Source organism: Saimiri boliviensis, chromosome 7, assembly GCF_048565385.1.
Source record: "Saimiri boliviensis isolate mSaiBol1 chromosome 7, mSaiBol1.pri, whole genome shotgun sequence".
NCBI classification, from domain to species: domain Eukaryota; kingdom Metazoa; phylum Chordata; class Mammalia; order Primates; family Cebidae; genus Saimiri; species Saimiri boliviensis.
In genome coordinates this window covers 99,973,663-100,082,629 of record NC_133455.1, presented here as the reverse complement: position 1 = coordinate 100,082,629, position 108,967 = coordinate 99,973,663, and the positions used below count along the sequence as shown (strand labels likewise).

Here is a 108,967-nt window from a genome sequence, read left to right as displayed (position 1 = left end):
TGGGGTCTGTTGTTGGGAGCCAAGGCAGGGACAGCAGGGGGCGGCTAGGGAGGTTGGAGAAGGAAAACATGGGGAGAAATGCCAGATGTAGGTGCCAGGGGGATGGAAGCAGCAAACCACATTGCCATATGTGTACCTATGCAATGATCCTGCATGATCTGCACTTGTATCCCCGAACCTAAAGTACAATTAAAAAACAAAATAATTTAAAAAAAAAAAAACAGCAAAATCTGAGATTTCCTAAAAGTCATTTTCTATTATTCTGGAGCAGAATTATACCAAGTGCCCAAATTACTTGACAAGCAAACAGTCTTCTGGCATTGAACTCAGAAGACAGGAAGTGTTTATCGAAGAAAATGTTCATTACGTGTCAGTCATGAGGGCACACACTTATTTCTTAAAGATCACTGATGAAATGAGATGTGTGTGTCAGTTTCACAATCTGCGCTCTAGTGTTTCAATTAAAATGTTCCTCAACTGTCTATTTGATAACTGACAGTCATTTTATTGGTGCTAGGGTATCTGGTTCTGCTGTATACCTCATCTGAATTTTTAGACGCACAGAGTCTGCCAGTCATGAAAGGGCATCCTGCGTCATGTGCGTGGGATAATCGACATAGTTATAGGATTCTTCTCAACCTTTAGAATATAAAGCTGAAGTGCATAGAAAGATCTCAGACTATAGTATATGTAAGAATAAATTGAAAACTTGTTAATAATGCAGATTCTTGTCACATAAACCCCTTTTTCTTCCCAAAGTACAGTTAGCTTGGATGGAGAATATGCTAAAAATTATTTCAGGTGGTTCATGGACCATATTTAAAGAAACATGCATCAAGTAAATGACAAGTGTAGGCGTATTTTAGAAAGGTCAGTAGAGTAAATAGAAGTCTGATGGTGTAATATGGGATTAAGATCGTGGTTTAGTGATTTAGTGCACTCAAGTGTAACTTCAAGTTCTGAAGCATGACTGTGACTACTAGGAATCTACAATGGCATATCAAAAATAAATGATTTGAGGTGAGGTGTTCTTTTCAAACAGATACTTGCAAAAGCCTATATGGTGCAAAAGTATAAACTAGCTAGAAACTATCAACCAAAAAAGTCTTCACTTGTCCATATATAGCATGAAACCTATTGATGGATCATTTTGCTTTTTACAGAGTATGTAGAGCAAAAACCAGTCACCTGCACAATTTTCTCTGTCACAACAGATCCTTGTTATACAATTATTGTGTGTGTATTCTATATATGTATATCATATAATATATAAATATATATTTTATGTATAATATTATATATAATAATTATATAATATATTATTTTATATATGATAATTATATATAGTAATTATATATAATATATAATATATATTTATTATAAGAATTATATTTGTTATATAATATATAATAAATTATATAATATATATAATATAATATATAATAATATATTATATAATATAATTATATAAGATATAATTATATTTGTTATATATAATATATTCTATATATTATATAATATATAGTATATATATAACAAATATAATTCTTATAATAAATAATATATAAGAACATTTACATGCCTATAAACATATGTTCTATATCTCTATATGTAGATATACACACATATATAAAACCCTCATGAAAATTCACACCTATAATTTTTTCTATTTATGCTAATAAATCCATTTGATGATCTAATTACGCAAATTATACTTTACAGCAAAGCATATCAGAAATTACGAATATCTTATCACTAGAAAATATAGATTGACAAAACACACACATACACACACACACACACAATATAACATGAAAGCTAAAAAATTCAAAGAATGAATGATTATATGTAATCCTAAGATTTATAATGTACTAATAGTAGAGGTAATATTGAGCAGCTCAAGGAACATTAAGGACAAGAGTTTGACTAAATTACTTACTTTTGATACTGAACTTTTCCAGGTTGGCAGTGGGCACTGGGGTGGGCAGGAAAATACAGTGAAATGAAATCAATGGATCTGTTGAAAGCAAAGAGCCACAACAGAGGCCAGAAGGTGGCCAGAAAAAGAAGTGACTAAGTGGATAATTTTGTCCAAGAAGGTAAAGATTCAAAAGTCAGCAAGTGTTAATCACGAGATGAGGGAATCTACTTCGGGCTTAAAAAGTTAAAGAAGGAAGGGATGGCCTTAGCGAGAGAGCAGAACAGGAAACTACAGGACCTCCTTCCCCGCAGGGCCGTGGCTGTGGCAACTCTAGAGACCACTGGAGAAGCCGAAGCACCGGCCGGCTGTAAAACCCAGAAAGGATGCACCACCCTGCAAAATAGAAAAAATCTGTGACATTTAGCATGCTCATCCATGCCCCTCATCTATGCATCATACTGCGAAGCAACTGGGGGGAAACACCCCGTAGAGGGGATCCTCTCTCCGGATGGGAACAGCAAAGTGGACCGTGTGGCTCATGCTGGGCTTGTCTGAGGGCTGCCTGAAGAGCTGGTTTCTGTCCCGCCTGACTCAGGGCTGATGGAACTGGTGGCAGAATGTGGAAGGCACTGAAAGCAAAGGCAAGCAGTAGGTTCGAGATGCCGTTTTATAGGACAACACCAAGAGTAAGACACGAGCAAGTGTTTCTGTCAGGCCTCCTTGCCCAAGCCTGGCCGTCATAGCCTTGGTGACCCGCACGTACACCTCTGGATGGTCCCCAGGAGCCAGGAAGTCTGAAGCAACCACAAGCAACCAGGTGGCCACAGAAAGAAGTGACACAACCTGTTCCTGCATCAACTCATTGCTCTCCCCCTGCAACCTGCAACCGTTGTTCCTGCTCCGTCTTGCGAAAATCTCCCCCTGGACGTTGGGTTTCTCAAGACTCCCACCCGGCAACGATGTCGTTTTCCGCATCCTGCCCTCTGCTTGCAACCGCTAACCCCGACCTTTATCATCATGCCTGTTTGTAATAAATGACCCCTACTTTTGAGACCATGCATCCGGTCACGCCCTGCCCCTACCCGAGATAGATTACCACCTTTGACTGATCATTTGCCCCAACCTATATAACCAGTCCCCTTTCCTACCCACTTTGCCTAACTCCTTTCTCGGACTTGGCCCACTTACACCCACGTGCGAAATAAAACGGCCTCATTGCCCACACGACGCCTGCCTGCTGGTCTCTTTACACGAGCTACCTGCCTAACAGTTTCAGAGGTCCCCAAACCTCAAACTGGGTTGAGTGATAAAGCTAGGAGAGGTAGTTGTTTTTCAAAGGCCCAAAACTCAGAAAAAAGAATATATATCACAAGGCATACAAAGAAGCAGAGAAACATGGCCCAATCAAAGGACCAAAATAAAACCTATCCTAAAAGTAAAGTAACAGAGGTCTATGAGCTGCTTGACAAAGAACTTTTTAAATTGTCATAAAGATATTCAATGACCTATGGAAGGGCACAGATAGACAACTAAAAGCAATAAGAAAAATGATGCATCAACACGATGAGGTTATTAAAAATATATAAAACAGCTGGGTGCAGTGGCTCATGCCTGTAATCCCAGCACTTTGGGAGTTCCAGGCGGGCAGATCATGAGGTCAAGAGATCGAGACCATCCTGGCCAACATGGTGAAACCCTATCTCTACTAAAAATATAAAAACTGGCTGGGCATGGTGGTGCACGCCAGCTACTCGGGAGGCTGAGGCAGAAGAATTTCTTTAACCCAGGAGGAAGAGGTTGCAGTGAGCCAAGATCATGCCACTGCACTCCAGCCTGGTGTCTGGTGATGGAGCAAGACTTTGTCTAAAAAAAAAAAAAAATATATATATATATATATATATATATATATATATATATATATATAACATAACAAAGAACTAAGCAGAAATTCTTAAGTGGAAAAACACAGTAACTGAACTGAAAAGTTCATTAGAGGGGTAAAATAGCAGACTTGATCAAAAAGAAGAGTCCAAAGGTAAATTCATGGGCAAATTGGGCAAATAGGGTAACCTGTACTCTTAATTTTGGTGCATAGATGTTAAATGATAAAACTGTGCAACAAAAAAGTACAATTGCATGTTAGCTGGTATATAATATATAAATATGTAACTTGGTGACATCAATAAACTTTGGGGGGGCAAGCTGCAAAGTAGTACAATGTTTGTGATTGAAGTTGTTAACAGTTTAAAATAGACTACTACAACTTTAAGATGCTTTACGTAATTGCCATGGTGACCAAAAAAAAAATCTCTATAGAATACAGGAAAAATGAGAATAAAAAAAGAATCAAAGTATATCAATACCAAAAAATCAGTATAATACAAAGGAAATCAGAGAAAATGAGGGACAAAAAAGTCACAAGACATGCAAAAATATTTGACAGAGCTTTCTTCAGCAGTACATAAACTAAAGTTGGAACAAGACAGAAGAGTAATGTGGCCCTTGAACAAGGATAACATGTAAATTTGTGAAGTATTTTATTTTTGTCAGAAAAAGCAATTAAGAAAATTACGAAATGAGTCTTAATATCAAGATATATATATAGGTTAAAAGTGAAAAAATGGAAAACCATATTCCAGGCAAATAATAACCAAAATAGAGCAAAAGTGGCTTTAATATCAAACAAATAGACTTGAAATTAAAAACTTACAGGAGACAGGCCAGTTGTGGTGGTTCATGCCTATAATCCTAGCACTTTGGGAGGCCAAGGCAGGAGGATTGCCTGAGCTCAGGAGTTTGAGACCAGCCTGGGAAACATGGTGAAACCCCGTATCTACTAAAGCACAAAAAGATACAGGTGTGTGCCTATAGTCCCAGCTACTCAGGAGGCTGAGGCAGGAGAATTGCTTGAACCTGGAGTTGGAGGTTACAGTGAGCCAAGAGTGCACCACTGCACTCCAGTCTGGGAGACAAAGCAAGACTCCGTCTCAAAACCAAAAACAAAAACAAAAATCACCTTTCAGGAGATGAAGGACATCATATAATGAAAACCGTTCAACTCACCATAAATATACTACAATTATGAATATTTACACACTAAACCTAAGAGTTCCTAAATATATAAATTAAGCTTTGAAAGAATTGAAGGGAGAAAAACACAGGACCACAATGTAGTAGAAGCCTTTAACAAGTTACATTTAATAGTTGACAGAAGAACCAGACAGAAGATTAGTAAGGAAATGGAAGACACAACACTATAAACCAATTGGACCCAACAGATATATATGGAACATTGCAACCAACAGCACCAGGGTATACATTCTTTTCAAGTGCACATGGAACATTCTTCAGGATACATCACATGTTAGGTAACAAATCACATCTTAACAAATTCAAAAACATTGATATCATAAAAAGTATCTTTTCCAATCACCATATAGTGAACTAGAAGTCACTAACACAAGAGAAACTGAAAAAATCCTCAAATATTTAGAAATTAAACAACCCTTAAATAACCAATGGGGTCACAAAATCAGTCACAATGGAAATTAGGAAATACATTGTGACAAATGAGAATGAAAACAAAACATATCAAAACCTGTGGGATGCAGCAAAAGCAATACTAAGGATATTTTATAGTTGTAAATGCACAAGCTAAAAAAGAAGAAAGATTTCAATCAGTGACCTAACTTTACAACTTAAGAAACCAAAAAACGAACAAACTAAACACAGCTTTAGCAGAAGGGAAATAATAAAGATTAGAGCAGAGATAAACAAAATAAAAACTAAAAATAATGGACAAAAACCAACAAAACTGGTAAACCCTTGGCTAGATTAAAGAAAAAAAAGAAGATGAAAATAAAATCAAATGATAAAAGAGATATTACAATTGATATCACAGAAATAAAAAGGATCATGGGAATACTATGAGCCTCTGCTGTATGCCAACAAATTGGATAACCTAAAAGAAATGTACAAATTCTAGAAAGACGCAACCTAGCAAGACTGAATCATGAAGGTGTAAAATATCTGAAAAGATCAATAACTGGAATGGAAATTGAATTAGTAATCAAAAATCTCCCTAAAAAGAAATCCCAGATGGCTTCACTGGAGAATTCTGCTCAACATTTTCACAGAGTAAAAGAGGAGGAAATGTTTCTAAGATCCTTATTTCAGGGCAATGAAAACTGGACAAATATCTCTGATTAATGTGAATGCAAAAATCCTCAACAAAATACTAGAAAACCAAATCCAATAGCACATTAAAAAATCATACTTGACAACCAAATGGGATTTACTCCAGGAATGCAAGAATAGTTTAACATATGAAAATCAACATATGACTGTGATGGCTCACACCTGTAATCCCAGCACTTTGCGAGGCCAAGGTGGGTGGATTGCTTGAGCTCAAGAGTTCAATACCAGCCTAGGCAAAATGAGAGAACCCCACCTCTACAAAAAACTAGCCAGGCATAGGGGCACATGCTTGTAGTCTCAGTTACTCGGGAGCCTGGGGTGGGAGGATTGCTTGAGCTCAGGAGGCTGAGGCTGTAGTGAGTCAGGATCACACCATTCCACTCCAGCCTGGGTGACAGAGGGATACCTTGTCTCAAAAATAAATAAATAAATAAATGAAAAAAAAAATCAGTGTAATACACCACATTAACAGTATAAAGGACAAAAATCATGATTGTCTCAATCAATGGAAAAACAATTTGGCAAGATTCAACACTGTTTCAAGTTCAAACACTTAACGAAATGGTAAGAGAAGGCCACTCCATGAACACTATTAAGACCATTTATAAAGAGCCCACAGGTAACATCATACACAATGATAAAAGACTAAAAGCTTTTTCTCTAATATCAGAAACAAGGCAAAGATGCCTACTCTCACTACTTCTATTCAACATAGTGCTGAAAATTCCAGCCAGAACAATTAAGCAAGAAAAATAAATAAAAGGCATCCATATTGGAAAAGAAGAAGTAAAATAATCTCTGTTTACAGAGGACAAAATTGTATACATAGAAAACTCTAATGAGTCCATACACAGTAAAATCTGTTAGAACTAAGAAATGAATTAAGCAGACTTGCAAGGTACAAAACCAACACACAGAAATCAGTTGCATTTCTATACATGAACAATGAGCAATCCAAAAAGGAAATTAAGAAAACAGTTCTATTTACAATTTCATTCAAAACAATAAAAAGCTTAGGAATAACCTAACCAAGGAGATAAACAGCTTGTACACTGAAAACCATAAAATATTGCTGAATGAAATTAATGTGGACACTAGTAAATGAAAGATACTCTGTGTTTATGGATTAAATAACTTAATAGTGTTAAATTGTTCATAATATCCAGAGTGACCTACAGAGTCAATGCAATCCTTGTCAGAATCCTTATGGGATCTTTTGAAAAAAAAACTGGAAAATGTATCCTGAAATTCATTTGGAATATCAAAGGACTCTGAATCATCAAAACAATTTTGAAAAAGAACAAAGTTGGAGGACTCACATTTCCTGATTTCAAAACATAATTACAAATCTATGATAATCAAAGCAGTGTGGTACTGGCATAAGACAGACAAATAGATCAATTGAATAGAATACATGGCCTAAAAATTAAACTTTTATGCTTGTGGTCAAATGATTTTGACAAGGATACCAAGACTACTCAGTGGGGAAAAACAGTCTCTTCAACAAGTGGTATTGAAAAAACTGAGTATCTACAGCAACAGAATGCAGTTGGGCTTTTATTTTACATCATATACAAATATTAACTCAAAATATATTAATGAACTAAACATAAAACCTAAATTTATTAAATTCCTATAAGAAAACATACAGGGAAAGCCTCATGACATTGAACTTGACAATAATTTGTTGGATATGACACTAAAAGCACAGGCAATAAAAGCAAAAATAGGTAAGTGAGACTACATGAATCTTAAAAACTTTTGTGCAACAAAGGACACAGTCAACAGAGTGAAAAGAGTCCAGGTGTAGTGGCTCACAGCTGTAATTCCAGCACTTTAAGAGGCGTAGGCAGACAGATCATGAGCTCAGGAGTTCAAGACCAGCGTGGCCAACATGGTGAAACCCCATCTCTACTAAACTTAAAAAAATTAGCTGGGTATGGTGGCATGTGCCTGTAATCTCAGCTACTCGGGAGACTGACGCAGGAGAATCACTTGAACCCAGGAGGCGGAGATTGCAGTGCTCTGAGATCCCGCAATTTTACACCAATCCGGGAGACAGGGTGAGACTCTGTCTCAGGAAAAAACAAAAACAAAAACAAAAACAAAGCAGAGCGAAAAGGCAACCTGTGGAATAGAAGAAAAGATTTTCATATCTAAAATTTGATAAGAGATTAATATCCGGAATATACAAAGTATCCTATAACTCAACAGTAAAAGTCAAATAACCTGATTAAAAAATGGGCAAAGAACTTGAATAGACATTTCTTCAAAGATAACATACAAATGGCCAACAAGCATATAAACAGTTGCTCAACTTCACTAATCATCAGGAAAATTCAAATCAAAACCACAATGAGAAAAAACTTCCAGTTTCCAGTTCTGCATAGAAGGAGCTTGGATGTTCCCACTTCAGATTAAATACAAGAGAAAGTTGAACAGGTTGACAAATCAACCACTCTTCATATACTGGAAGAGCATGTTTGTAAGAGCAGTGAACATACAGCAAATGGTTGCATCCAGGTATGAAGAGGCAGACAGGAAAATACAGTGATTCAGGAAGAGAAACTGTCATGGGAGCCAGCGCTGAGAGAGGAAAACCTGGACTGTAATTGATGAGATGCTGGAGGCCCAGTGCAGTCAACTTAGAGAGTTACAAACTCCAGCGGGACCCAGTCAGTCATAGGAGGAGCCTACAATTTTGTGAGATTTACCTCCAGGAGCTTGACCGGGTTCTCAGAGTAAGTATCAGAGAAAAACCCTCTCATGTTTTCAGCAGGGAAAGAAAAAAGGAATTATTTGAAATGTGCCAGAGCACTATGGTATTTTTTTTTCTTCTTTTTTTTCTTGTCGTACACTGTTCTTCTTAAAAAGGTGCTGCCCTCAGAAGAAAATAGTAAGTCAAAACCTAAACTGCTGGGGTATAATTAAGAGCATAACTGACCTAGAAGAAGGATTATTCAACTCTGTCAGCTCTAGCCTTCCACATGGGAGAAGAGAAATATCCAACTTTAGCAGTTGTTAGCCATCCTCTCTCACCTAAGTGGGATGGAAAAGAAAAATAGAAACCTTTATAAAGCTCACAGTCCAGAGGCCTCGCTAAAAACCTGAGATCTAACCATACTTCCCCTCTCCCCACACACACCTCACCACCATGTTTACTAAAGATCAAATTGCAGCAGTTCCTGTTTTGGTATGTTGTCAGACTATCAAGAAAAAAAACTTTTAAGCACAAAAATAAATGAAAAAGCAAGCATCAGAACCAGACACAGAAGAGATGTTAGAATTAAAACCAAGATGAGATAGCACTTCAAACCCATTAGGATTCCTACTATTAAACAAAATGAAATAAAACACAAAATAATGGTTGGTAAGGATGTGGAGAAATTGGAAACCTTATGCATTGTTGGTGGTATTATAAAATGGTGCCCCCACTATAAAAGACGGTATGGTGATTCCTCAAAAACCTAGAAATAGAATTAAGATATGACCCAGTAATCCTCCTTCTGGGTGTATATCCAAAAAGAAAAAGAAAAAAAAAATGAAAGCAGGGTCTCTGCTATGGTTTGAATGTGCCCCCTCCAAATTCATGTTGAAACTATCTGCATTGTGATGGTATTAAGAGGTGAGGTCTTTGGGGAAGTGTCTCAGTCATAAGGGCTCCAGCTTCATAAATGGATTAGTGTCTTTTATAAGGGATGGAGGGAACTAGCTTTAGACCCTTTTTGCTCTTCTGTTTTGCCATGTGAAGACACAGTATTCATGCTTTTTGCATTTTTCACCCCTTCCGCCATGTGAGGATGCAGCAAGAAGGTCCTCGCCAGACAGCAAACGCCAGCACCTTGATTGTGGACTTTCTAGCCTGTTCTAGATCAGAACTGTAAGATATAATTTTCCATTCTTTATAAATTACTGAGTCTTGGTATTTGGTTATGTCAGCAAAATTGGACTAAATCAGTCTCAAGGAGAGATTTGTGCACTCATTTTCATAGCAGTGCTAGTCACAGGAGCCAGAAACTAGAAGCATCTCAAGTGTCCGTTAGCAGGTGAGGGGCTAAGATGTGGTATATTCATACAATAGAATATTATTCAGCCTTAAAAAGGAAGGAAATCACATGTTGCAACATGGATGAACTGTGAGAACATTATGTCAAGTGAAAACAGCCAGTTTTAAAAAACAGATAATGGGCCAGGTGCAGCGACTTATGCCTGTAATCCCAGCACTTTGGGAGGCCAAGACAGGCAGATCACCTGAGATCAGGAGTTTGAGACCAGCCTGACCAACATGTTGAAACTCTGTCTCTACTAAAAATACAAAAATTAGCTGGGTGTAGTGGTGGGCACCTGTAATCCCAGGTACTTGGGAAACTGAGGCAGGAGAATCTCTTGAACCCATAAGGTGGAGGTTGTAGTGAGCTGAGATTGCACCATTGCACTCCAGCCTAGGAGACAGAGTGAGACTTTGTCACCAAAAAAAAAAAAAAAAAAAAAAAAAAAAAAAAAGACAGATTATGTATGATTCCACTTATATAAAGTATTTAGAGAAGTCAAATTCATAGAGAAGAAAAGTAAAATAGTGGTTTCCAGGAGCTGAGAGGAGCAAGGGATGAGGGATTATTGTTTTAAGAGTATATTGATTCAGTTTTGTAAAAGGAAAAAAGTTCTGGAGATCTACTTTATAGCAATGTCATAACATTAGTGAACTCTACACTTAGAAATGGTTATATTGGTTCATTTTATGTTATGTGTTTTTTAACCACCGTAAGAAAATACAAAAGAAAAGTTGTATAACTGGGGGAGGTCTAATGTTCAGTGGTGACAAATACAAGAAGAGAAGCATATTCTCTGAGAAGACTGAGAATATAATAAGGACAGTGTTTTCAGTGAAATGTCTTCTCTCTCCACCCACAGACCTGGAAGATGGTCAGTCATACCAGAAGAGTGCAGTGCAACAGGAGTGTGCAGTGAGATGGGAGCGTGAGTGAAGCCTCTAAGGATTGAAGATGGTGTGGCACTGTCTCTCTATTTATTCTCCACCTCATCTGTTATTCACTGCCTGTGTGCACCGTAACTAGCTCATTCAGATTCAGAATTATAAACAAAATATCTCTTGCTAGATTTAAACAGTTAAAAAGTACTTATTTCCTCTTAAGAACATTTTAAGCTATTAACAAGATTAGGTGTGGTTTCTGAGTTAAGACAGGTATGTCCTAACCATAGCAGGAACTCACCATTTGGCTGTGGCTTTTCTATTTGCTGGGACTTCTCACTCACATCCACCAGTTACGCTTCATTTGTTGTAAGTTTCAGTTCTTCACCATTCTATAAAAAAAGATTCATTGTATGCCTTCTTTCTTCTGTGTTCCTATAGATTTTACATATAAATACATTTATATTTGCATTGTGCTCATATAAATGTATGTCTGTTTTTGCTAGGACAGGAAGATTTTTCCTTGAACTGTGACTATTTTTGTAATGCCAGAGAACAATGACATGAAATATACTGAAGGAAGAACGGACATGTGGTGTATTTATTGTGCTTGTCCTACACTTCCTATTTGCACTGGAGTGTAGCTCTGGAACACCTCCTGTATTTGTTTTCTAGGGCTTCCATAACGAAATGCCACAGACTGGGTGGCTAAATGAGAAATAATTTTTTCAGACCAGGAGCGATGGCTCATGCTTGTAATCCCAGCACTTTGGGAGGCCGAGCCAGGTGGATCACGAGGTAAGGAGTTCAAGACCAGACTGGCCAACATGGTGAAACCCCGTGTCTACTAAAAAATATAAAAATTAGCTGGGCAGGGCCGGGCGCGGTGGCTTAAGCCTGTAATCCCAGCACTCTGGGAGGCTGAGGCGGGTGGATCACGAGGTCAAGAGATCGAGACCATCCTGGTCAACATGGTGAAACCCCGTCTCTACTAAAAATACAAAAACATTAGCTGGGCATGGTGGCGCCTGCCTGTAATCCCAGCTACTCAGGAGGCTGAGGCAGGAGAATTGCCTGAACCCAGGAGGCAGAGGTTGCGGTGAGCCGAGATCGCGCCATTGCACTCCAGCCTTGGTAACAAGAGTGAAACTCCGTCTCAAAAAAAAAAAAAAAAAAAAAAATTAGCTGGGCATTGGTGGCTGACGCCTGAAATCCCAGCTGCTTGGGAGGCTGAGGTAGGAGAATTGCTTGAACCAGGACCAGGAGGCAGAGGTTGCAGTGAGCTGAGACCGTGCCACTGCACTCCAGCCTGGGCTACAGAGTGAGGGAGACTCCATCTCAAAAAATAAATAAATAAAAATAACTTTTTCAGAGTTCTGGAGTCTAGAAATCTGAAATCAGGGTGTTGGTAGAGTTGATTTTTTTTAAAGACCTCTCTCCTTGGCATGTAGATGGTCATCTTCTCTCTTTGTCTTCACCTGGTCTTACCTCTGTATGTATCTGTGTCTTAATCTCTTCTTATATAAATGCCAGTCATACTGGATTACTGCTCACCTTTAGCTTAATTACTTCTTTAAAGACTCCATCTCCAATACAGACATATTCTGAGGGTTAAGATGTCAACATATGAATTCTGGGGAAGAGAATAGGAGCACAATTCAGCTTATAACCTCTTAACAAATGTTCCACATTTAGTCTAGGCGAATGGTTATATTTGTCTGCAAAAAATAATTCTGTGTGTGCGTGTGTGTGTGTGTGTGTGTGTGTGTGTGAGAGAGAGAGAGAGAGAGAGAGAGAGAGATTCGGCATTATAACTGAATTTACCATTACTAATATACGAAAACCATATGGTAAAATATATGATTTTTAAACACCAACTGAACCTACTGATCAATACAAGACTTGAAATATAAACTCTTTCCAATAATAAATGTATTTCTATAACCTGTTACATAATAGATTACACCAGTATTCAGAATATTTTCAAAATTATCATGAAAAAAGATATTGCGTGCAAGCTTTTGATGTTCAAGGTTCAGAAATTTCCACTGCAAACAAAATGAGGTCAGCTGCACGGGAAATATTTACCACAAAAGTCTCCAAAGAAAGATATTTTTATAAGCTATCATCAATCAGCATGTCAACTATTAGTGGAGATATTAGCATGAGCCTGAAGCCCATTCACTAAGACGGGGATATGTATTGTTAAAGCTCACTTGTATAATCTAAGAATTGTGTTTAGTTTTGGAATAGCACAGTTCTCCCATCATTTTTGTGTTATCAAATACAAATACAAAGTTTAGGAATGGGGGATAAAGCAGCTTCTGGGAATTAAATTCTCAAACTATAAAGTAATATGATCCCCTTATTATGAGATTCACGTGAGACTCCAATTCAGTAATTCAGTTACTATTCAGAAAGCATCTATGTTATGCTCCACATTATCTGTTTGGAGGATTATATCAAAATGTTAAATATAAAATACAAATGCATAATAGAAACCTAGCAACAACAAATGTAAAATACAAGCTGTGTCTTCAGAAAAACAGGAAATGGTAAATTTCAGCTGATTTTGTGTAGATGGTTGTGGTGTTCCAGATGGTGGTGAAGATAAGAGAGTTTCTCCAAAGCAAAAAGCATCCTAAAACAAGTGGTCAAGGAGCTTGAATCTTGAACACCATGCAAAGAAAAAAAATACATGAAGTAATTCTCATCCAGCAATCAATATTTATAATAAAAGCATAGAAAACATGCCTGCAAATAATCATGTCTATGTATATGTCCCCTGTAAGCTATTCGTGTGAATTCTGCATTGTGTGTAGAACCAGCTATCCCAGCCAGCAGTTTGTTCAAAGATAGTTTGGGGAGGGATTGGTAGAATAAGATGAATGAACCACAAGTTTTCCATTTCACACCAGGTGTAATATGAAATCACCAAGGATTTTAAGAGGTAGACTCTATATAAAAACTTTAAGAACAATACAAGTAGAATTTGAGTAAAATATTTAAAATATATATATAAGGTAATATGATACCATTTTTTAACAACCAATGAGAAGCAAAATCCATCATCTGTCTCTAAACACCCATGCAAAACTCTTTAACATCAACTACTTTTCAGAAAATACTTTTATGATGGCATTCATATAGTCTTCACCTCCAGATTCCTGAGTAAATTATTTAACACTTAATGTGTCGTTTATGAGAAAAGTACTCTAAGTGTTAATAATAATTCTATTCTAATTCGGAAACTTGAGCAAACCAGGTCCATACTGGCTACATTTCATCCTCTCCTAACCATACTCCATATGTTATTTCTATTCGTTGATTCATTTTTGATTGATATATTGATTTTGTATTGCTGTTTAATAAGTTACTGCCAAACTGGGCACTTTAACCCAACATTTGTTATGTCACAGTCTCTGTAGGTCAGGAATCTGGGTGTAACTTAGCTGGGTGCTGTAACTTAAGGTTTCTCACAAATCTTCAAGTAAGGTGCTGGAGAGGGCTGAAGTCTTCTCACTTGGAAACTGGTAGGCCTATGGTAGCCGAAGAGATCGATTTCTTGTCACAAAAGGGCTATTCACCACATGGCAGCTTGCCTCTTTCAGAATTAGGGCTTCTAGAATGTTATCAGTTGAGTTGTGTACCTCCAAAATATGTATAAATTGTGTGCCTCCAAAATATATACTGGTACCCCCCAGTACCTCAAAATACGATCTTACTCTGTAATAGCACTGTTGCAGTTAGAATTAGTTAAGATGAGATGATAGTGGAGTGAGATGAACCCTTAATTCAACATGACTCTCCTATAAGAGGACAGCAACTTGGACACTAACACAGAGGGAAGAATGCCATGTGATGGTGAAGGCAGAGATTGGAATTAGGCAGGTACCAACCAAGAAGTGCTAAGGATGGTTGGTGACACCAGAAGCAAGAAAAAGACATCAATCAAATTTTCTTCTAGAGACTGCAAGAAGGCATGATTTATGCCCACACTTTTATTTCCAACTTCTAGCCTCCAAAACTGTGAGAGAACAGGTTTTTTTGTTTTAGGCCACTCAGTTTAAGGTAATTTTTAATGGAAGCCATGGAAACTGAGAGAGAGAGAGAGAGGAAGAAAGAGGTGGGGAGAGACAGAAAGAGAGAGCGAGATTCTTTTAATCTAATTGCAGAAATGATTACCAGGAGACTGGGACCATTCCAGACTATCTTAGAGGGCGCATATCTGTATCATCCATTAAATTGTTGAGGTTAGGTATCAAGTTTATTCAACTATACGTCCAGCATATCCTAAAACCACAGATGGTGCATGTGCTATATACTCAATGATGTTTTGATGTTTGCTAGCTAATCACAATTGAATTTGCAAAATTGAATATTTAACTACTTTTACAATCAATATATTCTTCCCTTTATCAGCAAGGACACACTAAATTATGCTGCAACTCTGGTTCCCTAGAGCTAAGAGTCATGCTAAATTTAGACATTTTTTTCACACTCTAGGTGTCCTGAAAATATGTTATTGATACAAAGTGTCAAAACTTTTTCACAGATCTTAATACCACTTCAGATATTCTCAGGTAATGAAAAGGAGATGTTTTCTTAGTTGAGATGTTCATCTCATGAACAAGTAAGCAAGAGAAGCATTTTAGTGGCTAAATCTGGCAATGACTAATGACCCTCAAGTTCCAAAATTTTTTCCCCACGCTTTACATCTATTGATAGTTAACTAGGCCAGGGCCTGGCATGGTTGGTCAGGCCTATAATCCCAGCCCTTTGGGAGGTTAAGGTGGGCAGATAACTTGAGGCCAGGAGTTCGAAACCAGTCTGGCCAATATAGTGAAAACTTGTCTCTATTAAAAATTCAAAAATGAGCCCGGTGTGGGGTGCATGCCTGTAATCCTGGCTACTCAGGAGGCTGAAGCAGGAGAATCACTTGAACCTGGGAGGTGGAGGTTGCAGTGAGCCAAGATAGTGTCACTGCACTCCAGCCTGGGTGACAGAGGGAGACTCCATCTCAAAAAAAAAAAAAAAAAAAAAAGAAAGAAAAAAGAAAAAGAAAAAGAACCAGTGGCTCACGCTTGTAATCCCAGCACTTTAAGAGGCCAAGGCAGGAAGATTGCTTTAGCCCAGGAGTTCAAAACCAGTCTGGGCAACATAGTGAGACCCCATTTCTATAAAGAAATTTAAAAAATTAGCCATATGCTGTGGCATGTACCTATAGCACTTAATCTGGAGTGGGAGAATTGCTTGAGCCTGGGAGGTTGAGGCTTCAGTGAGCTGAGATCACACCACTGCATTCAAGCCTGGGTGACAGAGTGAGACACTTCCTATTTTTTTTTTTTAAAGAAAGTTAACTGAAGGCTCTGCTTTGTATCGACCTCACTGCAGGACCCAGGGCACACAGAAGATACCATTGGAAATGTTGTCTGATATGGTAGGGGGAGGAGAATGTGCAAATCACAGTTTAGTTCTTAAAACTTCCAAAAATAACACATACAGACATTTAATTGACTGAACTAGTCATGGGGTCATACCTAAATTTAAGAAGGTAGAGAAATGTTATTCTATCATGCTCTTGAAAAGAGGAAAACCAAAGTGTATTTTTGAACAATACTAATTCTACTAACACTCTCACAAAGCATTCCAGGATCCAGAGGAACATGCTACATTACTATTTCAGAATGTGTGCTCAATGAATAGCATTTCTAACCATATAAATAATACAATCTATGTGGTATTTAAGAAACAAATAAGGTGAAGTGGATTTCTTTCACATTGTTTGTCTTTGGGTCTAAAGGTCTGATCATTTTTAAGATTCTTAACATCTTGTCAACTACTTTCCAGAAATTTTGTGTCAATTTTATCTCATGCCAGTTATGAATAACAGTGCCAATTGTTTTTTCCATTTTTAAATTGTGATTAAAAACACAACTATACTCTGGTTTCTCTTCAGATCGTATAAATCTTTCACCTTTTACTAAAGAAAAACACAACATGAGGTTATCTTGTTAATATATTTTTAAGTTCAATACATTATTGTTGACTGTAAGTACAAGGTATAACGGATCTCTAGAGCTTCTTCATCTTACTTGACTGCAGCTTTATGCACATTGACTAGTAACTCATGTTGGCCAGGTTGGTCTTGAACTCCTGACCTCAGGTATCTGCTGGCCTCAGCCTCCCACAGTGCTGGGATTACAGGGGTGAGGCACCTGCTAGGCCTGAGTAGAGATTCTTAAATCTGTCCCAGGCCAGTGGTCTCAGACCCTTTTCAGGCCTGATTGTTGCAGAGTCACAAGCTCCAGGGCACTGGGGAGGGTGATGGGACCCCAAAACATGAACAGCCTGCTCCTGGGCCGGATTCCCCCTTTGTGCTATGCCGTACCCTCTTCCTCACCCGCTGCAAACATCTGCTGAGCCTCTGACTCCCTCCTGTGCTGAGAGCTGACTCTCCTAGGGACTGTAGGAATTTTCCATTTTACCACTCTCGCAGTGAGTATTTCTGTCTGTATGCCAGGACTGGAAGTTTCTGGAAGGTCCTTTAACTGTCCAATGGGTTCTTCTTGCCCACTGCCCAGATGGAGCTGATTTATCAAGACAGGAAACTTGCAGTAAAGAGTTTTACACATGTAAACCTGGCTAAACGGGAGACCATAGTTTTATTACTACTCACATCAGCCTCCTCCTAAATTTGGAGGCTGGAGTTTTTCAAAGATAGTTTTGAGAGGAGGGGGTGGTTAGGGAACGGGTGTGGCTCACTGGTGGGAGATGCAATCCTGGGGTGTGGAAAATGGTCCTGGTGAGCACCTAGTTAGCTTCCGTGCGGGGCCCCGGGACCACTTGGCGGGGACGGGTGGAGCCATCAGTCATCAGAAATACAAAAACCTGAGAAGACATTTCAAAAGGCCAGTAACAGTGATGTCACCTACCAGAGTGACCGGGAAGTGGCAAATCCTGTGACCTCCAGAGTAACGGATGGTCATCCTTTATGTCTACACTTGGATGGAAGTCAGCTTCCTCTCTTCTCCCAGGCTGGTGGCCTTTTGTTAGCTTTACAAACGCAGGGTAGTTTTGGGGAAGGGCTACTGTCTTTAAACTGTAAACTAAATTTCTCCCAAAGTTAGCTTCTAGTTACCCAGAAATGACCAAGGGCAGTTGGAGGTTAGAGGAAGGATGGAGTCGGTTAGGTCAGATGTCTTTCTGTGTCATCATTTTCTTAAAACTATCATTACAAAATTATAACTGAGACCGTGGAAGAGATATGACCTAACCAACTCCGTCTTGCTTCTAACCTCCAAGCTGGCCTTATTCATTCCTGGGTGTAGGCTGAACTAACTCGAGAGAAACTTAGTTTACAGTTTATAGTTTAAAACAAAGATGATAACAGCCCTTTCCCAAAACAAACCTCCTTCATTCCTGGGGACTAGACTGTCTTTGGAGAACTAACAAACCAGCCACAAGATTAGAAATGATGGCTTAGGAGTCATGCAGCTGGAGGCTACGAAAGTCGGGTCCTCTCCAAGCGGCTCCTGGCAGACACTCACTGTTGCAAAACCTAAGACCAGTGCTTGAGATATTTGGCAGACCCTGCACTTGAAGGATCAGCTGAAACCGCCCAGCTAAATAAAATGGTTCATCTGATATTGTGTGCCCACCCAGGAATTGACTCAGTGCAAGAAGGCAGCTTTGACTCCCTGTGATTTTATCTCTGACTCAAATGATCAGCACTCCTGACTTACTGGGAAGCGGCATCACTGTCTTGTGTAAATACCTGAGATTTGCTGTCTCATGGCCACTAAACACTAGGGCACAGATACACCAGAGTGAGGTTAAAAGAAGTTTAACAGGCAAAAGAAAGAGTAGAGCTCTCTCTGCTGCAGAGAGAGGGGGTCCTGAAGAAATGGGTTGCCGCTTCAGCAGTGAAATGTGGAAGGTTTTATAGATGAGCTTGAGGAGGTAGCCTCTGATTCCTGTAGAGCAGGAAAGATTGGTCAGACCAGCTGCGTCGTTTACACAGTGGGGGAAAAACTGGTTAGGGCCAGGTGTGCCATTTGCATAGTGTGTGGAGTAGCTGGTCCCCTCCTCCCTAATCTTGTATTATGCAGATGGTTCTCTGCCTGGCCTGTGCCTTGTTACCAGTTCCTTTACTGTAACCTTTGGTGTGTTATTAAGAACACTGATCTGATGATCGTTTGGGATTTGCTGAGGCATTTGCGAATCTTCCTTATAAACCTGCCGCTCTCAAGCACCCAGCTTGCGTGTCATCAGAGAGGTTTATTCCTTCGAGAGCGTCAAATCCTCAATTAATGATTCTGGCTTTCATCCCTTTAGGATTTGCTATGGGAGCGCCTTTTATTCTTTAATTTGAAATTCAGGAATTTTTCTTCTTCATGGGCAGAGTTGCTCCCCTCACAAACTGTTCTTTTTTTGGGGGGCGGGGGGACGGAGTCTTTCTCTGTCACCAGGCTGGAGTGCAGTGGCGGCAATCTCGGCTCACTGCAACCTCTGCCTCCTGGGTTCAAGCAATTCTTCTGCCTCAGCCTCCCGAGTAGCTGGGACCACAGGTGCATGCCGCCACACCTGGCTAATTTTTTTTGTATTTTTAGTAAAGACAGGGTTTCACCATGTTGGCCAGGATGGTCTCGATCTCTTGACCTTGTGATCCACCCGCCTCAGCCTCCCAAAGTGCTGGCATTACAGGTGTGAGCCACCGTGCCTGGCCCACAAAACTGTTTTTGAAGTCATATATGTAGCCAGTCATAAATACATAAACGTTAACCTTCGGGTTGGAACTTTGTCTCTTGCGGTTTAAGGTGATGCCTACTATAGCCCATCTGAATTTTCTTCACTCTTATACTCGTAATTCTGGAGTTCTTCAGATTGTGGTGTATTTTATTGTGCTCCTATGTAAGATGAAGAATTAACTATTAAAATTACATTTTCAACATGCAAAAAAGGAAAAGAAAAGAAAAGAAGACGGAGCCTCCACTGGAGCGAGCCCTCTTCTATGGGCATAGCTGTCGGCATTCATCCGTGCAAGCTTCCAGCTTGCTTAGCTATGTCTGCAGTTCAATTTCTCAGGCTGCTCCTTGTTAGAAAAAAAAGTGATTTTGCAGGGCTGTTTTTTGTTAAAATGGAAAACTCTGGCCGGGAGCGGTGGCTCAAGCCTGTAATCCCAGCACTTTGGGAGGCCGAGGCGGGTGGATCAGGAGGTCAAGAGATCGAGACCGACGTGGTCAACATGGTGAAACCCCCGTCTCTACTAAAAATACAAAAAACTAGCTGGGCGTGGTGGTGCGTGCCTGTAATCCCAGCTACTCAGGAGGCTGAGGCAGGAGAATTGCCTGAACCCAGGAGGCGGAGGTTGCAGTGAGCCGAGATCGCGCCATTGCACTCGAGCCTGGGTAACAAGATCGAAACTCCGTCTCAAAAAAAAAAAAAAAAAGGAAAATTCTCCCCATGACTCTGTTGTCCTTACCATCTGCCTAAATAATTTCTGTTGTCCTTACCATCTGCCTAAATAATTTATTTCTATCACCTGTATCACTGGTTTCCTCCCACCCACCAAGTTGTCCTTAAAAACTGCTTCCTGAATGCTCTGAGGGACTGATTTGAGTTTTGACTAAAACTCTGGACTCCCACACAGCGAGGTCTGCATGAATTGCTTTTCCTCTATCGCAGTTTACCTGTCTTGGTAGCTTGGCTCTGTCTAGGCATTAGGCAAGGTGAATCTGCTGGGTAGTTAGGTTCTCACTGTTACAATTTTTTGCAAAGGTGATTTCAGTCATGCCACCAGCAGTACAGGCCTCACCTGGGAGATCGTTAGAAACGCAGAATCCCGGACCCAGGGAATTCGAATTCGCAGTTTAAAAAGATCTCCAGGTAATTCATAGGTGCATTAAAGTTTTAGAACTACTGCTGTAAGTGACATAAATTCTTGATAAATAATTTTCTGATTTTCATTCTGAGGTTCCCTGGGCTGCCCAAACGCATGTGTGGATAAGGGTTGAGGAAAGGGATGAACATTGGTGTTTCTCTTCATGTGAATTTGATGTTTGTTTGCACATTTCAATGTATTTATATATTTTAAAAAATGGAGCGGTTGTTCCTAGAGCAAAACTTTTGTATTCACCTAGAAAATCCATTTCAACTATCTGAGTTAATTTACCCACAGTTCCCAGAAGAGCGCGCTGCAATGCCCCACACCTTTTTTTTTTTTTTTTTTTTTGTCCGTTCACCAGTGTACTGAAGTCAGAAAGTAATTGGTAAAATGTTTAAATCCACATTATTTCATTGGATGTACCAACACTTGTATTTGCTAGGTAGGTATTCTTTACTTTGTGGATAAGTAAAGAGGAAGACTGAACTGTTTCCCAACTCCCAAATTCCGGCTTCCTTCACAGTCTGTGGTCCTACTGTGGGCTGTTATAATACCAGAAATACCAGGACATATGGAGAAGAACTGAAGCAAAATGCTGTCTACTAAACACTTTTGCCTAAGGCTGGGCTTAATTCTTAAAAAGGCAGTTCTGCTCTTAGCTGAGTGGTCTGGCTAAATCCAAGTAGACTACACCAGTATTTACTGTGTTCCTTTGCTAAGCGCCTTTTAGCTGCTTTTAACACAACGTTATCCACATTGCTAGGACTTTGAAAACTTAAATAAAATATTCTGTTATGTGTTTGCAAGAATTTTAAGGGTGAGTTAATGTCAAGGTAACTCTGAACAAGGTTTTATACATGTGTAGGATGAACAAGACTGCCTTGATAGTCCCCTCAACTTGACTAAACTTTAAGACAGATTTCTTCCTGACTACAGATCTTTTCTTAGATTATTTACTTTAGAAATCTTCCCATTATAAATTCTTTCTTCTTGTTTCATATTTAAATCTTTCTCTAGCCTTTTATCAGTTTTACAGCCCAGAAATACCTTTCTCGAAAAACTGGGAGCCATTTCTTTGAAAAATAATAATCAAGAAAAATAGTTCCCTCATCTCCCCATCTCTGTGGGAGGGTAGGACTCTCACTTCCGTATGTGCCAATTAGCAAATACAAATGGCCTCATCATGTTGACCCATGTTCCCCACTAACATTCTCCAGGACTTTTTCACTAGCATATGCCAGGCTTTACAAACTGTCCTGCCTTTTGTTCAACGGAGTTGAATACAGTCTCCCTTCCCTATTGAAACAGGCTTGACCCTATTGCAACAATTTTGTATAAAGTCGTCCTTGACTATTTAACTTTGTTCAATGCAAATCTTCTTTGAGAATAACCCACAGAGATGCAAATACAATAAGGTTGTCGTATTAGCTACGTGCATACTGCAGGCATTCTTTATGTCTCATTATTAGAAAATACTGTGTAATTGAGAAACATGGATATTTTCCTCTACACTTGAAACCACTGAAAAGTAATCCTATGAACAAAGTGACCCCTGTTCAGTGTCTTTCCCTTGTATCTTCCTAAAACACATTATTCTACTGTTCTTCCCACTTCAAAGGCCACAGTTTCTCATTTGCTGACTTTTCTTGTGTTTTCCTCTAAATGTGAAAATAAGATTTTATTCTCGGCTCTGTGAAGCCTGGCCATGAAGTAACAAACTTACTTTTGATTTTACAGGCTCATAGGTGGGACTTGCCTAGTCTCAGATGAGACTTTGGACTGTGGGCTTTTCAGTTAATGCTGAAGTGCGTTAAGACTTTGGGGGCCTGTTGGGAAGGCATGATTGGTTTTGAAATGTGAGGACATGAGATTTGGGAGGGGCCAGGGATGGAATGATATGGCTTAACTCTGTGTCCCCAATCAAATCTCATCTTGAATTGTAGCTCCCACCATTCCCATGTGTCATGGAAAGGACTCGATGGGAGGTAATTGAATCATGGGGGCAGGTCTTTCCTGTGCTGTTCTCATCATAGTGAATAAGTCTCAGGAGATCTGATGGTTTTATAAAGCAGAGTTTCCCTGTACAGGTTCTGTTTTGTTTACTGCCATGTAAGATGTGCCTTTGCTTTCTGCCAGGATTGTGAGGCCTCTCCAGCCAAGTGAAATGTGAGCCTATTAAATATCTTTTTCTTTATAAATTACCCAGCCTTGAGCACGTCTTTATCATAAGCATTTGGACTGATAGAGTATGGTACTAGGATAAGACATGTAGGCCAATGGAACAGAATAGAGAACCCCAAAATTAACCCATGTATCTACAGTCAACTGATTTTTGACAAACATCAAAAACACTCATTGTGGACAGGACAGTGCCTTCAATAAATGTTTCTGGGAACACTGGATATCCATATGCAGAAGGTACTACTTCTGAAATGTGATCAAGGTTGTTTCGTGATCATGTAAGAAAATTCTAACCTTACTATATCCAGTGGTGCAGGATATATATGTATTTTTTTTAATTGTATGTGGCAACAAATTATAAGTTATATTGAAGGATGATTATAGGTTTCTACGTCACAGCTAAAAGCAATCATAACACTGGCAAAAAGTCATCTGCTTTTTAAAAATAAATACATGTTATTTTAGAATAGTTTTAGGGTTGTGGAAAAATCGAGGGCAAGTGCAGAATTCTCATTTATCACTTCTTCCTCCCACACAATTTCCCTTAAGATTAACGTCTCCCATTAGTGTTGTACTACTTGTCTGGATGAACACATATTGATACCTTATGAGTAAGTCCATCGTTTAGGGTTCCCGCTTTCTGTTGTATATTCTGTGGGTCTGACAAATGTATGAGATGTATCTGAAGCAGCCTTGTTGTCTGGGGTAAATACCAAGATTCCTGGTCTCACGGCCAAGGAAGTTGAGGTCTTGAACACAGACACACACAGAGTGAGTTCGGAGCAGGAGTTTAATAGGCAAAAGGAAAAACAGGTCTCTATGACAAAGAGGGGTCCCGAGCCTACTGCCAAGTTGTAACAATGTCGGGGTTTTTATAAATGGGCCAGTGAGGAGGGGCCTCGTCAGCAGGGGATGTCTTATCCTCCTAGGGCCCCAGGGTTTAGTTGGGACCAGGTGTTCTACATGCACAGAGCAGAGTCTTTTATCACACATAGACTCTTAGTCCGTGTTTTCTGGTCCTGCTATCTGGGAGGGAGAGTTTCTGTGTCTGTTCCCCCGTACCTTGCAGCTGTAGGCATCTTGGTGCTTATTATGGCCTGCTGTTTTACTGGGGTCCACCGTGTAGGTGTGAAGCTTGGCGATGGACCCAGGAGACTCCCAGCACCCGCCCCAGTCCTTCAGAGTCTGAGCTCTCATTTGTGTTTTCCTGTCTGCTCTTTCAGGCTGCTTGTTGTTAGAAGTGATTTCTTTGAGTGGCATGAGGTTAGAAAGGGAGCTATTTCTGAGCTGCTTTTTGTTAAGTTTTCCAACCGAAGTGATGTCTTCCTGCTCCTGGAACATATCCACCATGACACATAGAATAGCTTCGCCACCTAAAACGCTCCTGTGCCCCAGGGTGGGAACCGGCTCCGGGTCGAGGCCTCCCCTGGGTTCCCCCAATCCCCGGGCTCTGCCTCCAAATGAGGGACACAGGACAAGGGCGTCCATCCTCTGCGTCCTTACCACCGACAAGGGATCCAGCAGACCCGGACCCGCGCTCCCAGCTGGAGGCCGGTCACGTCCCTGCCGGAGGTGGGACACGGAGCCCAGGAATCACCTTCCGGTCGGTTTGGGCTTCCTGCTCGGGTCCCAGGCGCCGGCGGCTGCCGGGGAAATGGAAGGCGGGGGATCCAGCCGCAGGGAGACCTCGGGGCGCCGGGAGGTGGGGCCCTGTGCGCGCAGCCACGCCTCCCGTCCCCGCCCCGCCCCCGGCCCCGCCCCGGCCCCGCCCCCGGGGCTGCGGAGCGGACTTGAGGCCAGGAGACCGCGGGGACCGGAAGGGGTTCCGTAGATGGGGGCCCGGCTCGGCGCGGGAACCGGAAGGCGTTCCGTAGGTAGGGGCCCGGGTGAGCGCCGGAGCGCCCAGAAGCCCCCGGGGCGCCCGCTTAGCAGTGGCCGCGAGCCCCGCCGCCGCGGCGCTCCTCGGTTCCGCTTCCCAGCCGCTTCTGCAGCGCTCTGCTTTGGGGTGAAGGAGAAGCCGGCACCAGGAGCGCCAAAAAAAGCGGGAAAAAGCGCATCGCCTCGATTTACCCAGTGTGACCGCGCCAGGGCCTTCTCAGTTGGGTGAGCATCCGCGCCGACCAGGCCATGGAAGGAAAATCTGTCCGAAGCCTCCGCACCTGTCACGGGCCTCTGACCTGCCTGCGTCATCAGAGTTTGCAGAACTTTGGGGGACCTGAGAAGGGGTGTCCACTGGACAGGACACGGGTGTCTGTGGCTTACGGGCTTTTGGAAGGACAGGGAGAGGGAAACGGGGGATCCCAGTGGCCTGCTTAAGGGCCACCCAGTCGCCTGCTGCCTAGATGGAGACGATTTATCAAGACAAGGGAATTGCAATGGAAAAGAGTAATTCATGCAGAGGCGGCTGTGCAGAAGACGGCACAAATCTGTCTCCTCATATCCGTCTCTGGGAGCATTCAGGGATCTGACTTTTTAAAGATGATTTAGCAGAAGGGACATGGGAAGTGGGGAGTGCTGACTGGTCAGGTTGGAGATAGAATCATAGGAGGTCGAAATGAGTGGGTTTTTGTTTGTTTTTTTTTGTCTGTCTTCTGTTCTTGGGTGCGATGGCAGAATTGGTTGGGCCAGATTACAGGTCTGGGTAGTGTCAGGTGATCCATGGAGCACAGGGTCTGCAAAATATCTCAAGCACTGACCTTAGGTTTTACAATAGTGATGTTATCCCCAGAAACAATCTGGGGAGGTTCAGACTCTTGGAGCCAGAGACTGCATGACCCCTAAACTGTAATTTCTAATCTTGTAGCTAATTTGTTAGTCCTGCAAAGGCAGAGTGGTCCCCAGGCACGGAGGAGGTTTCTTCAGGGAAAGAGCTATTATCAATTTTGTTTCAGAGTCAAATCATAAACTGAATTCCTTCCCAAAGTTAGTTCAGCCTATGCCCAGGAATGAATGAATAGGGCAGCTTAAAGTTTAGAAGCAGGATGGAGTCAGGTAGGTCTGATTTCTTTCACTTTCATAATTTCCTCAGTTGTAATTTTTCAAAGGTGGTTTCACTTTATCTGTTTAAATGTCCATCTCTCGACTAGACATCAGAAAGGGGCACCTGCCCTGGCTGGGTCATTCGAGAAAATCTGTCTAGAGTTCTGCAGATATCTCAGATGGTATTTTTAAAAATTGCACTTGAATCTACAATTATAACAAAATATAATGTTTGATTTACGAATAACTGCCAACTTTAACTCCCATTTGAGTTAGAAATCAGAGTATAATCAGCACAGGTTTATCGTACCTTGTTAAAGAAAAATCTTGAGGTACAATAAAACTTTAAAAAGTTTATTTGAGTAAGAAGAATTCATAAATTGGGAAATATCAAACCAAACGTTGCTTAATGTTCTGGACTTTTATGGGGTAAATTTGAAAACAAATCATTTGATTGGTTGCAGTTACGTATTTGCCTTATTTGATTTACTCCGTCGGAAAGTCCCTAGTTATGAAAGTGCATTGGCTACTTCTGATTGGTTGAGTTTCAGTTCTGTTTTCTTTCTAATAGGGAATTACAGAAATACGTTTCAGTTATGTTTTCAAATCAGTCAAGGTTAAGGTCAATTCTGAGGCTTCACTGGGTTTGTCTGCTCAGGGATTCTTCAGGCCTGCTGTCCATTTTAATTTACTTTAGTAACCTTTACACATAAAGAAACAAGAAATTCTAAAGCTTTTCCCTGGCTTACAGGGAAAAATATTATCCAGTCAGAAGATGAATGCATCGATTTGCAATGTGACAGTTACTAAGTTTACACAAACGTTTATATTGCAGTCTTTCATAGGACAAAGCTACAGGTTCTGATATTTAGGTGTCTTAGAAGAGCTTTCTTTCTATAAATGACATTACTAGAATTTTATATAGTAGAACACAAGACAGAGCTTTACATTTTTAAATAATATCTGCACTTCATCAGGAGAGTAATACTGATACTTTTGTGAATTTTACCAATTTACTGTTTTATAAGAGCCAGATTTTAGGATTTCAGCTGTTGGGGAAGAGGAGAAATTTTCTATTTCATTTTTCTGAGACACTTTCTACTAGGATTTATTAATAAAAAGGAGTTTCAAGTGTAAGTACCAAGTATGGACTTGAGAAGTTTAAAACTTACATTATAAAAAAGAAAAGGGCATGCCTTTCTTTCTTTCTTTCTTTCTTTCTTTCTTTCTTTCTTTCTTTCTTTCTTTCTTTCTTTCTTTTTTTCTTTCTTCTTCTTCTTCCTCTTTCTTCTTCTTTTTCTTCTTTCTTTCTTTTTTTCTTTCTTTTCTTTCTTCTTTTGTTTTCTTTCTTTCTTTTTTTATTTTCCATCCTGGAAGCAGTGCTCCACTAAATCTCCTAAAATTACACTGTTAATTACTAATACCCCCATTGCACAGCTGCTTTCATGGGTCCCCGGTGGCTATATCCACGGCCATTTACTGTTACTAACCTACCTTTGTAATATAATTGTTACCAATTTTTATACTTCTCTTCTTCAGGTACTCTATACCAGTGATTCTCAACACAGGCTTCCTTTAAGTGTCATTTGGGAGAGGGATTTCTCAGAAAATATGGGTGTTCAAATTCCACCCCCAGAGCTCCTGATTTAGTCTGTTGTACGTTATAATTGTTTTTAAAAGCACACTAGTAATTCACATGTGTAGGCAAAGTAGAAAATTATTGTTCTGTCTCATTCCTTGTAGCTGAAATAACTTCATTTCAATTTTATGTCTCACAATCTGACCCTTCCTTTAAGATTCCCTGAAACTGCCATCACCCCCTCATTTTTCTCCCGAGGAAAGGCACTCTCTGCCCTCCACTTAGACCACAGGTAGTGCAGTTGGCAAGTTAATTGTAGACCAAGTTGATGATGTCATACTAGAACCATTGACTTTCCTATAGCTTTTTTTAATTTTATGTATTCTATTTTTAGTCCCATTTCTGACCTGCCCTCTCTGTCAGAGTTTGCAGAACTTTGAGGGGCACAAGAAGGGAGTTCTCCCAGACAGGCCATGCTGTCTGTGGCTTAAGGGATTTAGACCACAGATAATAAATTGTGTGTAAATTATAGTGTGAGTTGATGCCACACTGTCCTCATTGACCTTTCTATAGCCTCTCTTAGTTATGTATTCTCTTTTTTGTCCTACTTCCCAAACCCCTATAGGCAGGCACCCATTCTGATGTATTTAATGTGTGCTATTTTATTTTTTTAATACAGGTATTGTTTTCTGCACAAATATATTTATTCAGTAAATATTTGTATTTAGCATAGTGAACAGTTATATATCACGAGTGTATACTTAATTCTCACAAAGTGAGCACCATCCATACAAACACTACTCTTCTTATGAAATAGAATTTTACCAGCAGTGTCAAACCCTCTTGGACCCTTGCCAGTCACCTTTTTCCTTCTTATTCCACAAAAGAATCTTCACAGATGACTTTTGTCTGTTTTAAACTTTATATAAGCGTAACAGCTCAAGATGTATGCAGTAGTGTCTGAGTTCTTGTGCTAATACTATGTTTTTGAGTTCATCCATGGCATTGCCTATAGTAGGAATTTCTTCCAGTTTATTGTTGTATATTACTTAATAGTATTAGTATGCAATATATCTCTATTCTACTTGTAATGGGAATTTGAGTTTCCAGGTTTGCTACAAGTAATGCTATTATGACCACTTTGTGCATGTTCTTTTGTGTGTGTATGTGTGTTTCATGGGGAAATATACTTAAGAGTAGAATTACTAGATCAGGATTTGGTTATGTTTAACTTTAGTAGTTATGTCAGAGAGTATTACACGGTTGTTAGATTTGTTCTCCTACCAGCAGTGTGTTAGAGTTCCAGTAGTAGCACATTCCCCTAAAAATATTTATATTAGTCTTTTTGTTTTAGCCATTATAGTGGATGTTTAGTGATATCGATAAGGTTTTTTCCTTGTGTATTTTTTCTGGTGATATTTGAATTATTTGCTTATCCAGAGCATTCTGTGAGTTCATGGTAAGAGTTAAGCAAATCATTTCAACGTCACCACATAGCAAACCGTTGATGGCTGGGTTTCAGTTTCCTTCCTAAAGGCATTTTCTAATCTGTTCTGCTAAGCTACAAGATGACAGCTGCAGAGACTTCACAGAAAATGTTAAAAATAGACCTTACATTCAGAGATGGCTTGGAAGAGAGAGAATCTGGTAATGTAATTGATGGCATTTGAAAAAATAGGGGCAACTTTTCTTCCACTGCAGCATGAAGGAAGCTGGGTTTTAGGAGCATTAGCACTTCATAGTCAGTCTCTGTAGAAGTGATATGTTTGCAGTTTAGGGATGGTTTGGAGAATAGATGTGTAATTGCTACATCAGTTATTGTACTGTGTATGTTACTTAAATATGTCTAGGGTAAGAGAAACGAACAATGAATTAGATTATAAGAAGACGAAGGAAAAAATGTTCTTTGTGTTTATATTGTTAGTGCTGTTTTTGTTAGATGTTGCCCTGCAAACATAGGGGCTTTTCATTTATTGATCCACGGCTTTTGACTTATAGATCCTTTGTAATTAAAAAGAGATGTGGAGATTTGAGGGTAAGAGTGAGAAGCAGACCCTGACCACCAGCAAACCCTTTAGCGTTTCAATATATGACAGATTTTCTGAGAAAGAACAACCACGTAATGGTGTATGTTTGTGCTTCAGTACAGCAGAAAGGAGACCTTTACTTACCTCTTTTGCTTTTGAAAAAAGTTATTTTATTCTTTTTTTCTCTCTCTCTTTCTCCCCTCCTCCCTCAATTTTATTTATTAAATTTACTTTTATTCCGGAGTTCAGGATACTGCATTTCATAGAAAACAGCATACTTTTTTTTTTTCCTCCAAACTCTGCCAGACACGACTCTGCCCAGAGTTCTTATTTAAACAGACATGTTCTAAAGAGTATATGGACTAACTCAAATGTTTCCAGAACTGAAACTAACTAAGCAAAATATTTGCAGAACTGAAACTAAATATTTGCTACTTGGTGCAGTTGTGAAACTTGTTTTTTAAGATGCATTGCTCCCCTCCCTGTGTCCATAAATGGGGGAGGGACGGGGCGGAGGGTGGGGAGGTGGGAGAGATAGCATGGGGAGAAATGCCAGATATAGGGGGAGGGGAGGAAAGCAGCAAATCACACTGCCATGTGTGTACCTATGCAACAATCTTGCATGTTCTTCACATGTACCCCAAAACTTGCTAAAAGGCAATAAAAATAATAGTTAAAAAAAAAAAAGATGCATTGTGTTGTTTTTTGGATCCTGAAACTGAGTTAAAATTTGACCAGTAATATGGTTTATTTCTTTGTTCCTCTGAGGCATAATTCCTAATATTGTTTTTCCAACTAGAAATCTGAAAGGTATTGTGTTCAGGTGTACTTTAAGAGTGATATGTGTTCTCACTCATAGGCGGGTGTTGAACAACGAGAACACGTGGACAAGGGGAGCACTACACACTGGAGTCTATTGGGGGGAAATAGGAGAGGGACAGCAGGGGGTGGGGAGTTGGGGGGAATGGCATAGGGAGAAATGTCAGATATAGGTGAGGGGGAGGAAGGCAGCAAATCACACTGCCACTTGTGTACCTATGCAACTATCTTGCATGTTCTTCACATGTACCCCAAAACCTAAAATGCAATAAAAAAAAAGAGTGATATGAATTTGTGGGAGTCAGGACACACCATAAGAAAGATAGAAGAGAAATAAGTAAGAGAGAGAAATGGAACAAGATGCATGCAGGAATATTGTTGTAAGCCTTTTCCATAGTTCAGCTAAAAACGAGATTCTCTGTCCCACGGCCATGAAAATTCAGGCTTGCAGAATGTTTAAAGGGTGAGTGAAGCAGGGTTTTATTTGGTGAAAAAGGGAAAAAGAGGGGGAAACAGGTACTCTCGCAAGGCCAGAGGCCCTCTGCTAGAGCTCTTTCCACCTGGCAGTTTGAATCCCAGGTTCCACACAGGAGAACGAGGGGCCAGGCCCAGGCTCATTCCTGCTGCAAACCTTGTGAGCTTCCCAAGGCTCCCCTCAGTGGGCAGGCTGGTTGGAGTTTCTCTAGGGACTCCTTCCCACCTGGCTGTCACAGTATTAGTTGGAGGAGCTAGAGGTGTAAAAAAGAAGAAGAGTACTAGGGACATTTACATTAGTAAGAAAGGCAAATGGGAGATTTGGGGTAACTTTTAAGGGGAGAGCTACATATTCACTTAGTAAGAATGAAAACTAATTATGGAAGTCTTAGTATTCTGAACCTTTAAGATAATTTTGCATTAGTGTGGAACCAGAAAGAATAAAGGTTGAGATTTTTATATGAGCAAAAATCCAAACAATATTCACTGCTTAAGATCATCCAATCTTACCCATCTTTTTCCCTGTCTAGACTCTAAGCTGAAGCTTCTTGTTATTCTTGGAGATGTGTGCTAAATGAAAGAAAGTTGGCAGGGACTTTTAAATACTACAATTTATATTCAGTAAAATTCACTCTTTTGTTGTGAATTTCTATGAGTGAATTTCTAAAATCACTCTTTTGGTGTACATTTCTATGAGTTTTGATAAACATGTATTCATGTAATACCATCAGAGTCAAGATACCGAGCCATACCCACCCACTCCAGATTCCCTCATGCTCCTCTGCAGGATATCTCTTCCTCCAACCCCAGCCCTTGGCAACCTCTGATCTGTTTTTTGTTCTTGCACTTTGGCTTTTCCAGAATGTCATTATCACCGGAATCCTGCAGTAGGTAAAGGTAGAATCTGACTTTATTCACTTAGCAATAATACATTTGCAAGTCATCTGTATTATAGTATGTGTCATTTGTCAAAGAAAAGCAAGTCTGAGCTTAGATAGGGAGAAACTTTATTCAGAAGGACTGTTGCAATAGAAGAAACATTGATTTTGAAAATATGTTAATGATGTGGGAGAGAGCAGGGGAAAAAGTATAGGGATTTCAACAGGAAATGGTGTTTTGTAGTCAGGGTAGGCAGAATGTTTTTTCCAAGTCTGTGCTTTGGGGCTTGTTAGGCAAACTTACAGGCAAACCCATTTGGGGTCTGTCAGGAGGAGAAATACTTGACAAAAGTTTGGCGTGCTAACACACAGTAAGAAATGGGCAATTGTGAATGTGTGATTAAGTTTTTTCTTTTATTAGGGCTGAAGAATAGTTGTTTACCTCTTCACCAGCTGAAGCATATTTGAGTCGTTGCTAGTTTTTCTGATAATGAATGAAGCTGATGTAAATACTCCTTGCAGGTTTTTGGGTAAACACAAGTTTTTACTCTCCCTGTTTAAATACCTAGGGATAGGATGGCCAGGGCATGTGGTGCATTTACATTTATCATAACGGACTACTTAACTGTTTCCAGAGTGCCTATAACATTTTGTGTTTCCAGTGATGAGGCATGAAAATTCCAGTTGCATCCTGTCCATTCTGGCACTGCTATAAAGAAATAACCTGAGACTGAGTAATCTGTAAAGAAAAGAGGTTTCATTGGCTCACCATTCCACAGGCTGGGCAGGAAACATGATTCTGGCATCTGCTCAGCTTCTAGAGAGGCCTCAGGAAACTTACAATTCATGGCAGAAGGCAAAGGGGGAGTCCACACTTCACTTGGCCAGAGTGGGAAGAAGAGAGGGAGTGCGGGAGGGTACCACAGTTTTCAACAACCAGATCGCAAGAGGACTCACTCTTACTGCACCAACAGGGAAATCCGCCCCCATGATGCCATCACCTCCCACCAGGCCCCACCTCCAACACTGGAGATTACAATTCAACATAAGGTTTGGGCGGGGACAGAGATCCAAACCATATCACATCCCTTCCCACCAACAGTTGGTTTGTTTCTTTTTTGTTTTGTTTTGTTTCCCACTCTTAATAAGCATGTAGTAGTCACTCATTACGGTTTTAATTTGTATTTCTTAAACGGCTGGTTATTTCAAGCGTGTTTTTATGCACTTAATTGCCAATCATATATCTTTAATCAAGTGCATCTGCGAATAGTTGGCCCCATTTTTAATTTAGTTTTCTTATTGTTGAGTTTTGAGTTCTTACTATATTCTAGATACAAGTCGCTTTTTAGAAAGATGTTTTTCTGCCTTTGCTTGTCTTTTTATTCCCCTTTCAGGCTTTTCTTTTTCATAGAGTTTTAATTATGTTTAAATTCAACTTATCAATTTTTAAAATATTGATAATGCTTTTGGTATTGTGTCTAAGAAAGTTTTGCCTAATTCAAGTTTACAAATATTTTATTTTCCTCTTTCCTTCGAATAGTTTTAGGGTTGGAGGTGTCATATATGAGTCTGAGATTTATTTTGAGTTAATTTTCTTATAAGGTATTAGGTGTGAGTTGAGGTTCACTGTTCTGCATTAGGATACTCAATTGTTCCAGCATTACATGTTCAGAAAATACTACCCTTTACCTGCTTGATTATTTTCCACTTCTGTCAAATGTCAAGTGACCATACATGTTTGGATTTGTTTCTGAAATCTTTTTTCTGTTCCATTGATATATGTGTCTGTTCTTTTGTCAATATCATACTGTCTTTGTTTCTATTACTTTGTAAATTATGAACACAGGTTCTTTGATTTCCAAATTTAGCCATTTTTTTTTTCAAAATTGTTTGGCTATTCTAGTTCTTTGCTTTTCCATATAATTTTAAGATTACTTTGCTCGTTTCTACAAAAAAAATTCATACTGCAATGTCTGTCAAGATTGTGCTGAATCTCTAAACCTTTTTGGGTATAATTGACATACAGAATATTGCATATTACAGTCTATGAATATCTTATATCTCTCTGTTGATTCAAGTCTGCTTTGATTTCTTTGTCCCTTTGGTTTGTAGCTTTCATCATACTGATCCTAAACATATTTTGATATAATAGTCTTTTGTGTTATTATATATAGCATTATTTTTATACTTAAATTTCCACTTCATAATTACAAATATATGGAAATATATTTTTATGTATTAACATAGCTAATCCTGTAACTTTGCCAAATTCATTTATTCTAGTAGCAGTTTGGTTTGGTAGATTCCTTAGAATTTTACATGCAGACAACTATGTTGTCTGTGAATAGCAACACTTGTTTCTTTCCAAACTGTATGACATTTCTTTCTTTTTTCTTATCTTTTTGCCCCTAATAGGACATCCAGCAAAATGTTAAATTGGATTGGTGAGAGAGAGCAGACCTCTTTGCCTTACTCCTTGTCACTGGAATTCATTCTTTTATCAAGTTTGGTGCTAGCTGTAGTTTTTCTGTAGATGCCCTTTAGCAGGTTGAAGAAGGTTTTTCAGTTTCTAATTTGTTGAGACTACTGGCGTGGGTGAATATTAAGTTTTTCACATGCTCTTGCTGCATTTATTCAGATGCTCATATGCTGTCCCTTTCTCATTCTATTAATATGGTGAATTACATTGATTCATTTTCTGCTTTCCTTGTTGCTTCTAAGCAGCTGTTTTACTACAGGACTAAATCTGGATTGTGTATGTTTCTTTTTCATCCCAATTTCTACTCTTTTTCCAATAACTGGAAGATTCCCTGAGGATGGGGAGAATTTGATTTTTGTCTCTAGCCCTCTTTGGGCCATTATTCTCATTTTGAACCAAGACCTTTCATGAAAGGAGTTGGCCATAGGAGAGTTGAAGTACAGCTAAGCTTGTGTTGATTGTATGATACATTTTCTCCCTACGATCTTCCTGAGATTGAGATTCTGATGTTTGTATTTTACAGGTAAAACTCTGCAAAGAAAATGCCTAGCACTTCTATCTCCGGTAACTCCTCTCAAGGTTTATTGCTGCTTGTTCATCGCCGCAGTTCTGACCACAAGTGTGGTTGCGCTTTCCATTGTTTTGTCAGGTAAGTTACTTGTTCTCCAAACTGTATGATGTTATTTACATGTTTATGTTGTCAATAAATATTTATTAAGTTCTATTATTTGCCTGTCACTGTGTGAAATGCTTGAATTACATCAGCAAACAAAATACGCACAAAAGAATCCTTGCTCCTCAGGGACTTATACTCCAGCAGAAAAACACAAGTAATAATAAATAAGGGTGGAGGCGTAACAGGTTGCAATAGGTTGACAAAGCTAAGCCTCCTTGGAAGATGATATTTTAGCAACCTTTTGAAAGAGATACAAGAACCATGTGGCTACCTGGGGAAGCTATTCCAGACAGAACATGTGGACCAAAAGCCTACAGGAGGACTCTTCCTGGCTTGTTTGAGGAACAGCAGGGGGACTTCTGTAGATAAAGCAGAGTGAGGATGGAGAAGAAGAGCGATACCATGGGGCATTAGGAATGAAGGAACCTTGAGGATCAGTTAAAGACTTTGGCTTTCACCTTCAGTGCAATAGGGAGCCTTGGATGAGGGAAACTGTTTGAGAGGAATGTCGTGATGTGACTTCCATTGTAGAATAATCACTTGATTGCTGTATTGGGACTAGGCAGGGGAGGGTGGTCAGATTCTGGATATTTTGAAAGCTGGGCCAACAGTGTTTTATATCAAATTGGATAAAAAGTCTTAGAAAAAGAAAAGCAAAAGATAAGTCTGTCTTTCTTTTGAGCCTTGGCAAGAGTGCACTTCCCACTCATTAATAGAAAGCTATGGGCATAGGAATTTCACTTACGGAGCTATTTCCTGACAAGTTCCTATCAGAATTGTCATTTTTATTAAAAATAAAGTAGTATCTCTACTTGAAATGTTTTCAGATAAATCATCTGGCCTTAATAACTGGTGTCTTCTACTTACGCAGATTGAGAATGCACGAAAGCACAGAGAACTATATACATAAAAAAAAAAAAGAAAAAGAACCTCATCTCTTGTACATAGAGGCAGTAGGTCCTCAAGAGGCTTTGTCAAGAGGAAGGAAGGCTAATATGAGGAAGATATGGAAAAATCATCTACATGGCCTTGTGAAAGTACAGTACTATGGAAGTCGATGCTATAGAAATTGATTTCCTTGAAACTGTAATGTCAGTGTAAACTTCAGAAAGTCAGGGGTGCAGGTACCCACTGAAAACCACTGGGCTGATGACTGTTGTGCTTAGGGTAAGGCACTATGTGATGAGTTAGGAAAACAACAATCAGATACGTACACTTCAAAATTGACCTCAGGAAGGTAAGCAGAAAAATAGATGAAAGGGATGAGAAAATGTATTTATCATGTTTCATTGTGATTGTCTCAGTTTTAGCCAGGAAAGAAAAGCCTGTGATAGAGTCACCTAAGTACGCCGCTTGCCCAAAAAGCTGGATTGGATTTGGGAGTAAATGCTTTTATTTTTCTGAAGACACAAGAAATTGGACATTCAGTCAAGTCTTCTGTGTCTCATTAGAAGCCAGCCTCGCTCAGTTTGCAACTGTGGAAGAACTGGTAAGAGATATTTTTGAATCATGTTTTCTGTCAAATAACTTAGGCCCCTGGGGCAGGTCAGCTACATAGGGTTAAAGCTGCAATACGAGGAAGGATCCCATTCCAGGGGCATGAGATGTGTTTTCATGTCCAACATTTGTGGAGGATGTGTTCTCTGCCTGGAACCCTGTGAGATATTTTAGATATATTTTCTCATGTAATTCTCATGGTGAACCTGCAAAATGAGTTGTATTCTCATTCTATTAAGAATTAAGATAATTGTATAATTTGTCATCTAGATTAAGACATATAGGGTATTGAAAGTGAACATTAATATATTGGTGGAATGACAAGCTTAAAATAGGAATTTCCCAATCGAACTGGGATGTATGCTCACTTTAAATAAAGTAATTTAGGATCAGGGACATTAAATGACTTAAACTGAGAATTGGGAATTAGTCTCACTCCAGAGTGTAAGCTGCTTAATTACACCACGCTGCCAGTCAAAAAGAGAAGGGTTAGGGAAGAGAGACTCCAGAGTGATATGGAAGAAAGGGACACATGGTATTACTTTCTGTTTTATTATAGAATTTCCTGAAAAGATACAAAGGCCCTTCTGAGCATTGGATTGGCCTTAGAAGAGAATCATCCGACCGCATTTGGAGGTGGACAGACAACACAGAACATAATAACACGTATGTTTTGAGACTTACGTTTCTGCTCTGTTTATGTGTGGTTATGTGTGTGAGTTGTGTTTTTGAGATGAAAAATACATCATGGAAAGCTTACTGCAACATGAGGTAAGAAATCTAAACCCTTTTTATATTAACTGTGTCTTTGGGAAGGCTTTACTTAACTGTGATTTCAGTAACATGACAATGACATTTGACACAATTTTACACTTTAATTCACTGGTTTAAAACTGCTAAATCCCTACTTATAACTGATTTACAGTAAGTGTTCTACAATCGTAGGACACCGCCAAGGAGCTGGTATCCACAAGGCTGCTAAGCCCACTCTGCCAGCTGTTGCATCCATTCACAATAGGAAAGCATCCAGGGAACTCAAGGGTCTCTCTCACTCCTAAAGTTTTGTCACCAGAAGGAAACTAGTAACAGTTAATTGGACTGTGAACATTTCAATGGGGGTATTTTGAATATAATCATCACATTGTAGCAGACAAAATATAGGAACCCAGTCCTATCCATTAATCAAAGCTAAGCCTTTTTAGGAATCTACTGCGTTTTTGTTTTGTTTTTACTTTCACACATTTATGAAACCGTTTGGGAGACTGGAAATCATCTTCACTGAAGACCACCAATGGCAGCAGTTCATTTGGGTGCAGCGGAAAGCATCAGTTAACTACCTATCAACATAGCTGGGCTTGGTATGGATGAATGATAGGCTGGTGATTTTCAAGCAAGGACCTTGAGAACATAAAAGACACTAAATACGGAAATGGTTTATAATACTATGAAGCAATATTAATGACAGACTTTTGCTTTCCTCTTATTCACAGTAAAATACAGAGAGGGTGCAGAAGATGAGAGGGGAGGAACAAACGCAGGTGTCTGACTTCCAAATAGTTAATATTTTTGTGTCTGGTTTTAGGTTTCCTATCAGAGGAGTTGGAGAATGTGCCTACCTGAATGACAATGGAGTCGGTAGTGCCAGCATCTACACAGACAGAAAATGGATTTGTAGCAAGCCAAACAGTTATGTCTACAATTGCCAAATTAGAAACTCTTTACAGAATTTCCCTATGGATGCATCATAACTTGTTGTATGTAGCTGCCGTGTATAACAGCTGGAGACACCTGGATATGCAGGCAGGAGACTGCTGTGGGGTGGGTCCCTCCTCAAGAACCTCTACGAGGGCAGTGCAGAGACCTCACCGGGGCGCTACCTGGTGGAGCGGTGAAAAGAGAGCCACCATCCTGTGGCACAGTTTAGTACTTTGTTGATATAAAGAAACTTATTTTTGTCATTTTAGTGCATAAGTACATCAAAGTATGACTACAGCTATCCTAAAAGCATGTACTGTTAGGTGACATTGGGACATCTGGACACTCTGCTGTTGTAGGCGTTTGTCCTTGCAGGCATTACTACACTTCCTTAGCTGTAAACAGCTTATGACCATGGGTCATTTTCTTTATCCAATCCACTGTTGATAGGCATCTGCCTTGATTCCATGTCTTGGCTATTGTGAATAGTACAGCAATAGACTTACATGGTTCAGCTTTTACGGTAACAAAGTTGTGAATTGGACGTACCCTTAGGTCATATAACCTGAGCATGGCCAGGTGAACCAAGTGTGCAACCACAGGGGAAACGCAGTTGTTTAGACTGAGGTACAGAGGCTGAATTAAGAAGTGGGCCCATGGTGGCAGGATCCAGGATCCAGCTGGATGGAACTCAGGTCTCTCTCCATGGCAGGATCCAGTCAGAGCATGCTTCCCAGCATCACCTCATTACAAGATCCAGTCAGATGGTATCTCGTTACCCTATGCTTATAAAACCTGACCCAACTCCCAGCTTGAGGAAGGACTGCTTTGGGAGCTTTGCCCAGTGTTCTTTTTACTTTCTGCAAGTGATGAACTCTTGCTAAATCCTCCCTGGCTGTGGTCATGGCGTTGACACTTGACAAGTGACTAACCCACCTGTTGTGTGGGTAACATTTGTAACATATTTCTTTATTTTCTTTGACTCTCGGCATTGGTGTCTGTGCCCCAGATAACACAGCTTCCTTTCCAGTCTTCACAGACAGGTCTCATACAGGAGAACACCTTTACCAACCAGTCCAGACAGAGGTTCTGTGTGCCACTTAAACTTTCATGGTAGTTGAAGTCACAATGTTTATTCTTAATGGTCCTCAGGCATCTAGAGTATGCCAGATCCTTTCAGTGCTCTCAGACACATGAGATAAAATCCAGTTCTTCCGGTAGCAGCCAGAAAAGCTGGGGGGCTAGTTATTTGGTCTGTCTCCTTTGCTTTTCAGAGAGAAGCTGGAAGCTGGACTTTATCACTCTGCACTGAGCCAAAGTGGGGAGCAGTGAAAGTACCCACATGCTTATTAAAAACTGCTCTGAAAATATTTGAAGTAACAGGGCTATAACAATTACTATTTAAAAAACAATTGTTTTGTTTTGTGTAGCCCCAGAGGTTTAACAGATGGTGGGCCCTGTCAGCTTACCAAAACAGGGGTTAGAAACCAGTTCCTCTCTTCAACCAATGGATTAATAAGAAAAAAAAAAGAAACCAATCCCTCTAGTAATACCTAGAGAAGTACCAGATAGGTATCACAACTTCTCTAGGTTGTGATATTCTAGTGCATCTCTCAGGGACAGGCTGAGAGATGGGAGTTCCTTCCTAACCATGTGGCATCATATGAGGGCTGGGGGTTATCACAGTGTATGCAAGTCGTTTCCTGCCAGTTCTGATGTGGATAGTTTCACACTCACCTAGGGTGCAGGAGTGGCTCATTAGTTTCTGGATTTCCAATGATTGAAATTTATCTGTGTGTTGCTATAGAACGGATGTGTCCATGGTGAGGAAGGAGAGTTTAGACCTTTTTATTTTGCCATCTGGTGACTCTGACAGTTTCTTTTAGTACTCTACTATCATACAATCTAAGTTACTACATTTGTAGACATTTCTCTCACATTAATGACAACTTATATTTACACAAAAGCCTTATATAACATGTTCATAGCAGCTTTATTCATACTAGCCAGAATCTGTAAAAAGCATATGTCTCACAATAAGTGAATAATTAAGTAAACGCTGTTACAGGCATATAATGGAATACTACTCAGCAATAAAAGGGAATGGACTATTGATGCATACAAAACTTCCTTGAATCTCAAAGTACTTAGGCTAAGTTAGAAGAGCCAGTTACCAAAGACTGCATTTTGTATGATTATATTTACGTAACATTCTTGAAATGACAAAATTGTACAGATAGAGAATGAGGGTTATGGATAGGTGAGTGAAGAAGAAGGCGTAGTATGGAGAAAAGGTGGTATGGATCTCTGTGGTGATGGAAGAGTTTTGTTTCCTCATTGTATCAGTGGTCATTATCTTAGTTGTGATATTCTAGTGCAGTTTTTTAGGTATTAACCTTTGGGGGAAACTGAGTAAAGAAGATGTGGGATCTTTCTGTACTATTTCTTACAACTGCATGTGAATTACAACTAGCTCAATATAAAAAAATTATAAAATGAAAGCTATGTTAGATGGAGCAAAAAATAATTCATCCCTTTCATGCACACAGCATCAGAGAGTATAACATAATTTGCGGAACCTAGTGCAGAATATAAATGTAGAACGTCTTGTTCAAAAATTATTAATAATCTTGAGACATTAATGATAAAGCATTAAACCACCTGTGGGGCCCTTTAAGCCTGAGGAACTGTGCTACCACACAGATTGCATGTTCATGTTGCTGGCCCTGCAAATAAAATGACTTTTGCCCATGATTGATTCACCATGGACTCTTTGGACTCAGTGAATTTGCTTCTTCAGGAAGGTAATTTTCTTTTCTTTCTCTGCTAAGCTGTTTAACAGTAGTTGCTCTGCCTAATGGGCTTCATCTTCTCTCAGATCGTTTTTGTGATGCACTAGGATGAAGCACACCTTTTCTCCTAGTCTTGAGGAAACATCAATATTCAGAACATTTAAACCCCAGAACTGAACAATCAGAAAAGTCTCTGGCCAGTGTTCCACACTTGAGGGAAATGGCATTATCTGAGCCCTGAATGAAAAGATTGTAGATATTGTCCATATCAAAGCATCACCAGGAAGATTTTAGATGTTAAAGTCCATAATATTTCCTAAAGCAGGCATAAATTACTAGTAACTTAATAGGTATATTAACTGATGGTTTTTTGGGCACCTTCATTTAAATCACAGATTTCATTCCTCAGAACAAACCAGTCAAGGAAAGTGCTATTATACTCCTTTATTCATATAGATCTTGAGGTTGAGAGAGCTTAATTAACATAATATATTTGTGTAATCATAAATTACCATAAACTAGGGGTGCTATAGTCTGAATATTTGTGTCTGCCACTCCCAAATTTATTATGTTGAAATCCTAATTCCCAAGGTGATGATATTAGGAAGTGAAACCTTTGGGAGGTGATTAGGTCATGAGGGTAGAAGACTAATGAATGGGATTAGTGCCCTTACAAAAGGGGCCCGCAAAAGCTCCCTTGTTCCTTCTACTATATGAGGACACATCTAGAAGGTGCCATCAATGAATCAGAACTGGGCTCTCAGCAGGCACCAAATCTGCCAGCACTCTGATCTTGGACTTCCAGGCTCCTGAACTGAGAAATACATTTCTGTTGTTTATAAGTTACCCATTTTATGGTATTTTGTTACAACCCAAATGAACTAAGACAAGTGGTTTAAAAACAACACAAATTGGGGGGCCCCAAGATGGCTGAGAGGAGGCAACACCAGAATGCGGCTCCCAGTGAATGAGATGCAGAGGGCTAGAGGATTTAACAATTCTAAGCTAGGTGCTGGGTTTTTTTCGGTGGGACTGGTAGGACACTGAAAATAATAGCCCAGGAAAGGAGCTGAAGCAGGGTGAGAGGCACCCAGAGAGGGCAAACCAAGACAGGGCAGGATAAGTCCCCACCTGGAACATGCAGCCGGCTCGGTGGTTCGGGGACTTCACCCCCTTGGTGCTCCGATTCGGATCCTGTGCTACCTCATCCCTCCTGTGACCCAAGGTCCATGAGATCCCTGCCAGACTGAGGGGTGCCATGGGTTGTTATGCAAAGCTGAGCAACAGCTTCCGCCTGGTGCCAAAAGTTGGCACGGACCTGGGTGGAAGTTCGGACTAATGACAGTGGGATGGACCCATCCCACAGAAAGAGGCGGAGTTGAAAGCAGGGAAACAGGCCATAAGACCTGGCAGGCCCCATCCCCACAAAACTTAAACTGAAGCCCATGCACTAGACAGCTTGGCAGCAAATACGCCAGTTTGACCAGGAAGATGGAGCATGGGGAAGGAGAGATGCCACTGGGAAGGTGGGGATAATCTCACCTGCAAACAAATTCCAGGGGAGGACCACCCACCCAGCAGCCTGACTGAATATGAGGCAGCCCAGCATTGTCTCTACAGGCCAAAAAAGATATAGCTCCAAACTTAACAGAAAGGACATCTACTCAGAGATTACTCCCAAAATCATCAACTTCAAAGATCAAAGGGAGAAAAATCCATGAAGATGGGAAGAAACTAGCACAAAAGGATGAAACCATCAAAGACAAGAACACCTCTTCTGCTCCCAGGGATCACAACTCCTCATAATCAAGGGAACAAAACAAGACATAGAATGAATTTGATGAATTGCCAGAAGCAGGCTTTAGAAGGTGGGTAATAACAAACTTCTCTGAGTTAAAAGACCATGTTCTAACCCAATGCAAAGAAACTAAGAACCTTGAAAAAAGGCTAGATGAAATGTTAACTAGAATAGCCAGCTTAGAAACAAACATAAATGACTTGATGGAGCTGAAAAACACAGCACGAGAACTTTGCGAGGCATACACAAGTTTCAACAGCCGAATCAATCAAGCAGAAGAAAGGACATCATAGACAGAAGATCAAATCAATGAAATAAAATCAGAAGGCAAGATTAGAGAAAAAAGAGTGAAAAAAATGACCAAAGCATCCAAGAGCTATGGGATTATGTGGAAAGACCTAATCTACCCTTGATCAGCATACCTGAATGTGACGGGGAGAATGAATCCAAATTGGAAAATCTATCCAAGAGAACTTTTCCAACTGAACAAGGCAGGCCAACATTCAAACCCAGGAAATACAGAGAACACCACGAAGATATTCCTCTAGAAGAGCAACCCCAAGGCACATAATTGTCAGATTCACCAGGGTTGAAATGAAGGAAAAATTTCTAAGGGCAGCCAGAGAGAAACATCAGGTCATCCACAAAGGGAAGCCCATCAGGCAAACAGCAGATCTCTAGGCAGAAACCCTACAAGCTAGAAGGGAGTTGGGGCCAATATTCAACATCCTTAAAGAAAAGAAATTTCAATGCAGAATTTCATATCTGGCTAAACTAAACTTCGTAAATGAAGGACAAATAAAATACAGACAAGCAATTGCTGAGAGATTTTATCACTACAAGACCTGCATTACAAGAGCTCCTGAAGGAAGTACTAAACATGGAAAGGAATAACCAGTACCAGCCACTGCAAAAAGGAACCAAATGGTAAAAAACAATGATGCAGTGAAGAAACTGCATCAACCAACATGCAAAACAACCAACCAGTAACAAAATGGTGGGATCAAATTCAAGCATAACATATTAATGTTGAATGTAAATGGCCTAATGCCCCAATCAAAAGACACAGACTGACAAACTGGATATAAAGTCAAGATCTACTGGTGAGCTGTATTCAGGAGACCAATCTCACATACAAAGACTCACATAGACTCAAAACAAAGGAATGGAAGAAGATTTACCAACCAAATGGAGAGAGAAAAAAAAAAAAAAAAAAAAAAAGCAGGGGTAGCAATCCTAGTCTCTGATAAAACAGATTTTAAACCAACAAAGATCAGAAGAGACAAAGAAGGGCATTACATAATGATAAAAAGATCAATGCAACAAGAAGAGCTAACTATGCTAAATATTCATGCACGCAATTCAGGAGCACCCAGATACATAAAGCAAGTTCTTAGAGACCTACAAAGAAACTTAGACTCCCGCACAATAATAGTGGGAGACTTTAACACTCCACTGACAATATTGAACAGATGAGACAGAAAGTCAACAAAGATTTCCAGGACTTGAATGCAGATCTGGAACAAGTGGACCTAATAGACATTTACAGAACTCTCCACCCCAAACCCACAGAGTACATATTCCTCTCAGCAGCACATCACACTTACTGTAAAATTAATCACATAATTGGAAATAAGTAACTCCTCAGCAAATGCACAAGAACAGAAATCATAACAGTCTTTCAGACCACAGCACAATCAAATTAGAACTCATGATTAGTAAAAGCACACAAAACTGCACAATCACATGGAAACTGAACAACTTGCTTCTGAATGATGAAGAGATAAATGAAATGAAGGCAGAAATAAAAATGATCTTTGAAACCAATGAGAATGAATACACAATGTACCAGAATCTTTGGGACACAAAGCCGTGTCTAGAGGGAAACTTAGAGCAATAGATGCCTAAATGAGAAACAAGAAAAGATCTAAAATCAGCACTCTATCATCAAAATTGAAAGAGCTAGAGGAGCAAGATCAAAGCTCAAAAGCAAGAAGAAGACAAGAAATAACTAAGATGATAGCAGAACTGAAAGATAAAGACACAAAAAACCCTTTAAAAAAACAATAAATCCAGGAGCTGGTTTTTTGAAAAGATCAACAAAATAGACAGACTGCTAGCTAGACTAATAGAAAAGAAAAGAGAAAAGAATCAAATAGATGCAATAAAAAATGATGAAAAGGAGATCACCACTGATTCCTCGGAAATACAAAATACCATCAGATATTACTACAAACAGCTCTATGCACATAAACCAGCAAATCTGGAAGAAATGGATAAATTCCTGGACACTTGCACACTCCCAAGACTAAGCAAGGAAGAAGTCAAAATCCTGAATAGAACAATAACAAGATCTGAAGTTGAGCCAGCAATTAATAGCCTACCAACCAAAAAAAAGAGTCCAGGTCCAGAGGGATTCACAGCCAAAGTCTAACAGACATACAAAGAGGAGCTGGTACCATTCCTTCTGAAACTATTCCAAACAATCCAAAAAGTGAGACTCCTCCCTAACTAAAGAGACCAACATCATCCTGATACCAAAACCTGGCAGAGACACAACTAAAAAAGAAAACTACAGGCCAATATCCATGAAGAACACTGATGCAAAAATCATTCATAAAATACTGCCAAACTGAATCCAACAGCACATCAAAAATTTTATCAACCATGATCAAGTAGGCTTCATTCCAGGGATGCAAGCTGGTTCAACATTTGCAAATCTATAAACAATCCACCACATAAACAGAACAAAAGACAAAAACCACGATTATCTCAATAGATGCAGAGAAGGATTTGGACAAAATTCAACAGCTCTTTATTCTAAAAACTCTCAATAAACTAGGTATAGATGGAACGTATCTCAAAACAATAAAAGCTATTTATGACAAACCCACAGCCACTATCATACTGAATGGGCAAATACTAGAAGCATTCCCTTTAAAAAACTGGCATAAGACAAGGATGCCCTCTCTCACCAGTCCTATTCAATATAATATTGGAAGTTCTAGCCAGAGCAATTAGGCAAGAAAAATAAATAAAGGACATTCAATTAGGAAAATAAGAGGTCAAATTGTCCCTATTTACAGACAACATGACTGTATATTTAGAAGACCCCATCCTCTCAGCCCAAAATCTCCTTAAGGTGATAAGCAACTTTGGCAAAGTCTTAGGATACAAAATCAATGCACAGAAATCACAAGCATTCCTATACACCAACAACAGACAATCAGAAAGCCAAATCATGAGTAAACTCCCAGTTACAATTGCTACAAAGAGAATAAAATACCTAGGAATATAACTAACAAAGGATATAAAAGATTTCTTTAAGGATAAACTACAAAGATCAAGGAAATAAGAGAGGACACAAACAGATGGAGAGACATTCCATACTCATGGTTAGGAAGAATCAATATTCTGAAAACGACCATGCTGCCCAAAGTAGTTTATAGATTCAATGCTATCCCCATCAAGCTACCTTTGACCTCTTCACAGAACTGGAAAAAACCACTTTATACTTCATATGGTACCAAAAGAAGCCTGTATAGTCAAGACAATCCTAAGCAAAAAGAACAAAGCTGGAGGCATCACACTACCTGACTTCAAACTATACTAAAAGGCTACAGTAATCAAAGCATCATGGTACTGGTACCAAAATAGAGATATAGACCAATGGACAGAACAGAGGCCTTGGAAGCAATGCCACAGATCTACAACCATCTGGTCTGTGACAAACCAGTCAAAAACAAGCAATGGGGAAATGATCCCCTTTTTAATAAATGGTGTTGGGAAAACTGGCTAGCCATATGTAGGAAGCTGAAACTGGACCCCTTCCTTATGCCTTATACAAAAATAAACTCCAGATGGATGAAATATTTAAACATAGAACTAACACCATAAAAAGTGTAGAAGAAAACCTAGATAACACCATTCAGGACATAGGCATAGGCAAGGACTTCATGACTAAAACACCAAAAGCAAAGGCAACAATAGACAAATGGGATCTAATTAAACTTAAGCACAGCAGAAGAAACAATCATTAGAGTGAACCAGCAACCAACAGAATGGGAAAAAATTTTTGCAGTCTACCCATCAGACAAAGGGTTAATATCCAGAATCTACAAAGAACTAAAGCAGATTTACAAGAAAAAAACCAAACAAACCCATTCAAAAGTGGGCAAAAGATATGAACAGACGCTTTGCAAAAGAAGTCATATATGCGGCCAACAAACATGAAAAAATGCTCACCATCACCAGTCATTAGAGAAATGCAAATCAAAACCACATTGAGATATCATCTCACACCAGTTAGAATGGCGATCATTAAAAATCTGGAGACAACAGATGCTGGCAAGGACGTGGAGAAAAAGGAACACTTTTACACTGTTGGTGGGAGTGTAAATTAGTTCAACCATTGTGGAAGACAGTGTAGCAACTCCTTAAGGATCTAGAAATAGAAATTCCATTTACCCAGCAATCCCATTACTGGGTATATACCCAAAGGATTATAAATCATTATTTTATAAAGACACATGCACACATATGTTCATTGCAGTGCTGTTTACAATAGCAAAGACCTGGAACCAACCCAAATGCCCAATGATAGACTGGATAAAAAAAAAAATGTGGCACATATACACCATGGAATATTATGCAGCCATAAAAAACGATGAGTTCATGTCCTTTGTAGAGACATGGTTGAATCTAGAAACCATAATTCTCAGCAAACGAATGCAAGAACACAAAACCAAACACTGCATGTTTTCACTCATAGGTGGGTGATGAACAATGGGCACAGGGAAGGGAACAACACTAATTGGGCTAGGTTGGGGGGGTGGAGGGGAGGGGAGAGGATGGAGAGCAGCGGGGAGGGGATGATGGGGAGGGATAACACCTGGAGAAATGCCTGATGTAGGAGATGGGGCGGGGGGCAGGAGGATGGAGACAGCAAACCATCATGGCATGTGTGTACCTACGAAACAATCCTGCAGGATGCAGGATGTGCATATGTACCCCAGAGCTCAAAGTAAAATAAAAAAAGAAAAAACATAGATAGAAGAAAAAAACACACAAATTATCTTACTGTCTAGAGATGAGAGGGTTCAAAATGGCTAGTTAGGATGCCGCTGATAGGATTATATTTCTTTTGGAGACTCTAGGGAAGAAGCTGTTTCCTTGCTTTCTTTCAGCTTCTAGAGGCCACCTCCATTCCTTAGCTTGTGGTCCCTTGCTACATCTTTAAAGCCAGCAGCATGGCATCTTCAAATCTCTGACAGTGACATTCCCGTCTTCCCTGAATAAAGACCCATGTGATTAGATTAGGCCCACATGGATTATCCAAGACAATCCCTCTGTCTTCAGACCCCTAACCATATCTGTAAAATGCCTTTTGCCATATAAAATAACATTTTACCTGAAGGTTTTGTGAATTGGGCTATTAATGTCTTTAGGGGGTCATTATTCTGCTTTCCACATACATTTAAAGTTAAACACCTATCAGGCTGCAAAAGTCATATTTGAATTGGGCTTGCATTGCCCCAAAGGCTATGTTCTTTTACATCATAATACATTGCCTTTTATATCCCTCACTTATTCAATATCGTTACTATCCATCATGCTGTCACAAACAGAAAAACCCAAGAAAAGTGGGATACAGGTCATTGAGAATAAATAATTTTATAAACTTTTGTTCTTTCTTGTAACTTTTCATCAGTAGCTGTTCCAATAAAGCAAAATCTGATAATATATTGCTTTTATACTACTCAGTTGAGACATTCCCATCTATTGAGGAGTAATGGGTAACTTGAAGGGGCTTTTTTCTTTCCTATTATATCCAGTCAATTAGTCACCAGTTTCTGCCTCCTAATATAGACTCAACTAAAAAAATTATATGTTGAAAAAAAGAAACAAATTTATTTTCCAAATGAAATTAAGATTATTCTATATGTGTGCTTCTTTTCCTCACACTGCAACTCTCTAGGGATCATGTAAATACACATCACTGTATCTTATATATGGTATCAGCTATTTAACACAAGGTTGCGTAAGAAAGTAAGCACAATGATATGGCTTAGAAGTCATGAGATTCACATAGTTTAATATAAAGCTTTTGTGATAACTGGAGAGATATTTTGTCACATTTCTCCTTTCATAATTTGTGCTCCAGCCATCTCAAATTTTAGGTGTTTTCCCAACTCTGCTGTATATTCTTTTCTCTCTGGGCCTAACTGAAGAAACTGGAAGACTTCCTTCAACTGGAAGACTTTTTCCTTCACCTCAAATGCCTCCCTTTATTTTTTAAAAACATTTATTATATATTTTAAGACAGTCTCACTCTGCTGCCCAGGGTGTATGATCTTGGCTCACTGCAACCTTTGCCTCTAAGGTTCAAGCAATTCTCCTGCCTCAGCCTCCTGAGTAGCTGAAACTACAGGTGCATGCCATCATGCTGAGCTAATTTTTGTATTTTTAGTAGAGATAGCTTTTCACCATTTTGGTCAGGTGGATCTTGAACTCCTAACCTAAGGTGGTCCATCCACCTTGGCCTCCCAAAGTGCTGAGATTACAGGTGTGAGCTGACATGGCTGGCCTAAATGCCTCACTTTATTTAGCTAACTCTAGCTGATTTTTCAGGTGGTAAATTTGATTGTAGGTACTTTCTTGGGAAAACTTCTTCTGGGTTAAGTACCCTCATTAGCTGCTCTCCTAATAAATTATTCTACTGCCCTTCACAGCTTGTTACAATAAGTCATGCATACCTACTTATTTTTCAGTTTTTTATTAAGTTCCTTAAAGGAAGGGACATTACTGTACACTAAGAGTCCACCTGGCATGCTGGCTGAAAGTTACTGAATTTGTAAATATTTGTCAAAGGGTAAATGATTACGTGCATCTTTAGAACTCCATGATCTTACTTTCAGTTTAGTTTCCACAGAAGGAGAAACTTACAGCAATGTAGAAACCAAGAGATTGATATGACTAAACGATGTGACTAACACAGAAATACCATGCCACTTGATATTTGATCTTTATATTTAAAGTAGTTTTTATGTCAGATCTTTCAATCATGGGTTCTATCGCTTACTGTGAACTTAGTCATGTTAGTTAGTCCCTCACCTAAAAGCTCATCTGAAAAATAAAAATTATGTCAGCCTCATTAGTTAGTTATGCCAATTAAATAAGAACACATATTTAAATCTCATATTAATGTGTCTGGAGCATAGTAAGCAGTAATAGGCTGCAGTTTTATGTTGTTATGCCAGGACAGTAATAGTAAAAGTAATATCTTTAGTTTTGCTGGGAAGTCCAAGATTAGTGTGGAAATTCCAAGATAATGTGAAATCTATCAAGGTTTATCTTTTGTCCCCTTTAAGCTAAAAATAAAATCATAAAAGGATGTGAAAACAATAAGCCTGGCAGTTCATATCCACTTCTGTGTATGATAATATAACTGGAGAGACATTAAACTCATGCTGAGAACAACTAGAAGAGCTAGATTTAAAGAAAAGGGACTCCTTTAAGGTACTGGAGAATGTTCAAGGCAACTGGAAGGGGAGCAAAGATTATGGGAAGGAGCCACGGAGAAGCGAGTCAGCATTCCAGGAGCCACTCTTCTTTTATGGGTATGTTGGCAGTGGGTCAGATGCTGAGATTCTGGGCAGAGGGCTTTAGTTATCACGTATTTTTTGGGGGGGAGAGAGAAAAATCTCTTCCTAAGTACTTAAAGGGCCAAAATCCCAAAGAGGAGAGAGGGCCAAAGAAATCAGAAGAATTTTGCTCTCAAACTATGTTCCAAATTATTAAATTTCACAGGAAAAGAGGTTAGAGAATATGTGAAAAACAGACTTCAATTTTTAGCAATCACACATTGTTCAGGAAATAAAATCAAATTCGGGTTCCAACAAAGAGAAGCAGCTTTAATAAAAAACAGGTTCTCGGCCGGGTGCCGTGGTTCACGCCTGTAATCCCAGCACTTTGGGATGCCAAGGCAGGTGGATCACCTGAGGTCGGGAGTTCAAGACCAGCCTGACCATCATGGAGAAACCTCATCTGTATAAATTAAAAACAAACACAAACAAACAAACAAACAAACAAAAAACAGGTTCTCAGATGGAATTACTAGAAGGCTTTATCATACATGCTAGGACAAACTAGAAATGAAATAGTAAAGAAAGAGATATATAGAATCTTACAGAAACTGAAATTCAGGCCTAACTCAACATTGTTTCTATTTGATTAAGGCAAGAGTTGTCCAATCTGGAACTTATTTCTCATGGATAAGCAGGGACTGTTGTATAGAGTTCAAAAACAGGGAAAAGAAATTTATGGTGTCAGAGTTAAGATAGAGATTATATTTGGGGTAATGAGCATTACAGGACATGAGCTGGGCACGTAGAGTGTATCGTTTTATATGGCTTTATATCTTCATCTAGGCACTTGTTACATGGTTGTGTGTGTGTGTGTGTGTGTGTGTGTGTGTGTGTGTATGTGTTTGTGTGTGATTTATTTATTTATTTATTTGAGATGGAGTTTTGCTCTTGTCACCCAGGCTGGAGTGCAATGGCACCATCTCAGCTCACTGCAACCTTCACCTCCCCGGTTCAACAGATTCTCCTGTCTCAGCCTCCCATGTAGCTGGGATTCAGGTGCTTGCGACCACGCCTGGCTAGTTTTTGTGTTTTTAATAGAGACAAGATTTCACTGTATTGGCCAGAATGGTCTCAAATACCTGACCTCATGATCCACTCACCTCAGCCCCCCAGAGTGCTGGGATTCTACATTACATTTTTAATAAAAGCTTATGATTTGTGCAAGGTACTATAAATTATATTTTAGTAAAAAGTGCCCTTACAGGTATTTATATACAAGAAATTAACACATCTGACAAGAAGCTGCTACTGCTAAAGAGCCTCTGTGCTCCTGGATTATTCCAGAGAGAGCACAGAAGCTGCATACCCTTCAGGCCCATTTAAAAAACTCTGTTGTAGCAGCCATAGCAGCAACTTCCCAAAATATCTTGCAAATTTCTGCTTAGTTGGGATTATGGCTATACTCGTGATTGGACTGCCACAAATCTCTAATTTTCAGTGCTGAGGACCAAGTTTTTTCTTTGAATCATCGTTGGAGAAAGGAGCCACTGCTGAGTGAGGAGGGTGGGGAGGGAAAGCAAGGCAACTATGGAGGGAGTTGGGTCTGCGCACCACAATCTTGGCTTAATCATCACTCTACTACAGGGGCATTTTCTTAACTCCCGGACTCAGTTAATTTCCTATTTCCTGTGTTTTTATAACACTTTTCTCTATATATGTGATATTTCAATGATAAAAAACACTCTCAAGCACTCTGAGTCTTTCAGATACTAGAGGAAGACAAGGTGGGTAGCTCTTTTGAAAGCAAGGTATTTTTCAAATGAGTGTAAACTCTTGGGAATAAATTTTAATTTGATATTAAAATTGCTGTTGTCTTTACTTACCTAACATTCATTTCCTCTGAGAGCCAACTTTTCCATTCAATAAATTCTATTTTCTATCATAACATTGCTTTGTGCCCCATATAATAAAATTATAGTTTTTAATAATAAAATAATTTAAAGTTATCAAGGATTATTTTCTCTTGTGACCAAAACACGATTAGAGAAGTAGCTTTAATATTTTTTCTTTTAAATTCTTACAAACACTAGTTTTTTTGTGTGTGATGAGCTGATTTTTTTTTTTTTGACAGTTTGTGCTTCATTTTTTTCCTCTAGTCTAGCTATTTAATTTAAAGGCTTGACATTTTGAGTTACTGTGGCAGTTACACACTGACACATTTTATAGTCATTGAGGCTTTTTCTTTTTGAATCATTCTTGGAGTTGAGAAGTTAAAGACTGTGGTTGAGATCATACTTGGAAACTGGAGGCAAAATGAATGACAGTAATAATGTGGAGAAAGACATTGTACCATGTAAATTGCTGGCAAACCCAGGTAAGAAGCTGCGCTATACAGAGTGAGTGTGGGGTGGAGTGGGAGGCTAGTGGTATGATGGGCTCACACAGGAAAGGGGCTGAACTAATAAAAAGTTTTCCAGGATAAGAGATGGAATGTGGGAGTCCATAAATTGGTTTATAATTTATGTAAAATACGCATATATTTATATTCCCAGTCCTAACAAGTAAGGAAAGAAAGATGTAAGACAATGAGATCAGGTTAAGTTTATGACTGAAAATAAAAATAATTTCACTAAAAAAATTACACAAACTCTACAGTGTTACTCAGATACAAGATACTATCATTATCCTTTAGGTAGAAAACCTATCATGGAAGCTCATAAGAGAGAAAAGGTAGAAAATGGTATGTAAAGGACATTTACAAATCAAAAAAGTAAACAAAGGTTGAAGTAAAAGCTTAGTAGGGCATTCTAATGGAATTATCTTACATTGGATGCATTGGAAAAAGAAATACATATACACATTATGTAAGTATGTATATTTGAAGCTTTTTTTTAAATAAAAAGCTTTACTTGAAGATTTGTGTGATGATTTAGTAAGTGAAAAAAATGACCATTGCCACAGCCAGAGAAAATAAAGCTTTTATAACTTAGGACTTAAAAGTTTGGAGTTTTTTCCCCCTCTACTTAAAAGGTAATTAATTTAGAGAAAATAACTTGGGGGAAAACAGATGAACTCTAAATGTTGTTAAATGACATCAATTATTTCTTCATTCATTGGGTATTTTGAACATTTTATACCAACCACTTTGAAGTATTTGTCAGATAGTTCCAATGTCTCTGTTCCAATATCCTCCTTGGCTTGTGCTGTCTTGCCCCATGCAAGTTGACATTTTCATGGTTCTTCATATGCTGTGTAATTTCGGATTGTAATTTGAGCATTTTGAATAAATATTTAGTTAGACGGGATCTTATTTAAATTTTGGAATGTATTGACACTACTGTTTTAGCAAGCAATCACCCTGATGGGATAAAGACAATCTGGGATCTGGTTCCATTATCAGTTCCATTTTGAAAACCTTTGTAGTACTATTCAGATATGTCTTTCCTGTGCACCAACCAGGGTTGAATTTGGGAACTATGTAGTGCTTTATTCATTAGTTCAGGTCTTAAGATCTTTAGTATGCCAATTAGAACCATATCTAGGCATGCATAGGTTGAGGGACAGGTGAATCCAGGAGTTTATAAATAATGTTTATGGGTCTCTTTCTAAAGTTCTTTCCTCTTCACCATCTGACCAGTACTTTCAGGATCCCAGTGGCTTCTCCTTTCCATCCTCCAGTTAGAAATGTGGGGCTCCTTTTATTCTGATGTACCATACACTTCTGCAATCATAGCTGCATCTTTAAGCTCATGAGGCAGAAGGACAGTGAGGAAGATGAAGAAAAAAGGAAAAGATTTGTCCTCGCCGTCATGGAACCACAGCTCTACTAAATGGAAAAGATTGACGTTTCTCATGGTTTTGGATATTTTTTGTTGCTGTAGTTTCCACTACCCTCATCAGATTGCCTGAGGTTTGAGGTACATGAGAATGCAGACAAGAGAGAAAGAAAAAATAATGTGACATTTTCATACTCTATTTGAGGTAGGGGTTTGCTTTTCTGTCCCTCAGGCCGTACCTATAGTGCTTCTCCTGGGGCTTTCTATATTTTTTTGCAGACAGATGCTCAATTCTGTGTTTCTGGCTGTATTAAGTTCAAGAAACTAATATTAGAGGAGGGAAATTTAAATTCACCACTGATTTGATGGCTATTTAAATCTACATAGTCTTGTCAGATCTGCTGCTAGTATATCCTTTTTTTCTTTTGCTCTTTTTCTGTTTAAAGATCATATTTTTAGAGCCATTTTGGGATCACAGCAAAATTGAGAAAAAGGCAGTTTTCTTTATTTTCTCCTTGTTGCCACACATACATAAACTTTGTCTTAGTCTGTTTTGTGCTGCTATTACAGAATATCTGAGACTAGGTAATTTATAATAAACAAATTTATTGGCTCATGGTTCTGGAGGCTGGAAAGTCCAAGACTGAGAGACACACCTGACGAGGGTCATTTTGCTCATCATCGCATGGAAAAATTTGGAAGGGCAAAAGAGCATATGTATAACAAAAGGAGAGAGCAAGAGGCACCCAACTTGCTTTTTAACAAATCCAATTTCGTGATAGTAAACCCACTCCCATTATAGGAACATTATGACCTAATTACTTCTTAAAGGGCCCACTCCCACCTCTCAGCACTATTGCATTGGGAATTAACTGTCTAACACATGAACTTTGGGAGATGCATTCAAACCGTAACAGTCTCTAACATCAACATTCTTCACCAGCAGTACATTTATTGTAATTAATAAATCTACACTGGCATATTGTAATCATACAAAATTGATAGTCCGATGGGCTTACCTTTGTAAGTGACCTGACCTTTCTCCCTGGCTGCCCTTAATATTTTTTCTTTCATTTTGACCTTGGAGTATCTGATGATTTTGTGTCTTGGGGTTGACCTTCTTATAAAATAGCTTATTGGGATTTTCTGGATTTCCTGAATTTGAATGTTGACCTGTCTTGCTAGGTTGAAGATGTTCTCCTGGATTATATCCTGAAGTGTGTTTTCCAACTTGGTTCCATTCTCTCCGTCTCTTTCAAGTACTCCAATCAGTCATAGGTTCAATCTTTTTGCATAGTCCCATAGTTATTGGAGGTTGTGTTCATTCCTTTTCATTCTTTTTTCTCTAATCTTGTCTGTCCGCCTTATTTTAGCAAGATAGTCTTCAAGCTCTGATATTTTCTCTTCTGCCTGGTCAATCTGGCTATTGATGCTTGTGTTTGCATCATGATGTTCTCATGCTGTGTTTTCAGCTCTATTACATCATTTTTATTCCTCTCTAAACTAGTTATTCTGGTTAATAGCTCCTATAATCTTTTATTATGCTTCTTAACTTCTTCGCATTGGGTTAGAACATAATCCTTTAGTTCAGTGAAGTTCATTATTACCTACTTTCTAAAGCCTTTTTCTGTCAGTTCATTCATCTCAGCTTCAGCCTCATTCTATGCCCTGGCTGGAGAAGTGTGGTTATCATTTTGAGGAGAAGAGGCATTTTGGCTTTTGGAATTTTTAGTGTTTTTGCCTTGGGTTTTCTTCATCTTTGTGGATTTATCCACCTTTGATCTTTGAGGCTGATGACCTTTGAATGGGGTTTTTGTGGGGTCTTTTTGTTGATGTTGTTGTTACCTTTTCTTTGTTTATTTTCTAAGTCAGCTCCTTTGCTGCGGGTCTGTTGCAGTTTGCTGGGGTCCACTTTAAACCCTGTTCACCTGGGTATCACGAACGGAGGCTGCAGAACAGCACAGATTGCTGTCTGCTTCTTCTTCTGGAAGTTTCGTCACACAGGGTCACTGGCCTGATGCCAACTGGAACTCTCTTGTATGAGGTGTCTGGTGACCCTTGTTGGGAAGTCTCCCACCCAGTCAGGAGGCATTTATTTGTATGTGGGTGTCTAGTTGTTCAGCATCATTTGTTAAAAATATTATCTTTTCTTAATTGTATTGCTTTTGTTCCTTTACCAAAGATTTGTTGACTATATTTACCTGGGTCTATTTCTCTTTAGTCTACTACTCTGCTTTCTATCCTTGTTCATTAATTTGTCTATTCTTTAACCAATACCACATTGTCTTGATTATTGTAGTTTTAGAGTAAATCATAAAGTTAGCTAATATCAGTTTCTTAACTTTGCTCATCTCCTTCAGTAATGTGTTTGCTTTTCTGGGTCTTTTGCCTATCTATACAAACTTTAGAATCAGTTTGTTGATATTTACAAAATAACTTGCTGAGATTATTATTATCATTGCATTTAATCTGTAGATAAAGTTGGGAAGATTGATATCTTGGCAATATTAATTCTTTCCATGAACATAAAATACTTCTCTGTTTAGTTCTTCTTTGATTTCACTCATCAGTTTGTAGTTTTCCACATATAGATTTTGTACATATTTTATTAGATTTATACCTTTGCATTTTATGTTTTGAATGACGATGTATATGGTGCTGTATTCTCAATTAAAAGTCCATTTGTTTATTTCTGGCATATGGAAAAGTTACTGACTTTTGTATGTTAGTAACTCATCCTGCAACCTTGCATATCAGTAACCTTGCATATCAGTTCCCAGAATTTTTAATTCTTTTTAATTTTCTACATAGATGATAAAGTCATCTGCAAAGAAAGAGTTTTATTTCTTATTTTCTCATCTGTATACTTTTATTTTCTTTTCTTGTCTTACTGCATTATCTAGTACTTCTAGAACAATGTTGTAAAGTACTGACGAGAGGGACATCTTTGCTTTGCTCTTGATCTTAGAGGGAAAGTGTCAAGTTTCTCATCATATTTGAGGATGTTAGTTGTAGGTTTTCATAGATATTCTTTTTGAAAGTGAAGAAGTTTTTCCTTATTTCTAATTTACTGAGAGTTTTGTCACAAATCTATGTTGAATTTTATTTACTGAGAGTTTTAATCACAAATGGGTGTTAAATTTTGTTAATTTTTTTGTATATATTGATATGATCAAGTGATTTTTTTAGCTCATTAATGTTATGGATAATATTAATTGATTTTTAAATGTCAAACCTGTCTTGAATAGCTGAAATAAATTTCACTTGATCACATTATATAATTCTTTTTATACATCATTGGATTAGATTTGCTAATATTTCATTGAAGTTTTGCATCTATGTTCATGGAATATATTCACCCATAGTTTTCTTTTATTCTAATGTCTTAATCTGATTTTCCTATTAGAATAAACCTGGCCTCATAGAATGAGTTAAGAGGTATTCTCTCTGTTCTAACTTCCAAAACAAATTATAGAGAATTGGTATGATTTTTTTCTTAAATGTTTGGTTGAATTCACCATGAGCTTATCTTGACATGGTAGTTTCTGTTTTGGAAGATTATTAAACACTGATTCAACTTCTGTAGTAAATATAAACATATTTAGACCATCTATTTCTCCATGTATGAGTTTAGACAAATTATGTCTCTCAAGTGATTGAGCCTCTGTGTGGACATAGAACTGTCCATTTTAACATCCATGGGATCTGTAGTAATTGCTCCTTATTTATTTCTGGTATGAATAATTTTTGTCCTTCCCCTTTTTGCCTTAATTAGCCTGGCTAAAGCCTTATCCATTTTTAAAAAAAAATCTTTCAAAACCTAGTTTTTGGTTGTGATAACCTTTCTCTATTGATGTTCTATTTTCTTTTCTTTTCTTTCTTTTTTTTCTTTTTAAGAAAGAAAGAAAGATAGAGAAAGAGAAAGGGGGAGAGAGAACAGGAGTCTTGCTCTATTGCCCAGGTTGGAATGCAATCTAAAAATAGGTATTAAGAACTTCTTTTATGCTGATAATTGTACTTAACAGTGGAGACAGGAAGGAATAAGGGAAGAAAATAACAAACAAACAGCCAACCAATATTTCATTTAAATCTGTGAAATGCTATGCAAATGCTGAAGAGTGATTTACTTCCATTTATGTGGTCACTTTCAAAATAGGTGTAATGTGATACCGAAAAAAATGTATGTTCTGTGGACCTGGGGTGAAGAATTGTATAAATATTCACTGACATTAAAAGGATTTTTAACATAGGTGGATTAAATATCTACTATATTTCTTCCTGTTTTCTATTTGTTGCCTTTGTTCTTTGTTTTTCTGGTATTTTTTTTTTCATTCTTTTCTTTTCAGAGACAGAGTCTCACTCTATTTATTAAGCTGGTGCAGTGGTATAATTATAGCTCCCTGTACCCTTGAACTCCTAGGCCCAAGTGATTCTCCCATCTGAGTACTGAGTAGCTGGTATTGCAGGCATGTTCCACCAAGCCTGGATGATTTTTATTTAATTTTTGCAGAGACAGAGTCTTTCTATGTTGCCCAGGCTGGTCTTGAACTTCTGGCCTCAAATGATCCCCCTGCCTCAGTGTCCCAAAGGGCTATAAGTGTAAGCCACTGCACCCAGTCTTGTCTTTCATTCTTTTTCTGCAGTTGTAGTTTTTAACTTAGCATTTATAAAGTTTCATTTTTTTCCCATTCTTAGTATATTGATTATATTTTAAAAATTTGTTTTTAATAGTTACCCTAGTGTTTGCAATATACACTCATAACTAATGTAAGTTTGCTTTCAAATAATACCATATCATTTCACAGGCACTGTGAGTACCTTATAATAAAAAAAAATCCTAATTCTCTGCCTTTATCCCATGTATCATTTGTTATTTATTTCATTTACATACATAAGCATATAAATATATATAAAAGATATATAAGCAAACATAATTAAACATATTGCTACTATTGTTATTTTGAACAAATTGTCATCTGTTAGATCAGTTAAGAATAAGAAAAATAGTTTTATTTTACCTTCACTTATTTTTTACATTCTTTTTAACATAATTCAAGTTTCTAATCTGTATAATTTTCTTTCCTTTTTAAAACATGCATTTAACTTTTTTGTTTTTTGGTATGACAGGTCTACGGGCAACAAGTTGTCTCAATGTTTATCTAAAAATGTGTTTGTTCTCATTCACTTTGAATAATTTTTTTAGTGAAAGAATTCTAAGTTGATGAGATTTTTTGCTCTTAACACTTTATTTTTTTCCACTCTCTTCTTGCTTTCATGATTTTTGAGGAGAATGTAAATGTCATTTATGTCATTGTTTCTCTACATGTAGAATTTATTTTCCTCTGGATTCTTTTATGATTTCTTAAATCTTTGATAAAGGGGGCACAGGAATATATGTAAACCCTGAATTTTTCATTCAGTATCTCTGTCAACTGAAACTGATAAAAACTAAAATCTACTGATTAAGAAAAATATCTTGGGAGACATCAGTGTAAAGCTTGCTAATGTCTCTAGTATTGAGGGGAATGTTAGAGGAAAATATGCCTATTTAACTAAGGACAAACTTAGAGAAATGAACTAGAGGTGTGAATTGTATGTAAGAGAGTGTGTAAGAATGGGTTTCCAACAATTAACTTTATAAGAGGTTTTATATAACCTAAGACATTTTGAGATATAACACAAAAACAGGAAATTATACAATAAAAATATATAGCTTGATTAATTATTATAATATAAACACGTTTGTTGACTACTGATATGGCCTGGCTCTCTCTCCAACCAAATGTCATCTTAAATTATAGTTTCCATAGTCCCTACTTGTCATGGGAGGGACCCAATGGGAGATAACTGAATCGTGGAGATGGTTACCCCCATGCTGTTCTCGTGATAGTGAGTTTTCATGAGATCTGATGGTTTTATAAGGGGCTTTTACCCCTTTGTCAGGCACTTCCCTCTCCTGCTGCCACGTGAAGAAGGACATGTTTGCTTCCCCCTCCACTATGATTGTAAGTTTCCTGAGGCCTCCCCAGCCATGCAGAACTGTGAGTCAATTAAATCTATTTCCTTTTTAAATTATCCAGTTTTGGGCAGTTCTTCAGAGCAGTGAGAAGGGACTAATACAACTACTAACATTGTCTGAGAAAGATCCTTGTTATGTGGCTCAGAAGCACTCCACGTATTCTTAAGTATTCACCCTCCTATCTTCCAAGAATAACACATTTGGCCTCTAGAGTAATCACTTTATCATTTCAGTTTTGCCTTTTTTTTCTCCAAAACAATGCCTTTTCAGTCTATTTTTAATCAATAGATCACCTCTTAATATCTTTAAAAAATGTTTCTTTACATTTTTAGACAGAAATCGGGATGATTTGCTATGTTGAATGTCCAACAATTTGGATTTTGTTTATTTCATCCCTGTGGTTTAGTTGATATGATACCCTCCAATTAAAAGGGTAACTTCAATATGGTAGCTGGAAAGTTAAAATCAATTGTTTTAACTTTGGAAAATGATTAAACTCTGGAGACAAAATAGTAAGTTCATAAGATGACAGGTCAGTTGCATCCTCCAGTGAAAAGGGAAGGAATTAAATAAAAATAACATTTTGATAGTTAATGTTTCTGGCAGTATTGTGTCTGTATTTAATTTTAAAAATGTTTTTCAATAATCTTTTCCCAGATTATCTGCATTCAAAAGAGCACTGTAGTAAAGCTACCTTAAATTGGTGCTTATTTTTCTTAATTGTGTTTCTGACAATCACACTGTGTGGAATGACTATTACTTTAAGAGGTAAGTGAATTGTAATCTTTATTTCTCTAGAGATAATTATACTTGTAAAAAGAAGATACGGCATCTTAATAATTTTGTTATTCTTTACAGCTTTTAATATATTGTCTCACTAATTGAGTTAAACTCCAATAACTTTTTAAGTGGCATCAAAAATTTTAATTACATAAATACGGTTCCATTATTCCAAGTTTACTGAAGTGATCAGAGTCTTCAGAAGATACAACCAAATTGCCAGTTATATTATGCTTAAATTTACATTATTACTAGGTCTTTTATTGTGTAGTTTTACCTAATATCTTTTCACTCAAGAATTCCATTTTCAATTAAGTGATTTCAAAGGCATTGCTTCTGATAAAGGTCATACCAAAATAGAGTTGTAGAAGTCTTTGTAATGTATACAAGTGTGTTTATGCTTGAATGGAGTAGTACACCCCTTGTCTGTGGGGCATATGTAGACACCTGAAGATGCAGATAGTTCTAAATACAATTGCCATCAATTGGAACATGTTTCTATTCAGGTCTTCCATTCAGAAATGTAATGCCATTTTTATCTTAACTGAGCACCTATAACTTTCAGTTTAATGTGCAATAGCAAAACTATCATGAACTTCTTTTTCTTTATTCACAATTTCACAGACAGAAGATTCATTCTTACTTTAGATCTTAGCAATGTCAACATACTATTTTTTTTTCTAATTAAGCTGAGAATTTTTATCTTTTCATTTTAAGGAAGCACTATATGGCTTCCTTTTGGCATACTTAAACTGCAAGCATTATTACTTTCGTGCCTTGGGGCTTTTATTAAGGAAAATATGGATTACTTGAACACAGGAATCGTGATACTGTGAGAGTCAATTTGATTACAAGATGGCTACTAAGTGACTAATAGGTGGGGAGTATCTACAGCATGGATATGCTGGACAAAGTGATGCTTCATGTTCTGACATTTTATCACCCCACTTAGAATGGTGCACCATTTAAAATTTATGAATTATTTCTTTTTAAAATTTCCCATTCAGCGCATTAGATCTCAGTTGACCATGTGTAACTGAAACATCAGAGAGCCAAACTACAGGCCGGGCGTGGTAGCTCACGCCTGTAATCCCAGATCTTTGGGAGGCCGAGGCGGGTGGATCACGAGGTCAAGAGATCGAGACCATCCTGGTCAGCATGGTGAAACCCCGTCTCTACTAAAAATACAAAAAATAAGCTGGGCATGGTGGCGTGTGCCTGTAATCCCAGCTACTCAGGAGGCTGAGGCAGGAGAATTGCCTGAACCCAGGAGGTGGAGGCTGCGGTGAGCCAAGATCGCGCCATTGCACTCCAGCCTGGGTAACAAGAGCGAAACTCCGTCTCAAAAAAAAAAAAAAAAAAAAAAAAAAGAAAGCCAAACCACAAATAAAGGAGCCTACTGTATTGACCAACGATTCATTATGTGTTCTTAAAACAATATATTACTTAGGATATAGGCTGAGAAGATCAATGAATAGAGGACCAAATCATTAATCTTAATCTGCATTATAGGACAAATGGACCTAACAGATATTTACAGACTGTTTCATCCAACAACTGCAAAATACACATTCTTCTAATCAACAAATGGAGCATTATCCAGAATTTATCACTTGTTAGGATTTACAACAAGTCTGAAAAAATTTTTAGAAACTGAAGGCATATCCAGCATCTTTTCTGACCACAATGAAAAAAAACTAGAAATCAATAAAAAGAGGAACTTTGAAAACCATATAAATACATGTATAGTAAACCACATGTTCCTGAACAACCATTGGGTCAGTGAAGAAATAAAGAATAAAATATAGAATATTTTTGAAATTAATGAAAATGAAAATAAAACATACAAAAACCTGGTATGGAATACAGCTAAAGCAACACTTAGAGAGAAACTTATAGCAATAAATGCCTCCTACATCAAAAAAGTACAAAAACTTTAAATAAATTACTGAGCGATGTACCTTAAAGAATTAGAAAAGCAAGATCAAGCCAAACCCAAAAATAGTAAAAGAAAAAAAAAGGTTAGAGCAGAAATAAAATAGAAACTTGTAAAAGAAAAGATCAATAATACAGAAAGTTGGCCTTTTGAAATGATAAACAAGACTGACAAACATTTAGCCAGACTATAAAAAATTAAAAGACCCAAAAATAAAAATTAGAGATCCAAAAGGAGACATGACAACTGCTACCACAGAAATTCAAAGGATAATTAGAGATTTATGAGCAACTATTTGTCAATATCTTGGAAAATATGGAGGTAATGGATAAGTTCAGAGACACATATAATTTGCAAAGGTTAAATTCTGAAGAAATCTAAAACCTGAATAGACCAACAAGTAAGAAGGTAGAAGTAGTAATGAAAAGTCTCTCATTAAAAAAAAAAAAAAAAAAAAAAAGCCCAGGACCCGATTGCTTTTCTGCTTAATTCTACTAATCATTGAAAGAATAATTAATACTAATCTTACTCAAATTTTCCCAAAAAATTGAGGAGGAGGGAATACTTTCAAATTCATTCTGAGGCCAGTGTTACCTTGATACCAAAACCAGATAAACACACAACCAAAGAATACTACAGTCCAATATTTCTAATGAACTAGATAATGAAAGTCTTAAAAAAAACTAGTAAATTGAATTCGACAACAATTTGAAAGATATTTTTATCATGATAAAGTAAAATTCATCAAAGAGATGCAATAATAGTTCAACATATGCAAATCAATACATGTGATACATTATATCAACAGAATGAAGAACAAAAGCCATGTGATTATCAATAAAATTCAACATTCCTTCATGTTAGAAACTCTGAACAAACTGGGTATGGAAGAAGGAGATCAACATGATAACAGCTATATATTTCAAATCCAAAGCTTGTATCATACTGAATAAAGAAAAACTGAAAGCCTTTCTTCTAAAATTAAAAACAAAAGTGTCTACTTTCACCACCTTTATTCAACGTAATACCAGAAGTTTTACCCAGAGTAATTAGATAAGAGAAAGAAGAGGCATTCAAATCAGAAAGAAAGAAGCCAAATTATCCTTGTTTGCAGATGATATAATTTTATAGTAATGACAACCTAAAGGCTTCACCAAAAAAATTTTGGAACTGATAAATTTAGCACAGTTGCAGGATACAAAATTAAAATGTGCCAATTGCAAACAATCTGAAAAGGAACCGAAGAAAGTAATCACATTTGCAATCACTGCAAATTAAATACCTGAAAATAAACTTAACCAAAGAGTTAAAGTTCTCTACTATGAAAACAATAAAACACTGATAAAATAAATTGAGCAGGCCACACACAAAAAAATATTTAAATATTCCATATTCATGGATTGGAAGATCAATATTCTTAAAAGTTCCATATTACCCAAAACAATGTACAGATTCAATGCACTCCTTATTCAAATGCTGATAACATTCTTCACAGAATTAAAAAAAAAAAACAAAACCCTAAAATCTCAACAGACCCACAAAAGACCAGTTCCAGTTTTCTGCATATGGCTAGCCAGTTTCCCCAACATCATTTATTAAATAGGGAATCCTATTTTGTCCCATTCTGTGGGTTGTCTTTTCACTCTGTTGGTAGTATTCCTTGATGCATAAAAGCTATAATTTTATGTAGTTCAATTTATTTATTTTTCTTTCTTGACTGTGTTTTTGGTGTTGTATCTAAAGTATCCCTCTTCAACACGCCCACCAACTGTGTAAAAGCGTTTCTATTTCTCAACATCCCCTCCAGCACTGTTGTTTCCTGACATTTTAACGACAACCATTCTAACTGGCATGAGACAGTTATCTCATTGTGGTTTTGATTTGTCAGTGTTTTGAGCTTTGATCATTTTAATAAACGTGTAGAGGTATTTCATTATTTTACTTTTCATTAAGAGAAAGAATCTTGCTGTGTCATCCAGGCTGAAGTTTGTGGTGCAAACATAGTTCACTGCAACCTTGACTTCCTGAGCTTAAGCAATTTCCCTTTAAACATTGCTTTAGTTGTGTCCCTTCCAGAAATTTTGTTATGCTGTGTCTTTGTTCTCATTGATTTCAAAGAACGTCTTTATTTCTGCCTTAATTTTGTTATTTACCCAATAATAATTCAGGAGCAGGTTGTTCAGTTTCCATGTAGTTGTGCAGTTTTGAGTGAGTTTTTTAATCCTGAGTTCTAACATGATTGCCCTGTGGTGTGAGAGACTGTTTGTTGTAATTTTTTTTCATTTGCTGCTGAAGAGGGTTTTACTTCCAATTATGTGGCCAATTTTAGAATAGGTGCTATATGGTGCTGAGAAGAATGTATACTCCATTGATGTGGGGTGGAGAGTTCTGTAGATGTCTATTAGGTCTGCTTGGTCCAGAGCTGAGTTCAGGTCCTGAATATCCTTGTTAATTTTCTGTCTTGATGATCTGTCTAATATTGACAGTGGGGTATTAAAGTCTCCAACTATTATTGTGTGGGAGTCTAAGTCTCTTTGCAGGTCTCTAAGAACTTGCTTTATCAATCTGGGTGATCCTGTATTGGGTGCATATATATTTAGAATAGTTAACTCTTCTTGTTGCATTTATCCCTTTATCATTATGTAATGCCTTTCTTTGTCTTTTTTATATTTCTTTGTTGGTTTAAAGTCCATTCTATCAGACACTAGGATTGCAACTCCTGCTTTTTTCTTTCTTTCTTTCTTTTTTTCTTTCCAATTGTTTGGTAAATCTTCCTCTTTAATTGGGGGCCTATGTGTGTCTTTGCACGTGAGATGAGTCTCCTGAATGCAGCACACTGATGTGTCTTGACTCTATCCAATATGCCAGTCTATGTCTTTTAATTGGGGCATTTAGCCCACTTACATCTAAGGTTAATATTGTTATGTGTGAATTTGATCTTGTCATCATGATGCCAGTCAGCTTGTTATTTATACACTAGTTGATGCAGTTTTCTCATATTGTTGTCAGTCTTTATATTTTATTATGTTTTTGCAGTGGCTGGTACTGGTTTTTCCTTTTTATATTCATTGTTTTCAGGAGCTCTTGTAAGGCAGTCCTGGTGGTGACAAAATCCCTTCACATTTGTTTGTCAATAAAGGATTTTATTTCTCTTTAGCTTATGAAGCTTCATTTGGCTGGATATGAAATTCTGGGTTGAAAATTTTTTTCTTTAAGAATGTTGAATATTGTCCCCCACTCTCTTCTGGCTTGTACGGTTTCTGCAGAGAGATCTGCTATTAGTCTGATGGGCTTCCCTTTGTGGACAACCCGATCTTTCTTTCTGGCTGCCCTTAATATTTTTTCCTTCATTTCAACCTTGGTAAATCTGATGATTATGTGTCTTGAGTTTGCTCTTCTTGAGGAGTATCTTAGTTGTGTTCTCTGTATTTCCTGAATTTTAATGTTGGCCTTTCTTGCTATATAATGCCCTTCTGTCTTGCTGAATTTTAATGTTGGGAAAGTTCTTCTGGATAATATCCTGAAGTGTGTTTTCCAAATTGATTCCACTCTTGTCACTTTCAGGTACACCATCAATCATAGGTTTTGTCTTTTCACATAGTCCCATATTTCTTGGAGGCTTTGTTTGTTCCTTTTCATTGTTTTTTCTCTAATCTTGTCCTCACACTTTACTTCATTAAGTCGACCTTCAATCTCTGATATCCTTTTTGCTGATTGATTGATTCAGCTATTAATACTTGTGTATGCTTTATGAAGTTCTCATGCTGTGTTTTTCAGCTCCATCAGATTATTTATGATTTTCTCTAAACTGATTATTCTAGTTAGCAATTCCTATAACCATTTATCAAGGTTCTTAGCTTCCTTGCTTTGGGTTAGAATATGCTCCTTTAGCTTGGACAAGTTTGAAACCTACTTCTGTCAATTCATCAAACTTATTCTCTGTCCAGTTTTGTTACCTTGCTGGCAAGGAGTTCTGGTTTTTGAAATTTTTAGCATTTTTGTACTGTTTTTTCCACATCTTCTTGGATTTATCTACTTTGGTCTTTGACGGTGATGACCTTTGATGGGGTTTCTGTGTGGATGTTCTTTTTGTTGATGGTGACGTTATTGTTTTCTGTTTGTTAGTTGTCCTTTTAACAGTCAGGTCCCTCTTCTGGAGGTCTGCTGGAGTTTGCTGGAGGGCCAGTCTAGATCCCATTTGCCTGGGTATCACCAGTAGAGGCTGCAGAAAAGCAAAGATTGCTGCCTGCTTCTTCCTCTGGAGGCTTCATCCCAGAGAGGCACCCACCAGATGCCAGCCAGAGCTCTCCTGTATGAGGTGTCTGTAGAACACTGCTGGAAGCTATCCCCTAGTCAGGAGCCATGGAGGTCAGGGACCCACCTGAGGAAGCAGTCTGTCCCTTAACAGAGCTCGAGCACTGTGCTGGGAGATCCACTGCTCTCTTCAGAGCTGACAGGCAGGAATGTTGAAGTCTGCTGAAGCTGTGCCCACAGCCACCCCTTTCCCCAGGCGCTCTGTCCCAGGAAGATGGGAGTTTTATTTGTAAGCCCCTGACTGCGGCTGCTGCCCTTCTTTTAGGGATGCCTTTTCCAGAGAGGAGAAATCCAGAGAGGCAGTCTATCTGTAGCGGCTTTGCTGCTCTGTGGTGTGTTCTGCCTAGTCTAAAATTCCAAGTGGCTTTGTTTACACTGTGAGGAGGATACTGCTTACTCAAGCCTCAGTAATGGCAGATGCCCCACTCCCCACCAAGCTCAAGTGTCCCAGGTTGACTTCAGACTGTTGTGCTGGAAGTAAGAATTTCCAGCTGGTAGATCTTAGCTTCCTGGGCTCTGTGGGGGTCTGTGTTGGTGGGACCCACTGAGCAAGACCACTTGGCTCCCCGGTCTCAGCCCCCTTTTCAGGGGAGTGAATGGTTCTGTCTTGCTGGGGTTCTAGGCACCACCAAGGTACAAACACAAAACAAAACGAAACAAAAACTTCTGCAGCTAGCTCAGTGACTGCCCAAATGGTCACCCAGTTTTGTGATTGCAACTCAGGGCCCTGGTGGTGTAGACACCCTAGGGAATCTCCTGGTCTGTGGCTTGCAAACACCGTGGGAAAAGTGTAGTGTCTGTGGCTTGCAAACACCATGGGAAAAGAGTGCACCATTCCTCACAGCACATTCCCTCATAGTTTCCCTTGACTAGGTGAGGGAGTGCCTTGGCCCCTTGCACTCCCTGGGTCAGGTGATGCGCTACTCTGCTTCTGCTCACCCTTCACGTGCTGTGCCCACTGTGTAACCAGTCCCAATGAGATGATCTGGGTGCTTCAGCTGGAAATTCAGAAATCACTCACCTTCTGTGTTGGTCTCACTGGGAGCTGCAGACTGGGGCTGTTCGTATTCAGCTGTCTTGCTCTCTCTGGTCTGGTCATTTTCTTTAAACTGGTTGTTATAGGAGCAGTGATAGCACAACAGATTTGGAGATATCTCCACAGATTTGGAGAAAGTCATCCTGCCTTCAAGTCTAGTTCAAGAAATTACATTATAATAATTATAATTTGGTACCTGGTTGGTGATACCAAATCAGGTACAATACACAATTTCCTGGTGTTATGATTTGACATCAGATTACACCAGTTATTATTCATAACCAGAAGTGATTTCTCATCTCATAAGAGCCAAAGCCAAGAATAGTGGTGACAGTTGATAGTAATGATTCTATGAGTACCCAGCATTCTGGTCATAGACACTTTCAGAACTATTGAGTTGAAGGGAGAAGGTGGTCATAGAACAGAAGATGGTAAGCCACTAGGGGCTCAGTGACAACTATCTGAGAGACAGTCATTGCTCTGGATTCCATGTGAAGAGAGCATTTCTCCTGATTATAGGAGATGTAGGTCAGAAAAGCCTGTGTAGTGAAGTATTGCTGCCTTCAAAGTGTAGAAAACCTCGCTAAATCTCCTTAGTGGATGGAAGCTCGCTGTACAACTTATTTATGAGACTATCTAGACATATACTAGCCCTTTTCACCTCAAGAAACCTTTTTCACATAAGATATCTATATCCTGCCCCTCGTTTTACCAAGTCATCTAGAGCAGCAGTCTCTAACCTTTTTGGCACAAGGGACTAGTTTTGTGAAAGACCACGTTTTCATGGACTAGGGTTAAGGAATGGTTTTGAGATGATTTAAGTGGATTACCTTTATTGCACACTTTATTTACATTATTATTACATCATGCAATAATACATAATGAAATAATTATACAATTCACCATAATGTAGAATCAGTGAGCACCCTGAGCTTGTTTTCCTAAAACTAGATGGTCTCATCTGTGAGTGATGGGAGACAGTGACAGATCATCAGGTGTTAGATTCTCATAAGAAACACACAATCTAGATTTCTCACATGAGCAGGTCCCAGTAGGGTTTGCACTCCTATGAGAATCTAATGCCACTGCTGATCTGACAGGAGGTGGAGCTCAGGCGGTAACATGAGTGATGGGGAGTGGCTGTAAATACAGAGGAAGCTTCACTCATTCACTTGCCACTTATCTCCTGCTGTGCAGCCTAGTTCCTGACTTGTCATGGACCCATACTGATCCATGGCCTGGAGGTTGGGGATCTAGAGCACTTGGAGAACTATCTGTTCTCCAAAGCTAATCAAATGCTATCATTAATGTATCTAATATTTTAAGAAAAGGTAACACTGTTGAGAGCCAAATAGGTACATGGCCCAGAGCAAGCTTAAGGCACTAACTCCTTTTTGAGCTCACCCGCTACTGAAGGCATAAGTTTGAAACTCAGTTTTGCCATTTACTGTGTAATGTATGCAATTATTTTCAGCATCATATTTCTCATTTAAAAAATGAAAGTAATACATTTAATACTTAACAGGAGTGTCAGAAAGCATATTAGCATGTGGTAATTTATATGATACAATATAAAAGTAAGAAATTTTTATTTTCAGCAATTAGAACTAACTGCCATCAAAAGCCATCAGTATGTCTTCAAGCTGCATGCCCAGAAAGTTGGATTGGTTTTCAAAGAAAATGTTTCTACTTTTCTGATGACACCAAGAACTGGACCTCAAGTCAGAGGTTTTGTGACTCACAAGATGCTAATCTTGCTCTGGTTGAAAATTTCCAGGAACTGGTAAGAAAATAGTTCTGGCAACAATAAAATATTTAGTCCTACAAGAATATGTGTTCCTATTAAATTATCTAAGAGGTAGGTTTAGACACCTGCTTATACATTGATTTTTTTTTTAGCATAAGAAGAGAGTAACCCAGCATGTATTACATATTACAGCAAACCATCTAAAATTACCTTAACATTCATGGCAGGAACAGGCCCAGAGGGCAAGCAAGCCAGAGCCTTATTTGACTTGTGAGCCAGAACTGTGCTAATAAAGATTGGAAAAGCATTGGTAAAAACACAATTTTAAGTTTGTATGAAGTTAGTAACATTGTTTTAAAATAAATTAAGCAGGGCTGGGCACAGTGGCACCTGCCTATAATCCCAGCACTTTGGGAGGCCAAGGAGGGTGTATCATTTGAGATCAGGAGTTCAAGACCAGCCTGGCCAACACAGTGAAACCCCATCTTCAATAAAAATTATAAAAATTAGCTGGGCATGGTGGTAAACACCTATAATCCCAGCTACTTGGGAGGCTGAGGCAGGAGAATTGCTTGAACCTGGGAGATGGAGACTGCAGTTAGCTGAGATCATGCCACTGCACTCCAGCCTGGGGGGCAGAGTGAGACTCTGTCTCAAAATAAAGTAAAATAAAATCACCTAGCAAGAATGATGTCAGAGAGGATGGTGGAGTAAAAAGCTACAAGAATATGTTTTACCTGAATCTAGTTAAACACTGGCAGCATCAAGGGAAGAGTTTGATGACAAAGATGATAAATTTTGGTTAATGTCAGTGAATTTCAGCCTTTTCACTCAACAATAACGATTTTCCACACCCTATTATTGCAGGGAGCCATGGGAACTGCTGCCCATGCCCCTGGAATGAATTCCTGCAGCCAGTGTGGACAATAAGAACTTTTTCTCTAAATATCAGGGTTATTGTGGATTTCTGCCTTTGGATGCTGAGGGACAGATGCACAAGTGGGCTATCATTGCTTCAATCCTCATCAGCTGAAGTAAAGAAATAGTATGTGTTTTTTCTCCATTTGGGAAGCAGCCATTTAAGACTACTGTTGTTAGATAACTGGATGACTGCAGTGATAACAGAACAGAAATTTCAATGACAGTAAACAACAGAGAATATGCATTTTGTAAAAAATAGTTTGGGAAAATCGTGAACAAATGACTCTGAACTACAACAACCAAGATTTGACAATCCCTGAAGAGCAAAAGAATTAAGTTACCGAAGTTAGCACAACATAGTACTCATAATGTCCAATTCTCAAAAAAATAAATTACAAAACATGCAAAGAAAAGTATGGTTCACTCACAGAAAAGATAATCTGACAGAAACTATCCCTGGAGAGGCCCAGATATTAAAAATATGGGTAAAAAATGTTAAATCAGCTGTCTTAAGTATATCCAATGAGCTAAAGAAAACAAGTAAAAAGCTAAAGCAAACCCAAAACATAATAAATGAACAAAATTAGAATATCAATATAAAGGTTGAAATTGTAAAAAAAAAAAAACAAGCAAAAATTACAGAGCTGAAAAGTACAATGAGTGAAATGTAAAAAGAATAATGAAAAACTCACTTGAGAAGTTAAACAGTAGATTTGAGAAGAAAGAGATCAGAAAACTTGAAAATAAGACACTTGAAACAATCAAAACTAAGAAAAACAAAGAGAAAAAATGAAGATAAATAAACAGATTCTAAGAAACCTGTAGGACATCACCAAACATATCAACATATGCAAAGTAGAAATCCAAGAAAGAGAAGAGAAAGAGAAGCAGAAAAATACATTTAAAGAAATAATAAACAAAACTTTCCAAATCTGAGGAAATACACAAATATAAACATACAAGAGGCTCAATGAACTCCAAAAGGGTAGACTTAAAGAGAACTACATTGAGACAAATTATAGTCAAGTTAACAAAAGTGAAGAGATAAGTTTGAAAGCAGCAAGAGTGAAGCAACTCAACATTTTCATAAGATGAATAAGGTTAATAGCTGATTTTCTCTGAGAAACCATGGAGATCAGAAGGCAATGAAATGGCATATTTAAGTATCTGAAAGAAAAAATAAATAAAACTGCCAACCACAAATTCTAGACATAGCAAAGTTGTCCTTCAAGAATGAAGGAAAAAGTAATACATTTTCAGATAACTAATAATTGAGGGATTTTATTACCAGTAGACCTATGCTACAAAACTTGCTAAAGGGAACCTTTTAGGTTGAAAGTAAAGGACACTAGACAGCAATTCAGAGCCCAACAAATAAAGAATATTTATAAAGGTAACATTAGAGATAAATATAAAACCCAGAATTACTGTATGTGTTGAATAGTTTATAACTTCTCTTATTTATAACTATCTATATTTATATTTATCTATCTATAATTTCATAGGCAAATGCATAAATATTATAAATCTTTGATGGTGGTCACATAATGTGTAAAGATGAAATCTGTGACAATCTTATAAAGCAGGAGGGATGAAGACATATGTGATCAAAATGTTTGCATAGTTATTGAAGCTATGTTGATACTATAAAATTATATCATTACAAGTTTAAAATGTTAAGTATAATCCTCAAGGTAACCACTAATAAAATTACTAAAAATATACAGAAAAGGAAAAAAAATACACTATACAAAATCAACTAAATTCAAAAGATGGCAGTAACAGACAACTTGAGAAACAAAGAGGTAAAAGATAAGAGAAAACAAATAGTTCAATGGCAAAAGTAAATTTTGTTTTAGTAATTACATTAAATAAAAAAGGATGAATTTATCCTATTAAAGGACAGAGATTGACAAGTTGGCTAAAAAACAAAACAAATTAAAAAGGGAAACAAGACTCATATGTTGTCTACAAGAGACTCACCTTTGATACAAGAAAGTTGAAAGTAAAAGGACTGAAAAAGATATTCCATACAAATAGTAACCAAAATAGTGTTGAGTTTTGTCAGACAAAATAAACTCAAGTAAAAAATCACAAGAGACAAAGAAAGGCATTATGCATTTAAAAAAAGTTTGATATAGCAAAGCAATTATTAGTTATAAAATATATATACTTAATATAGCTGGAAAATATATGAAGCAATAATTGCTATAATTTAAGGGAGAAGCCAAGAGTTCTATGAAAAGTTGGAAAATGAAACAGTCCACTTCCAATAGATTAAACAACTAGACAGAAGATCAATAAGGAAATAGAAAATCTGAACAACACTATAAACAAATTTCTAACAAGCAGCTACAGAATAATCTACCCAACAAGAGCAGAATATTGATTCTTCTCAAGTGCACATGGAACATTCCCCAAAATAGACCATACGTTAGGCCACAAAACAAGTGTTAATAAATTTGAAAAGTTTGAAGTCATAAAAAGTATCTTTTGTAATTACAATGGAATGAAGCTAGAAATCAATAACAAGAAAAACTGGAAAATTCACACATATGTAGAAAATTTAAAAAAAACTCACTCTTAAACAGCCAGAGGTCAAAGAAGAAATCACAAGGGAAATTAGAAAATACCTTGAGACAAATGAACAAAAAATACAAAAAGCATGTTTATGGTATACACTGAAAATAGTTCTAAGAGGGAAATTTATAGCTGTGAACACATAACTAAAAAAGAAGAAAGATCTTATATCCATAGCCTAACTGTACACTATAAGGAACTAAAGAAGTAAAGCAAAAACAAGTCATCTTTATGATCTGAAAGAGTAAAAGATTCACCTAAGAAGTTCCTAAATTTACTAGTCATAAAGAAAAATGTTTATATATTTAATTGCATTAAAATTCAGAATCATGAGGGCTGACAGGCTGCCAGTGGCTCTCTTGGCGTCTCGACGTTTTGGTCAGCAGCTTTTGTCCCATTCTCTCCCTCCACTTCTTGAGTGAACAGCCATGAGCTGGACTGTGCCTGTTGTGCGGGCCACCCAGAGAGTGAGCTCGGCGGGGGTGAATTTCCTGTGCCCGGGGATGGCCCGGTGTCTGCCGCTCAGGGGCACCTGGCTCTTCACCCCGGTGAGCAAGACGGCGACTGTGAAGAGTGAGCTCATGGAGAGTTTCACTTCCGAGAAGCCTGTTCATCACAGTAACGTCTCCATCGTAGGAACTGGGTCGGTGGGCATGGCCTGCGCTGTCAGCATCTTGTTAAAAGGCTTGAGTGACGAACTTGCCCTTGTGGATCTTAATGAAGGGACACTGAAGGGTGAGACAATGGATCTTCAACATGGCAGCCCTTTCACGAAAATGCCAAATATTGTTTGTAGCAAAGATTACCGTGTCACAGCAGACTCCAACCTAGTGATTATCACAGCAGGTGCATGCCAAGAAAAGGGAGAGACGTGCCTTAATTTAGTCCAGCGAAATGTGGCCATCTTCAAGTTAATGATTTCCAGTATTGTCCAGTACAGCCCCCTCTGCAAACTGATTATTGTTTCCAATCCAGTGGATATCTTAACTTACGTAGCCTGGAAATTAAGTGCATTTCCCAAAAATCGTGTTATTGGAAGCAGCTGTAATCTGGATACGGCTCGTTTTCGTTTCTTGATTGGGCAAAAGCTTGGTATCTGCTCTGAAAGCTGCCACAGATGGATCCTCAGAGAGCATGAAGACTCAAGTGTTCCTGTGTGGAGTGCAGTGAACATAGCTGGTGTCCCCTTTGAAGGATCTGAACTATGATACGGGAACTGATAAAGATCCTGAGCAATGGAAAAATGTCCACAAAGAAGTGATTGCTAGTGCCTATGAGATTATTAAAATGAAAGGTTATACTTGTTGGGCTATTGGCCTATCTGTAGCTGATTTAACAGAAAGTATTTTGAAGAATCTTAGGAAAACACGTCCGGTTGCCACCATAATTAACGGCCTCTATGGAACAGATGAAGAAGTATTCCTCAGTATTCCTTGTATCCTGGGAGAGAATGGTATTACCAACCTTCTAAAGATAAAGCTAACCCCTGAAGAGGAGGCCCATCTGAAGAAGAGTGCAGAAACACTTTGGGAAATTCAGAAGGAGCTTAAGCTTTAAAGTTGTCTAAAGCTACCATTCTGGCCAAGTGCAGTGGCTCATGCCTGTAATCTCAGCTCTTAGGAGGCAGAGGCCGGAAGATAGCTTAAGCCCAGGAGTTCAAGACCTGCCTGGGCAATATAGCAAGATGCCGTTGTCCACAAAAAGAAAAAAAAAAAAAAAAAAAAAAAAGACAAAAATAAAAATAAAAATAAAAAAAGAGAGTAAAACTACCACTCCGATATTGTTGAAGAGATCATAGATACAGGATATTTTAATCAAAATTTTGAAAAAACTTGAATTCTTAAAAGATGGAAACAGGAAAGTGGGTAGAGTGACTTTCCTATTTATTTAGTCCTCCAGCTCTTTTATTTAGCATCCAGATGTTGGATGATTCTTATTTACAATTCCTAAAGAAAGTGTTTTTGGTACCTCTGATGTAGCAGCACTTGGCTTGTTTTATATATATATATATATATATATATATATATATATATATATATATATATATATGTAGTTGGCATTTGGTTCCCAAAAGTAGGATGTAGGTATTTAATGTGTTGTAGAAATTCTGCTTCTTTTCATTAGATGTATGTTAGTTCATTCTTGCTGGCTTATACCTATGTTCATTTATATGCTGTAAAAAAAAAGTAGTACCCTCCTCTACAATGTAAAAAGTATGTACATTAAAAAAAATGCATTAGTATATACAGTCTTTTGTTTTGCCTCCCTCAGTAGTTGATAAGCCCTATTTGTTGAATGAATAATACAGCAAGGCATATCATTTGCTTCATGAGAAAACAGATCACAGACCCAAAGGCTTAAAACAGATAGACGTTAAAATAGATATCGGCCACACTTTCCCAGTGTAATGGTGAATGATGAAGCCTTGGTTCCAGATGCTGAAGTGCTCATAACTCTCAATCTGCATTTGAAGTTTCTGGATAGTGCATGTTGACAAGCAAACATAGCAAAGAAAGCCAGCCTACAAGGCTGGTGTGAGGATAATTTGGTAGTTTAGTGTCATTCCTTTTTTCTTTCTTTCATTTCTTACATTAGTTTGGTGTCATTTCTCCCTCCCTCTCTCTTTCTCCTCTCTCTCTCTTTCTCTCTCTGTCTTTCTTTCTCTCTTTCTTTCTTTTTTTTTTTTTTTGATAGAATCTCACTTTATTGCCCAGGCTGGAGTGCAGTGGCATGATCTTGGCTCACTACAACTTCTGTCTCCCAGGTTCAAATGATTCTAGTGCCTCAGTCTCCTAAATAGTTGGGATTACGGGTGTGTGCCATCACGCTCAGCTAATTTTTGTTATATTTTTAGTGGAGAGGGGATTTTACCATGTTGGTCAAGGCTGGTGTGAAACTCCTGGCCTCAGGTGATCTGCCTGCCTTGGCCTCTCAAAGTGCTGGGATTACAGTGTGAATTACTATGCCTGGCCTGGTGTCATTTCTTAAAATTGACAAAAAGCATGTCCTGCAGCCTACAAATTCTATTCTAGAACAAGTGCCAAGAATGTCATGGTAGAATACATTCCAAACTCAATAAAACCCTGGTGTCAACCAATAGTATAATACATAAATTGGGGGTCAGTCAGACAAAGGAGTACTATACAGAAACAAAAGTAACAAAATTATCAACAATTTTTCTCAGTTTTAAATTATCTTCTTTTGGTATGTATGATAATATAGCATATCTATTCTTTATTACTAAACAAAACAAAATAAAAAAGAAAATTATGAGTAGTTAAGAATATGGCATAGCAGTAACATTTCTAGGAGAGGATGGTTTATGTTAGATTAATGTTTTCTGAAATGTTCTCTGCGTTTTCTGAAAGAATTTCCTGTTGAGATATAAGGGCCCATCTGACCATTGGATTGGTTTGAGCAGAGAACAAGACCAACCATGGAAATGGACAAACGGTACTGAATGGACAAGACCGTAAGTTCTGAAAAATACGGCAGTGATATTTGTATTTGAATTTACTTTGCATGAAACCTAAAGTATTCTCTAGTTACATGCTTTAAAAATTCTCATTTTAAGATTAGTTATAAAAGAAGGTGGCGCCAACTTGTATGTTGCAAAGGTTTCACAAGTTCCTCAAAGACTGACTGTGAACTTGACTCCAGGTTTATCTATGTCATTTTTGAAGACTTTCATTTCAAAACACACGATACAGTATCTTTAAGTCTGTTCCTTACCTCCACAACAAAATTAATATGTACTTGTCCTCCTGATCTCACAGTGTTGACGTGAGGAACAGAGGTTTTGATGTATCAGAGAAAGATTGTGAGTGACAGCAATTATGTCTATTATTTAAAATAAGACAATAGTTTTAAAATTTTAAAATGAGTAAAGTTTGGCACTAGAAAATTTAATCTCAATTGTATATTCATAGAATCTTTAGATTAATAAAGAGATTTGAGATAATGCTATAAAAATTGGATTCCCAAAATTTGACTCAGTGTTTGTCTGAGAGATGAATTTTGAAAAGCTGCTTTATTATAATGTATTCATCAGTATTGGAAATATAACTGAGTATTTAATAAAAAGGGCCCCAGACTGGAAATTGGCAGATTTGAAATGAGTTTTTTCTCATTAGCTTTTGACCTTGGATAAGAAGATAAGTTTTAGAAATCAGAGAACATGTACAATCATACAGTTTTATCTACACTGCTTAGCACAGGGTGACTGCTTCATAAATATTTGCAATTAACTTTTATTTCTTGTTTTACAATACTGAAGTAGTAAATTTTCTCTACCTATTTCTAGAAATGGGTTTTTGTTTGTTGTGTTTTTGAGAGATAGAATCTCACTCTGTTACCCAGGCTGGAATGCAGTGATACCACCATGGCTCACTGCAGCCTTGACTTCGTGGGCTCAAGTGTTCCTTCCAGCTCAGCCTCCTGAGTAACTGGAACTACAGGCATGTGACACTATGCTTGGCTGTTTATTTATTTAGCAGAGATGGGATCTCACTATATTGACTTGGCTCGTCTTAAACTCCTGAGCTCAAGTAATCCTCCCACCTTGTCCTTCCAAATGTTGGAATTACAAATGTAAGCCACCATACCCAGTCTCTCGAAATATTTTAAGGATCAAATATATTGTTAAATAACCAGTTGTTGGAAACTGATCATTACTTAAAAAAATGTAAAATGTTATATGATTAAGGTTTAGCATGTCTTAACAATTAGCAAATCATATCATAGACCATAGTGATTCTAATGAGCAAACAGGAAAAATTTATAATGCAAACTCTGACCTAAAATATCTGTGCCAGACCATCTTAACTCAGCTAAATAGCACTGCAGTTTTAGTACTAAAGCCACCAGGGAAGTGGGAGAAATAAAATCAAGCATGGATTTTAGAAAGAGCTGCTGAGTCTTCAGTTACTTAAGGAAGCAAAATACTGGGAAACTGTGTAAAGAAAAAAAGCATGAGCCTTCTCCCATAAGAAACTGAAGCTTTGGATATAGTGGAAATAATATGCTTACAGACATGATATAAGTTTGATTCATGACTTTGCACTGTTCCTATAGTTGATTTATAACGTCTTCTGCTAAGCAAGGCCCATTAACTAATTAATCACCAATACACAAGGAGAAAATCAGGACTTAGGCACACCACCACCACCACCACAACAAAATTATCTGTAATAGTGTAACCTCTCTTTACTTGCCCCCTTTCCAAAAGAAAGGAAATGGAAATAGGCGTAGCAGTCTCATGGACCTGGTATAAATCCTGGTTTTACGTGCTATACAACCTTGAGGAATTCAGTTTCCTTGACTATAACAGAACATAATTATTAAAGGGTAATTATTAACATTGAAGAGATAATATTAACAATGCATATTACTTTTAGAGACTGAATTAATGTTAGTTTTCTCATTCCCTTATCTTCATTCTCTCTGCTTTGGAAGAAATGTTTAGTGGCCAACTGATTCTGCTTCTGTTGCAGGTTTCCTATCACGGGAGAAGGAGAGTGTGCCTATTTGAATGACAAAGGTGCCAGTAGTGCCAGGTACTACACAGAGAGGAAGTGGATTTGTTCCAAACCAGACACATATGTCCAGATGATACAGCAAAGCCCTAACTAATCTTTAGAAGCACATTGGAACTGATAACCCCATTTAAAAATGAGCAAAGAATTAATTTTATATACCAACAGGTATATGAAAATGTGCTTGATGTCAGTAATAACCAGGAAAATACAAATCAAAACCATAAGAAAATATTATCTGTTTTCACACTGCTAATATTACCTGTTCTCACACTGCTAATGACATACCCAAGACTGGGTAATTTATAAAGAAAAGAGACTTACTTGACTCACAGTTCCACATGGCTGAGGAGGTCTTACAATCATGGTAGAAGGCAAATGAAAAGCAAAGCCATGTCTTATACGGTGGCAGGCAGGAGGACTGTGCACAGGAACTTCCATTTATGAAACCATCAGGTATCATGAGACAAGAACAGATGGAGAAAACTGCCCCCATGATGCAATTATCTCCACCTGGTCCTGCCCTTGGCATGTGGGGATTACTACAATTCAAGGTGAAATTTTGGTGGGGACTCAATGAAGCCCATATCAGATGGCTATATCAAAAGACAAGAACTAACAAGCATTGGTGAGAGTGTGAAGAAAGGGGAACACTTGTACACAGTTGGTGGGAACACACTTTGGTACAGCCATTAGAGAAAACAGCATGGAGGTTCCTAAAGAAATTAAAGAGAGAACTACCATATGAACCAGCAATCCCTTTTCCACATACATACCCAAAGGAAATGAAATCTCTACCTCATAAAGATATCTATACTCCTGTTTATTATAACACACCATTATTCATAATAGCCAAGATATAGAATTAACTGAAGTGACAATTAACAGATAAGTGGATAAAGATACACACATATTATATATATTATAGAATATTATTCAGCCTTGTAAAAAGAAATCCTGTTATTTGAAACAACATGAATAAAACTATAGGGAATTATATTAAGTGAAATAAGCCAGACACAGAAAAAAAAGTTTCATAATCTCACTTATATGGAAACTTAAAAAAAACAAATACATAGAAATAGAGTGGAATGGCGGTTGCCAGAGATAAGAAAAATGGAGAGACACAGGTCAAAAGATGCACAGTTGTAGTTACAAAGGATGCATATGTCTAGATATGTAATGTACAGCATAAGGACTATATCATCTTGCATTGTGTACTGAAAACTTGATGACAGCAGATTTTAGATGCTCTTACCACACACACACACACACACAAACAAAAAGAAAGGTAAGTATGTGAGATGAAGCTAATGTTAATTAGATTAAGTGCAGTGATTACTTCGCTACACATACATACATTAAAACATCACATTATGCACATTAAATATATACAATTAAAAAGCAGCACACTGGGAGACACATGATAAATTGCTATGCACAATTGCTATTTGCATTTTTAAAAGACATTTTAAGTTTATTTTTTAATTTTAACTAACAAATAACTGTACATAATAATGGAATACAATGTAATGTTCTGATATATGTGTACAATATGCAATGATTAAATCTAGCTAATTAACATTTAATCTTCTGACATATTTATCATTTTTTGTGGTGAGAACATTGGAAATTTATTCTCTTGGCAATTTTGAAAGATACCATATGCTGTTATTAACTACAGTCACTATGCTGTGCAATAGATCTCAGAAGTTTATTCCTCCTAACTGAATCTTACTACCCTGTGATATATGGGGAAAATCTCCCTATTTCCCACCCCTAGTCCCTGGTGGTTGAATACACAATGGGGAGAAAAGTCTTTTCAATGAATGGTGTTGGGAAAACTGTATATTCATAGGCAGAAGAATAAAATTGGACACTTATTTCACACCATATGTAAAAACCAACTGAAAATCGATTAAAAACTTAAACTGTATAATGACTAAGAGAAAACGGCAAAAGGTCCACACTGTTGGTCTGGGCAATAATTTTTTGGATTTGACCTCAAAAGCAGATGCAACAACAGTGAAAATGTACAAATAAAATTGCAAAAAACAAAAAAAAATTCTTCACAGCAAAGGAAACAACAGAGTAAAGAGAAAACCTACAGTTTGGGAGAAGATATTTCCTAACTACTGTTCAGGCTCAGAAATGGATACCCTAAAATATAGTGATTTGACAGGCAGAACTGATGAAGCCTCAAGGTCTCTCTGACCTCCTCCTCAACCCCTGTTTCTCAATCCTCTGTCCTTCCCAAAGCACAGAAGGAAGTTGGTTTCCGAAGTTCCTTTACCTGCCTTAAATTCGGACTCTCCAAATAAGAAAACAGTACTTCTGGTGCCTTCCATGTGTTTTCATTAACTAAAGTCATATTGTAGGAAAAAAGACGGAAGTCTCTTAACACACATGGATAGATTTTTGTCACAAACCGTTGTCTGCTCTGCAAGCCCAATACCAGGCCATTTGTATGATCTTCACCCCATTAAATTCTCCTCAAATTATTTACTATCACCCCAAAATTATCCACACTTTCCCATCTCCCTTTCCCTTAAGATCAAGTGTATACAACCATCTATATCCATTGCATGGTGGGGTGATCACTCTGTGATTCTCTCCATGCATGGTAATAGATTTATGTCATTTGTCCTATAAGTCTGCCTTCTGTCAGTTGATTTTTAGCAAAACTTCAGAGGGGGAAAGAAGTTTTACTTTGGCCCCCAACTACACATTCAACAAGGGGTTAATATTCAAACTATATAAAAAACTCAAACAACTCAAAAGCAAGAAAACAAATAACCTGATTAGAAAATGGGCAAAGCACCTGAATAGACCTTTCTCAAAAGAGGAAATACAAATGGCCAAATGATATAGAAAAAGAAAAAATGCTCAATATCACCAATCATTTAGGGAAATGCAAATTAAAACCACAATTAGATAGCACCTCACACCTTTTAGAATGTTTGTAGTCTCACCCATTCTGTTCTGAGGGAAAAAATGAATATAAATTAAGTTTCACATTATCTTTTCAAATGCAGGAATCTGTTCATTCAGTTTCTCTTTTAAGTCTTTCTCTAATGTAATTGTTTGTTTGCAATTCAGTGTTTCCATATTAAGATGTCTAGGTCAAGACTAAGGATTAAGTAACTCCAGATGATACAGCAACTGGTGATCTGAAACCCCAGCTGGTTCCTATTATTGAGGTCCGTGGCCTTTGGTTCCCTAGACTTACATATTCCTGTTCTCAGCAGAGCAGCTTAATAATGACCCTGACATTCAGAGTGGGAACAAATAGAAGCTGCTAGCCCTCACTAGCCAGTGAAATTCACATTTATTTAGTAAAGTTTAATTGACAAAGGCTTGATTTAACATCACTAGAGTTTAAAAGATTAAAGCATAGGTTTCAATGCCCAAAACAAACACCGTTAGTGAGTAATATCCCTGGTTGGCCTCCTCCTGAGAAGGCCATCTGGCTTAAAGGTTAGTTTTAAGAACACATGAGTAAACAAGTTATTTAAATAAAATTTCCCAGCATAATCTAGCTATTGGCTTTTTTATTTTAAATTAGCTATACGTAAAGGGAATTTAGGCTGCCTTCAGCTGAAACTTTTACTGAAACTATGAAAAAAAATTAGGCCTTCCAAAAGGGCTTGAGACGATATTTTATAACTTCCTCTACTATTTTTTCCTTTATATTTTTGCCACCACCCTGAATGAATTCCCACAAAATAACTATTGTATTACACAGGCAAAAAAAAAAAAAAAAAAAAAAAAAAAAAAAACAGTATAAAAAAGAATCTGATTGTAGTCTCAAAAACAAAAATTATTGTTGAATGTGCACACAACTGACAAATAGAGGAGTGAAGTAGCAGGGTAGGTTAAGATACCACTCAAAATGTAAAACGGATAGATGAAGAGTTAACAGACATAAAGAGATTCAGAGCTATGGATAACTAATGGAAAAACTCAAATACTTGTTCTCACATCTGAATGAGATGTGTCCTCACAAAATGAGGGCACAATGAGTTTGTGTCCTCACAAAATTTCCTATGTTGAAATCTAATACTCATTGTAATAGTATCATGAAAGGAAAATAAAGCTCAGGACTCTCAAATCACTAAGCCAAAAGGAAAAAGTCAGGTTGGGAGTTGCATCAGGGAAACTTGTCTCTGATTTTATTTCTAAGTAAGATAGCTACAAAGATTTAAAAAGTCTATATTCCTTCCTCACAATTTACCCACTAGGAAATTCCTTGTGGGTCTCAATATTTTTATCCTAAATCAGTTCTGTTGAATTTCACACTGGCAATGTAAATTTATAGCTTATCTTCATAGGTGTGGGACAAAGGACAGAACTCTAAGACATCTCTCTGCTCACCTGTGACAAATGCATATTTGGTTGCTTCCTCTGCCCTATTTTTAATGTGAAATTGCAGATTTACTGAGCCAAACTGAACTATAAGTGACTATTCTTCTACTTATCTCTCACGTGTAAGTTGGATATCAGTGAAAGGATGATCAAAGACTCAAAAGAATGCAACTGTTTGTCTCTTATCTACCCCTGATCTGGAGTCCCATTATTCCCTGCTCCCCATTGAGTCATCCTGACTTTATGGACTGAACCAATGTATATCTGACACATATTGGCTAATTCCTTATGTCTGTCTAAAACGTCTAAAAGTAAACTGTACCTCAACCAACTTGGGCACATGTTACTAGGACTTCCTGAGGTTGTGTTATGGGCACATCCTTAACTTGGGCAAAATAAACTTTCAAAATCAATTAACACATGTCTCAGATATTTTTGATTCACAACATTAACAGCTGGGGCCTTTAGAAGGTGATTAGGTCATAAGAGCTGAGCCATCATGAGTGGGATTAGTGCCCTTATAAAAAAGGCTACAGAAAGCAGCCTTGTCCCTTTCACCATATGAGAACAGTGATTAGCCACTATCTATGAGGAGTGGGCCCTTGCCAAACACTGAATCTGTCAGCACCTTGATCTTGGACTTCCCAATGCCCAGCACTGTGAGAAATAAACAAACGTTTATTTCTCACCTGGTTTATGGTAATTTTTTTTAGCAGCCTGAACAGACATTTTATCTACTTAGGAGGGCTAGAAGATTATAAGAAAAAAAAAAAGAAAGAAGGAAAGAAAGAGAAAAGTAACTATCTGAAGAATTTACAAAGTCGGTATAATATAATCACTGAACCTGAGCTATGCATTACTTTGGCGAGTGTCAAGGAAATAATTCTAAAAACATGGAGAATATATTATTATATTTACTATGATCTTCAGGAAATTATTTGGTAAAAACAAAAATAAGGGAGAAATTTGAAAAAATATGTATCTAATGTTGGCCCTAGTTGGTGCTATGAAGGCTACTTTTATATGCCAATGGAAAAAATGATGAAATAATTGCTTCTGTTGACAGTAAGGGTTTTAATGTAGAAACTGAAGAATGCAAAATCTTCATCTTCATCCTATGAAATGTGTGTGGCCAAGAAAAGATAGAGCTCCTATGATTCTCTCAGTGTCTACAGTTTTGTTTTGTTTTTGTGATTGACTGTAACGGCAGAAAAAGATTGAATGAATTAAAATGTTTTCTCTTCAGAGAAGTCTTCCTTCTGATGTAGGGCAGTCAATCTTTTCCTGAGCCAGGTATCAGTTTAGTGTTTCTCAGCTTTAAGCCATGCTTTCATTACCTGCTCTGGATTAATAAGCTAGAATATTTAAGCTTTTCCCTTTGTAGTGAGTTGATGTTAAGCTTGTGAGCAGAGGACAGCTGAGGGACATTGTGTAAGGAAGGGATTTCTCTTCCTGGTTCTGATTCTTCTGGTTTGTTTTTTTTTTTCCTCTCTTTTTGTTCTTGCTATGCTTGAGCAAGGCATAAAATTAACATAAAAATTGGTCAATGACTCTGTGGCAACAAGCAGGAACAAAAGCAAAAACTATTCTGGAGTTGCAATATCATTCAGCCGTTAAAAACATGCAGTACTGATACCTGCTGGTTAACCTCTGAAAATATCATGCTAAGTTAAAGAAGACAAACCAAAGGTCACATTTGCATGAATCCATGTATGTGAAATACCCAGAATAAATTAATTCATAGACAGAAATGTAGGTTGGTGGTTCACAGGGGCTGGGGGTGGAGGTGGGGGAATGAGGAGTAACTGCTTAATAGTATAGGGTTTCCTCCTGGGGGGATAAAAACGTTTTGGAATTAGGTAGAGGCACAGTTGCACAATGTTGTGAATGTAGTAAATGCCACTGTATTTTCATTTCAAACTAGAAAATTTTATGTTATAATGATTTGATCTCAGTTAAAAAATAACTACTCTGGGTGACAATTCCACACGGTGGTGAATCATGGTTCCTCTAAAGGAAGTCACGGTTTGTCAGGGATGGTCGGGATGGCATGTCTGCCAGGGATCTCTCGACCTGCAAGAGGGTCCCAAAACCTGGAAGAGAGAGTGTGCTTAAAGAAATAAAGGGAGGGACGGGCGTGGTGGCTCAAGCCTGTAATCCCAGCACTTTGGGAGGCTGAGGTGGGTGGATCACGAGGTCAAGGGATCGAGACCATGGTAAAACCCTGTCTCTACTAAAAATACAAAAAAAAAAAAAAAATTAGCTGGGCATGGTGGCGTGTGCCTGTAATCCCAGCTACTCAGGAGGCTGAGGCAGGAGAATTGCCTGAACCCAGAAGGCGGAGGTTGCGGTGAGCCGAGATCATGCCATTGCACTCCAGCCTGGGTAACAAGAGCGAAACTCTGTCTCAAAAAAAAAAAAAAAAAAAAAAAAAAAAAAAAAAAGAAAAGAAAGGAAAAAAAAAGAAATAAAGGGAGACAGAAAGTGTGGGGGTCTGGAGGGCTGGATAGGCTGTGCCTAAACGGCAAATTTATTTTTCAAAGGCCAGGAATAAATACACTTTCTTTGCTCTGGTTTACGTCATTGCAAGAGGAAATGTAAATCTATACCTTACATGGCCTATACAATAGAGAAGTCAGATACACAATCAGTGGTTGTAAAAAGTAATAGAATTTCCTGTGATCACAAAGCTTATTTACATCCAGACATTATTCCTCATGGCTGCAGGTATTTTTGGTTTGATCCTGTTTTAGGACTCACATATGAAAAGGTTTTCTGGTTTTGCTCTTCAGAATATCTTTTAACCAGATTCTCCTTTGTCTGCTCCTGACTCAACTTATCTCAACTCCCCCTATTCAAGAGTCTCTGAGTCTGGATCAAAGCCATCTGCATAGTGGCATTTGCTTTGCAAATATTCCCACAGTTAAACCATTATCTAGTGTACAAGGCAGTCATGCAAGTAAAGAAAAGGTTAAAGCTATTCTTAAAGAAAGAGTCATAAAAGTCAAAAGCAGAAACTCGTTGCTTGTATGGACTTACTTAGTCTAGCAACACTGCATAGTTTAGGCCCAGACGATATCGTGGTTGATATTAGAAACTGATCAGTCATCTTTCAGTTCCTTCTTTCCAATAGCTCGACTGCCTCCAGCAGGAAACTGTGCTTGGGATCAAGCTCACCATACAGTGAGACCCACACCTTTTGGGGGTCTCACACAGGAACGTTCCCCACAAAGGTTATCATCAGTATACAACTGTCAAGCGGCCCCATGTATGCTGACACTAGTTAGCTGGCAGAGTGGGTTTCAGAGAGAAGCGGTTCAGTCACTCAAAAAGTGTTTTATGGAACACATATTACATGTTAAGCACTGCAGCACAGCAATGAAAAAGACAATTCTTGCTTTCATAAGTAATATATTGTTAATTTTAAGAAGGTTGATAAATGCATGAGTAAATAACTGACAGATCTTATGTGTCCCTATTAAAGATCTTAAAAACTTTAAAACAGGGGAGAGAGATCCAAGATGGCTGATCACTAGCAGCTCGGGAATGTAGCTCCCAGTGAAAACGCAAAGAACGAGAGGACGCCGCACCTTCACATGAATTCTTGTTGCTCACGCACCAGGAGATTCCCAGCGGAGGAGCCCCACGGGTCGCCAGCGCGACTCTTGTGACTGGCGAGGCGGTTTTGCCGGCGCCTCAGAGCGTCGGTTCTCGGTGCAGAGTCAGAAAAGCACCACCAATCTTAACGCCACTGACTTAGTCGGTGCAGTGGGTTGCTAAGATTTCGGCGCTGAGAATCAATAAGTTGGACGTCCACTCAGAAACCCAATTACAAAGACGGTAATTATAAAGACCACAGATGGATAAATCTACAACGAAGGGAAGAAAACAGCCAAAAAAGGCTGAGAATACCCAAGATCAGAACACCTCTTCCTCAGCAGGGGATCCCAGTTCCTCATCAGCAACGAAACAAGGCTTGATGGAGAACGAGTGGGTTCCAATTACAGAAGCAGGCTTCAAAACGTGGATAATAAGAAACGTCTGTGAATTAAAAGAACTTGTTCTAACACAATCTAAAGAAACTAAGAACTTTGAAAAAAGGTTTGACGAAATGTCAACAAGAATACAAAATTTAGAGAGGAAAATAAGTGAATTGATGGAGCTGAAAATCACAATACGAGAACTACGTGAAGTATGCACAAGTTTTAACAGCCGAATTGATCAAGCAGAAGAAAGGATATCAGAGGTCGAAGACCAACTTAATGAAATAAAACTAGAAGACAAGATTAGAGAAAAAAGGATAAAAAGGAATGAGCAAAGTCTCCAAGAAATATGGGACTATGTGAAAAGACCTAATCTATGCTTGATAGGTGTACCTGAATGTGACGAAGAGAATGAATCCAAGCTGGAAAATATGCTTCAGGATATTATTCAGGAAAATTTTCCCAACTTAGTAAGGCAGGATAATATTCAACTCCAGGTAATACAGAGAACACCACAAAGATATTCCTCAAGAAGAGCAACTCCAAGGCACATAATCATCAGATTCACCAGGGTTGAAATGAAGGAGAAAATACTAAGGGCAGCCAGAGAGAAAGGTCAGGTTACCCACAAAGGGAAGCCTATCAGACTTGCAGCAGATCTCTCAGCAGAAACCCTACAAGCCAGAAGAGAGTGGGGGCCAATATTCAACATCCTTAAAGAAAAGAACTTGCAACCAAGAATTTCACATCCAGCCAAACTAAGCTTCATAAGTGAAGGAAAAATAAAGTTTTTTGTGAACAAGCAAGCACTCAGAGAATTCATCACCACCAGGCCTGCTTTACAAGAGCTTCTGAAAGAACCACTACACATAGAAAGGAACAAACAGTATTAGCCTTTCTAAAAAATACCAAAAAGTAAAGAACATTAATATAATGAAGAATTTATATCAACTAATGGGCAAATGGCAGTATTAAACTCACATATATTATTATTAATTCTAAATTTAAATTGACTAAATTCCCCAATCCAAAGACAGACAGCCAATTTGGACAAAAAACTAAAACTGTATGCTGCATCCAGACCCATCTCACATTCAAGGATACACAAAGACTCAAAACAAAGGATGGAGAGAGACTTACCAACTAACCAGAGAGCAAAAATAAATAAATAAAAAGCAGAAGTTACAATTTTTGCCTCTGATAAAATAGTATTTAAAGCAACAAAGATCAAAAGAAGCAAAGAAGGACATTATATAATGATAAAAGAATCAATGCAACAGCAAGAAGAGTTAAAGGTCCTAAATATATACGCACCCAATACAGGAATACCCGGACATACAAGACTTATAAAGAGACTTAGACTCCCACACAATAATAGTGGGAGACTTCAACATTAATATTAGACAGATCAATGAGACAGAAAATTAACAACGATATCCAGGACTTGAACTCAGATCTGGAACAAGTAAACGTAATTAACATTTATAGAACTCTCCACTTTACACAAAATATACACTCTTATCAGTACCACATCATATCAACTTAGAAGTTTAAACGAAATGTTGGTTGGCTCCTTGTTTGTTACTCTCTTCCCTCATTTTCTTTCATGTCTCCATTATTAAGGATAATTATAGGCATACCCATATTTAGACTGCATTCTAGCCCGGGCAGCAAAGCAATACCCCTATTCTCTCTCCCTCTTCCTCTTTCTCTTTCTTCCTCTTCTTTATTCTTTTTCTTATTATTCTTTTTCTCTTTCTAAAAAAAAAAAAAAATAGTTACTTTGTTATGGGATACTTAATCTATAAAAAAAAAAAACTTCAAAACAATATACTGGCGACTCTAAAGGATGTGAGCCATTGTTCTCCCAGTTTCAAGCCTTCCTCACTGATGAAGTGGAAAGTCTAATCCAAACATATGCTTCCTTGAATTTAATATGTTTGAATCTCTAAAAATAACCAAAAAAAAGAACTCCAGTGGAAAGAAAAATACTAATGAACTCATTTGAGCAAATACATGACTTGTAATCTAAATGACATCTTTAAATTCTTGAACTAAAAATGATCAGAATTGAAGGAAAAAAATGAATAGCTTGCTTGACCAAGAGCAATTGTTTTCCTTATCTACAAATATCCATTGACCTCAAGCAAAGTAACAGAATATCTGTATAACATTATCTAAAGGCATCAGTACTTTTTTGAGGGGCAGAGGGTGATTCTGTAAGATTGAGATAAAGCCTTTGAGAAAACTAATTTTGTCTTCATGAGAACAGGAAGAGATTAGAAAAACCTGGTGAAGATCCAGAAATGAGAAAAGAGGAATCTCAGAGGCTGAAATCCTGAGGGCAGAGGACAGAGAGAGAAAACAGTTGCTCTGCTATAAAAAATAAAAAATGCCATAGGGTGGGTGAATGGATTTTTAGGGTGACTGGGAATGGTGCTGAGTTCTGCTTTAAGGCTATCATAAGGGTGTAAGTAAAAACTGCTTGCAGGGACAGCTAAGATCCAAATTGCAGTCAACATTTTATCATAACACCAAGGACATAAAGAAAAAAGCCCTGTGTGAAAAACAAGTCATTTCCTGTTTGAATAAATGACACACTGAGGGGGCAGGGAAGTGCTGGGTAGAGAAGGGCTGGGTCCCTGGTGAGGACTCCACCCTCAGGCCTCTGCCCACAGACCAAGATAAAGACAGGCACTCCTGTTTTCACACCCAAATGTTGCATTTTCCAAGACCACTCTGGCCCATCATGCCCCTCCTCTTGTGCCCAGACAAACACCAAGATTCTGGCTGGCACAGACACAAGAGGCTGGAGGTTGAGGAAAACACACTAGCAGAAGAACACACTGACAGACACTGGCAGGCCATTAACAGTGGAACAACACAGACACCAAGGGGAATTTGGTTGAAAGAGAGCCTGGAGGCTGGGAAGCCTGACTCCAGGGTAAGACCACCTTCCCACTCCATCCCGCATCACCTCCCTGAGAACTACCTTTACTCAATAAAATCCTTGCACCCATCCTCCAAGCCCAAGTGTGATCTGATTTTTCTGGTCCTTGTGATAAGGCAGAGGGTCTAAAGAGCATTCTGTAACACATGCCCACTGGGGCTTCAGGAGCTGTAAACACTCAGCCTTAGATGCTGCCATGGGGCTGGAGCCTCTCAAGCAGGCTGGCTACATACTTCCAGTAGGGGTTTGAGCAGCGAGGTGCTGAAGAAATGAGCCACATTCTTGTTTTCCATGCCCTGTAAGTGAGATAAGGGAATTTTCCCGTTTTGTAAATGAAAACAAAAAGTTCATTAAATTGAGAAAAACAGAAGTAAAATTCTCAGCATTTCTGAAAACACAGTTGAGCAATTTCCTGAGTTTTTTGAAAGCACAACAGTTTAATATCTCTATTTGACCTGTGAACCCAAAATATCTGAGTCAGGTTTCCGTCAATTTAGAAAGTGTATTTTGCCAAGGTTAAGGATATGCCGGCTACACAACCTAGGAGGTCCTAACGACATATGACCAAAGTGGTCAGAGTACAGCTTGCTTTTACACATTTTAGGAAGACATGAGCCATCAATCAATATGTGTAAGATATACACTGGTTCAGTCTGGTAAAGTGGGACAACTGGAAATGGGGGCTGCCAGGTCATATAGGTAGATAAGAGACAAAAGGTTTCATTCTTTTGAATCCTTCAGCAGCTTTTCACTGATTACACAATTTAGTCTGGCTCAGTGAATCTGTATTTTTACATACACAATAGGGCAGAGGGAGCAATTAGATATGTATTTGTCTCGAGTGACCAGAGGGATAACTTCCAGTCCCACACTAGGAAGACAAGCTATGAATTTACATTGCCAGGGTGAAATTCAACAGAACTGTTTCAGGGTAAAGATCTTGAGATCCAAAAGAAATTTCCTTGTGAGCAAATTGTGAGGGAGTTACGTAGCTCTTTTAGGTTTTTAGCTATCTTATTTGAGAATTAAAACTAGAGGCAGCTTTGCCTGATGTAGTTCCCAGCTTGACTTTTACATTGACTTAATGATTTTGGGATCCCAAGATTCATTTTCCTTTCACAGACCCCCTGCAATATTTAGAATACAAGATTTTATCATGACCCTATCTAATAAGTCTATGGAGTTAAAGACTGGAGCTATATTGGATTTCCTGGCAAAAGAAAGGAAACAAGATAGCTTTAGCGAAGGAGGAAGTTTTGTATCAGAGGAAATTGGGATCAGGTTTTTTGGAAAAGGAGATTATTTGGAAGTTACTTGACTTCCTTCTCCCTGAAAAACCACTTCCAAACTCTTTCCACAGCTTTTCAAAAGCAACTCAGAACCGCCCTGTGAGTGACGAGATGGAAACAGCTCCCACTCTTCAGAAAGTCCCTTCTCTACTTTCTCTATATCCTCAAGCCCCTCCCAAATTATGTTGTGTAGTGAATGCCCACTCATTTCAAATTTATCTCATGCTTTACTTCCTCAGGTTCATTCATGCTGCGCCACCACGCTAGGCACATTGAATGGAGAGAACCTGTCTGTTTTGTTTCCCAGGAGTCAAAACAGTACCAAGCACGTAAATGCTCACTGAATGATTTGAAGTACTCTTTTTACAATGCATTATTATTTTTTGCTATTGCCACAAAAGGGAATAACATAAAAATATAATTGCTAAGAAACTTTCTCTTCTAATTACACTAGTTTATTTTTATCTGTGGTTTTGTTGTATTTGTGGATTTGTTACCTATGGTCAAATACAGTAATGGGTAGTCCAAAAATAATAAATGGAATATTCCAAAAATAATTCATGATGTAACCTTTGGAGGGGCTCTTCCTGCCTGCTGCATAAAGCAAGACCATGGCATTGTAGTAGGGAAGGAGTGTAATAGACACAAGTTCAGCCAAGCCACAGGAGAGACAGAGTTTGTACTCAAATCATCTTGTCCGAAGCTTGTAGGTTAGGGATTTTTCAAAGGCAGTTTGTGGGAAGGGGTGGGGGTGACCAGGTAACAGGTGCTTGCTGTCACTTGCTTGGGGCAGAGGTGAAATCACAGGGGGTCTACAGGTGCGTGCCACCACGCCTGACTAATTTTTTGTACTTTTAGTAGAGACAGGGTTTCACCATGTTGGCCAGGATGGTCTTGATCTCTTGACCTCGTGATCCACCCACCTCAACCTCGCAAAGTGTTGGGATTACAGGCATGAGCCACAGCACCCGGCCTCCTCTCTTTCTTTATGGATACAAATTATTATTTCTTTTTAGCAATAATACACTATTTTAAAACCCAAGATAGCGCTTGAGACATTTTCCAGATCTCGCACATGATAAACTGAAACCACCCAGACCATAAACTGGCTTCTCTGATCTTGGGGCTCTCACCTAGGACCTGACTCAGCATACGAGGACAACTTCAACTCCCTAGGATTTCATCTCTGACCCAATCAGCCCTCCTGACTCACTGGCACTTAGCCACTAAATCATCCTAAAAACTCTGATCCCTGAATACTTGGGGAGGCAGTTACAGGAGCAACAGGGTTTCCAAGTGGGCACTAGGAAGTGGGGAGGGCATAGGAAGACAGGTGTAAAAGGGCAGTAGAAACATAACCACCCACTGGGTTCACCTTGCCCACTGGCTAGACAGAGCTGATTTATTAAGACACTGGAATCGCAATAGAGAAAGAGTAATTCAAGCAGAGCCAGCTTTGTGGAAGATCAGAGTTTCATGATTTCTTCAATCAGTCTCTGAGAATTCAGGGATTGGAGTTTTTAAGGATAATTTAATGTAGTTTCAAAGTTGAACTACAAACTAAGTTCCTCCCAAGTTAGTTCAGCCTACACCCAGGACAGTTTGGAAGTTAGAAGCAAGATGAAGTTGGTTAGGTCAGATTACTTTCACTGTAATAATTTTTGTAGTGTTAATTTTGCAATGGACGTTTCAATCAAGCCCTGCCTTAGCTGGCCTCTACCAGGCCCAGCCTTTTTCACAGTGTCTCATATATCCAGATTTTTCTTCATCATTAGTCATTTCACCCAAACTCACTTGTGTTCTATTCCCTAAAATCTTGGCCCTCTGGCAGGAATAAACCAATGAAGGGTTTCTAGTTGACTTATTTAACTCATAAATAAATTAAGCTAGGAAAAAGTTAAATGACCTTTCTAAACAATGCAAAGCAGTGTCTAGAAAAGCTACGGATCCCTTTGGATAAAAGGTACACAGCTTTCATCATTATTTTATGTTAGTGATCACAATTATTAGCTGGTTTCCTGCTCCTTTTCCATCACACCTCTTCAAAAGAGTTCTTTATAATCCCCCTCTTCACGTATTCTCCTCCCATTCTCTCTTGAACCCCCTGGCATAAGTCTGGTTTTCTCTTTCTACCATTTCACCAAAATTGCTCCTTCCAAGGTCGCTATGACCTCCACTTAATTGAAATCAAGGGGAAGAGTGGCTCCCACCGCCAGCCCTATCTCTGGTTGGTTGCTTCCCTCTGAAAGTAGCCAGCTTGGCTCCCACTTCTGGGATGGTATTGGGCTTGGGGGTGGTCACAAGGTCTGGGCTTCAGGCAGGAAAATTCCTGGTCAGCTGGCCTCAGGGAGGCACTGGGCTGAGTCACTGAGAAGCTGCTACTTCACTATTTAAGCCCTGACTGGAGATCTGAACGTCAGGTGCACAGAGATCACAAGGGAGGTATAGGAGGGGAAGCCATGGGAGAGTGTGCAGAGACAGACAGGACAGGGAACTACTGAGTCACACCGGCTCAGAAGGTCTCCCTCACCTCCAACCCCACCTCTGCCCTGCAGAAAACACACACACACACACACACACACACACACGCACACGCACACACACACACACACACACACAAGCCACAGCTAGTGCACCACTTCCTCCATTTGAAATTTAAAAAAAAAAATTTTTTTTCCGTTACTCTACTTTCATCATGGAAAATAAAGTGTGGTAAAGAAATTGAACTTCCTGTGGTTCTACTGAATATATTATCAAATATGTTCATGGCAGAAACCCTAGGATGGACTTCATGTTATTCCTGTATGCACAGGATCATTAAATCCATCAAGGTGCACGGTTGACCCTAAGCCAAAAGGCTACTTGAAATGTTGTAAAATGATTATAAAAAGCACCCCACCACTTGAAGGGGTGCTGCCTCATACTGTGTGAAGGACACCACACACCACAATGAAGGAGTCTGCCAGAGACTTGGGATGAGACCATACACAGGAATGAGATCCTTTTAGTTAGCCTAGTACTGCTGTACTGACGTGTGTACATGGGGTCCTTCAACTGAGGCCTTGCAAGGCAAGCCAGCCATGCCATGTGTGTAGATGGGGCACAGGAATCTGAAACAATGGTAAAATAAAACTATTTATGTCAGATACAGCTGTTAAAGTAGTAATGAGGCTAGGGGCCTTAACTTTCCTAAGGCATGCCTTCCTAGCTACCTCTGCCCTGCAATTGTGCATGGAGCCTATATCCTTGATGACTATTTTTGCAATTTATTCTGAATTAAAAAATAAATAAATACGAAAAGCAAACACACACACACACACACACACACACACACACACACACACACACACAGCTAGAAGGGGTCTTGTTCCAGCCCCTTGGACTTCACTTCAGGGAATAATCTCAGTGTTAAATTCTCTCCATATCTGGGAAGAAATCCTCAGGCTCCCTGAGCTTACAAAATGTCAGGTGGGGTTAGAAAAGTGGTTAATTATGAAATCTTGGCCTCTTAGGACTGGAGGGGCTCCTCTGACTGCTCAGAAGGGAAGTGACTTTTCTAAGAGCAGCCAGTACACAGGCCAGGGGATTATGAGATTACTGGTTGCCTGGTGGTAATCATTGGCTCTTATTCTCTCTAGGACCCTGGGCCAGCTAATCCACTTTTTTTGTACCTTAGTTTTATTTTCTGTAAAATGGGCCGAAAATGTAGCTGTCATACATGCAGAGTTTTGTTTTGCTTTGACATTTGTCAGAGAGAGGTCAGAGTTTGTGAATTCATTGAAGAAGGATCATCTCAGGGACCACATAGGAAAGGAATGCACTGGGCACCTCTAATCATCTACACTTTATAGACTCGTAGGGACAGGCTTCTGGTGACTGTGCTTAAGTGATGTTCAGACCATTTTAGTGGATATAATCAGGATTCCCAGATTAGCTGAAAAACAAAATTCCTGAGACTGCTAACCCAAGACCCAGTGGAACAAGAATCAATTACTAAGGACCCATTGAACTCATGAGAGAAATTTTATTATAGCTGTTTGGAATATTGTCGATGTTGTTTTAGAGTTTGATTTTCTGGATGTATAATGAAGCTCTTTCTCTTTCCTCTTAGGCTACCTGTAACTATCAACAATCTAATAGATTCTTTTGGAAATGGAAATAAAATATTTTTAAGTATCTGATTTTTACTGTCTGTCCTCCTGTGTCTCCAAATTCAGAAATTTTTTCATAACAATATAGTTACTTGCCAACGAAAAACCCAAGAAAATGAAAAAGAAGAAAACTCAGAAGACAACAGTGAGTTATCTCTCACTATCTGTTAATTCTATCTGTTAGAATTAGAATTAGAATTCTAACAGATAGAATTCGATTCTGTTAGTCTATCTGTTAATTCTGTTCACTTCCAGAAATTGCTCCTGTTATATGTACCAAATGGGAATTGTACCTGTTACAAACCTTACGGTTAAGAGATTATCAAGCTCAGGAGGTCCTCTGCTTGACAAAGCTGGTCAGCAACCCAGAACCAAAAAAAAGGGCAGACAATAGATGTCAGCAAACAGTTTTGATGAATGAATATCACAAAACCTGGACATTATGAAAGAGAAAGAAAACAAAGGGTTTTTCAGGTTTCCTCCCACCCCCCAAATAAGAAAAAGCAGTAGCAAAACACAAGGGCTACTGCAGCATTTCTAACAAGAAAGCCTTATCTGACTTTTATGAGGTTCAGTATAATGCTCAAGCTGCATATTTCAAACTCTTGCCATCAGATTTGTCTAAGAAGACAAAAGATCCATTGCCTCTGAACCTGTAGTCCCAGAGCGCCCAACAAGAACTGGCCTACATCCTGAGGGGGAGCAGCTTCTTAACGTAGTGAATTCCAAAAGTGTTGCTGAAATCATGAACAGTGCTCTGGCTCATGCCTGCAAGTGAAACCTCTATCTCTGATTGCCCAAAAATGTCTAATGAAGCTATAACATCACGACAATTTGGAACAGACACTTAATCCAGCATTGAGGAGATATAAATAAAATGAACTGAGTGCAATGCCAAAAGATAAGGATAAATATGTTCCCCCACTCCAAAAAAAGATCCTGACTCAGTCCCTACCAATGATACTAGAGATTCCTCACAAAACTCCACGAATCTCAAAGTTGTTGCGTCCAAACAAAGAGACTTATGAAATTTAGTAAGTATCTATCCAATTAACGCAGGAAATAATGTAAACAATGGGGTGAGGAGAGCAGAGATCTGTGTAATGATGTTGTCATGGAAGTTGGCAGATGATCAAAGTGTCGGGCATGTAAAACTGATCAGTAAGCTGTTCCAAGGAAATTACTTTAATTGTTTCATCAATTTTGGATCAAAAATTAAATCAACTCAAGCTTAGAAAAGAAAAAAAAAAGGCAAAAGTCACAGTATAATGATGCTCTTTTTACTCCTTTGGAAGGGATTGATAAAATTGCAGCTACTTCTTGTATAAAGAATCATCCATTTTATAGATGACTACAAATTCAATTCTAAACTTTCAAATAAAATTAAAAGAAAGCATGTACTGAGAACTGGACCAAACTCTCACCTGGGAAGGAAGCATCAGGTACACAGTGCACTGAGGATGGCTGAAAGTGGATTGACTATCTTCTGAAACCTACTCCTGAGTGAATGAGAGAGACTGGTACAACTCCATTTGAGCTAAATTTGGAGACGTGAAAATTACTTTGGAGTTACAACTTAGATTGAAGGTTTCAAATCTACATAAAAATCAATTTCATTTTTTCCTTGCAAAAGCAGAAGACAAAAGGACATTGGTGCCTGCCAAAAGTGGCAATGAAAGGGAATAGTTTCCTTACCCCTTTGCAGGAGTCACAATGGGGTTGGCTTGTTTATTCAGCTCACAGCTCTCAACCCCTCACAGCTCTCAATCCCTTATAGGAGGTGGAGCTCAAAGGTGAGTGGGTGTAAGGACCAGGACAGGGGCTTCTGGGTGACAGCAGGAGTAGAACTTTGTGCTGCCCTATGACAGCATCTGGGGTGTTCCCATGACCCCCAAAGCCCCAGAGGGTGTTACAGTGTGCTCTTTTAGTTTTTCCATCCACAGATGGCTTAAGTGTTTAACGGCTCAGTGGAAGGTCAGAGTGACAGCCTTTTGGACCTGCCCTCTTTGTACCCAAGTTCTTGTCCAGGAAGAATCAGGTCATGTGAACAAATTGAAGCGGGTGAATGTGGAGGATTTTATTGAGGGGTGGAAATGGCTGTCAGTGGGATGGAGAGCTGGAAAGAGGGTGGAGTGGGAAGGTGGTCTTCCCCTTGGGGTTTGGCTGTCCACAGCCAAACTCTTCTCTGAGGTCCCAGCATCAAGCCATCCTTCTGAGGTCAAACTGCTTCTCTCTGACATCTGGCTGTTTCTCTCTTACATAAAATAACTAACCCTTTCTCTCTTATATAAAATAACTAACTTTCCTACACAGAGTAATTAAAAAAGAAAACTAATGGTGACATTAGTCAGAAATCCGTAGACATCTCTACTCCTCCAGTAACTCTGAAAACTGGATCTTCTAATGAGTTGGTAGCAATAAATCTGAAGATTGAAATTTTTCTATTCTGTTTCTTCTCTTTTTACTCTTACTTTAGTGGAAAAGTCTTTCAGTAAACTCAGTGGAGGTATATCTGCCAAGGTTCCACTCAACAGAGAGGAAGAAAGGACCTGTTTGATAACTAAACTAGTAGACAACCCAGAAAACATGATAAACAGAAATCCTAATTACTGTAGCCAACTGCCTGGCCGTCATTCATTTTTAAGAAATAGACTTCTTTAACATTCCAAAGTTCTCACTCAAAAGAGATCTGACAGTTTTCTGACTGCAATCCATTCTGGAGAAATTGCTACTAAATTGAATAAAGTTATTGTTCCTTTGAATATAGTACCTATGAATAGACAATCAAGACTTATGTCCCTTAAGGTACAGGACAGCTGGAAATGTTGTGCCTCCATTGTGCTAACTTCATATTACTGGAATATATTTGTAAAAAAAAATTTATATATATACACATACACATTCTTAAAAAATTGTACTAGATTATTTATTTATTTATTTATTTATTTATTTATTTACTGAGACAAGATCTCACTCTTGTTGCTCAGGCTGGAGTGCAATGGCATGATCATGGCTCACTGCAGCTTCAGCTTCCCAAACTCCAGTGATCATCTCACATCAGCCTCCCAAGTAGCTGGGACCATAGGCATGTGTCACTATGCCTGATTAATTTTTGTATTTTTTGTAGAGACAGAGCTTGCCATGCTGCCAAGGCTGGTCTTAAAATTTTGGGGTCAAACAATCTATCTGGCTTGATCTGTCAAAGTGCTTGGATTACAGTTGTAAGCCAACAAGGTTAGCCTGTCCTAGGTCTTTTAATGTCAAAAGAACACTCACCAGTATATTTGTTTAATTTTTGTTGCCATTTCTTTTTCTTAAAACTGGAATACCCTGCTTTAAAACTTTAAGACAAAGTGTAAATGACTTCCTTTTTTCAATGAGAAATAATCGCCTTTTGTCAATTTTATTTGCTAATTTATTGACTTGCATATTCTACAGTGGATACCTCAACATAGTCTATGTATTGTGTTTCAGTGGCTAGGTGAACATATGTATGATATGTATTTTTTACCCTAATGTAAAAAATATCCATATGTTCACCTAGCCACTGAAACACAATACATAGACTATGTTGCATAAAATAGGCTTTAAATATGTCATCTGCAAACAAAGACAACTTGACTTTCTCTTTACTCTTTAATTGGAGACATTTATAAGTTATGTTAAAGCCTATTTTATGCTGAAAGAAGGAGCTAAAAAACTAGTGATGTTAAACAATGTGTTAACATTTATTTTCAATGATGAATCATTTAGTTTACAATATGTATCTTATATTTTATGTATTGCCAAATAAGAGTCATATTTATGTTAAGTTTACTGTACTTTAGTGTTTCATTAACATGAAATACTTGATTTTTACATCTTTGGAATTTGAGTTGCACAAAGAGAATTTCCAATAAATATTTTCTGTATATAATTATGACACTTTCTTCACAAATATTACACATTCTGTGTGCCAAGGCCTTAAGCAATTTCTTGTGAAAATGTTGCTGTATTGCCAGTTATTTCAAAAATTTTTATAGAGAGAGGAGTAGGGATTAATTTATGTTTTTATTTTAAACTTTTATTTTAAGTTCAGAGGTACTTGTGCAGAATTTGCAGGTTTGTTACATAGGTAAACACATGCCATGGAGATTATTTTTACAGACTATTTTATCACCCAGGTATTATGCCTGCTATCCATTATTTTTTTTTTTATTCTCCCACTCCTTTCACCTATTCAATAGGTCCCAGCATTTGTTATTCCCCTCTATGTATCCATGTGTTCTCATCATTTAGCTATCAATTATAAGTGAGAACGTGTGGTATTTGGTTTTTCCTTCCTGCAATAGTTTGCTAGGGTAAATGGCCTTCAGTTTCATCTGTGTCCCTGCAAAGGATATAATCTTGTTCCTTTTTTTGGCTGCATAGTATTTCATGGTATATATGTACCACATTTTCCTTATCCAGTCTATCATTGATGGGCATTTAGGTTGATTTAGTGTCTTTGCTACTGTGAACAGTGCTGCAATGAACATATGTGTGCATGTGTCTTTATTATAGAACAATTTATATTTTTTGGGTATATATCCAGTAAAGGAACTGCTGGGTTGAATAGTAATGCTGTCTCTAGATCTCTGAGGAACTGCTATATTGTATTCCACCAAGGTCGACCTAAATACACTCCCACTAACAATGTAAAAGAATTCCTTTTTCAACACAACCTTGCCAACATATTGTTATTTTAATAATAGCCATCTGGGCCAGGCGCGGTGGCTCAAGCCTGTAATCCCAGCACTTTGGGAGGCCGAGGCGGGTGGATCACGAGGTCGAGAGATCGAGACCATCCTGGTCAACATGGTGAAACCCCGTCTCCACTAAAAATACAAAAAATTAGCTGGGCATGGTGGCACGTGCCTGTAATCCCAGCTACTCAGGAGGCTGAGGCAGGAGAATTGCTTGAACCCAGGAGGCGGAGGTTGCGGTGAGCCGAGATTGCGCCATTGCACACTCCAGCCTAGGTAACAAGAGCGAGACTCCGTCTCAAAAAAAAAAAAAAAAAAAAATAGCCATCTGACTGATGTGGGATGGTATCTCATTGTTGTTTTAATTTGCATTTCTCTAACGATCAATGATATTGAGCTTTTTTTTCGTGTAATTGTTGACCACATGTATGTCTTCTTTTGAGACGTGTCTTTTCACATCCTTTGCTCACTTTTTAATGAGATTTTCTTTTTTTTTCTTACAAATTTGTTTAAGTTCCTTATAGGTGCTAGATATTAGATCATTGTCAGATGCATGAATTACAAAAATTGTACTATCACTCTGATGATAGTTTCTTTTGGTGTGTATATCTCTTCAGTTTAATTAGATCCCATTTGTCAATCTTTACTTTGGTTGCAATTGCTTTTGGCATCTTTGTTATGAAATCTTTGCCAATGCCTATGTCCTGAATGGTACTGCCTAGGTTTTCTTCCAGGGTTTTTGTAGTTCTGGGTTTTACATTTAAGTATTTAATCCATCTTCAGTTGATTTTTGTATATGATATAAGGAAGGGGCCCAGTTTCAATTTTCTGCATATGGCTAGACAGTTCTTTCACCACTATTTATGGGGGAATCCTTTCTCCATTGCTCATTTTTGTCAGGTTTGTTAAATATCAGACAGTTGTAGATGTGTGACCTTATTTCTGAGTTCCCTATTCTGTTCCATCGGTCTATGTGTCTGTTTTTGTACCAGTACCATGCTGTTTTGGTTACTGTAGCCTTGTAGTATAGTTTGAAATTGGGTAGTGTGATACCTCTGGCTTTGCTGTTTTTGCTTAGTATTATCTGGGTTATTCAGGCTCTTTTATGATTTCATATAAATTTTAAAACAGTTTTTCTAATTTTGGGAAGAATGTCAATGGTAGTTTAATGGGACCAGCATTAAATCTGTAAGTTGCGTTGGGCAGTATGGCAATTTCACAATCTTAATTCTTTTTATCCATGAGTATGGAATGCTTTTCCATTTGTTTTTGTCCTCTCTGATTCCTTGAGCAGTGGTTTGTTGTTCTCCTTGAGGAGGTCCTTCACTTTTCTTGTTAGCTGTATTCCTAGGTATTTTATTCTCTTTGTAGCAACTGTGATTTGGCTCTCAGCTTGCCTGTTTTTGGTGTATAGGAATGCTAGTGATTTTTGCACATTGATTTTGTGACCTGAGACTTTGCTGAAGTTGCTTCTCAGCTTAAGAAGCTTTTGGGCTGAGATAATGTGATTTTCTAAATATAAAGTTACACCATCTGCAAACAAAGACAATTTGACTTTCTCTCTTCTTATTTGAATATGCTTTATTTCTTTCTCTTGCCTGATTGCCCTGGCCAAAAATTTTAATGCTATGTTGAAAAGGAGTGGTGAAAGAGGTTATCCTTGTTTTGTGTCAGTTTTCAAGGAGAATGCTTTAAGATTTTGCCCTTTAATATGATATTGACTGTAAGTTTGTCATATATGGGTCTTATTATTTTGATGTATGTTCCTTATATACCTAATGTATTGAGAGGTTTTAACATGAAGGGGTGTTGAATTTTATTAAAAGCCTTTTCTGCATTTACTGAGATAGCCATGTGGTATTTCTCTTTAGTTTTGTTTATGTGATGAATCACATTTATTGATTGGTGTACATTGAACCAACCTTGCATTCCAAAGGTAAAGCCAACTTGACTGTAGTAAGCTTTTTGATTTGTTCCTGGATTCAGTTTGTCAAAATTTTGTTGTGAACTTTTGCATAAGTTCATCAAGGATATTGGTCTGAAGTTTTCTGTTTGTCGTTTTGTATCTCTGCCAGGTTTTGGTGTCAGGTTGATACTGGCTCATACAATGAGTTAGGAAGAAGTCACTCCTTTTCAAGTTTTTGGAATAGTTTCAGTAGGAATGGTATCAGCTCCTCTTTGTACCTCTGGCTGAATTCACTGTGAATCCATCTGTTCCTGGGCTTCTTTTTTTTTTTTTTTTTTTTTTTTTTGGTAGGGGGTTGGGGTGTTGGGAGGCTATTTCTTACTGTCTCAACTTCAGAACTCATGATTGATCTCTCAGGGAAGGTGCATTTGTTCAGAAAATTATCCATTTCTTTTAGCTTTTCTAATTAATCTGCATAATTGTATCTTACACTCATTTGAAAAAACTGAAGAATTACTTGAAGTATCAGAAATTTTTGTTTTAGCTCTAGAAAATGATGAAATATAAATTTTGATGTAGGTATGCGGTAGATACCAGTTCAAAGTTCTTGTAAATCTCACCGATCTAAAAATTATGAAGGATAAGGATTATAAAAATCTTACATGAAATTGGAAGTATTAGCATCTAAAATTACATAGTAATTTTATTATTTTATTAGAATTAAAGCCAAGATTTTTTTTTTTTTTGACAGAGTGTCACTCTGTCACTCAGGCTGAAATGCAGTGGTGCAATCTCAGCTTACTGTAACCTCTGCCTCCCAGGTTCAAGCTATTCTCCTGCCTCAGCCTCCCAAGTTGCTGGAACTACAGGTACATGCCACAATACCCAGCTAATTTTTTTGCATTTTAAATAGAGACTGGGTTTCACTGTGTTAGCCAGGATGGTCTCAATCACCTGACCTCGTGATCTACCTGCCTTGGCCTCCCAAAGTGCTGGGATTACAGGCGTGAGCCACCATGCCTGGTCTTAAAGACAAGATTTCTTAGACATATGCACATACATTTGATATGGGAGTGCTGGGAAGGGAAGAACATGGCCCCTTTAAATGATATGGAAGGGAGAAAAGAAAGGGCTAGGTGGATGAGTGTGTGGTCCCTGGCTAGGGCTCCACCTCAAAGGACCTAGGTGAAGATAGTCATTTTCTGTGCAAATGTTGCATTTCCCAAGACCACCCTGTCCTACCATGCCCCCATTCTGAGCCTATAAAGACCTGAGACCCCAGCAAGGTAGAAACAGAAGTCGTTGGACATTGAGAGGAGCACATTAGTGGAGGCATACACAGGCACAGGAACAACTAGGTGGCTGGACATCAAAAGGAACACACCAACAGGCATAAGCACACCAGCAGGCTGCTGTGGCAGCTGGAGGAGAGCCCCGGCCACTGAGCAGCTTGACTCCAGGGGAAAACCATCACCCGTCTCGCTCCCCAGTCTGCTGAGTTACTTCCACTTATTAAAACCTTGCACTCATTCTCCAAGCCAACATGTGATCCAATTCTTCTGGTACACCAAGGCAAGAACCTCAAGATATAGAAAGCCCTCTGTACCTGTGATAAGGCAGGGATCTAACTGAGCTAACACAAGCTGCCTATGGATGGCTAAACTAAAAGAGCATAACTGAAAGAGTGCACTGTAACACCTGCCCACTGCAGCTTCAGCTGTGAGCATTCACTCCTAGACACTGCCGTGATGTTGGAGCCCCACAGCCTGGCTATCTGCGTATGATCCCCTAGAGGTTTGAGCAGTGGGGTATTGAAGTTAAAAAGCCACACCCCCATCACATGTCCTGCAAAGGGACAAGGGAACTTTTCTTATTGCAACTAGGGGTTTTTCCAGGATCTCAGAAGGTGAGTGTGAGCAAATGCAAGACTGTTGGGTCTGCATTTCTTCCAAAATCCTGCCACTTCTCTCTTTCTGTGGGTAAGAGGCTCTGTTTTCTCTTTGTCTGTTTTCTCTCTCACATGGTTTAAAGTGGCTCTTGTCTCTTTCTTTATAGTGTTAAGAGTTTTTGCCACAGGCTGCAGCAATGTTATTAAGTAAAACAAGCTTTCGGCTCAGCCGATAAAGGTTCAAGTCAGATCAATTTTTCCTAGAGGTGCCATGTAGGCCTCCATGTCAACAGCCACAGGCCCACATGGCTCAGGGCACCTCCTGTTACCCTTTTCCCTTCCAGCTCGGGTGCCTGGGTGTGCACACAGCTGGCAAAGACCAAGTTCAACAGCCACCAAGGGGGTGGTAGGAAGCTGAGGCAGTAACCAGTGTGCTCCTTACCTGCTGTGCCAATGGAACATTTCCTCTCCTGGCCAAGGAATCCAACCTGGTCTGAACTGGGGGAAGAATGGGAAAATTACTAGGATTAGGCAGGCCCACTTGCACTAAGAAAGATGTTCTTACCCCAGAATGTCTCCCGTTTTTGCCCCTTAAAACTATTTTTCACTTTTTTCCTTTTTTAAGAGAGATGGCTCCCCCTTCCAACTCTTTCTGATAGGGAAGTTACAGGTGGAATGACCCCTGCTGGCTGCAAATTTGGCAGGGCACATTTGAGACACTCTAAATGGACACAAATAACCTCTAAAATGCCTTTTCAGTCCTACACTTACTTCCAAGCTTCAGGCTGAGACCCTGAAGAGGAAAACCAGGTCTGAGGGATCCAAAGCCAGGCGACGGGCACCATGTAAGTGGGCAGAACCAATTTCTGCTGACTGAAACCCCCACCACATGGAAGGAGACCATGCTTCATGACATAAACAAGCCCAGGGAACTCAAAGTTTGCCCACAGCAGGGAGAAGAGGAGGAGTAGGTGAGGGCAGCTAATTCCTATTTTCCAGGTTTTCCTGCTTCATGGGTATTTATTGTATTGGTACTTATGACTGGCACCTGCCAAGGTCCCTGGAGCTCAGGGACAAGAGGTGGAAAGTGAAGGGAGGACCCTCACTTTCTCTCTCCATTACACCCTGAGTATTCACGGAAAGAAGGAAGAGAATGAAGGACACCTTTATTTCCTGTCTTTCAGAATGGGCAACCAGATCTCTTCACCACCTCCAGCTTATATGCCTCTGGAGTGTATTGTGAACCAGTGGGACTGCCAGGCCACGTATATGCAGGCTTTCTATTCCTTTCAAGGCAATCCAGACCTTTGCTAACAATGTGGGATAGATCCAGCCCTTCTGTTTTCCATCTCAGGGAAGGTTGCAAGGAGCAAGCTCAGAGAATTAAAAACATGACTCCCAGAGCCAGTTCCCTCAAGTCTTCCTCCTCCAGGTCCACCCCAAACTCCCTATCCAGCTTCAGTCTCTCCCTTGCCCCCTCCTGGAAATCCTCACCCTAAACAAGCCCCAGTCTCACTCCTGCCCTTCCAACAGACGCCCAGTGAATTTGGGCTCAGTAAGGTCCATGTCTCCTTCTCCCTACAAAACTTAAAGCAAATTAAGGGGGATCTTGGCAAGTTTTCAGATGACCCTTAGAGATATATACAGGCTCTCTAGAATTTCACCCAAATATTTGAGCTCTCCCAAAGAGACGTTATGTTACTTTTGAATCAGACCCCGAAGGACACCACTCTGCAAGCAGTAGAGAGACTTAGAAATGAACTTTGTATCTCATACAGCATAGGGGAAGGGAACGAATATTCTCCCAGTGCAAGAGAAGCAGTAGCAGTGAATGTCCCTAAATGGCATTCCAATGATGAGATGGGAGACTGGAGGAAGACACACCTTCAGGTGTGCACAATGGAAGGCTAGTATAAATTTATTACTCAGGCAGCTCCTGATGTACAGGGAGTTGCAGAAATGGTCCCTGGGACCAGATAGTACATTAGAGGACCTCCTGAAAGGGGCTGTCTCAGTCTTTTATAATAGAGACAAGGAGGCCCAGGAAGAGGAGAGGAAATATACGAGAGTGATAAAAGTTTTAATGGCCACCATGCAAGCCAACAAAACCTAGGATTTCCAGAGTACACCACTTAATTGCTGAAGATATGGCAAGAACCATTATCTCTCTTCTAAAGCTTATTTGCTCCGGTACAAGATTTTATTTCTTTCAACAGGGTGAAACAGCTCAAGGTACAATGCTGTTGTTAGTATATTTTACTTCTTATCACTTTAATCGTTGGCACTAAATTCTTTCCTTTTATAATGCACATGTTTAACCCATGCACTCTTAACCTTATGAAACTTGTTATTCTCTGGTGCCTAGAAGCCATCAAACTCCAAATGTTCAGGCAACCAGAACCTCAGATAATGGCTCCCCTTTTCTAGGAACCCTTAGATAGACCTTTGGGAAGAGTCTGATTGCCGTTCACCTCAAAACAATACCCCCTGTCAGCAGGAAGCAGCTAAGACCAGTCATTGTCCATTTTCTAATGGCAGTTAGATGTGCCTCTTAAGAGGAGGAAAATAATATGGGAGTGCTAGGAGGGAAGAGCGTGGTCTCTTTAAATGGCATGGAAGGGGGAAAAGGAAGTGCTGGATAGAGGAGGGTGTGATCCCTGGCTAGGGCTCCACCCCTATGGACCTAGGTGAGGACAGGCATTTCCTGCCCAAATGTTGCATTTCCCAAGACCACCCTGGCCTGCCACGCCCCCATCCTGTGCCTATAAAAACCTGAGACCCTAGCAAGGCAGACACAGAAGCAGCTGGACATTAAAAGGACATCATCAGTGGAGGAACACACAGACAAAGGAACACATAGGAGGCTGGACATCGAGAGAAACAGACGCTGGCATGCTGGTAGGCCACTGACCAAGAGAACAATGCAGAGGTTGGCTGGGGCAGCTGGAGGAGAGACTAGACCGCCGAGCAGCCTGACTCCAGGGGAAAACCATATCCCTTCTGGCTCTCCCATCTGCTGGGAGCTATTTCCGCTAAATAAAACCATGAATTCATTCTCCAAGCCCACATGTGATCCAATTCTTCTGGTATACCAAGGCAAGAACCTCAGGATACAGAAAGCCCTCTGTCATTGTGATAAGGCAATGGTCTAATTGAGTTGACTTACACAAGCTGCCTATAAATGGCTAAACTAAAAGAGGACACTGTAACACATGCCCACTGGGGCTTCAGCTGTAAACATTCACTGTAAATACTGCTGTGAGATTGGAGTCCCACAGCCTGCCATCCGTATGCTTCCTTAGAGGTTTGAACAGTGGCGCACTTAAGAAACGAGCCACACCCCATCACACACCCTTTGAGGGGATAAGGGAACTTTTCCCATTTCCCATTCAGGCCAGACATGTTAAGAGGAACAATGGGTAATTTTCTGGCCTATACTTACTCTGGGTTCTACAGAAGGTTGGCTTTCTGTTTCTACCTTCAGAATTGCATTGGCTGCTGAATCTAAAAGCACTGGTCAAACAAACCTATTGTGTAGTTAACGGCTCTTCCTGAAAGCCACTTAGAGCTTTTCCACTTCATTTTATTAAACTTCTTTGAAAAAATTTCTATTGCCTGGTTTCATAGAGGAAGTTATTTTTTTAAAAGTCACATCTTAATTTTCACCATATTCAACCATGAGTAGGACTTCACATACTTCATCGCTTCCTCCTTGAAATTCTTTATTTTTAAAAAAGCCCTTTTCTTTTTTTTTTTTTCATTGGTTCTTCTCAGGTGTTTTTTATGGTTCCTTTTTCTTTTTCCATGCCCTAAAGTTGGGAGTCCTGGGACCTCTTCTTATCTGTGCTTACTTCCTAGGCAATGTCTTCTGGTCTCACCTATGGACTTCTAACAGTCACATTTATTTCTCTAGACCTAGCCTCTTTCTTCCCTTATTTCCAGTCTAAAGTATCTGACTAGATTCCTGGTGTAAAAAGTAAAGAGTTCTTCTTCAAAGTTTCCCTTTTTGTTAAAGAATAAATAAGTGTTAGAAATAATAGTTTCTTTTAAAAACTAGCTTCCTTTAAGCTTCCTTGCTTTTTGTCAATAACGCTTTGTTAAGTCCTACGTAGCTGTTAAATATAGTGAGGTAATAAGTACATTCTGTGTCCTTATACTTTAACCAAGTTATTTGTTCTGACCTATAGCCTGCTCAGACATATCCAAACATGCCTAGGCATTTCTGGCTTACAGCCTATGCCTCTTCCTCATTTGGAAATGTGATTACTCTGCTAATTTCCTGTTAACAACCCCCTTTCTTTCTTTGTTTTCCATGCATGTTTATCTATTTAGGAAAGTTTTAAGTTTTAGCCAATCAGGATCAGTCTAGATTGTGTGGTCCAATTCCAGCCAATGGAGGGAGAACACAGCAGTAAGGGCCCAACACATCAGGAATAAAAGCTTCTGCTTTTCTTTGTTCAATGTGTTCTTGAAGCAATCAGACTTCCGAGAAGCATCCTTTTTGCAGAAAGTAAAATCATTTTGATGAGAAAAGTTCTTTGTCTGAGTGGTTCTTCCCTTTGGCACTGAGGAACAAGCATTTGTTTCCAACACTGACATCCCTACAGTGATATTTAATAGGCACTTTACAGTTAACATGACTTAAGCTGAAAACCTACTCTTCTACTTCACACA

The 108,967-nt window shown here is 38.6% G+C and overlaps 3 protein-coding genes and 1 non-coding gene across 9 annotated transcripts; all 4 read left to right on the top strand.

Annotated features, from left to right (window-relative positions):
• The first annotated feature begins 4,365 nt into the window (after positions 1-4,365).
• Positions 4,366-4,468, top strand: LOC120365165 (U6 spliceosomal RNA). Its single transcript, XR_005580179.1, has one exon. It is a non-coding gene; the product is annotated as a U6 spliceosomal RNA (small nuclear RNA).
• A 20,478-nt stretch (positions 4,469-24,946) lies between these two features.
• LOC101037697 (C-type lectin domain family 2 member E-like) lies at positions 24,947-40,972 on the top strand. The gene is made up of 6 exons (XM_074403476.1): positions 24,947-25,080; positions 25,124-25,218; positions 34,874-34,999; positions 36,331-36,515; positions 37,083-37,189; positions 38,106-40,972. The coding sequence occupies exons 1-6, from the start codon at positions 24,947-24,949 to the stop codon at positions 38,269-38,271; spliced, it is 813 nt and encodes a 270-aa protein (XP_074259577.1). The 3' UTR covers positions 38,272-40,972.
• Positions 40,973-47,715: 6,743 nt separating this feature from the next.
• On the top strand, positions 47,716-84,111 carry CLEC2D (C-type lectin domain family 2 member D). 6 transcript variants are annotated; one of them, XM_074403107.1, is made up of 5 exons: positions 47,716-50,427; positions 60,847-60,957; positions 69,854-70,038; positions 76,872-76,975; positions 78,996-84,110. In XM_074403107.1, the coding sequence occupies exons 1-5, from the start codon at positions 50,337-50,339 to the stop codon at positions 79,132-79,134; spliced, it is 630 nt and encodes a 209-aa protein (XP_074259208.1). In that variant the 5' UTR covers positions 47,716-50,336; the 3' UTR covers positions 79,135-84,110. The 6 variants fall into 6 exon arrangements, with proteins under 6 accessions (XP_074259208.1, XP_003926722.1, XP_074259210.1 ...); XM_003926673.3 differs by having other exon boundaries at positions 50,338-52,768; positions 78,996-84,111; XM_074403109.1 differs by lacking the exon at positions 78,996-84,110 and adding an exon at positions 77,078-77,954 and having other exon boundaries at positions 50,338-52,768.
• Positions 70,063-75,436, top strand: LOC101029986 (L-lactate dehydrogenase A-like 6B). Its single transcript, XM_074403103.1, is given in 2 exon segments — positions 70,063-74,687; positions 74,689-75,436. Coding segments are annotated over 2 exon segments (1,128 nt in total). The 5' UTR covers positions 70,063-73,931; the 3' UTR covers positions 75,061-75,436.
• Positions 84,112-108,967: the final 24,856 nt, after the last annotated feature.

Bases quoted from the DNA above. Each gene is read 5' to 3' on its own strand.
- LOC101037697 (XM_074403476.1), top strand. From the start codon at position 24,947: ATGGGGGCCCGGCTCGGCGCGGGAACCGGAAGGCGTTCCGTAGGTAGG. The intron at 36,516-37,082 runs GTAAGAGATATT...GTTTTATTATAG, and splicing joins TTGCAACTGTGGAAGAACTG to AATTTCCTGAAAAGATACAA. The intron at 37,190-38,105 runs GTATGTTTTGAG...GTCTGGTTTTAG, and splicing joins AACACAGAACATAATAACAC to GTTTCCTATCAGAGGAGTTG.
- CLEC2D (XM_074403105.1), top strand. From the start codon at position 60,070: ATGAGATCTGATGGTTTTATAAGGGGCTTTTACCCCTTTGTCAGGCAC. The intron at 60,212-60,846 runs GTGAGTCAATTA...ATCTTTTCCCAG, and splicing joins CTCCCCAGCCATGCAGAACT to ATTATCTGCATTCAAAAGAG. The intron at 60,958-69,853 runs GTAAGTGAATTG...TTTTATTTTCAG, and splicing joins AATGACTATTACTTTAAGAG to CAATTAGAACTAACTGCCAT.